The 139430-nt window shown below is 45.2% G+C and overlaps 3 protein-coding genes and 1 pseudogene across 4 annotated transcripts; 3 read left to right on the top strand and 1 right to left on the bottom strand.

The window, feature by feature from the left end:
- Nucleotides 1-18754: 18754 nt before the first annotated feature.
- LOC129550459 (cytochrome P450 1A1) lies at nt 18755-24913 on the top strand. Its single transcript, XM_055418151.2, has 7 exons — nt 18755-18999; nt 21412-22271; nt 22820-22946; nt 23035-23124; nt 23217-23340; nt 23486-23572; nt 23721-24913. The coding sequence occupies exons 2-7, from the start codon at nt 21435-21437 to the stop codon at nt 24004-24006; spliced, it is 1551 nt and encodes a 516-aa protein (XP_055274126.2). The 5' UTR covers nt 18755-18999; nt 21412-21434; the 3' UTR covers nt 24007-24913.
- A 37746-nt stretch (nt 24914-62659) lies between these two features.
- EDC3 (enhancer of mRNA decapping 3) lies at nt 62660-119981 on the top strand. Its single transcript, XM_055418152.2, has 7 exons — nt 62660-62795; nt 85007-85217; nt 86779-87098; nt 96643-96978; nt 109153-109306; nt 114612-114829; nt 117249-119981. The coding sequence occupies exons 2-7, from the start codon at nt 85054-85056 to the stop codon at nt 117581-117583; spliced, it is 1527 nt and encodes a 508-aa protein (XP_055274127.1). The 5' UTR covers nt 62660-62795; nt 85007-85053; the 3' UTR covers nt 117584-119981.
- LOC129550770 (small nucleolar RNA SNORA70) lies at nt 101679-101821 on the top strand (annotated as a pseudogene).
- A 122-nt stretch (nt 119982-120103) lies between the features above and the next one.
- On the bottom strand, nt 120104-134262 carry CLK3 (CDC like kinase 3). Of its 2 annotated transcripts, none has more exons than XM_055418154.2 (13): nt 134070-134262; nt 130269-130420; nt 129386-129602; nt 127450-127546; nt 127107-127173; nt 124709-124825; nt 123930-124096; nt 122607-122701; nt 122381-122510; nt 122049-122131; nt 121430-121509; nt 121168-121258; nt 120104-120517 (listed from the first exon to the last, which is right to left on the bottom strand). In XM_055418154.2, the coding sequence occupies exons 2-13, from the start codon at nt 130418-130420 to the stop codon at nt 120341-120343; spliced, it is 1473 nt and encodes a 490-aa protein (XP_055274129.2). In that variant the 5' UTR covers nt 134070-134262; the 3' UTR covers nt 120104-120340. The 2 variants fall into 2 exon arrangements, with proteins under 2 accessions (XP_055274129.2, XP_055274128.2); XM_055418153.2 differs by having other exon boundaries at nt 134027-134261.
- Nucleotides 134263-139430: the final 5168 nt, after the last annotated feature.

The following is a 139430-nucleotide window of genomic DNA, read 5'->3' as shown; positions in this document are numbered from 1 at the left end:
CTGGGCATTGTGCCAAAGGGTGCCTGCCTGGGGACCCTTCCTGCTGATACCTCCTCATTCCCTGGGAACAGGGAGCTGCTCACCTCTTTGCAACACTGATGAGACCAAGGTCCCAGGGCTCATGCAAATGGCTTTTGATGCCCTCTTCCCTGCTGCTGCTGCTGCTGAGTCACTTCAGTCGTGTCTGACTCTGTGTGACCCCATAGATGGAAGCCCACCAGGCTCCCCCGTCCCTGGGATTCTCCAGGCAAGAACACTGGAGTGGGTTGCCATTTCCTTCTCCAATGTGTGAAAGTGAAAAGTGAAAGTGAAGTCGCTCAGTCGTGTCCGACCCTTAGCGATCCCACGGACTGCAGCCTACCAGGCTCCTCCATCCATGGGATTTTCTAGGCAAGAGTACTGGAGTGGCTTGCCATTGCCTTCTCCGGCCCTCTTCCCTAGGGCATTCTTTATTAAGACCCAAAGAGAGGACAAATTCTCATTCTTTCAGTCTTTTTTGGGGGACTGTGCAGCTCATTATGTGGGAATCTCAGTTCCCAGACTAGGGACTGAACTGTGTCCCCTGGAGCGGAAATGCAGAGTCTAACCCCTGGACCACCAGGGAAGTCTCTCACATCTCTCACTGCTTTTAACTATTTATTTATTTGGCTGCTTTGGGTCTTAGTTGCAGTGCGTGGACTTCATTGCTCTGTCACGTGTGGGAGCTTAGCTCCCCGACCTGCGTCCCCAGCATTGCAAGGAGGATTCTTAACCACTGGACCACCAGGGAAATCCTTCTCTCATAGTCTTGAAGGTTGAGGTTGGGCTGCAGCCAGGCCCAGGCTATCCTCATGCCAGGTGGGGAGCCCTACCCACCTCGCCACTCGTCACACTAAGGGTCCCTAGACAAGGCCCAGTCTAAGCTTCTCATTTAAAATTGGGGAAACTGAAGTCTGGAACTGGGCAGCAAGAACTAGAACTCAGGCTTCCTACACCTAACCCAGGGTCCCTGCATCCCTCCATCTCCAGTGATTCCCCGGATATATATTAGGGGATCCCAAGGGCTAAGAAAGAGGCCCAAGAAAGGTACCTGTAGAGGCAGGTGCTGGAGGTCAGCAGGATTGTGGGGGGTGATCCAGAGCTTCTAGTCCCAGCTGAAGGGACTTTTATAAATAGCACCCCTATCAGATTGGCCCTGCTGTCCTGGTCACCTGATAGCAAAGTGGCCAAAAAAAGTTGAAAGGATTAGCTCTTGGCCTTGGGCCACAAAACCCAGCTCCACCTACCTCCCAGGGCCCAGGGGCAGCTCTTCCGGGGATAGGTGCTATGTCCTTGGGGAGGAAGATCCAGCTCCTTTCAGGATCTAAAGTCAGGAGGGAATGCTTCCTTCTCACACAGGCAGGGCAGGGTGCTAGGAGTGAAAGCCCTCTGGGCTAGTCCAGACCACTTACCCATTGTCCCCACGAGGAGGGACCCTGCCTGGGCACTCCATCCAGGCTTCTCAGCATGGTAGGCTCCTGTAATGCCCCTCCAACAACCTGTGAAACCAAATAAAGAATAGTCATGTTCTGGCCATCACTTAATGGCAAATAGATGGGGAAACAATGGAAACAGGCAGATTTTATTTTCTTGGGCTCTAAAATCACTGCAGATGGTGACTGCAGCCATGAAATTAAAAGACGCTTGCTCCTTGGAAGAAAAGCAATGACAAACCTAGACAGCATATTAAAAAGCAGAGACATCACTTTGCCAACAAAAGTCCATACAGTCAAAGCTATGGTTTTTCCAGTAGTCATGTACGGATGTGAGAGTTGGACCATAAAGAAGGCTTAGTGCCAAAGAATTGATGCTTTTGAACTGTGGCCTTGGAGAAGACTCTTGAGAGTCCCTCGGACAGCAAGGAGATCAAACCAATCAATCCTAAAGGAAATCAACTCTGAATATTCATTGGAAGGACTAACGCTGAAGCTGAAGCTGCAATACTTTGGCTACCTGATGTGAAGAGCCAACTCATTGGAAAAGACCTTGATGCTGGGAAAGATTGAGGGCAAAGGAGAAGGGGACAACAGGATGAGATGGTTGGATGGCATCACCAACTCAATGAACATGAGTTTGAGCAAGCTCCAGGAGACAGTGAAGGCCAGGGAAGCCTGGCAGGCTGCAGTCCGTGGGTTCACAATGCATCTGACATGACTTAGCGACTGAACAACAATGTTCTGGCCACCTCTGAATTCCAACCTGGGTCCTTAATCTGAAAGCAAGAGATGAGGAGGATCATGTATTCTAAAGAGAGGCTCCCTCAGCCTCCTCCCTCTTGGTGAGAGATAGTAAAAGTAGATGAAGAAAATTCATGCTGTGGGCTCTTCTTCACAGCAACTAGCTTGGAATCTCCAAAGTGGTGGATTTCATTAAGAAAAGAAAAAAAGAAGACGGGGCACTTTCTAGAGCAAAGAGACTAAAGAGACACAACTACCAAATGCAATATGTGAAACTTGGTTGGACCCTGGATTTTGAAAAATGTTTTTTTAAAGCTACAAAAGACATTAGGGAACAACTGAAGATATGAACAAGGATTGGAGGTTAGATGATATTATGGAATTAATGTTAATTTCCTTAGATACAAGCCTAGTATCATGATTAGGTGGGAGAATATTTTAGAAAATATTCTTAGGAGATTAATATTCTTAGGAAACGAATATCATAAGGTTTTCTGGGGTGGTGTTTGTTGTTTCATTTTGTTTTCGGCTTGCCACGTGCCTGCAACCAGACTGCCAGGGAAGTTCTCAATACCATGATGTTTAGGGGATGAAGAGTCAGCATGATTTCTGCAACTTACTTTTAAATGGTTTTCTTTAAAAATATACAACTTTCTGTTTATAGAGAGGAGAGAGTAGACAGGACAGATGTCAGCTCTCTGAGAAGGTATGTGATTGTCTATGGTAGGAAAGGGAGCCTTGAGGTGGAGGGCTGTTGCTTGGTAAGAAGTCCCCTGGTGGTTCGCTCCTCCCCCAGCTCACAAAGCCAAACAAAGGAGTTCCAGGAGACTCAAACCTTAAGAGCGGGATACCTGTGAGAAGGCAATCCCTCTGCTGTAAGTGCAGATGTGGAGGAGTGGGGTGAGGGAAACTGGCCTTTGTGTGTCTATCACACACTTTACAGCACTTCATGCTTATGGGCCCAGTGCTGTTATAAGAGCTTTATATTTGTTAAAAAAAACATTCCCAGTAATCCTATGGAATGTAAATTAATACTATTGTCAGATTACAATTGGGGTAAAAGAGGCACAAAAAAGTTATACAATTTTTTGTAGGTCACATAACTTCTCTGGTGGCTCAGATGGTAAAGAATCTGCTGGCAATGTGGGAGACCTGGGTTGGAGACCTGGGTTCGATCCCTGGGTTGGGAAGTTTCCCTGGAGGAGGGCATGGCAACCCATTCTGGTATTCTTGCCTGGAGAATCCCCATGGACAGAGCCTGGCGGGCTATAGTCCATGGGGTCACAAAGAGTCGGACACAACTGAGAGACTAAGCACAGCAACACACAGCAGTGCATTAGAGTTGGGACTCTAGCCTTCGGGAGATTGTGCCCCAGACCATGGCGTGCACCTGCTTGACATGGCTCCTGAATCTGGGGGAGACCTGTGGACACGGAGGCTGAGCAGAGCAGCCTGTGATGACAGGGTTAGCGGAGGGCAGCCTGCATAGCCCAAGCAGGGTACCTTACCAGGATGTGAGTTTCCTAAGGGCTGGCGGATATGCTGAAGGGAGCTGGACTTGAACTGCACGGATGAGACCTGGCTACAGAAGGGAGGGGACCCCAGCAGTGACAGGCTACAGAGAGTACCTCGTGGGGATCAGCTGAGGGTGAGCAAGAGGTCAGCCAGAGTCCAGAAGCTGTGTTCAGTTCAGTTCAGTTCAGTCACTCAGTCGTGTCCGACTCTCTGCAACCCCATGAATCACAGCACGCCAGGCCTCCCTGTCCATCACCAACTCCTGGAGTTCACTCAAACTCATGTCCACAGAGTCGGTGATGCCATCCAGCCATCTCATTCTCTGTCGTCCCCTTCTCCTCCCGCCCCCAATCCTTCCCAGCATCAGAGTCTTTTCCAGTGAGTCAACTCGTCGCATGAGGTGGCCAAAGTATTGCAGTTTCAGCTTTAGCATCAGTCCTTCCAATGAACACCCAGGATTGATCTCCTTTGGAATGGACTGGTTGGATCTCCTTGCAGTACAAGGGACTCTCAAGAGTCTTCTCCAACACCACAGTTCAAAAGCATCAATTCTTTGGCAATCAGCTTTCTTCACAGTCCAACTCTCACATCTATACATGACCACTGGAAAAACCATAGACTTGACTAGATGGACCTTTGTTGACAAAGTAATGTCTCTGCTTTTTAATATGCTATCAAGGTTGGTCATAACTTTCCTTCCAAGGAGTAAGCGTCTTTTAATTTCATGGCTGCAATCAGCATCTGCAGTGATTTTGGAGCCCCAAAAAATAAAGTCTGACACTGTTTCCACTGTTTTTCCATCTATTTCCCATGAAGTGATGGGACCAGATGCCATGATCTTTGTTTTCTGAATGTTGAGCTTCAAGCCAACCTTTTCACTCTCCTCTTTCACTTTTATCAAGAGGCTTTTGAGTTCCTCTTCACTTTAGGAACTGTTTGATGTGGAGGACGGGTTGGGGCTCAAAGGCACTAGATGAAAAGCTGGCAGTGTCTGCTACACACAAGGGCATTTGGAGCTAAGAGAAGATAAAAAGCGCCAGCCAAACAGAAAGAGATTTGTTCACCTTCCAGCACCCTCCCTCTTTCCTCTCCCTAGTTGGGGTGAGGAGGGTGTGAGTTGGGATGATGGGGGTGGTCGGGACATGGTGGGGACGGGGGTGGGGGAGCGGGGAAAAACATTTTTAAAGTATATGATTCGGCTGACTGTGTACTCTTTGGTTTCTGGCTTCTGTCACTTATTCTTTTCTAGATGACTCATCCACAATGTTGGGTGTAATTCTCATTGCTGGATGGTATTCTAATATGAATACACATAATGCGTTCTAATATAAATATACAGTGAATGTATCCATCTATTCAACTGTCGATTGACATTTGACTTGTTTTCTGTATTGGGCTATGATGGGCCCTGCTGTTGTGAACATTCCTGCACATATTTTTGCATGTATTTTTGCTGTTTATGGACTTGTGAGTGGAAATGCCAGATGACAGGCTAGGCTAACTCAGGCTAGCGCTGGAGTTCAGTGCTAGTTGATACTAGCACTGAACAATTTTCTGAAATAGTTGAACCAATTTTATTTCCACTGGCTGTGACTGAGGGTTCAATTTAGTCCTCATGCTCACCACTACTGGATTGCTTTTAATCTTTTTGACTCTAGCCTTTCTGGAGTGAGTGTTGACTACTTCCCTTTTTAAAGCACCTCAGAGTTCCCTCTAGATTTCAGGATTAAAACCAGACTCCTTTGCTTGGCGCCCAAAGGCTTCAGCGGCAGCTCTTGCCCACCCTCTCTGGCCGTTTGCCACCGCGTCCCGGTGCTCCCGTTTCCATTGTCTTTCTCCACGTGTTGATCCCTTTGACACCTGCACCCCATTCTGTGTTCTCTGGCTCCTCCTTTTTTTTTAGATTGAAGTATAGTTGCAGAAGACTCTTGAGAGTCCATTGGACTGCAAGGAGATCCAACCAGTACATCCTAAAGGAGATCAGTCCTGGCTGTTCGTTGGAAGGACTGATGCTAAAGCTGAAACTCCAATACTTTGGCCACCTCATGCGACGAGTTGACTCACTGGAAAACACTCTGATGCTGGGAGGGATTGGGGGAGGGAGGAGAAGGGGACGACAGAGAGTGAGATGGCTGGATGGCATCACCGACTTGATGGACGTGAGTTTGAGTGAACTCCGGGAGTTGGTGATGGACAGGGAGGCCTGGTGTGCTGTGATTCATGGTGTCGCAAAGAGTCGGACATGACTGAGCGACTGAACTGAACTGATAGTTGCTTTACAATGTTGTGTTAATTTCTGCTGTACAGCAAAGTGATTCAATTATATATATTTACCTTCTTTTTTCCAAACTTTGAACTTTTTATTTGGTATTGGAATATAGCCTATTAACAATATTGTGGTAGTCTCAGGTGAACAGTCAAGGGACTCTGCCATACATATACACGTATGCATTCTCCTCCAAGCCCTCCCTCCCATCCTGTCCAGGCTGGCACGTATATATATATTCTTTTTCAATATTTTTCTCCGTTCTGATTTACCATAGGATGTTTAGTATAGTTTCCTTTGCTCTACAGTAGGACCTTATTGTTTATACATCCTATACCTGCCCCTCACTTTACACCCTGTTCAGCCGCCCTTTGCTGGCTGGGTTCAACCCCCTCCTCTGAGGTCCCACAGGCCTCATGCTACCCTCCTCAATGGCACCTGTCATGCACCTGTCCCCCTTCAACTGTGAGCTCCTTGAAGGTCAAGGAAGCTTCTGCTTTTCTTCAGATCTCTAGTTTCTAGCTCAGGGAGTGACACACAGCATGTATCCTGAAAAAGATTTTTTGAATTAGGGTTAGTGTTCACAAGTAAGAATGCTAACCTGTGTAAGAGCTTTGTGAAAACAGCTTTGGGCATTTCCCTGCATTGGTTTTCTGGAACTTGTAGGTAATAATCCTTACAGTTGAAATTTACTGAGTACCCACTATGCCCCAAGCTCTGTGCTCTATGCTTAACATCAGCCATCTCTATTTGAGCTTCATAGCAACACTATAAGGTGGATACTGTTATTAGCTTCATTTTACAGTTGATGAAATGAAAACCTGAAGATGTTAAGTGATTTTTCCCAGAGCCAGAGTATGGGAGGAAAGCAGTTCAGTGACCAATGGGTGGGGAAGAGGGCTAATCAGGAGGTTATGATGAGAGAAGGCTGATTTAGAGTTGACGATCCCTAGAGGAGTCCAGGGAGACACAGGGTGAGGCTCAGGTCAGGGTTAGGGAACGGGCACCTGTGGATCACTCAACAAGTTTATTTAGTGCACATTCACCAGCCTGGCCAGTGGTCAGCATGCAGTAACTGGAAGCCTTTTCCCCTGCTTGTGGGGCGAGTCCTTCTCTGTGACCCTCATCATTCCATTCTCATCTCTGACGTGGCTCTGGCACAAAGAGCCATAATTTGGGGCCAGATCATCACTTAATCTAAACCCTAAATCAGACTATGGGCCCCTCAGAGACAGAGGCTGAGGCCCGTTCATTTCTGTGTCCAGACCTGGCAGAGAGGAAAGACCTTGGTGGACACAGGTGCTGTGGGAAACACAGGCAAATAAGTAAAGCTGAAGGGGGAGGGTGTCTCATAATCTATTACATAAAGACCGGGAGCTTCAGTCTTGGACATCTAATCACCTCCTGCATGTGTCCACCCAGAGGCCCCGGGATCCTCTACATGTCCAAATGGATGCTGTCAACCTCCCTGCCCAGACACCTTCTCTCTGGGTTATCACCCTAGCCAGAAACCTGGGAATCCGCAAAGACTCCTTCTCTTATTCATCTCCTACCAAGCTCTCAAGATTCTAGTGCCTAAACATCCCTTCTCTCCATCACTGTGTCTTTGCCTGGAGGTGACTCTCAGTGCCACTTCCTGCCTGCACTTTTGGTTCCCTCTGTCTTTAACTGGTCTCACTGTCTCTAGGCCAGTGTTGTCCAGTAGAACTTTTGGTGATAATGGCAATGTTCTATGTTTGTGCTATTCAGTAGGGTAGCCACCAGCCACATGTGGCTGCTGCACACTTGAAATGGCTAGTACAACTGAAATACAAAGTTTTTAATTCTATTCAATTTGAAGTGTAAGTGGCGAGTGACTACTGTATCAGAGGGCATAGTTTTAGGCTCCTCCCATCCCATCCCTACTATCCAGGCTGCACGCTGCCCCACAAATGAACTTTCTGAAATTGCACATCTGTGCAATCCATGTGTGTGCTCAGTTATGTCCAGCTCTTTGCGGCCCCATGGACTGTAGTTCGCCAGGCTCCTCTGCCCATAGAGTACTGGAGTGGGGTGGAGTGGGATGCCATTTCCTACTTGAGGTGATCTTCCTGACTCAGGGATCAAGTTTGCACCTCTTGTATGTCCTGCACAGGTGGATTCTTTATCACTAGCACCTTCTTCCTATGTAAAATCCCTTAGTACTGATTTCTTGAGACAATCAGAAACCAAACTCAAACTCCTTAGCTCAGCTTGTGAGTCATTTCCTCCTCACTGCTTTCACCTCGTTTCCCACTACTCTCTTCCTCTCACGTATTTTTCCCACCAGTCAGAAGGAACTCTCAGAATTCTCCTAATTTTCTGCCCTACCCTCCTCCCAACCACTTCTTCCCCATCCAACAAACACTCATGGAAATTAATTGCTTCCAGGTTAGAAATGCTTACTTATATTGCGGTACTATGATGGATGCATGATAAAGCATTCTCATCTCTCCATTAAAGCAAATCCTCCAAAACTTAGCTCCAGGTCCACCTCCTGCAGGGTGTCCTGAACCCTCTTCTGGGTAAGATCCTCCTCCACTGGGCATAGCTCTCTCATGGCACAAACGCCACAGTGCCACGTTACTTTGGTTTCATTTGCTCTCTCTAGACTACGAACAACTTGAGACAAACTGTGTTCTTATTCATCAGTTTTTAGTACAGTACCTGTTACACAGTAGATGTCCAACTGTAGTCTTTGAGCATAAATTATGTTGCCAGCTACTATTCTAGGAGGATCCTTATAGCAGTGAATAAGACAGACCTTGTCTTTGTAGAGGAGAATGACAAGAGAACAAACAGATGAACAAGATTACTGCAGACCCAGCTTGTGCTGAGAATCTTCTTTTACCTCCACATTCACTACCCCCGGCCCTTCTCCGCCCTGCTCTATGCACTGAGAGGCTGATCTCTGCAGACTATGTCCATGGGCTCCCCATCTTCTGCCTTCTTGTTGGGTTCTGTCAGTGAGAGGTATTGACATGAAATGGGAGGGTGGGAAGAGAGTGAAGTTGGGGTATTTTTTCTCTAGACCCTCCCTGCAAAGTCACCATACTAGGCCACGGTTCCTGTCAGGTAGCTCTCCTTTACTTACAGTCTCTCCCTCTGGATTCCAGAAACAGATCCTTCTTCTTGCCCCTTCAGGTCCAAGAATGTAAGGGCTCCTCTCTGCTACAAGTCATATGGCACCACAATATCCTATGTTAGTTTCTCTATACCTTGTTCGCACCTTTAAATAATCCCATTATTAAACTCTTCTCAGTGATCTAGTTTGAATGGATTCTGTTCTTGCAAGGGACTTGAATAATAAAATGATTCTTTGCAAATTTCTTTTTCACCATCCCTGGAATATCAGCCTTTCCCCTAAACTGTCTCCCTTAGGGTCACAAGATGGCTGCTAAAGTTCCAGCCATAATATCCAGACAGGACCAGGGTCAGAGGGACAAGAGTGCATCTCTTGTCATGTATCCCTTTTAAGAGTGAGGAAATCTTTCCTCAGTTTAGTCCCACCAGATCTCTACTACATAATATTGGCCAGAATCATGTCACAGATTCATCCACGGCAACTGGGCCACAATGACTGGTTCAGACCAGCCAAGACCCATTCCCTGGGGCCCACCTCCCCAGAAGCACATAACCCTGCAAAGAAAGATGGAGGATACTTAGATCAAATTGGGGTGGGGAGGGTGCTGGGAAGGAGGAAAAATGAAAGTGGAGGGGTTGGCTTTTGGGTGTCGACAAGTTGAGAAGCAGTTGGGAAAGGATTCTAAAGTTAAGTAACTTGCCTGCATGGGCTGGTAGGACAGCCAGGCTGTGCACTGATAGGTCTGAATAGGGCTGCCTTCTTGGCAAAGACTGTGCGAGCTCATCCAGGAGCACTTGGCTGATGAAGCAGGGTCCTTGGAGACCTTGCTTTGATGAGAGGACTAGAACATTCATTATCAACAAACCTCTGTGTTTATATGTAAAAGGGCATCTCAAACTTGGAAACAGAACAGTCTCCTGAGCTGCTGAACTTGCCGTTCAGTATAGTAGCACAAACATTTCCCTGCAAGGTTGTTTTCACAATTCGTTGGCTCAGCAAACATTTCCCCAACAATAAAGGCAACTGCCAACCACAGCGGAATTAGTCAAACTATGAGATCTAATGTGGGTCTAAATTAATCATATTTTATATTATTGAAGGAAGCAGAGAAAAAGGGAAGAGAAGGTCTGCCTTTATCTCCATTATTTTGTATCTGGAGAACCTCTGGAATATCCATTAGCCCCTTCTCTGGGCAGTGTCCCAGGGTCTGCGCTGTTGCAGCCCTTCCCCATCCATCAAAATATGGAGCCCTCTTGTCCCAACCCTGCAGAGGTCTCTCTGCTGAGAGTAGCTACATTGCCTGCTCTCTTCTGATTTTTGTGGTGGAGCCGGATTATGGAGAGAGGAGCCGAGACCTGTTGAGAGGAACCAGGCGGCTCTGAAACTGAAAGCAGTTGAGGACTCCTGGTGATCATGGCCATGTGGTCAACAGTGAGACGCAGTCCAGATGCTGGCCCTGGGCTAAAGTGAAGGTGGTATGAGGCAGATGCCTTAGCTGGGCCAGGCTGAGATGAGTTTCTTAAGGCAGGACCATGCCTGATTACGTGTGTCCTGGCAACAGGATAACTAGCACTCACCTGGCAGGTACTGAAGAAAGGACCCGGGTTTGGAGAGGGGATCTATTCAGCTGGCCATCTTGGACTTGGGGCCCTACCTAACAAGACCCAGAATCTCACCAGGCCACTACCATTTCAAACCTGACATATTTTGCTATATGGAGGTTTGACATTTTCCCCTTCTCCTTCGAAGAAAAACTATGACACACCTAGATAGCATATTAAAAAGCAGAGATATCATTTTGCTAACAAAGGTCCATGTAGTTAAAGCTATGGTTTTTCCAATAGTCATGTTTGGATGTGAGAGTTGGACCATAAAGAAGGCTGAATGCCAAAGAATTGATGCTTTTGAACTGTGGTGCTTGGAGAAGACTCTTGAGAGTATCTTGGACAGCAAGGAGATCAAGCCAGTCAATCCTAAAGGAAGTCAACTCTGAATATTCATTGGAAGGATTGATGTTGGAGCTGAAGCTCTAATACTTTGGCCACCTAATGTGAAGTGCCAACTCATTGGAAAAGATTCTGATGCTGGGAAAGATTAAGGGCAGGAGGAGACAGGGGTGGTCGAGGATGAGATGGTTGGATGGCATCACCAACTCAATGGACATGAGTTTGAGCAAGCTCCAGGAGATAGTGAAGGGCAGGGAAGCCTGGCGTGCTGCAGTCCAGGGGGTCACAAAGAGTCAAACATGACTTAGCAACTGAACAAGCACAACAATTCATTTATTTAACAAATATTTATTTGGCATCCACAATGTGCCAGTTTGCTGTTGATGAAGCATTGGGCACAACAGACAAAAGTGCCTGTTCTGCAGGCACTTACATTCTAGTTGAGGAATGCAGGCCATACAGAGCATTGAGAAGTAAAATACACAGCATGTCTGAAATTCTCAGCATGTGGGGAGCAGCTGCTGTATTTTTAAAAATTTACTATTTATTTGTCCTCATTGGGTCTTAGCTGTGGTACTCAGGATCTTTCAGCATCTGGGATCTTTAGTTGTGGCATGTGAACTCTCATTTGTGCCGCATGTGAGATCTAGTTCCCTGACCAGGGATCAAACCTGGTCCCCCTGAATTGAAAGAATGGAATCTCAGCCCCTGGACCACCAGGGAAGTCCCTGCATAGAATGTTCAAAGTTTGTTCTGTGCCACAAACCTGTCAAGCAAGTGCTACGAATAAATATCAAGTTAAGAAGAGGGATGGAGACTATGATTCAGGGTAACAGTTTTACATAGGATGGCCAAGGAAGGCATACTGAGAATGATATTCGGGGAAGTAAGATATGAGGATCCGGGGAGAAAGTGCCTCCAGGTGGCAGGAACGGCAGAAGCAAAGGCCGGATGTCGAACAGATCCGTCGTTATTGTCCACTTGCCTCTCCAGACCACTCTCCACCCTTCCACTCTCAGTCCCCGAGGACTGACGTCCATGGGCTATAAGAACGGACCCTCTGCTTTTTGGCTTCTAGCTAGGTTCAGTCTGTGGAAGGTACCAGCAGGACATCAGACGGTGTGAATGGAATGAGGTCAAAGTATTTAGGCTGTCTCTCTGGAGGGTCTTGGCATGTTATCTACAACTCTCCCAAAGGCTCCAACTCCTGTCTATAGCCTTACCACAGCCACCTTCTCTGGGTTCTGCTTTCTGCTCCTTCCCCCGATCACTTCTGGCCTTGCTGTTGCTTGCCCTGGGCTGCGGCATTGTCCTACTGATTTCCCTAAACCTCAAACCTTTATGAGTGGTCCCTTTATTAAATTATCCTCACTGACTCAGTTTGAGGGGGCCCTCTGTTTCCTGAAAGGACTGACCTTGACAGATGCGGGAGGCACTTGCCTGGAGTGTCTTAGGAACCTCAGGCTGCTCTGATGCCTGGAGAGGAGTGAGTCAGGGAAGGGGAAGGGATAGGAGAGGGGGTCAGAGAGGTCACGGGAGCCACAGCTGGAAAGGTCTTGCGGGCCATTATAAGGACTGTTTCCTCTGAAATTCTTCAAAAACTTTAACTTGGGGAAAGGATGGTATATCTTTCTCAGCTAGTAGCTGGGAGAGAACATAGAGCACCTTCCTTCGCAGGGTGTCTCCCAGCCAGGGAGGGTGTCAGCCAGCCAGCAGGGCATGAACTCTGCTCCTAGTGCAGTGAGATGGCACAGACTCATCTGATGGTCCCTGCCTCAAGTGTGGGTTCTTTCCAGACACTCCCCAGCCAACAACTCCTCAACTCCATCATGGGGCTTTCTGGAGATAAAACTAGCTTCTCACAAAGCTGCTGGTGGTGGCATTGTTGGCACAGGGGCAGACCTGTTGGCACAGAAGCTGTTAGATAAGAGTAACTTCTTAGGATTCTGTCCAACCTGCCCAGAACTTCTTGGATCTGCCTCAAGTGTTGAGGTTTAATCACTCAGAGAGCACTGTTGGGTAAGCCTCTCTGGCCTGCAGGTTTGGACTCTAATCCGTTCAGTTGCAAGCCCCCGAACCCAATTCCTAATAGAAGAGAAAGATGAAGATTGGGAGGAGAAGGAGGAGAAAGAAGAGGAAGTGGAAAAGAAGGTGGAAAAGAAGAAGGCAAAGGGGAGAAAGGAGAAGATGGGAGAGGTGGTGATGCTATCAATTCACGTAACAGAGAAGTTCTATGGTGAGCTTCCCTGGCTTCAGGAATAACTGGATCTCATTGCTCAGTGTCATCAATTCTTTCCCTCCCTCCCCTCATCCCTCAGTTCTGTTTTCCTATAATGGGCTTCTTAAAAATGGCCACTGGTAGGTCCAGAGTTATATTCTAACCAGCTTAGCCACTTCTGGCAGAAAGAGAACCTTGCTCTTCCAACAATTTCATTAAAACTCCCATAAAGGATTCTCAGTGGCTTTGGCCTGAGTCATGTGTTAGCCTGGGGGCCTGGGATGGAGTTAGTTCTACCAAGCCTAACAGCTAAGAGTAGGGGTGGGGTGGTCCCCAAAGGACAAATGAAGTGATATTTCCAGATGAAGAGAGAATGGATACTGGGCACACAAAACCCCTCACAGGTCTTCTACTATCAACTGGGGTAACCATATAACGTATGTCCAAGCCAGGACTCATTTTAAAAAAAATTATTTATTTGGCTGTGGCGGGTCTTAGTTGTGACATACTGGATCTTTGATCTTCATTGCAGCACGCAAGGTCTTGTTGGATCTAGTTCCCTGACCAAAGATCAAATCAGGGCCCACTCCATTGGGAGCCTGGAGTCTTAGCCACTGGACCACCAGGGAAGTCCAAAGCCAAGACTCTCTCGAGAATGAAAGAGAGAACTTTTAATAGATAAGACAACCAGCTTAGACCGAGACTATCCTGTGAAAATATCGTTAGCCTGACTAGAGCAGCCAAGAGCCAGAGAGCCAGGGGCTGCCCCATTTGAGTCTTGGATACTGCAGACTGAATCTCTCTGTCTTTCTGGGCACAGGTAGGAGAGAGGAAGGCACTCAGGGCTCGGATCAGGTTGGGTGGTGGGTGGCTTGGTGGGGTGAAGACACATTGGAAGAGAAATCCTATTTTTCCATATTCACTTAAACTCCACTCTTCTCGAACTGTCTCACACCAACCTTCCACTCCCATGCTTTGCTCAAGTTACGGCCCTGCCTCGTGCCAGGGGTGCCCTTCTTATACTCCTCATACTCCAGGACTCCTCTCAATTCCTTTGCTCACTCCTGGGGCCCTCAGCCTTCTCACAGCTCCTGTAGCATTTCCAGTTAGCCTAGGCTCTGTTCGGGTCTGAGTCCTGCTTCCACCGCTGGGTAGTGAGTTTTTGTTCTGGGTCTGGTTGTCTCCTCATCCCCTGACCACATAGCCCTCAGCAGTGCTGACTGAAGACTCTAGGCTAGGCTGGGCCAAAACCCTCAACTGTGTCTAGCCCAGAGCCCCCTCCTTTCTGCACTGCCCACCCTTTCCTCTGTGTTCCTGGTATCGATTGCTAGGGAGTTCTAGCCAAAGAGCTTCTCACGCAAAGGCATACAAACTTTGACCCAGAACTGGCTGTTCAACTCCAGGTCAAGGTCCTCTAACCTCCCGCCTGTCTCCCTCTTTGTCTGCGCTGGTGCCCTGAGGGCCCCCTTCCGTCTTTTGAGCTGTTCCCCAAGACAGGCTTGGTGATGAGAAGTGCAGGGCCTCCCATAACCCCAGTGCATCAGACTCTTGTCCAGGAAGATGGGGACAAGGGGGCACTCTGACCGAGGCGCTGAGCCTGTCTACCTTTGGCCCCCTGGGGCTTTGCTGGTAGTTTGGGACAATAAATCACTGTGGGAAGAGCTCTGGCCTGGAAGCAAGGGCTTGGGCTCTGCTTTGATTTGTCATTTGTCCTTCAGCTTTCTTTGTTCTGGTTTCAGTCTCTCCAGCTGAGAAGTGGGACAGGAATTGGCTTAATTAGCAAAAATTTCTTTGGAATCAAGAGTTCCTTGGAGGACTTCCCTGGTGGACCCTGGTAGTCCAGTGGTTAAGAATCTGCCTACCAATGCAAGGGACACAGGTTTGAGTCCTGGTCTGGGAAGATCCCACATGCTGAGGTGCAACTAAGCCCGTGTGCCACAACTACTGAAGCCCACATGCTCCCGAGCCTGTGCTCCTCAACAAGAAAAGCCACTGTGGTGAGAAGCCAGAGCACCACAACTAGAGAGTATTCCAGGCTTGCAACATCAGAAGAAAGCCTGTGCATAGCAGGGAAGACCCAGCATGGCCACACACACACACACAAAAAAAGAATCCCTTGGAAAATGTGAGGAAAGCAACGTATCTTTTACCAAGAGAAGAGTTTTTCTGCAGATGGTGAAGAGCAGGCTACCATGAGTCTTCTTTTATTTTTTAAATTTTATTTATTTATTTATTTGGGGTATTCTGGGTCTTTGTTGCTGCACGGGCTTTTCTCTAGTTGGGGAGAGAGAGAGGACTAATCTCTAGTTGCAGTGCACGGGCTTCTCACTGTGGCGGCTCCTCTTGTTGTGGCGCATGGGCTCTAGGGCTCCCGGGCTTCAGTAGTTGAGGCACACGGGCTCAGTAGTTGTGGTTTCCCTGCTCGAGTACACGGGCTCCACCACATGTGGGAGCTCCCTGAATCAGGGACCACACCTGTGTCTCCTGCACTGGGAGGTGGATTATTTACCCCTGAGCCACCAGGGAAGCTCTGTGATGATTCTCTAGAGCTACGGCATTGCTGGGGACTCTGAGAGCCAAAGGAGAAACTGGGCTACAGAGAAGTGTGATGGATTTGGAAGTGCCTTCCTTCCTTGCCACGGCTTCCACATAAATTCTTTTCACTCTCTGTGAGTCAGCTCCTCTTGGTGTAAAGGATAAACCTTTCTTGGGTACTGCAAAAATTCTCAGACTGAGCCTGAGATGCAAAGGTGAAATGAATAGAAGGATGCTGGACAGAATGGAAGACCAGCAATACCTCCCTGTCTCCTGCCTGTTCTGTTACCTAAATTCCACCATTATATCATTAGCACTTTGGGCTCAACACCCTGGTCATGCACCTTAATACAGCTGGACTTAACTCCTTTACCTGTTATTAATATCTTGCAAGGTCTTGGCTTATCAGATCAATTTCCCAAGGCTGATTTTCTGTGTTAGAGCATGGAGGATGGAGTGACAGTTTGGGTCCGTGTCCTGGTAAGAATCAAATGTTCTGAGAATTACCATGAAGCAATGCTGGAAATAGACCAGGAGAAATCTAACTTGCTGTGGAAAGGATCCAGGACGTGTTCTCAGGGGAAGTGATGTCTTAGCTGAGGCTTTAAGTAGGAAAGATTCAAAGTAGAAGTGGGCATTCCTGTTAGGCTTTGTGAAAGATTCTGGTTTCTATTCAGATGGAAGCTACTGAAGGGGCAAGGTGGTGATGGAAGGAGATTTTGCATCTTTGAAAAGACACTTGGGATGCCACAGGGTGGAGAAGGAATTGGAAGCATTGAAAGTCAGATGGTACCCAGGTTGGAGGTTATTAGTACTCTGGGGGAGCAACGATGGGGGCCTGGATGAGGATGGACAGAAATCAAAGTGGAGAAATGGGTCCTTCACCCCTCAGTCTGTTCTCAGCATGTTAGCCAGTGATCTTCCTTGACTCAGACCTCACGGTGTCTCTGTCTCACACAAAGGAAGTCCCTTCTCAGCAGGGTGCTCCCAGCATCAAGAGCAGGGCTGTTCCCCCCCCTCAGCATCCTCACTCCCACCAAATTCCAGGAGAACTTGACAGTCACAGGACACTGCACATTTCCAGTGCCCCTGGTAATACTCCTTCTTTCAAGGACCACTGTGCAGGGCCTTGAACTTGCTGTTCCTTCTGCCAGTTGCACTATTCCAGATATCTGTGTGCCTTTATTCTTGGCTGGGTGTCTGCCCTTTCTTGCCTGGGCTGGGTATCCTTTCCTCAATGTCCTTTGAATTGCAATCTGCCCCTACATGATTCCTACCCCTTCTCTGTCTTATTTTTCTCTATAGCACTTTTCATCCTCTGAGACTCTCTAGGCATTTTCTGGCCTCACCTCCCATCCCCCGTGCCCCACAACGTAAGCTACAGGGAAGCAGGAGGTTGTCAGTTTTGTCCACTTCTTTATCAGTCACTGGCATCCAGAACACTGTCTTAGTAGTCTTTGGTAAATATTTATTTGTGCAGTGCCCGAGGTGGCATCCGACTGCAGTGGGAGGTGAGGGGGTAGGATGAGGCTCTGTTTTCTGGCATGGGCCAGCGGATGGCAGTGCCATTCGTAGGGCTAGGGAGCGCGGTTGAGCTTGGAGGGCGGGTGATGTAGTTAGTCGGAGACGCATTGAGCTAAACAAGCTTTTTTTTTTTTTGCCTGGACATCCTACATTGGGAAGGCTCGGCAGGGGCGGGGACAGACCAGCTGACCCAGGCGGTGCTGGGGCTGCGTGTCCCGCCACAGGCGTGGGCCAAAACTATGGACACACTCAGGCGCCCGCTTGTTTGCAAAAGCTCAGCTCTGCACGCAAACCTAGGCCCTTTGCACCGCCCCACCATCCATCCAATCACGCATCCACGAGAGTTCGGCGGCTTGTCTTGCTCCACCTCTGCCCCCACGCTCCGCTCGAGACTGGCCCTTTAAGAGCCCCGCCCCCGACTCCCCCCGCCCCCCGCTCCCCGGTCTCCCCCCGCCCCTCCGCGCTCGCGTGACTGTGCCAGGACCCGAGCCGGGCCAGGGAGCTGGGCTGCTGGGTGGCTGCGCCGGCCTCCGGGTCCTTCTCACGCAACTCTTGGGCACCGCGCCCCCGGCCAGGTGGGGCTGGGATGGGCCGCGTGACCTCTGCCCCCTGGAGGGATATACCAGACACCGGCACGCTAGCCTGGGGAGGCATCTGCGCCCGCCACCCCTCCCCGCCCCCTTTAGTCGTCCCTGAGCTCCCTTTCCTCTCCCCACCCCCACCCCAAGACCTCCTTCTAACACTTTCCTCGGCCGCTGGGAGATCCGCTCGCCGCACGATTACTCTGCCCCGCCAAAGCGCTAGTAGCCCCAGGAACCTCGAGGGCCCGAGGGTCCTGGCTCGAAGTACCCTTGGTTTGCAGAGTGGTCCTAGGGGCGGCTCAACGTGTCCAGCTAGTGTGCTCTCAGCAAGGCTGCACATTCTCGAGCCCTTCCCGCATTCCGGCCCTTCCATCAGGGAGCGCGGACTTCTAGTCGTCCGGGCTCTGGGGGTTCTGGGGGTGGGGGAGGCTCTGGGGAAAGGGGCCAGCCAATCGGCGCCTCTGGCCTTCCGGCCCTAGTGACCTCGGGGCTGGGGTCGCCTTGCTTCTCACGCGAGCCTGGACTCAATAACAGGGGTTAGGAGGTCATCACCGCGCAGCTCCGCCCCTGCCAGCCAGCCTGGTTCCTATCTGCTGGTAGAGGAAGCACTCCCAGTGTTCAGTGGATGCAAAAATGATGGTGACTGGTCCCCGTGCCCCGGGATGGAGCACCCCTATACCCTCTTTAGGGCTATTATGGGATTTCTTCCCCAAACTCCTCCCCAACTGGGCTCTGCGCTTGTCCAGGAGTACCTTGGAACTGAGGGTCCCAAGTACCCCTAGCCTTCATCCCTTTAAGAGCCAGCACTTGATGGAGGCATCTCCAGAGTTGGTTCTTACCTCCTATCCCCCAGCGTCCTCTCTCGCCCCCCCCCCCCCCCCCCGGTCCCAAAGCTTCCAAAAGCGACCAGTTCCCCTCCCCCCTGCCCCTCCTTCTTTCCCATCCCCGCGCTCCGGGAGGCGTGGCCACACGCCCAAGCCGCCTATAAAGGTGGCATTGCTTTCACCCTCACTCTGAAGGTGACAATTCCTTGGAGCCTTCCCTGATCTTCTTTGGGGTCCCTGGCTCCAGAGACCACTCTTCCCAACCCAGCTCTGCACCCCCTCACAGCCGCAGGTGAGTGCTGGGGGTTTCTGGGTTGTCGCTTCCCTCCGCCAAAAGGAAAATTTTGATGCCTCCATGTCTTCCTGGTCTAGCACCTCAAAAAAAAAAAAAAAAAAATAGAAAAGGAGGCTATGAGTGTTCTTAGTAAGGAGGCAGTTCAGCTTCCCTTACTAAGTGGGGAAACTGAAGCCAGGGGAAGGGCTGGACTTGCCCGAGATTCCATGGCTAGTACCAGAACTGCTCCCCTCTCAGGATTCCAGGACCTAGGCTCCAGCTCATCCCCTACTGACTCCTGGAATGCCTGGGGACTTCCCCATGGAGGTCACCTGGAAGGTAGGAATAGGACACAGGTGTGAGAGACTGGGAGGCAGTACAGCACTCCTTCAGGCTGTGTGAGGAGGAGGCTTCTCTGTGGTCAGGGTGGATAAGGGGGCAAGTTGGGTTCTTACCAGCTGTACCCTGCCTTATCCAAAAGCTACTCCTGGCGGGGCCACCCTCCTGAAGCATAGCTTGTCAGTGCTGAGAGGTGTTGGCTGGACAAGGGAGGCTGATCTGAGAGGGAGTCTTGGGCATTGTCCAGGGACCTTCCCTGTTCCACTGTCTTCTCTGGCCTCTGCTGGTGGCTGATCAGTGTGAGAGACTGCCCTCTGCAGAAAACTTGACCCTGAAAACTCAGCAATCACACCTCTCTTGGCCTCCTACCATCTTACTAAGGCTAGGGGTCTTTGGAGTACTCAGTGTGCAGAAGGGGACCCCATAGCACGCCAAGGCCTAGCAGTGTCCCCAGTTCACTCAAGGAGTCTAGACTCAAGTGTGCTTTGGGGTTCAGCTCCTTCAGGAAGCCTCCCTAGACAGCTATAGTAGTTCAGGTAGGAACCATACTACCTCCCCTCTTGGGTGGCTCTTCTGTAGGGAAACTTCACTAGTCAGACTGTGCTTAACCTCATAGGAAAGATCTGAGTTTTCTCTTATCTGAGATCAGCTGGGCACCCTGAATCAGAGATCATGTCCCATCCCTTCTCTCAGGTGCTGTGACTGAAGCCCAGAAGGGTAAAATGAACTGTCCAATCCAAGGCCATGTCATAAAGCCTGGAACCCTGTGTCCTGACCTCCAGTCCAGGGCATCAGTAAGATGCCCCTGTCATAGCCCCACGCCTCGAAGAGAGGAGTCCATGAATTTGCACACCCTTTCTAGACGAACCTAGAGAGATAAAGTATTGTGTCAGTGTCAGTGTCAGTTAAATTTAGCTCCATTCCTAGTTTCCTATGTTCCAGTCCAGAGTTTTCTTACAGCCTTTGTCTGGTAGGATCCTTCCATTTATTCACAGCTCTAGAGTGACTGGCAAATGGGGGAGGTCCAGACTATTCATTCATTGAAAATTGAGCCCAGTGAAAACCTTGACCTGGAATTTTGTGACCGGGAGCCTCAATCTAGTTGGCCTCCAGCTGCTTTTAAACTGTGAGTCAGCTGAGTTTAGAGAGCTGGGGCTAAGGGCACTGTGGTTTAGACAGTAAGGAAAGAGGGCAGTCCCCTGTCCCCTCCCCACTGTGTCCTGGTGTCTGGCTAGATTCCCTAGATCCTGGGTTTGAACAGTAGAGAACTGACGGTACTGAGATTCCTTTTCATCAGTTGATCTGACCACTCTTCAAAGAGAGGTACCTATCACAGGAACATAGGAACAGGGAAGATTGAGCCATGAATCTTCCCAGGGAACGTTACCTAAGAAGTCTGAGTCCTGGCTCTGTCTGAGAGCTGGGTGCCTTTAGCCAAGTCAGTGCCTCCTCTGGAGGTCAGTTTCCCCAAATGTGAAATGAACCTGAAGAAGAGGGTACCCTTAGTTCTTTGGTAGTGTTTTCCCAAGTTGGGTGGGTAACACTCAAGGGGAATTGAGTGATATACATTGATTATGTGCTGATTTTAATATATGTTCGGGGAAACAACAAACCTGTATTTTCACACAGCTGTTATTGTTGAAATGGTGCTAAGTGGGTGGATTTAAAGTTGATTTTAGAAAAATATGAAATAAACAATAGTATAGGTGTTCTATGGAAATCACAAACTGACATTGAGATTGGTATGGCATTTAAGAGGTTCTGGAATTAGACAAATTTGGATTGGGATTTGGATTCTATCATTGCTGGCTGTGTGACTTTGGGCAAGTTATGTACTTTTTCTGAGCCTCAGTGCTGCCTGCCACAAAGGCTGTGGCCAGGACTGAATGAAGAATGGCTGAACTTCTTGGTATGGAGTTGGCAGCTCAGCAAACAGCTTCTCCTATCTCCTCTCCCATTTCATGCCCAGTGAACAGTTCTGGATAAGGTTTTCCCTTTTGTTGACTGGTGTGCTGACATTTTAGGACACTGGCTCCCTCCATCCACCCGTCAGATCTTTTGACCTTTTCCTCCCATCTCACCTCTCACCAGCCACCTTGGAATCTACGTGGATCATGTTTTCTATGTTTGGACTCCCCATCCCCATCTCAGCCACAGAACTTCTCCTGGTCTCTGCCGTCTTCTGCCTGGTATCCTGGGTGGTCAGGACCTGGCGACCTCGGGTCCCTCAAGGCCTGAAGAGTCCACCAGAGCCCTGGGGCTGGCCCCTGCTCGGGCACATGCTGACCCTGGGGAAGAACCCACACGTGGTCCTGTCGCAGCTGAGCCAGCGCTATGGGGACGTGCTGCAGATCCGTATTGGCTGCACACCCGTGCTTGTGCTCAGCGGCCTGGACACCATCCGGCAGGCCCTGGTGCGGCAGGGCGATGATTTCAAGGGCCGGCCCGACCTCTACAGCTTCACCTTGATCTCTAACGGCCAGAGCATGACCTTCAACCCAGACTCTGGACCAACATGGGCTGCCCGGCGACGTCTGGCCCAAAATGCTTTGAAGAGTTTCTCCACCGCCTCGGACCCAGCATCCTCATCCTCCTGCTACCTGGAAGAGCACGTGAGCAAGGAGGCTGAGGCCCTCCTGGGCAAGTTCCAGGAGCTGATGGCAGGGCCTGGGCACTTCGACCCCTACAGGTATATAGTGGTGTCAGTGGCCAATGTCATCTGTGCCATATGCTTTGGCCGGCGCTATGACCACGATGACCAAGAGTTTCTTAGCCTCATCAACCTAAGTAATGAGTTCGGGGAGATAACTGCCTCCGGGAACCCAGCTGACTTCATCCCTGTCCTCCGTTACCTGCCCAACACTGCCCTGGACCTCTTCAAGGACCTGAATCGGAGGTTCTATGTCTTTGTACAGAAGATAGTCAAGGAACACTATACAACATTTGAGAAGGTATAGACTAGGGAGAGGCAGGTGGGTGGCAGGGAGCAGGTATAATCAGGGGTCAAGAGTCAGAGATAGCTGGAGCAGAGTAGAGTTTGGGAGGATCTCACAGGCCTTCAGCCTGGGATTTTGAAGCCGGTAGTGGAGGGGATACCATCCTTGGCAGGAAAATAGAATTTTTTATTGTCCAGTCCTTCTAACTTTCCATCAGACAGCAGTATCTACCGTAGAGCCAGTCCATGCAGGACCCTAACCTAGTTGTGGTAGGAACCAAGAAGAGTTAAAGAGTTGGTCTTCTGGCCTCATGGGAGAGAAAGGTGTAAAGGGCATGTGCAGATGATAATGTTACTAGACTCTGTCGAATGTCCCTCAAGTTGGGGTTGCAAATATTCTGGGTCAGGTGAGAGCCTTGGAGAGACAAGAGAAGCTGGGGGTGGGTGGGTGTGGGTGTGTGTGGTCACCCCTTGGACAAAGATGCTAGGGAAGGGAAGGGACCAGGTCTGGATGGAGAAGCAGTTCTGGGTTTGGGATCTTCCTTACCTGTGGGCCTTCCCTAGGGTCATATCCGGGACATCACCGACAGCCTGATTGAGCACTGTCAGGACAAGAGGCTGGACGAGAATGCCAATATCCAGCTGTCGGATGAAAAGATCATTAATGTCGTCATAGACCTCTTTGGAGCCGGTATGAATTACTCCATTATATCATTCCTATGGTCAGCTGCCCTGACCCACCAAGCACCTAACTTCTCCCCCTGTTCTCCCCTGGCCAGGGTTTGACACAGTCACAACTGCCATCTCTTGGAGCCTCCTGTATCTGGTGACAAGCCCCAGGGTGCAAAAAAAGATTCAGGAGGAGCTGGGTAGGTGGTGGCTTCCCTCAGAGGGCTCAAGGCAGGAGGCCCAGCCAAGGTCTGAGTGGCCCCTGACCTGTCTGGTCCTCTGTGCTCTGCAGACACAGTGGTTGGCAGGGCGCGGTGGCCCCGGCTCTCTGACAGACCCCAGCTGCCCTATTTGGAGGCCTTCATGCTGGAGACCTTCCGACATTCCTCCTTTGTCCCCTTCACCATCCCCCACAGGTGAGGCCCCATGGATCTGCTGCTGTCTGATGCTGGGCCTTACTTCAGTTCATGTACCTGATCAGGGTGGTAGGAGGGACAGGGTATGGGAGACAGGGAGATCGCCTTGTGGCCCTGAGCCTGACTGAGCTTCCTTCCTCCTCAGTACCACAAGAGACACCAATCTGAATGGCTTTTACATCCCCAAGGGGCGCTGTGTCTTTGTGAACCAATGGCAGATCAACCATGACCAGTAAGTTGAGAGTGGCAGGGAAAGCTCCCCTGCACTTTTCTGTCTCTGGGCCACTTGCCTGAACCCTTTTCTTTTCAGCTGGGGCTCAACCTGCTTGATGGTTCTGAGTCCCCAGGCTGCCTCTTCAGCTGCTTCTCTCTGATTACAGGAAGCTATGGGAGGATCCATCTGAGTTCCGGCCAGAACGGTTTCTCACTAGTGATGGCGCCATCAACAAAGTACTGAGTGAGAAGCTGATGCTGTTCGGCTTGGGCAAGCGGAAGTGCATCGGTGAGACGATCGCCCGCTTGGAGGTCTTTCTCTTCTTGGCCATCCTGCTGCATCAGGTGGAATTCCGTGTGACCCCGGGTGTGAAGGTGGACGTGACCCCCCTGTATGGGCTGACCATGAAGTACGCCCGCTGTGAGCACTTTCAGGCGCACATGCGCTCTTAGGGGACAGACAGCCCTGCCCCTCTCTGGGTAGCCAGGCCAGGGGCCTAGCCCAGGGGAGCCTAAAACCCACAGACATTGTCAGGCTGATTTTTTGCTGTCTGAGCTGTGGGCAAGCCTGAGGGATCATACCTGCCCCCCACCCTGGACTTGTCCTTCTGCACACTGACCACAGATAGTGGACACATCATGGGCCACACAGGACCTGATGGAGCCCATCTGAAGTTGTGCTGGAAAGGCTAGAGGGTCCTCAGGCCTTTGGAAACCTCTAAAGAACTTTTGGGAAGCCCCTGGGCCCAGCCCACTACCTGGTTGGCTTTCCATGGAGGCTGCCTGGCTTGAGAAACATTCAGAACAGGTCACACCAGGGCCTGACCAATCTCTTTGACAATTGGGAGCCATCAAGACGAGGGGGAGAGGCAGTCCAGAATACTGACATGGAGGTAGTCTCCCGGCTTAAACAAGGCTGAGCAATCTGACCACTAGGGTCTGGGACACTGTGCCTGGGAGACGACCGTCCTCTCTGCAGGCAGGGGTGGGGCTGCTGCCTGGCCTTGCGAGGCCCCTGTTCCTGTCCAGGGAGGGCTGAGGACATGTGTCTAACAGGAGCGGAGAGCAGAGGGAGGGCCCAAATCCAGGCACCAGGACTGGATCAGGAGGGAGGGGGTGGTAATCGAGTCACCTTCTACTGCATCACCTTTCAATATACCCTGTGTTAAAAAATCTTTTAAACATGTTTGGTTTGTATGCAAGGACCTTTTCATTTTAGCCTGTATTGTACTTGCAGGTTTGTATTTACTATATACAAGAGCTTAAGAGCAGCTTATTGAGAGCCATGAAGAAAATTCTAACCCAGGTATCCAGAAATGTGTAGGAAATATCTATCTACCTTAGCTAAATAAAGATATTATTCAGAAGTCCTTATTGGTGGAGATTTTTTAAATCTTGAATGAAGGCATCTACGTGCCCAGTCTGAGCCTAGTCTTGTGTTGGGTTTTGCTGTGGGGGGACACAGAGGGGGAGGAGGAAGTGGTGCTCTCAGGAGCTCTCAGAAGCCACTGCTCTCAGGCAGCTTGCAGTCTGATTTGGGCACAAGACTCTGTCACTTCACTGCCTTCCTCCTTCTCTAGCTGATCACACATTGATGAAGAACATTCTCTGAAGCAGGCATTGGGGGAGATAAAGTGAATGAAAAATGGTCCCTTCAAGAGCCTCCTAAGCTGGTCGGGGGAACTAACTCATTAACACTCATCCTATTCATTGTCCGTGCATGCATGCTAAGTCGCTTCAGTTGTGTCCGACTCTTTGTGACCCTGTGGACTGTAGCCTGCCAGGCTCCTCTGTCCATGGGATTCTCTAAGTAAGAATACTGGAGTGGGTTGCCATGCCCTCCTCCAGAGAATCTTTCCAATCCAGGGACTGAACCCACATCTCTTATGTTTCCTGCATCGGCAGGTGGGTTCTTTACCACTAGAGCCAACTGAGAAGACCCCAGTTCATGGTGACCAGGTCTCTAACAGCCAGATACACAGCAGGAGGGTAAAGCAGAGAGCCAGATCGGGCTGGGTGGGCAGGGGAGTGGGTGCTGGGAAAGGTAACCAGGTCTTGGGGATATATGCACAGGGCCCTCCTTGAAAGACGTGAGGCAGACTCACTTGGGTCTCACAGCAGTAGATCTCAAGTCCAAGAAGTAGACTATGGTCACTGTATTGGGGGTGGGGATGGTTCTCAGCTCAGAAGTCATGGTCTGCTTGTTCTTCACTAGCCATACTGGGCTCAGGTCCTGCACTATATTAGATCCCACGACTGGTCACAGATGGAGAACAAGGTGTTTGATCATCGGGTCCCATAGGCTGACTTTGGCCCAGATTTCAACACTAAAATCACCCTTCTCCATTTGGGATGGCAGAGTAGTGGTAGCAAGTAGGGACAGAGGCTGGACCTACATGCTATACTGTGATTAGTCACTCAGTCATGTCCAATTCTTTGCGACCCCATGGACTGCAGCACGCCAGGCTTCCCTGTCCATGGGGATTCTCCAGGCAAGAATACTGGAGTGGGTTGCCATGCCATCCTCCAGGGGATCTTCCCAACCCAGGAATCAAACCCAGGTCTCCCACATTGCAGGTGGGTTCTTTACTATCTGAGCCACCAGGGAAGCCCATGGATACTGGAGTGGGTAGCCTATCTTTTCTCCAGGGGATCTTCCCAACCCAGAAATCAAACCAGGGTCTCCTGCATTGCAGGTGGGTTCTTTACCAGTTGAGCTACCAGGAAAGCCCCTGGACCTACATAATCAGGAGCTATTCTGGCTAAGGGACTCTGAGAGGAGATGCATCTTGTGCTGTGACCCCAGCCCAGCCCAGCCTTCTTCCTGAAGCACTGTGCAGTGACGAGGGGTTGCCATTCATGCGCTGTGCTTTCTGTCAGGAAAGCACTCCCACTCATCAAAAGTTTCAGGCTGCTTCAGGGAAGGAGCTGAAGTCAGCTGGAGCAACCCTGTTTATATAGGAGGATGAGGAATTTGGCATCCAATCATTCTTATATTGATTTATTTTTTACTTAAAAAAAAAACAACTTGTAGGACTTCCCTGGTCCCCCAGTGGTTAAGAATCCACCTGCCAATGCAGGGGATGCAGGTTTGATCCCCGGTTGGGGAAGATTCCACATGCACTGGGCAACTAATCCCCTGAGCTACAACTGCTGAAACTTGCATGCCCTAGAGCCTGTGCTCCGCAACAAGAGAAGACACCACAGCAAGAGGCCCATGCACCACAACCAGAGAGTAGCTCCCTCTGTCACAACTAGAGAAAGTCCGTGTGCAGCAATGAAGACCCAGCACAGCCAAAAATCAAAGAAAAAATCAATAAAATAAAAAACTTAGATGATATAACATAAATGAGCCTTCAAATGATGATGCTAAGTGAAGAAGCCAGAGATAGCAGGCTACGTATTGCATGTTTTCATTTATATGAAGTGTCTAAAACATGCAAATGCAGACAGACAGAAAGTTTTGAGTAGATTAGTGGTTGCCAGGGGATAGGGGGTGGGCACAGTGAAAGGTACAGGATTTTTTTTAGGTTTGGTGGAAATATTCTGAAATTAGATAGTGATGATGGTTGTATAAATTTGTGAATATACTAAAATCCACCAAAGTTTGCAGTTTAAAACAGCTGAAACAGTGAAAAAAAGAAAATCTATACCACTCTTTATTCTAAAGAAGGGGTGGAATGGAGACAGCATATGCACAACAATTTATGGAACTGTTTTCACTAATCATATTGGTAGTGGTAATATTAGTATTTTTTATTTTGAGACTATAGAGTGTTGTGGGTTAAGGAGGTACACATGTAATATACAAAAATACACTGTGTATATGTAATATGTATTATATATTATTATATTATACATCATAGCTCAGTTGCTAAAGAATCTGCCTGCAATGCAGGAGACCCCTGGGTCTCGATTCCTGGGTCAGGAAGATCCCCTGAAGAAGGGATAGGCTACCCACTCCAGCATTCTTGGGCTTCCCTTGTGGCTCAGCTGGTAAAGAAACCGCCTGCAATGTGGGAGACCTGGGTTCGATCCCTGGGTTGGGAAGATCTCCTGGAGAAGGGAGAGGCTACAGAACCCTGTAGTTACAGAACACTGCTAGAGAATTCCACGGACTGTATAGTCCGTGGGATCACAAAGAGTCAGACATGACTGAGTGACTTTCACTTCACTTCACTTCATATTTTTTTTTCTAGGTTTTTTATTTTTTTTCCCCCAGGTTAGAATATTCTTTTTTTTTTTTTTTTACAATATTATATTGGTTGGTTTTGCCATACATTGACATGAATTCGCCCCAGGTGTACATGAGTTCCCCCTCCTGAACCCCCCTTAACCTCCCTCCTCCCTTTATCCTCCCTCTGGGTCATCCCCGCACACCAGCCCCGAGTATCCTGTAACATGCATTGACCCTGAACTGCTGATTTGTTTCACATATGACAACATACATGTTTCAATGTCATTCTCTCAAATCATCCCACCCTCACCCTCTCCCACAAAGTCCCAAAGACTGTTCGATACAACTGTGTCTCTTTTGCTGTCTCGTATACAGGGTTATATTTCCATCTTTCTAAATTCCATATATATGTGTTAGTATACTGTATTGGTGCGTTTCTTTCTGTCTTCACTCTGTATAATAGGCTCCAGTTTCATCCACCTCATTAGAAATGATTCAAATGCATTCTTTTTAATGGCTGAGTAATACTCCATTGTATATATGTACCAAAGCTTTCTTATCCATTTGTCTGCAGATGGACATCTAGGTTGCTTCCATGTCCTGGCTATTATAAACAGTGCTGCGATGAACATTGGAGTACATGTGTCTCTTTCAATTCTGATTTCCTCGGTGTGTATGCCCAGAAGTGCGATTGCTACTTCACTTCATATTATGTATATCTTATGTATATATATTTCTAAATGTTAGAAACCATGACCAACTCAACAGTGAGCATCCTGAATGCTTAAATTACTATCCAAGGCTTCTTGGAGAAATGCTGGTTACAGAACCAGGGCAGAAAATGTAAAAGAGGACCTGAAACATTTGTTCATATCAGATAGCAAAGAAGCCACAAATACCATCAAGTCGATCAAGCCATGCAGGAGCCCAACAGAAGAGCCTCCAACAGGTCAAAGATTGCACAATTTGACTGTCAATAATAAAACTGCCATGGATGAAAACCTATCAAATATCGTTGAATCCATGAGTCTACAAGGATATATATACATGCACATATACACATATCTATTTAGACGAGTTGTTTATCTTCAGAAAAACCAATTCATTACCTCAAAAAATGAAAAACAAAAGCAGAATCAAGCATTCATCCTATCTTTCCTATAAGAACTATACTTGCAGATAACCAAATAGTACATAAGAAGTAGCATCTCTTTTTAAAAATTTATTTATTTTTAATTGGAGGATAATTGCCTTACAACATTTTGTTGGTTTCTGCCATATATCAACATAAATCAGCCATAGGTATACATATGTCTCCTCCCTGTTAAATCTCCCTTCCACCTTTCACCCCAAGAAGAAACATCTCTTAATGAAAGTATTCCAATTAATAATTGAAAAAGAATTAATAGAATTGGATTATCACAACATTGTTAATTAGCTATACTCCAATACAAAATAAAATGCTAAAAAAAAAAGAAACAATGGAATTGGAATGTCACTATTTTGTATCCACCACTGCTTCCAACAAATGCCAGCATCATTAAAGGAGAGAAAACCAGATGTGTGCCTCCTGGTAAAAGGAGCCAGTACTGCCCATGGTCTTTCTCAAGGGGTTGAACCAGAGTCCGGTCAACTCTCTGCATCCAGCTGCCAATTCAATTAATAAAGGAGATGAAGAAACACGCTGAATGGAAATATCAGGGAATAACCAATAAAATTCAGACTTTGGGAAAATCTACCCGTCAAAAGCCCTGGGGTCTTCAGCTGAAAAAGAGTAAGGAAAAGAAGCAGATTTTTGCTGCATTAGGTCTTAGGTGCAGCATGTGGGATCTAGTTCCCTAATGAGGGATCGAATCTAGGCCTCCTGCATTGTGAGCACAGAGTCTTAACCACTGGACCACCAGGGAAGTCCCAATATATTGGATTTTTAGAAATGAACAATGCTAAACTATGGTGTCTAGGAAATACACACTTGGCTGTAAGTCTCGTAAGAATGAGGAAATAATTACTATAACAGTTTGGAAAATGGTTACTTTTGTAGGGAGGGAATGAGTTATAATTGAAATAGGATATACAGAAGGCTTTTTTTTTTGTTGCTTAGTCGCTAAGTCATGTCTGACTCTTTGAGACCTCCTTGGAAGGCAGCATACCAGGCTTCCTTGTCCTTCACTAAAGTTCTATTTCTTAACCTGGGTGTGGTTCAAGAGTGCTTGTTTTATAAAAATAAAAGAAATAATATAAATAATTTGTATTGCTCATTGCTTTTTAGAAATAGAATTTTTAACATTTTTTAAATTTATTTTTTAATGAAGGATAATTGCTTTACAGTATTGTGTTGGTTTCTACCAAACAGAAATATAATTTATATACGTTGTCAGTGCCCTTCAGTCAAAGGCCACCAAGAACACACCTAGTTAAGCAAGCTGGGTTTCTTATTCAGCACAGTGAGAGAGAAAACACATCATGGGGAACTGGAGGATCTCAATAAAAGGATGTTAGGAAAGAGCTTAAATGATTTGGGCTTTGTGGAGTGATTTAGGGGAGGGTTAGCTCTAGACTGGAGCTCAGTGGAGAAATAACTATAGAAGGAATAAAGGGATGGAGCAAAAGCAAAACCAATACCCAGTTGTGGATGTGACCAGTGATAGAAGCAAGGTTCGGTGCTGTAAAGAGCAGTATTGCATAGGAACCTGGAATGTTAGGTCCATGAATCAAGGCAAATTGGAAGTGGTCAAACAGGAGATGGCAAGAGTGAACGTTGACATTCTAGGAATCAGTGAATTAAAATGGACTGAAATGGGTGAATTTAACTCAGACGACCATTATATCTACTACTGTGGGCAGGAATCCCTTAGAAGAAATGGAGTAGCTATCATGGTCAACAAAAGAGTCCGAAATGCAGTACTTGGATGCAATCTTAAAAATGACAGGATGATTTCTGTTCGTTTCCAAGGCAAACCATTCAATATTACAGTAATCCAGGCCTATGCCCCAACCAGTACTGCTGAAGAAGCCGAAGTTAATCGGTTCTATGAAGACCTACAAGACCTTTTAGAACTAACACCCAAAAAAGATGTCCTTTTCATTATAGGGGACTGGAATGCAAAAGTAGAAAGTCAAGAAACACCTGGAGTAACTGGCAAATTTGGCCTTGGAGCACGGAATGAAGCAGGGCAAAGGCTAATAGAGTTTTGTCAAGAGAATGCACTGGTCATAGCAAACACCCTCTTCCAACAGCACAAGAGAAGACTCTACACATGGACATCACCAGATGGTCAACACCGAAATCAGATTGATTATATTCTTTGCAACCAAAGATGGAGAAGCTGTATACAGTTAGCGAAAACAAGACCAGGAGCTGACTGTGGCTCAGATCATGAACTCCTTATTGCGAAGTTCAGACTTAAATTGAAGAAAGTAGGGAAAACCACTCGACCATTCAGATATGACCTCAATCAAATCCCTTATGATTATACAGTGGAAGTGAGAAATAGATTTAAGGGACTAGACCTGATTGATAGAGTGCCTGATGAACTCTGGACGGAGGTTCGTGACATTGTACAGGAGACAGGGACCAAGACCATCCCCATGGAAAATAAATGCAAAAGAGCGAAATAGCTGCCTGAGGAGGCCTTACAAATAGCTGTGAAAAGAAGAGAGGAGAAAAGCAAAGGAGAAAAGGAAAGATATAAGCATCTGAATGCAGAGTTCCAAAGAATAGCAAGGAGAGATAAGAAAGACTTCCTCAGTGATCAATGCAAGGAAATAGAGGAAAACAACAGAATAGGAAAAACAAGAGAGCTCTTCAAGAAAATTAGAGATTCCAAGGGAACATTTCATGCAAAGATGGGCTCGATAAAGGACAGAAATGGTATGGACCTAACATAAGCAGAAGATATTAAGAAGAGGTGGCAGGAATACACAGAAGAACTGTACAAAAAAGATCTTCACGACCAAGATAGTCACGATAACGTGATCACTGACCTAGAGCCAGACATCTTGGAATGTGAAGTCAAGTGGGCCTTAGAAAGCATCACTACGAACAAAGCTAGTGGAGGTGATGGAATTCCAGTTGAGCTATTTCAAGTCTTGAAAGATGATGCTGTGAAAGTGCTGCACTCAATATGCCAGCAGATTTGGAAAACTCAGCAGTGGCCACAGGACTGGAAGAGGTCAGTCTTCATTCCAATCCCAAAGAAAGGCAAGGCCAAAGAATGCTCAAACTACCGCACAATTGCACTCATCTCACACGCTAGTAAAGTCATGCTCAAAATTCTCCAAGCCAGGCTTCAGCAGTATGTAAACCATGAACTCCCAGATGTTCAAGCAGGTTTTAGAAAAGGCAGAGGCACCAGAGATCAAATTGCCAACATCTGCTGGATCATGGAGAAAGCAAGAGAGTTTCAGAAAAACATCTATTTCTGCTTTATTGACTATGCCAAAGCCTTTGACTGTGTCGATCACAATAAACTGAGGAACATTCTGAAAGAGATGGGAATCCCAGACCACCTGACCTGCCTCTTGAGAAACCTGTATGCAGGTCAGGAAGCAATTGTTAGAACTGGACATGGAACAACAGACTGGTTCCAAATAGGAAAAGGTGTACGTCAAGGTTGTATATTGTCACCTTGCTTATTTAACTTATATGCAGAGTACATCATGAGGAACGCTGGGCTGGAAGAAGCACAAGCTGGAATCAAGATTGCTGGGAGAAATATCAATAACCTCAGATATGCAGATGACACTACCCTTATGGCAGAAAGTGAAGAGGAACTCAAAAGCCTCTTGATGAAAGTGAAAGAGGAGAGTGAAAAGGTTGGCTTGAAGCTCAACATTCAGAAAACAAAGATCATGGCATCTGGTCCCATCACTTAATGGGACATAGATGGAAAAACAGTGGAAACAGTGTCAGACTTTATTTTTTGGGGCTCCAAAATCACTGCAGATGCTGATTGCAGCCATGAAATTAAAAGACGCTTGCTCCTTGGAAGGAAAGTTATGACCAACCTTGATAGTATATTAAAAAGCAGAGACATTACTTTGCCAACCAAGGTCCATCTAGTCAAGGCAATGGTTTTTCCCATGGTCATGTATGGATGTGAGAGTTGGACTGTGAAGAAAGCTGATCGCCGAAGAATCGATGCTTTTGAACTGTGGTGTTGGAGAAGACTCTTGAGAGTCCCTTATACTGCAAGGAGATCCAACCAGTCCATTCTAGAGGAGATCAATCCTGGATGTTCATTGGAGGGACTGATGCTAAAGCTGAAACTGCAATACTTTGGCCACCTCATGTGACGAGTTGACTCACTGGAAAAGACTCTGATGCTGGGAAAGGTTGGGGGCGGGAGGAGAAGGGGACGACGGAGAATGAGATGGCTGGATGGCATCACCGACTCTGTGGACATGAGTTTGAGTGAACTCCAGGAGTTGGTGATGGACAGGGAGGCCTGGCGTGCTGTGATTCATGGGGTCGCGGAGAGTCGGACACGACTGAGCGACTGAACTGAACTGAACTGAACTAGCTCTAGACTGGATGTTGTCAGAAAGTGGGGACAATAGGATATTTGGTGGGTAGCATTGTGACCTTGCTTTTATTTGTACTTAGACAAAATTATAAGGTAGCTTTGTTTTTTTTTTTCCATTAAAAATGTTGGTAAAATATACATAGCATAAAATTTACCATCTTGACCTTTTTTTTTTCAGAGAGTAGAAGGCATTTTATTGTGAATTTGATCCTGGCTAAGTTCAGTGATCTGGAAGGCAGCAGAAGTGAGCATCACTGAGTTACTGATCCATAATGTATTTATAGAGGAACTAAAGAGCTTCTTGATGAAAGTGAAAGAGGAGAGTGAAAAACTGGCTTAAAATTCAACACTCAAAAAATGAAGATCATGGCATCCAGTCCCATCACTTCATGGCAAATAGATGGGGAAACAATGGAAACAGTGACAAACTTTATTTTGTTGGGCTCCAAAATGCAGATGGTGACTGCAGCAATGCAATTAAAAGATGCTTGCTCCTTGGAAGAAAAGCTGTGACAAACCTAGACAGCATATTGAAAAGCAGAGATATTATTTTACTGACAAAGTTCTGTCTAGTCAAAGCTATCTATGGTTTTCCCAGTGGTCATGTATGGATGTAAGAGATGGACCATAAAGAAAGCTGAGCACCAAAGAATTGATGCTTTTGAACTGTGACATTAAAGAAGACTCTTTTGAGTCCCTTGGACAGCAAGAAGATCAAACCAGTCAATCCTAAAGGAAATAAGTCCTGAATATTCATTGGGAGGACTGATGCTCCAACACCACAGTTCAAAAGCATCAATTCTTTGGTGCTCAGTTTTTTTATGGTCCAACTCTAATATCCAGACATGACTACTGGAAAAACCATAGTTTTGACAAGACGGACCTTTCTTGGGAAAGTAATGTCTCTGCTTTTTAACATGCTGTCTAGGGTTAAATACAGGTCACTCATTTACCATGTCACTCTACTTAACTCCCCAAGTTGTGTGTTCAGTTCAGTTCAGTTCAGTCACTCAGTCGTGTCCGACTCTTTGCAACCCCATGAATCACAGCACGCCAGGCCTCCCTGTCCATCACCAACTCCCGGAGTTCACTCAAACTCAACTCCATTGAGTCGGTGATGCCATCCAACCATCTCATTCTCTGTCATCCCCTTCTCCTCCTGCCCCCAATCCTTCCCAACATCAGAGTCTTTTCCAGTGAGTCAACTCCTCGCATGAGGTGGCCAAAGTATTGGAGCTTCAGCTTTAACATCAGTCCTTCCAATGAACACCCAGGACTGATCTCCTTTAGAATGGACTGGTTGGATCTCCTTGCAGTCCAAGGGACTCTCAAGAGTCTTCTCCAATACCACAGTTCAAAAGCATCAACTCTTTGGTGATCAGCTTTCTTCACAGTCCAACTCTCACATCCATACATGACCACTGGAAAAACTATAGCCTTGACTAAAATTGTGTGTAATTATTTTATATTGTTAGGTTAATCATGTTCCCATTATGGCTTGCAATTGTAATGACCTTTTATTTTTTGTCTGATTATTGATTGTGAAAACTGATGAACATCTTTCACTATTGTGATTATGCAACTATCATTTGCTTAATACTATTGTATCATGATTGGTCAACAGAAAATAATAGAATTCTGTATCAGTAAAACTACCATTTAATAGAAAAACTTGTAATCACTTTTTAAAATCCAGATGCATAGCAGATTATCTTGGAATTCTTTGAAAACTAAAAATGCTCAGGTATTGCTTTTCTTCTCCAAAGCTCCAGAGGTATTTCTAAAGAGCAGCCATGTTTAAAAACAACTGGACTGTCTGATGATCTTTTACTTTTATCTAGTTTGTTTCACCTTTTTTGTTTCATATTCAGAGCTCCCATTTCATTTAGTTTGTTTTCCTATTTTTCTATTTCTTTGTTGCTGTTGTTCTTTCTTAAGTCTTTATCAAGCATAGTAAAAAGCTTTTGGACACACACACATATATATATATATATTATGTATAATATATATTATAGAAAGTTTGTGAATTTTTGCCTAGCTAAAAAAAGTGTGACATTTTGATTCCACTTACTTGACTTAGTATGAATAGAATGCTATATTTCTAACTTATATTCATTCAAAACTTTGATATAGTTCCATAGATTTTGGCATCTAGTATTACTGCTAAAAGTCTAGAAATTTTATTATCTTAGTGATTAAAAAAAAGATTTTTGAATGAAGCTTGAAACTTCTAATCCAGTTCTGAGAATATAAAGAAATACTATGTTGTTAAAAAAAAAAAAGGAAATTGACAAGTGATACACTATTATTAACCAAAGTACAGATTTTGTTCAAATTTCATAGAATTTTAAACTAGTGTCCATTATTTGTTTTCATACCTTATTCAAGAATTCACTTTGTATTTAATTGTATTGATCAGCTTTGGCTGCACACAACAAATTCTGGTAAATTCGCTTTTCATTTTTATTCCATTGCAAGCATTTTCTAGTTTTCCTTGTTATAGCTTCTTAGATATATCCATCATTTAAAAGTGGACATGTAATTTCTAAATACATGGGGTTTTGTTTAAAGTTTTTAATATTAATTTCTCATTTGATACTAATTTATCATTTAAGTGCTTTCTTCTCTGCAATCACTCTCTGTGTTTTTTTCCGTCTAACTTTATTGAGGTTTTCAATGGCTAAGTTGAAGATCTCTCTTGGTAAATGTCACTTTGCTTTTGAAAATACATGGATTATTTTAAAATATCTTTTGATATTAATTTCTAATATAATTCCATAGGGATAAGAGAACAGACTCTGTATGATTTCAATATCTTTAGACCATGAAATGTTTGTACCTTGTTTTATGTCCCTGTGTTCCAGTGACTTCTAGTTTACAGTCTATGGGAACTTGAATAGAATTTGTAGCCTACAATTCTGTGAAAATTGTATAAATGTTAATTATGTTCAATTGGTTCACAGTGTTTTTCAGGTGTACTATATCCTTCTACTTCTCTGTATATTTATTCTATTAATTTTTGAGAGTTTGATATTGAAACTCTAATTAAAAATCTTAATTTATCTACTTAAAAATTGTAATGTATAGTGGAATTATATGTAACCTTGTTCTGTATTTTCTAAGTCTGTCCTGTAAATGTGTTATCATACTTTCATAATTTAAAAAAATAAAAATAAAAAAAAATCCAAAAACTTGAGGCATCTCACATTGTTGTACAGCAGAAACCAACACAACATTGTAAAGCAACTATCCTCCAATTAAAAATAATTTAAAAAAATAATTAAAAAATGGAGCTATCTATGTAAATTCTAAAAATTTCTTTTTTCTGATAATTTTTCTTATTAATATTTTTCATTTTTTCACATTATATTAATTGTTTTAAGTAACAAATTTAGTTTTTAAGATCTATAACTGATTTGATCTCTTGAAAGTTACTATTAATCATAAAATAAATAAGGCTTCCCTGGTAGCTCAACAGTAAAGAATACATCTGCCAATTCAGGAGATGAGGGTTCAATCCCTGGTTTGGGAAAATCCCCTGGAGAAGGAAATGGCAACCCACTCCTTGTTCTTGCCTGGAGAATCCCATGGCCAGAGGGCCCTGGAGGGATACAGTTCATGGGGTCACAAAGAGTCAGACAACTTACCAACTAAACATCAACAACAAACAATTATATAATTACCTAAGAAAATTAGAATTTAAAGGACAGCTAGAACAAATGTACTAAGTTAATAGCCTTTTCTTATTCTTTGGCTACATACAAACACTATTATCCTTTATAAAGCTTAACCTTTCCCCCCAGCTTTATTGAGATATAACTGACAGGTAGTATAAGGATATTGGCTTCCCAGGTAGCGCTAGTGGTAAAGAACTTGCCTGCCAGTACAGGAGACATGAGATTTGGGTTCTATTCCTGGGTCAGGAAGATCCCCTGGAGGAGGAAATGGCAACCCACTCCAGTACTCTTGCCTGGAGAATTCCATGGACAGAGAAGCCTGGTAGGCTACAGTCCATAGGGTCACAAAAAGTAGGACATGACTTAAGCAACTAAGCATGCAGGCACATAGGGACTTGCTAATGCAATTAAAAAAATTGTTTTCTGGTTATTTTGTATATCCCTTGTCCTTTTCCCCTCTTCTGTTGCCTTCTTTTGTGAATTGATGATTTTCCTTATTGGTATGCTTTGATTCCCTTCTCTTTATCTTTTCTGAATCTACTGTAGGTTTCATTTAGTGGTTACCATGAGGCTGATGTAGAGCATCTTATAGATTTGACAGTCTATTTTTCACTAATTAGCATCTTTTTGTTTCAACTTGAGTGGTAAGCAGAGGACAAAGATTTTATTTATTCTAGGTCATTATTTTCCCTTAGTTATAAGTCCCCTTTTCCTATCATATTTAAATTTTTTGCTTAGTAAAATTATTATATGGAGACATGTAAAGATTTAGTCATACACTACAATGTTGGATGATTTAAATATTATTTAAAGTTTAAATTTAAAAATATAATTAATGTTATTAACTAATTTTATTGCTGTGTTATCAGATAGCATGTATCACATTCACTGCTATTTTATATTAAGCCCTAAGTGAGATAAAGACTTTTCATAACAAACAAAAGCTAAGAGAGTTCATAATCACTAGATTTGCCTCAAAAGAAATGCTAAAAGGGGTTGTTCAAGCTGAAACAAAAAAGATGCTAATTAGTTGTTGCGGTCCTTTAATGGACCGGAACCTGGTGGTCCCGAGTCGACTATAAGAAAGCAAAAGAGAGAAAGAGGCTAGTATTCCCTGGGTTATGCAGAGAACCAATAAAGCCCTAGGACAGGGCTGGTACCGCTCACGGAGGCACAGCGTGTCCTCTCGAAGAGATCTTGAAAGCCCGGGCAGGAAAGTGAGCTCGGCAGGTTTCTACACTCTAGAGAATTAGACAGAGGGAGAGAGAGAAAGAAAAAGAAAGAACGACACGGGGACCCAAGTCTCTGCTGGAACAGGGGTATTTTATTAGCAGAAATGCAGGCTTATATATCTTTAGTAAAATGATTCCGTTCAGTTCAGTCGCTCAGTCGTGTCCGACTCTTTGCGACCCCATGAATCACAGCACACCAGGCCTCCCTGTCCATCACCAACTCCCGGAGTTCACTCAAACTCATGTCCATCAAGTTGGTGATGCCATCCAGCCATCTCATTCTCTGTCGTCCCCTTCTCCTCCCGCCCCCAATCCTTCCCAGCATCAGAGTCTTTTCCGGTGAGTCAACTCGTCGTAGGAGGTGGCCAGAGTACTGGAGTTTCAACTTTAGCATCAGTCCTTCCAATGAACACCCAGGATTGAATTACTCAGCCACTACAAAGGATGAAATCCCATCAATTGCAACAAAATAGATAGTCTAATACATACAAGGTCGCTGACGCTGGAAAGAGTCATGGAAGGGAGTTACTGAAAGGAATCCAAGCAGGTGCCCTTTCCCATGATCTCAGTCCTGAGAACTGCGTGCAGCTCTACTCGTTCAGGGAATAGGAACTGATAAGGAACAGAGAATCCTTGAGAAATGGCACACAAAGGAAGAAAAGTGCAACATATTGGATTCCTTAAAGTTGAACGTCCCCTGACAATTCTGCCTTTTTTATTTTTTCATAATTGGGGGTGACTGTAGATATTTTAGTGAAAAAGGTCCGACCAAATGAGTTTGTTTAGTTTGAACAATTTTAATTGAAAGCCATTCCTATAATATACATATAACCATTAAGACAATCATCAGCACTACAATTTCAGATCCATTATGTATAATGCTTTGTAACCATCCTCTAGGGTCTAGCCCAGATAATTGATCAGCTAGTTGTTCAGCTAAAGTTTCCAAATTAGTGGAAGAGGGCGGACTCTTAGAGAAGGCTTCAAAGATTTCTTTTTGTAATAACTTTACATTTAAGGAAGCATTATCATGTAAGTCTTGCAAATGAAATTTGACTTGTTTTCAATTGTAGGCACTATAGTTGAACCTAACAGGGGTAATACAAAATTGAGCAGAATTTCAATCACGTTGTAGCAAAGCCTGTTTTTGTAAATTTATTAATTGATCTCCAACCCATTTGATGGCTGTTTTTAGTTCCTGTATTTAATCTTGAATTTCCTTGTTTATCTGAGCCTGAGTAGCCTTCATAGTATGAGCATCTTTAGTCCAATTTTGGATAAAATTATGTGTTTGAATTGAAGCTTGTAAAGCAACACTGGAGACAGCAGCAGTGGTGCAAATAGCTATTAATCCCAAAATGCCAAGAATCAGCCATCCAATGAATCATTTAGATTGTCGGGGTAATTTAGTAAGTAACCAGAAAGTGAGCCCGGCCATGGGGCCTTCTTCCCAGGGCCATTGGAGATTTACTGGTAACCATAAATTATGTCAAGATCGAAGAATCAAAAGGGATTCATTTCTTAAGGAAATAGAAGAGTTTGCAATTTATACAAGTCACAGAACGTAAAATCTTATTGAATTGTAAGTTTCCTATAGCTATAACAAAAGGAAGGGGAGCACAAGCTTGTATGAAATAGGATTGATTATAGCGAAAGAAATAATTACTATGACTACAGCTAGTCCCTGTGAAATGTCCGGTCCAAGTCCCAAGTTCTTCGGTGCTTGCAGTAAGTTTCCAGATGTCCCGTTGTTCAGGCCCAATCTGTTTATCGAGGACGATTCAAGGACAAGGGGGTGCCATTCCACTATCAAGCCAGCCAAGAAGTCCTTTGTAATGGTAATGTTCCATCATAGTATTAGTAACTTTCTATGCTACTTGAGTAGCATAGTCACACACAGTACTATTAATATCATCTGAGCAGTTAGATAACCACATACCATGGGGTCCCCAATTGACAATGGTGTGCTTAGCCACAAACATTAATTTTCCTGATTTGGCTTGACACCTGTCCCAATGAACAGGAATATACTTCAAGTTCTTATAAGTAAACACTTTGCATAATGTTTTTTTTGCCCTTTTCCTAGAGTTTCAGTAGTATTGACATGGTTCTCATAAAAAGAAAGGGCAGTAAATAATCCAGGCAGTGTCCAAAAGTCCTTTTTTTGGAGGCAGGACGAAAGCCCAACTTTGTCGGCTAACGTTAATGCATAATTCCGCTGGGCCCATGCACAAAGGAAGGACTTCATAACCTAGAGAAATATTAATTAGTCTTCCCTCATCCTCAGGTGTTAGGGCTCTTTCATGCTCCAGGGAGAAGGCATATATACGGAATCATTAGTTGATATGATTGGTTCCTTTTCTGTCCATTCTACAACCTGTAATAAAGGGGGGTTGGGTATGTAAGCCCAGTAAGTATGATTAGTAGTTCAGCTCGAGCTGGGGGACAATGAAAGCAAGCAAAGCAAGCATAGCAACAAAAATATTTTCAGGACTCTGAGGCATTCCCTGTTGAGAAATCAAATTTTCAGCTTGATTAGTAAGGGTTTTTATCTGTCCCCAAGTAGGGAAATCATGAGGAAGATGACATTGAGTGCGGCATTTTTTGGAAATCTCTAAAGCCCCCATGGCTTGTACTGGAATTTCCTCTTTCCGAGGATTTGGCCTTTTCCTCTCTATCTTGAATGCTGGTGGTTTCCAGGGGGTGGATCTTCCAAAGAAGGAGCCAACTGACTTCTTTGGATCCATCTGGAGAAATATAAGCATACCCCTTTCCCTGTAAGATTAGTTTCCCAGATTTCCATTGATTAGTTAACCTGTCTTGGTACCAAATGGGCAGAGGAAGAGAAGTCCGTCAGTTCCTCAAAATGTTTTTCTGCTCTTGTCAATATATCTCCCTGTGGTAAATTTAAAAAATTTAAAACAAATAAAGCTGTATTAACAATAATTATAGGTTCAAAGAGTAGCTTGCATTGGAATCTAGTAAAGTCTGTTTTAGATAAGGAAGATAGTAGTGTTCCTGTGTATTTCCTCTTAATTTTTTTTTTTTATTTGTGGTTTTATGTGTGATGTGTTTGTCTGACTATGTCTTGTGTCTGTGGATTAAAAGGAATACCTGTAATATGTTTAATAGAAAATGTTTGTAAAAATAAAACAACAGAAAACATTTGTAAAAATTGTTTGAAATAACTTGAAGTATAGGCAGGGCCATTGTCTGTTTTTATAGAACTGCTGCTGCTGCTGCTAAGTCACTTCAGTCGTGTCCGACTCTGTGTGACCCCATAGACGGAAGCCCACCAGGCTCCCCCGTCCCTGGGATTCTCCAGGCAAGAACACTGGAGTGGGTTGCCATTTCCTTCTCCAATGTGTGAAAGTGGAAAGTGAAAAGTGAAAGTGAAGTCGCTCAGTCGTGTCCGACCCTTAGCGACCCCACGGACTGCAGCCTACCAGGCTCCTCCATCCATGGGATTTTCTAGGCAATAGTACTGGAGTGGCTTGCCATTGCCTTTTATAGAACTAGGAGTTTCCATTATAGCAAAACAAGCTAATAGGTGAGTTATAACGTGTTGTGTAGCTTCACTGCAAAGAGGTGTGGCCCAGGTAAAAGAAGAATTTGTGTCAATACAGACATGTAGAAAAGAACAAGGAGAAAGATTAGGGCAATGAGTTACAGCCATCTGTCATAGTTCATTAGGTTGTAATCTCCGAGGAGTAATATTTTGTGCGATGGGTCAAAGGTGTAGGGGTCTACAATTAGAGCAATTATTAATAATTTTTTAGCCTGGCTGTATGGGATTTTTCATAGATGGTGTAGAGGGCCAGCATTGTTGTGCACCAGAGCATACTGTTTTTTCAGAGTAGCAAAGGAAACAAGTTTATCAGCCTGTTCATTACCATGAGTCATAGGACTGGGAAGACAGGAATGTGTTCGAATATGTGTGATATAAATGGGAGAAGTGTGGTTTTTAATAATGGATTGTAGTTAGAAAAATTAGTTGTTGAATAATAGGTTGATTGGAGTTTATGGTGGAGGTTTTTATATTTTTTAATACAAAAACTGAATATAAGGAATCAGAGACTATATTAATGGGGTAGGGATGTAGGCAAATAACTTGAATAAGGGCATACAATTTGTTTTGTTGAACAGAATGGAATTTAGTGTAAAAGATTTTATATTTTTTGAGAGACCAGAGTGAGGCTTTGGCATTTTTAGTCTCATCTATATAGAAAACTTTAGCTTGAGGTATAGGCTGTGGGCTGATGATGTGGGATATATTAAATTTAGTATTTTTGAAGAAATTTTATAGCTTGTTAGAGGGATAATGAAATGAAATTTTCCTGTAATATTTTAGAAAAGCTATTTGGAAATTGGTAGAAGTTTGTAATGTATTTTTGAATTGATATTTATTAATACATATCACAATTTTATGAGGATTGGAGCCAATTAGAGTTTTAGTCTTATTTTTTTCATTGATAGTGATGAGAGCAATTAAATCAAGGTAGGTGTAAGTGACTTTATTTTTCTAAAATGGGTATAGAGCCATTTTATTGGGTATTTTTGCTGGGCAAGGAGTCTCGTGGGGGAATGAAGAGAGGGAAGTACAAATAATTTTGAAGGTAAATCTAGTCTAATGCGGGTAAGAAAATGTTTTTGTAGCTTATTTTGCACTAAATAGAGTTTTCCTCGTGCCTCTTGAGAAAGTGATCGAGGGCTATTTAGATTAGGATCTCCTTTTAAAGTATTAAATAGATTAGTTAGCTGATAATTAGCAATGTCCAAAGAGGGCCTAATCCAATTTATATCGCCTAAAAGTTTTTGAAAATCAGTTAAGGTGGATAATTTATCAGTACAAACCTGTGTTAGTTGGGGAGTAATCTGTTGTTTATTAACAACAAATTCTAAGTAATGGGAAGGCGTCGAGGTTTGAATTTTTTCAGGGGCAATGATTAACCCAAAGTTGTTTAAGCATTGTTGAGCTATATCAAACATGTGTTGAGTTTTTAAAACAGATGGAGCTGAAAATAATATATCATCTATATAATGAATAACAAGAACGTCAGGAAATTATAAGTTTTTTAGCAGCATGTAATCTCTCTTTTGTAAGGGGCCATTGTTCTGTCTAAATAGGCTCATCATTTTTTAAAGTTACTTTAATAATTGTTTTGTTTGTTAAATGAGCAGTGGCCATTAAGAAGAATGTGGAATGTATATATGAGTTTGTCATTGCATAAGTAAATCTCTTTTTATTAGATTAAGGGGTGTATCTATCACATAAAGTCTTCATGTTTCAGGTTAGCCTTCTGGCCCCTCACATGGATAAATTTGAGTACTCTGATAAACCTCTTGTACTTTGGTTTGAGAAATTTCTGCAATTTGGCAAGAGATTTTTTGTATAGTCCAGGATTTGGGCCATAAATGTTTGGATATAATAGAAATATCAGATCCAGTGTCAAGAAGGCCAGAAAATCTTTTACCATTAATTTTGATATTTATATTTGGTCGAGAATATTTAGATACCAATGATGTCCATAAGGATTGTTTTTGATCTGTACTGTTGAATCCACCTGTCCACTGTTGAATCTACCACTGCACAGCATTTGAGGAGTTAATAGAAATGTAAGGTAAAAGAAGTAATTGAGCAATTTTGTCCCTTTTTCAGTTGTCATAGAATCTGAGATGACATCATAATTTGAATTTCTCCTTTATAATCTGAATCAATTACTCCAGGGTGAACAGTAATTCCTTTAGAAATCAAACTAGATTGGCCAAGTAAAAGACTGAAGGTTTGTAGGGGCAGGGGACCAAAAATTCTGGTAGGCATTTTAGAAGGGACTGTTTGAGGGTAAACGAGAAAATCATTTAGGGCTGGTATATCGAAGGCAGCACTGCCGGATGTTGAGGGTTTGAGGGAAAAGATGGAATTTGTCCCTGTTTTTTTTGACGGGGACCTGGGGCGTCCCCTGTTTGAAGTTTCTTGGAATAGGTTTTTCTTTAATATCAAATTTAGATTTACAATCTTTGGCCCAATGCATTTTCCTACAGCACTGAGAGCAGATTTTTGGAGGTTTTTTATTAGCCTTCTTAGGGCAGTCTTTTTTTAAATGGTTCTTATCTCTGCATGAAGAACATCTTTTATTTCCCCTTTTAAAGTAAACAGCCATTGTTTCAGCTAGTATTTGCATTTCTTGAGTTTTTGATCCTAGATTGTGACAAGCTTTCAAATAATCAATAATAGCTCCAGTCTCACAAATTGGAGCTATAGCTTTTTAACATTTTTTATTTGTATTTTCATATGCAAGCAGTTTTTCTAGTTGTGTATTGGCTTTTTTTTCAGTCACACTATGGGAAATAGCAGTTTTTAGTCTAGCTAGAAAATCAGCATATGTTTCATTAGGTCCTTGTAATATCTTAGTGTATCTACCTGTAGGTTCTCCTTGAGGAGTAATTTGATCTCAGGCTTCAAGGGTAACTTCTTTTAATTGTTCATGCAATAAAGGAGGGCATTATATTTGAGCTTCTATTGTCTCAAAGAACAGAGAAAGCTTCTGTCATAGATATCAGAAAGGGGGTAGAAAGAGTATTTGTCTCATTAATTTAAGTGGGACCTTATATATTTTTTAATTAGTTGTTGAGAATAGGTAAAAAGAATACCTCAGTGTTGTAAGAGTTCTATTAGGCCCTTTCTCAAGACATACACCTGGAGATAACTTTGGCACAAGATTAGCCAGGGAGAACAGATTCTAGATAATGTCTCTGGGAAAGATACATTGTTGCTGTGCAATCAGGAGTACAAGTCTTGAGATATAAAATTTTAGGCAAGATTTGTTACAATTATAATCATTAACATAGAACCTAAGAAAAGCATTTTTATGAGTAAGACATTGTGTTGTATAATCATTAGTTCTGGACCTAAAGAAAGGTCAGTTTTTCCGTAAGATACATTGTTGCACAGGGCTTAAGGAAAGCATGAGTGAGAATGTTTGCTCCTTTTTTATAGGGCCCTGGACTGTCTGCTTAAGCTCTGACTCTTTCATTTTCTCCTGTTTTTAGGAGAATATGGTTGTCAGGGAAAGGGGTGGAGAAATCATTTTGTAACCTCTTCCTGCTGGGAAGGGGCATAGGCCTTAAATTGTTGAGGCAATATATTCTCCTTATCTTTATATAGAGGGTCTCTGATCTAGGGGCCCTGAGTAATAGAGGAGGCAGTGGAAACCGCAGGGGCATGAATAATCATTTGTAACTTAAATGTCTGAGCCATTTAGATATAGAAATCATTATATAGTTACAGATATAAAAAGCAAACAGCAAGAATAAGATGACTACAATTATTACAGTCAAGATAGTTTTCCACCATTTGGAGATAAGCCATTATTTGTTGGCGTGAAATCGAAAGTCTTTGAACTTTAAATAAATGATGAAGTAAAGTAGAAAAATGATGGGGCTTTCCAGCCATTTGACCCATGTCTTAGTACTTACCGACCTCAATAGGTCCCGACCTCAGTAAGTCCCGAGTCACTCCATCCAAAATGTCATGTGTGTCAGGTCCCTGTTCAGGCGCCACGTGTTGCAGTCCTTTAATGGACCGGAACCTGGTGGTCCCGAGTCGACGACAAGAAAGCAAAAGAGAGAAAGAGGCTTGTATTCCCTGGGTTATGCAGAGAACCAATAAAGCCCTAGGACAGGGCTGGTACCACTCATGGAAGCACAGGACGTCCTCTTGAAGAGGCCTTGAAAGCCCGGGCAGGAAAGTGAGCTCGGTAGGTTTCTATGCTCCAGAGAATTAGCCAGAGGGAGAGAGAGAAAGAGAAAGAAAGAACGACACGGGGACCCAAGTCTCTAGTGGAATATGGGTATCTTATTAGCAGAAATTCAGGCTTATATATCTTTAGTAAAATGATTACTCAGCCATTACAAAGGATGAAATCCCATCAGTTGAAACAAAATAGATAGTCTAATTTGGAGAAGGAAATGGTAACCCACTCCAGTATTCGTGCCTGGAGAATCCCATGGATGGAGAAGCCTGGTAGGCTACAGTCCACGGGGTCACAAAGAGTCGGACACGACTGAGCGACTGAACAGAACAGAACAGAACAGAATACATACAATGTCACTGACACTGAAAAGAGTCATTGAAGGGAGTTACTGAAAGGAATCCAAGCAGGTGCCCTTTCCCATGATCTCAGTCCTGAGAACTGTGTGCAGCTCTACTCATTCCCAAAATAGGAACTGATAAGGAACAGAGAATCCTTGAGAAATGGCACACAAAGAAAGAAAAGTACAACATATTGGATTCCTTAAAGTTGAACGTCCCCTGACAATTAGTAACATGAAAACAAATGAAAGTAATAGCACAACACTGGTAAAGGGGGACAATCATAAAAATACTTAATGGCATAAATGGCTGATGAAAGCTTTATAGATTTATGTGTATTATTCTCAACAGAGATTCTACTTTCCTCATCCTAGTATAGTTGAGTAGTAAAATAAATTAACTGGAGCCATTTGGTCTTATCACGCTCAAGTAGTTTCTGTTTTGTTTCCTTGCACTTGCCTAAATGTCCCAGCTCCAAGTTATAGATCAAAAATCAGTCTTCTTGAAGGAACATCAAAAAGTTTCATCACAAACACTTGTCAGAATACTTGGTGACCAAACACTTGGTCACCAAGTGACCAAGTCAGGATCTCCAGGACCTTTGTAGTCCAGAGGCAGGGACTTCATGGAAGTGGACACCTCAACTGCAAGACCTTTCAATCAAGATCATGCCTATGAAAAGGGCTACTGATTCACCTTTTAATTCTTTTGGTGGTGGTTTAGTTGCTAGTCGTGTTCGACTCTTGTGACCACATGGACTATAGCCTGACAGGCTCCTCTGTCCATTGGATTCTCCATTTCCTTCTCCAGGGGAGCTTCCTGACCCAGCAATCAAACTTAGGTCTCCTGCATTGCAGGCAGATTTTTTTTTACCAAGTTACCAGGGAAGCTTTTTAATTCTTTTAACTATTTTTAATTTTTCTAACTTTTTAATTTTAATGGTCAGAAAACTTGACTTTTTATATAGAGATAGCTCATTTTTTTAGATTCAGCAGCTAGTTAAGGAAATGTAACTTACTGCTGGATTCCTCATTTGTCTATCCAAATATACTGGTGAGATTTCTTCTATTACTGTATTCTACTAATGGCAGCTACCAGCTGCCATTATGATTAGGCTCATTCATGGAAATTAATTTCTTGATCAGATTGATGTATAATTAATAGCTTTAATGTAAAAAAGTACATAATACGGGTTGATTATATTGAGGAAATAAGACTAGTTGGTTGTAATAGTTCCAACAAATTACATTGTTTTATTATTTAAGAATTACATTGCTTTATATAATGTATCACATAGATACATTGCTGTGTTAAGTTGACATCCCCCTTTCCTTGTTAAAAATTCATTGACAAGAGATGTATGGACTTATTTCTGGACCCTCAAGTGTAGTCCATTGACCTATATGTCTGTCTTTATGGCAGCACACACTGCTTTGATTATTGTGGTTTTATAGCAAGTACTGAAATTGGAAACTAATTCCTCCAACTTTATTTTTCTCTTTCCCTGCTAGAATTTTGCTTTTGTTCAGTCGCTCAGTTGTGTCCGACTCTTTGCGACCCCACGAACTGCAGCATGCCAGGCTTCCCTGTCCTTCACCATCTCCCAGAGTTTTCTCAAGCTCAAGTTTGAGTCAGTGATGCCACCCAACCATCTCTTCCAACAGCAAAATATCTCAGGGTCTTATTATTTAAGAGAACAATATTCCTTAGCACTGTACTTGATGTTGATATAATTTCAATGAACATGATTTCTAATATCATACCCTTGATACTGATAACTGAAGAAGCACCGTGTTTTTCCATTTTAAACCCCCATTATTTATTTTTTTTGCCATATGTGGTTTGTGGGATCTTAGTTCCTCAATCAGGGATCAAACCCTGGCCCCTGGCAGTGGAAGTGCAGAATCCTAATCACTGGACCATCAGGGAATTCCCTTAAAATCTGCCTTTTGAACCTTTTTAATCTAACAGAAGAAAAGACCACAATATTCTGCTTTAGGTCCCCAGATCTTCACAGCTCTGTATATTCCTTCTGTGTGTCCAGGTGTCATCAGGTGTATTTATATTGAGATGATCCCATAACTGATCTTTTTGCTATCTCTGCAACGTCATTTGATGAATCAGTTTTCAAAATAGTGGTTGTACAGTAGCTTTTAAGACTCTAAGGTAAAAATGTCAATTGGTACTATAAGGAGGGTTTGGAAAATACCTCTGAACTACAATTTAAGGTTTTTCCAAGACCAGGTCATGAGAATTGAGTTCAAACCTCAGCTCCTTCACTTACTGTATGATCCTCAGTACGTGACTTAAGTCCCCTCATGTTACATTTTCTTAACTACAAAATGAGATACTTCTTATCTATTCTAAGAATGTGTATACTGGATATATTATGGTAAAGCTGGTGAGGCCATAGGACTATTCAATAATAAGACTTGAAATAAACAAGTTTTTTCTCCCCCCATGGGTCTCAGAGAGGATGTCCCTGCTTGCCATCAGGGCCACAGGGGAAGTGCTAGGTTTTGGCCAGGTGAAGATGAAACAGAGAAGCCTAGGCCAGAGTCTTTATTTTGGTTTCCAGGGAAAACACAAGGCAGGATAAAATAAACATCTTAAGACTGGCTCCTTTGAATAATTCCAGCAGGCTTCAAGGCATAGGGTGGTCTCTAATTGTTTAGTACCTGGTCCTGGAGTGTTTTAGGGCTGGAGATATATTTCTTTGGTGTGTGAGAGTTAGATAAGAAGATAGTTGTAGGATATGGACCCTGGATTTGTTAGTCTGTATGTGAAAAATATGCTTTTGTCAAGCCCTTTTCTATCTCTAAGAATTGATTATCCTTAGGAGGTACAGTCTTGCCCAGGGTCTATAAGGCTCATAAATGACAGAGCATCAATAATACAGAATATAAGAAAATATAGTTAATGTAATTAACCAATGGATGCCAAAAAGAAAGATACAGAATCTAAGAAAATGCAGAACAATTGATTCTGTGGTTTTTGTCATCATTTTAAGACAACATTGTAGTAATGATAATAGAGACCTTAGAGAGCAGGGCATGAGTTGCCTAAGCAGCATAGAAAGCCTTTTATTATGGGGATAAGAAAGGAGGAACATGGGTAGAACTATAAGGAATCCTTGTGGGCTGGCCATAACTAAGTTTCCCATTTATATGGCATTAGTCAAACACAGATCTGAACTTTTTGGAGTTTGTAGCAATATCTTGGTGGAGTTGTGGAGTATATTAGAAATATGCTCAGTTCAAGGTGGTAGGTCTGAAAGTCATGTTGTTGGAGGATATGATCTAATAAGTTAGCAAAGTAGACATAAAGGTTAGTGGTATTATATGTAAGGAGGGGTAGGAATAGTTGTAGTGTCGGAGACACAAGACAGAAAGTTGTGGTGGAAAGCTGGAGGAGAGTAGCAGGAGGAGGCACTGGGGAATGAATGTTTCTCTTCCCAGGGGGGCCCTGGTGTTGAGTGACCTAAGACAGCTGCCTCCATAATGTCCACTAAGCTTTAGAATGACACAGACAGTATTAACCTTTATCAGATTTCTCTTTAAGCTTGAAAGTATGGGGGGGTCTATGTTTTGGCAAGGAATATACCAGGATTATGGGCTAAGCAGACAGAAGACTTGAAGAATATAATAGAAATCCTTAGTATCAAAGAAAAGCAAGAAATGTCCTGTGTCCAGTATGTGTTTTAGGAGAGGCAGTCCATAAGCTCTGCTGGGGTGGAGGTTTTAGCATCTGGGGTGAAGTTGTCTTGGGCACAGGGGGTAAAGACATATCTAACTTCAAGGTAGGTCTTGGACTGGGGCGATGTCACCTCCAGCAGTGAGCTTACAAGCCAGGCCAGTGTTGTCTGGGATGTAGAACTTGGGGTATCCTTTCCAAGTGCATAGACACTTGAAAAGTATGTCTTAGCATTTTAACAAATATGGTTGAAACAATGATTGGCTTGGGCTTCTGGGTTATAAATCACTGAAAGTACCCAAACCAATAAGACCCTGTCCACACAGTAGTGTGAAACTGAACTTGAGTGGTTTGCTGCTCCTGTCTAAAAGCCATGTCCATGTCCCAGGCCTGGGACCTGGTCAACTACCCCAAGCACAGAGTAGCCCTTCAGTTCAGTTAAGTTCAGTCGCTCAGTCGTGTCCGACTCTCCGCGACCCCATGAATCACAGCACGCCAGGCCTCCCTGTCCATCACCATCTCCCGGAGTTCACTCAAACTCATGTCCACAGAGTCAGTGATGCCATCCAGCCATCTCATTCTCTGTCATCCCCTTCTCCTCCCGCCCGCAACCTTTCCTAGCATCAGAGTCTTTTCCAGTGAGTCAACTCGTCGCATGAGGTGGCCAAAGTATTTCAAAGGGCAAAATGGTAGGATACTGAATGAGGAATTCCCCAGGTCAGTAGGTGCCCATTATGCTACTGGAGATCAGTGGAGAAATAACTCTAGAAGGAATGAAGGGATGGAGCAAAAGCAAAACCAATACCCAGTTGTGGATGTGACCAGTGATAGAGCAAGGTCGGGTGCTGTAAAGAGCAATATTGCATAGGAACCTGGAATGTAAGGTCCATGAATCAAGGCAAATTGGAAGTGGTCAAACAGGAGATGGCAAGAGTGAACATAGACATTCTAGGAATCAGTGAATTAAAATGGACTGGAATGGGTGAATTTAACTCAGATGACCATTATATCTACTACTGTGGGCAGGAATCCCTTAGAAGAAATGGAGTAGCCATCATGGTCAACAAAAGAGTCCAAAATGCAGATTGGATGCAATCTTAAAAACAACAGAATTATTTCTGTTCATTTCCAAGGCAAACCATTCAATTATGCCCCAACCAGTAGCGCTGAAGAAGCCGAAGTTGAACGGTTCTATGAAGACCTATAAGACCTTTTAGAACTAACACCCAAAAAAGATGTCCTTTTCATTCTAGGGGACTGGAATGCAAAAGTAGAAAGTCAAGAAACACCTGGAGTAACAGGCAAATTTGGCCTTGGAGCACGGAGTGAAGCAGGGCAAAGGCTAATAGAGTTTTGTCAAGAGAACGCACTGGTCATAGCAAACACTCTCTTCCAACAACACAAGAGAAGACTCTACACATGGACATCACCAGATGGTCAACACCAAAATCAGATTGATTATATTCTTTGCAGCCAAAGATGGAGAAGCTGTATACAGTTAGCAAAAACAAGACCAGGAGCTGACTGTGGCTCAGATCATGAACTCCTTATTGCCAAATTCAGACTGAAATCGAAGAAAGTAGGGAAAATCACTCGACCATTCAGATATGACCTAAATCAAATGCCTTATGATTATACAGTGGAAGTGAGAAATAGATTTAAGGGACTAGATCTGATAGAGTGCCTGATGAACTCTGGACGGAGGTTCGTGACATTGTACAGGAGACAGGGACCAAGACCATCCCCATGGAAAAGAAATGCAAAAAAGCAAAATGGCTGTCTGAGGAGGCCTTACAAATAGCTGTCAAAAGAAGAGAAGCGAAAAGCAAAGGAGAAAAGGAAAGATATAAGCATCTGAATGCAGAGTTCCAGAGAATAGCAAGGAGAGATAAGAAAGCCTTCCTCAGTGATCAATGCAAAGAAATAGAGGAAAACAACAGAATAGGAAAAACAAGAGATCTCTTCAAGAAAATTAGAGATATCAAGGGAACATTTCATGCAAAGATGGGCTCGATAAAGGACAGAAATGGTATGGACCTAACAGAAGCAGAAGATAATAAGAAGAGGTGGCAGGAATACACAGAAGAACTGTACAAAAAAGATCTTCACGACCAAGATAGTCACGATAACGTGATCACTGACCTAGAGCCAGACATCTTGGAATGTGAAGTCAAGTGGGCATTAGGAAGCATCACTACGAACAAAGCTAGTGGAGGTGTTGGAATTCCAGTTGAGCTATTTCAAATCTTGAAAGATGATGCCGTGAAAGTGCTGCACTCAATATGCCAGCAAATTTGGAAAACTCAGCAGTGGCCACAGGACTGGAAAAGGTCAGTCTTCATTCCAATTCCAAAGAAAGGCAATGCCAAAGAATGCTCAAACTACCGCACAATTGCACTCATCTCACACGCTAGTAAAGTCATGCTCAAAATTCTCCAAGCCAGGCTTCAGCAATGTGTGAACCGAGTAGCCCTTAGACACTTACTATTTTGTTTCGCTTGTTACTTCTTAGGAGGGGTCAGTTAATGGTGGCCCAATTTTTCTTTCCTTCCTATATCTACATCCCTTGTAAAGTGACTTTCTACATTTCCTCCTGTAAAGAGGTATAGTCTATTTCCCCAGCGCTTAAATCTAGGCTGGCCTCATGACCAGCTTTGGTCAATAGAATGCATTGGAAGTGGTGGTATGCTAGTTCTGAGCCCAGCCTCAATAAACTTCACACATGTCTATCCTCTCTTGGAATCCTGCCACCACCATGAGAACAAATCCAGGTTAGTCGGCCAGAGGATAACAGACCATATGAAACAGGAAGTTAACCAAGTAAAGGCCACCTTAAAGCAGCCAGACCCTAGTCAACTGTCCTTGAGTGAGTCCAGCCAAGACCAACCAGACCTAGTCTAATTAGCAGAATAACCCAACTAATTCAAAGAGTAATGAGCTAAATAAGTGATTGTTATTTTAAGTCATTAAATTTTGGGAGAGTTCATTACACAGCAATAAATAACTGATCAGTTCAGTTCAGTTCAGTTCAGTCGCTCAGTCGTGTCCGACTCTCTGCGACCCCATGAATCACAGCACCCCAGGCCTCCCTGTCCATCACCAACTCCCGGAGTTCACTCAAACTCATGTCCACAGAGTCGGTGATGCCATCCAGCCATCTCATTCTCTGTCGTCCCCTTCTCCTCCCGCCCCCAACCTTTCCCAGCATCAGAGTCTTTTCCAGTGAGTCAACTCGTCGCATGAGGTGGCCAAAGTATTGCAGTTTCAGCTTTAGCATCAGTCCCTCCAATGAACATCCAGGATTGATCTCCTTTAGAATGGACTGGTTGGATCTCCTTGCAGTATAAGGGTCTCTCAAGAGTCTTCTCCAACACCACAGTTCAAAAGCATCGATTCTTCGGCGATCAGCTTTCTTCACAGTCCAACTCTCACATCCATACATGACCATGGGAAAAACCATTGCCTTGACTAGATGGACCTTGGTTGGCAAAGTAATGTCTCTGCTTTTTAATATACTATCAAGGTTGGTCATAACTTTCCTTCCAAGGAGCAAGCGTCTTTTAATTTCATGGCTGCAATCAGCATCTGCAGTGATTTTGGAGCCCCAAAAAATAAAGTCTGACACTGTTTCCACTGTTTTTCCATCTATGTCCCATTAAGTGATGGGACCAGATGCCATGATCTTTGTTTTCTGAATGTTGAGCTTCAAGCCAACCTTTTCACTCTCCTCTTTCACTTTCATCAAGAGGCTTTTGAGTTCCTCTTCACTTTCTGCCATAAGGGTAGTGTCATCTGCATATCTGAGGTTATTGATATTTCTCCCAGCAATCTTGATTCCAGCTTGTGCTTCTTCCAGCCCAGCGTTCCTCATGATGTACTCTGCATATAAGTTAAATAAGCAGGGTGACAATATACAACCTTGACATACTCCTTTTCCTATTTGGAACCAGTCTGTTGTTCCATGTACAGTTCTAACTGTTGCTTCCTGACCTGCATACAGGTTTCTCAAGAGGCAGGTCAGGTGGTCTGGGATTCCCATCTCTTTCAGAATGTTCCTCAGTTTATTGTGATCGACACAGTCAAAGGCTTTGGCATAGTCAATGAAGCAGAAATAGATGTTTTTCTGAAACTCTCTTGCTTTCTCCATGATCCAGCGGATGTTGGCAATTTGATCTCTGGTGCCTCTGCCTTTTCTAAAACCTGCTTGAACACTATACAAAAAAGATCTTCACGACCAAGATAGTCACGATAACGTGATCACTGACCTAGAGCCAGACATCTTGGAATGTGAAGTCAAGTGGGCCTTAGAAAGCATCACTACAAACAAAGCTAGTGGAGGTGATGGAATTCCAGTTGAGCTATTTCAAGTCTTGAAAGATGATGCTGTGAAAGTACTGCAATCAATATGCCAGCAGATTTGGAAAACTCAGCAGTGGCCACAGGACTGGAAGAGGTCAGTCTTCATTCCAATCCCAAAGAAAGGCAATGCCAAAGAATGCTCAAACTACCGCACAATTGCACTCATCTCACACACTAGTAAAGTCATGCTCAAAATTCTCCAAGCCAGGCTTCAGCAGTATGTAAATAACTGATACACTATGTTAATTTTGTTTCCCTTGTTCAACAATAAGCTTCCTCAGGGCAGGCCTATTTCTTTGTTGTCTCCATCCCAGCTTTTAGCTCTGGGGCTGAGCACATGGTTGGCATACCACAAATACTTGTTCATTAGTCACACCCTCTCTGATAACTTTATGGGTGACTTGGAGCATCTTGTTTTCCTCTCTGGGATTACTTTTCTCTTGTTCACACCTTTATCTGATCTTTCCAAAGGATTGGGTGATAAGTAAAGATATATTTCCCTATTGGGACTTTTCCTGAGCATCTCTTGGTGGTTCCTTCACAGAATACTCTAAATCTACTTTAGAAAAAGAAAAGAAAGAGAGGGACTTCCCTGGTGGTCCAGTGGCTAAGACTCCATGCTCCCAATGCAGGGGGCCTGGGCTTGATCCCTGGTCAGGGAATTAGACCCCACATGCTGCAACTGAAGTTGCATGGGAACTGAAGTTCCCATACCACAACTAAAAAAGATCCTACATACTACAACAAAGATTGAAGATTCCCATGCTGCAACTGAGACTTGGCACAGCCAAGTAAATAAATGAATACATTTTTTAAAAAGAAAATGCAAACTTGTGAGCAGCCCAGAGCATTCTTGGGCTTATCACTTTTTGCAAATGTTTTTACCCTGTATGTGAAATTATTCATCTACTTCCCTCTTTTCCTAGCACTTCCCTTGCAAGGGGAGCATCAGATGTGTCAGGATATGGCTATGAGGTGAGTGGTAGTAAGGAAGAGAGCAAGAGAGCAAGAAGATAGACAGCTTGCATTGTTCACTTATTTGAGACATTGGGGACATGCACAAGTGTCCTGAACTTGTATACATTCTGCACAGTAGTCTGACTATTAAGATATGCTTGGGGAGGACACCTAGCTTCTAAGTGCCCAGGAGCACAACAAACCTGGAAGGAAGCCCAGACTGTGGACTGTTAGACCTGGTGAGCTGGGAGGCTTTCCCATCCAACCTCCTCTCCACCAACAATTCTGTTGGGTCCACCTATGTGTCTGCACAGTGAAATTGCCTCTCCCGAACATTTTAATAGTCGGCTTGCAGGACCAGGTGAGGAAAATCGCAAGTGTGTCTGCATGCAACCCTATAGTCTTGTCTGGGAACCTGAGAATTGTGAAGCTGATGTTCCTGAAACTACTTAAAGCCCCAGGACTGGGGGAAGAAGTGGCAACTCAGTGGCAGTGTCTGAAAAGGCCAACTGTTGCTGAGCTGGTTTCTCTCTGAGGATCCCAGGGAACAATGGGGAGGACACAGAGGCTGAGGGCTGGAGCTGGGAGGGGCCTCAGGTGAAGCTGGGGCCTGGCCAGTGACAGTTGCTGCCTGTTCTCTTCTCGAACATCTTTTCAGATGGGCAACACACCTTCCCTTATTATCCACCACAGTTCTAGATGGCCTCTGTTCTTTGCTCAATATCTATCCCTGCCTCATTAAAAAAATTAAGATAATTCTTTCTAGTTTAGACACTGGGAAAGAAGCTTAAACGAGAAAACCAAGGATATGGTAAGGATTACAGGGTGTGGTGGGAGAGGTGTAGGAGGAGAGAGGACATTGCATAGAGGGAGAGAGGTTTCTAGTGGTGGGGGTGGACCACAGACTCCTTGGGATGATCCTCCAAGTCCAGCCTCATCTGCAGTGATTCCTAAGTTTATTTCATCAGAATGAGATAGAAGGGGAAGGCAATGCTTAGATGATTTCAGCCAAAATGCAAAACTATCCCTTGACAAATCTGGATTTGTTTCTTTGCGGAGTTCTTGTTTAATGAAATGAGGAATTTACAACAAGTTTGAGGGCAAGACAAAGTCCTATGAGATAAATCCATTTCCCCATTAACTTCCATGATAGACTTGATGCTGTCTATCAAGTACTTTGCCCATTTTTAAATTGAGTTGTTCATTTTCTTGTTGTTAAGGTGTGAGAGTTATTTATTCTGGACACTATATCCCTATCAGATATATAATTTACAAATATTTCCCCCTATTCTATGGGACATCTTTTAACTTTCTTGATATGTTGTTCAAAGCCCCAATTTTCCTTCATTCTGAAGAAGTAAAGCTTATCTATTTTTACTTTTGTTGTTGGACCATAAAGAAAGCTGAGAGCTGAAGAATTGATGCTTTTCAACTGTGGTGTTGGAGAAGACTCTTGAGAGTCCCTTGGACTACAAGGAAATCAAACCAGTCAATCCTAAAGGAAATCAACCTTGAATATTCATTGGAAGGACTGATGCTAAAGTTGAAGCTCCAATACTTTGGCCACCTGATGCAAAGAACTGACTCATTGGAAAAGACATTGATGCTGGGAAAGATTGAAGGCAGGAGGAAAAGGGGACTACAGAGAATGAAATGGTTGGATGGCATCACTGACTTGATGGACATGAGTTTGAGCAAGCTCCGGGAGTTGGTGATGGACAGGGAGGCCTGGTGTGCTGCAATCAAATAGTTGGATGTGACTGAGTGAGTGAACTGACTGACTGCTGTTGTTGGGCTTTTGGTGTCATATTTAAGAAACTCTTGCCTAATCTAAGGTTATTATTTTTAATCTTGATCTTTGTTTAGCATTTTATGGTCTGGAACTTGTTTTCACATGTTAATTACCTCACTTATAAAATGATGTGTAAGAGTTTAAGACAGTTAAACCTTTGAGATCACATAAAAGATAAATAATCATATAAATAAATAGCAATGCTTGCTTGGCCCTAAAATTTATGCTATATAAATAAGGTGACTATGGAATTTTTTGTCTAACCAGAACATATTTAAGGATAAATGTAGGTGATAATAATTATTATGAGTAACAGGGGTGAACTGGGATGGTTTTAGGCAGACTGGTACATATAAAGACAGGACATATGTTCTGTCTACATATAAGTCATGGAGAACCGAGTCCCAATGTTGAATCCACCATTAATTTGCTAAGCCCTTACCCATACAATGGGGGATGAAGTAGATAATTTCAAAGGTTTCCTTTCATCTCTACCATTCTAGAACTCCATGACAGGTACTGTCAAGTCAAGAACTATGGAGGAGTATTGTGCTGTTACTGACCTAAGACTTTGTTTAATTCTTTGGTGGTTGATATCCTTGATAGAGACTGTTAGGGTGGCCAAAACACATTAAGGCAGAAGCAAGTCTTGTTAAAACAATTGCTCCTTCATATAGTCAGGAAAGGCAAGTGGGTGCTGTTCACTGGTTTTACCTACAAAACATTGTCTACAAAACACTTACTTCCTGTGTGTATCCTGTAAATGTTGGTGTCCTTCAAAGTTCTGTCTTTGGCCTTTGACCCTTCTTATGCAATGTGTTATCCTTGGATACTCCATTATTGGAAATTCAATTACTGCCTGATTATTGATGAAATCTAAACCTCATATCTCTCTCCTGAGCTCCAAATCTATATATCCAGTTTCCCACCAGATGGCCACACGTTCCAGACTATAAAATGACCTATTCCTGGCATGTGCATGGCCAGGGCCAGAGGACACACGGATGTCCCTATCCCCTGCTCTTTCCTCCCTGCTCCCTTCTATGGTGAGGGGTTTCTCAGGTTCACATGTGTGTTCATCTCAGCCTGAATTTCCACTCTTCAGCCTCACTCCTCCCAAGCAGCCCCATTTCTGGCTACTCCTTGGGCTTGGGGGTGTTGTATGATGGTGAGGTTCACTATCAGGAGGACATGCCTGGGGAAGAGGCTTGTCTACAGCCTGAAAGTGGGCTTGGAGCCATTTGGGAGACAGTTAGGGAATCCTAGGAAGGCAAAATGGAACAGGTCTGGAAGGAGGGGTGTGAGCTCTGAGCATTCTGTCACGTGAACACCACAGAAAAGTCTTGGCTCAAGGAAAATCAGAGTGGAAACTACCTACAGTGTGAGTCAAGGGCAAGGCTGCCAGTGTCCCAAATCTAAGGATTTTAACTGCTCCCACAGTACCTTAAACTCAACGTAAGTGGACCAGAATGTATCATCTTACTGCTTATCTATAAGATCTTCATCCTCTTCTATTCAGTATCTGAGCAAACAGCACCATCAAATAATCTTCAGTCTTAGCCCTAAACCTAGGCATTGACTCTACTTCTCCTAAACATCTTTATAAACTGTCTTCTCCTTATCAGCCTGACTTGCTAATGCCTTAGTGTGAATTATTGCCATTTCTCATCTGATCTCACTCCCATCAGTTTTGTTTCTCTTAAGTCCCTTCTCCATAACATAAGTCTGACCAGGACATTTCCTTGCTTAAAATTCTGCATTTGTTTCCCATTGCCCTTGGCATAAACCCAAGCTCCTGATGGCATGGAAGGCTCTCTGGGATCTGGCTCCTGCCTAACTTTCTGGATCTGTCTATCATCACTTCCTCCCTTTACATTTATGCTCCTTCCAAGCTGATCTCCCTGTGTTTCCCTGGGTGGGCTGTGCTAACGCACATTTCCTTGGCCTTCTATGTAACTCTCCTTTTACTGAAATGATCTTTCTCCAGAAATTAATTAATTTCTTATTAATTAATTAATTTATAATTAATCCCTGTTCATCCTTTGTACATCAGCTTAGATGTCACATCTAGTAAACCCTGTGCTCCCCTGTCTGTGTCTGCTCCTCCCATATCCGTGTTTTAAGTGCTTTCTTGGTGCTCTGTGCTTTTGTATCATGCTTATCTGTAATTTTTTGTTTTTCCTTCTAGAACGTAAGCACCTCGAAAGCAGTGCTTTATTCCTATCCCAGTACCTAGCACAGCACAGGGAACTTAGTAGGCAGCTCCTATACAAATGTTTACTGAACCAATCAAAGGACTATGGGATGAAAATTTTATTTATATTTTAAAATTTATTTTAATTTTATTTTTGGTTGTGCTGAGTCCTCATTGCTGTGTGTGGGCTTTCTCTGGTTGTGGCAAGTGGGGGCAATGCATGGGCTTCTCATTGTGGGGGCTTCTCTTGTTGAGGAGCATGAGGCTCTATAGTGTGGGCTCAGTGGTTGTGGTGCATGGGCTTAGTTGTCCCACAGCATGTGGAATCTTCCCAGACCTGGAACTGTTCGAGCCCTTATGTCCTGAATTGGCAGGCAGATTCTTGACCACTGGACCACCAGGAAAGTCTCTGTACTTTAAAAAAATACTGTTGCTCTATGCTATTAATAAGCAATTTTATATGCTATCAAGTGTTCTTGCCTGGAGAATCCCAGGGAAGGGGGAGCCTGGTGGCCTTCCGTCTATGGGGTCACACAGAGTCGGACACGACTGAAGTGACTTAGCAGCAGCAGCAGCAGCAGCAGCAGAGGAGTTCTGAAATCAATTTCTAGTATGGTTTTTGCTGATGACAATCCTTAAATGGGTGTAACCATAAAAAGTGCCTCTGTTGTAATTAGCCTGGATTCCTCCTCTTCCAAACTCTATGTAACTTCTTCTGGATGCCAAAATGTTGTCCTGGGATGGTAATGCCTACTGCCAGTCTCAGGCTGCCATGCACATTTGTGTACTGTGTGTTTTTTTTTTTTTTAATATAGATTTTTCATTTCTCTTGAATAGGAGTGAGAGCACCAGGTGTACGGTTAAATATGTTTCCAATTAAGTTTTCAAAAATTATCATTAGTGACACATGGATCTTAATATATTTGATGAATTTCTATTGCTATTATTGATGCCCAAACTGTCCTACTTTTGACCAATGGGAGCCTCTTCAAGTTAGCATCTGAGTTATTTTAACAAAAATGTAGCAGTCTTTGATAACTTCTTTGCTATCTTGTACAACAGTATGTTTCAGGCACATAGTGTGTATTTCTTGTCCCAATTAGTATTCAGTTTTAACACACTGAGTCAGTCTGTATATATGGTGGTTGTAGCAAAGATAAGGAGTTTGGAACATTATAGCATGACTTCCTGGCTTCCCTAACTCTATAAGATGCTGATCTTTAATTTGAATTTTTTGTGCAATTAACATCCCCAATTCTGCTGAGAGAACATACGATTTGTGTAAAACTGTGTGAAACAATGATTCTCTGTTCCAATTCTGAATGTATTTGCCATTCTCTGTAGATCAAAGGAGAAACTCAATAATGCTTAAAAGCTTTAAGAAACTTAAAAGTCTAGGTGATTGATCTTTCCATGAGGTCAAAGTTCCAAAACAATACAGCAGAATCTCTAAGCAGAGCAATTCATTTAGTAGAATTAAGGCAGTTGTTGATCTCTTTTCCAAAGTTTAGTGGCTGACCAACTCAGACTTCAGATCTGACTAGAGACTCCCAGTTTGAGCTCCAGGGAAAGTCTATATAGAGGATCTCTGGACAATTGTTTCATTCATTCAATACACACTTATTTTAGCACCTGGCTTTCCTGGTAGCTCAGATGGTAAAGCGTCTGCCTATAATGCGGGAGACCCGGGTTCGATCCCTGGGTCGGAAAGGTCCTCTGGAGAAGGAAATGGGAACCCACTCCAGTACTCTTGCCTGGAAAATCCCATGGACCGAGGAGCCTGGTGGGCTACAGTCCATGGGGTCGCAAAGAGTCGGACACGACTAAGCGACTTTCAACAACAACAATTTGGCAGGCACTGTGCAAGGTGATGGGGATGCAAGAGTAGGCATAATATCCAACTGACCTCTGGGGTTATAGCAGTGTTTGCTACAGAGAACAAGATGAAAGGTTATTCTCCTGTGCATTTAAAAACTAATTTGGAGTGGACTATACTGAAGCTACGTAGAACACGTGCAGAGGACCATAACCAAAGGGAGGCACAAGAGAATTAGCAACCTTTTTGTGTGTTGTGTGGAATATCAATCATGGTCAGCAAATCTCATTAATTTCACAATAACTGTTAGCTATTATTTTCAGAGAGGCACAGCTCCTTTGTAAGATGATAATAATAATTAAAAACAAAAGGTAGACCAAAGATTCAACTGAGTCTGATACACCAGGGGTTCCCAAACCTTGGTTTGCTAAGAATTGACTGGAAGAAACCTTTAAAGTAACAGATGCCATGGATTCTCCAGGCCTACTAAAATAGAATCTTTAGTGTTGGAAGAAGGAAAGGGACAGTTCTTGAAAACAAAAAAATTTAAAGTTCTTCGACTTATTTGGCAGAGCCAAATTTGCAACCCCTGCCCTCCTCTATCGGAGAAGGCAATGGCAAGCCACTCCAGTACTCTTGCCTAAAAAATCCCATGGATGGAGGAGCCTGGTGGGCTGCAGTCCGTGGGGTCGCTAAGGGTCGGACACGACTGAGTGACTTCACTTTCACTTTTCACTTTCACACATTGGAGAAGGAAATGGCAGCCCACTCCAGTGTTCTTGCCTGGAGAATCCCAGGGACGGGGGAGCCTGGTGGGCTTCCATCTATGGGGTCGCACAGAGTCGGACACGACTGAAGTGACTTAGCAGCAGCAGCAGCAGCCCTCCTCTATGCTGCCTGCTCAACCAGTGGTTCTTAAACCAGCTGTCAGGCTTCAAGATGACCTTGCAAACTATAAACTTCCTCATTACATTCAGTCTTGATCCTAAACGGCTACTTTTTTCAAAATCAAGGCGACCGAGACTCTAAAATGCCATGGGAAGGAGAGTGGCACTTTCCCATGTACTGAGTACTAGGGGTGGGAGTGGGGAAAGGTATTCAAGCAGAGATTGGCTGACACTAAGCCCAAAACGAGCTGAAGAAGATAAACTTTGAAGATCAACCACGAAGACCACGAAGGGATTTTTTTCCCTTTAATCCATCATGGGGGCTTACTAATTGCATCCCACAGCTGCAACTGATCGAGGATAGGGACCACGAGAACAGAGGCAGCCTCCTAGCCAGTCTTCCGCTCTGGTTCGGCGATTAGCATAAGAGGAACTGGAAGGAAAGTCGGAGCTTTCCATCAATACTACGACAGGGAAGAGAGCTCCCCAGCAACCGAGCCTGGGACGCAGGCAGGACTCCAACTCGAACCCAGACTCCACCCGATATAGGTAGCCGGGGCACCGGGAACCAGGCCTAGCACGCGCGGTTCTGGAAGGCCACACAGCGGGTCCCAGTAGTTATTGTTTCCAAATTCTCAAATTTCCCGGGCGCCCCGCCCCCGGGTTCCGAAGCGTCGCGCCGGAAGTGACCTCACGACGGTGGCGTGGAGCCGCAGGGCGCTTCCGGCGGCGGCCGCGGCTGTGGGGGTGGGCGTGAAGAAGACCCTTAGTCTCGGGGTTTTGCGGTGCTTCGGGGCAGGCTTGGTGTGGTGAACCAAGGCGTAGGCTCGGTGGCGTAGAGGTAGGCGCGACGCGGAGGCGGGTGGCTGGTGGGCGCTCGTGGGAGGGGTCTTCCGGGGTTGCCGGGAGAGTTTGCTTTCAGGCTTCGTGGTTCCAGGCCTGGCAGACTTCTAGAGCGGTGGGTTCGAGATGGGGGCCGCTTCGGGTGCGCGGGGGCCCATTACTAGCACTTGCCTCCGGGGTATGGTCTGAGGTGGAGGTCGAGCGAGCGGGACTGTCAACAGTCGAGGAATGTGGGAGGTGTGAGGCATTAGCGGCCTAGGCTCTTAGTTTAGCTTTGTTAATGGCTCCTGCAGCCCACCCCCTCATTGCTGCCTGCCTCAGTTTCCTTTTGCACAGTGGAGAACGGTGGCAGGGAAGAACGCGAGTACCACATCCATGACAGATGGCTGGGGGACGGAGATGAACTGGAGTCTGAGAGGAGAGGGTGGCTGAGAAATTAGTGATACCTGCCAGGGGGCAGCTTCTGCTCTTCCTGGAGACTTCCCCTTGATTCTTTACTGTTGTTAGTGTAAGTCTTAATTTCTTTTTATCAGTACTCTTTGTGTGATATTGGCTGAATTGATCAGTAAGTGACTTGTTGAATGGTTCGAGTGTTTTGGTGTGGGGGAAGCATAGTCCTCACCTGCTTGGCCAGTTGGTTGTCAACAAACCTCCCAATTGCAGAGGTAGAAGGAGTCCAAACAGCCCTCTCCTGCCATTACAGATGAGGATCTGGAGACCCAGATTGGTTTTTGTTCTCTTTGTTAGCCATAGACTAAACTGATTTCAGTTTGCGCTCTGTCAAATAAAGGTCTTAATCCCATCAAAACTTAAGTGACTGCCTCTGAGCGGGTCACTGTTTCAACTGGAAACCTCAGATGGATTCTAGTCTTTTATTTATGAATGGAAGATTAAATGTACTGAGCACAGAATTCCTATTTTTTGGTTTCTCTGTATGAAATTGAAATGGTTACAAAAAACATAACTCTTTGATTGCTTAGAATCTTTTGTTGAAGCCTTCTTGAGGACTGTGGGACTAATACAGTGTTTCTAACTTTTTTGACCTGTGACCCACCGTTCATGTATTTTGTATGCTGACTCTTTGTGACCCCTGCATGCGTAGAGTGTGTACTCAGGAAACAGAAGTTTGCCTTCTGTGTGTGTGGTACCCTCTGACATTTTCTATTTCATTGAAAGAAAAAAGTTGATTGTAACTCATGAAATTGATTCTGACCTGTAATGGGTCCTACTGGTAAAGACCTGTAGTTTGAAAAACGTTGGACTAGAAAATGTTTAGTTAAGATTCTTGAGAGTCCGAGATTCGTAAGTAATGGAAGGTGGAAAATACGGCATTTTTCTGTTATCAACTACAGGAGCAGGGTTATTAGAATTCTTCAATCAGAACAACAGGACAGGACGTCCATTTTAGTATCCCAAAGAAGTACAGTATCTGTAATGATGATGTGTCCGAATTTTGGCAAGGCATTTGAGTCTTTTCTGATGACCTGATGGGTGAGATGGAGTGGGAGATTTGCCATGTTGTGGTTAAATTAGGTGGTGTCATGACTTCGGGCATCTGTGTCTGTAGGAATTTGATTTATGGATACCATTACAGCTGGGAATTTGGTGATTGGTGTTGAGGGTCTGTCACTTTTTTATATGCAGTGTGTATTTGAAGCCTTATCTGAAGATTGTTCTTATCAAATTTGTTGCCTAATGAAGTGAAGAGAGAAAGTATCATCTGGTTAATCTCAAGATTTGCCCAGTGTAGTTTAATAAAATGGAAGGGTCATCATAAATTTAAGTAATTTAGATATTTAATTGAAAATGGTTTAGTATGTAATTTCTGTTAGGTTGTAAATATTGACTTTTGAAAAATAAATACAAAGTTTTCTAAATCTAATAGCAATTTGATGCTTTAAAAGTATATAGATAACCTTTTTTATATATTAAAGCCCTCAAAGATATGGCTGTGTGTAAATGGTGTATTACATTACCTGATTTTCAGATGTTAAGCCAGTCTTGTGTTCCTCGAATGGATTCTGTTGAGTCTTGGTGTAGCCTACTTTCTATATATTGCTGAATTCAATTTGCTGATATTAAAAATTTTTATGAGGGATATTGGTCTGAGGTTTCCTTTTCTTGTGATGTCTTTGGACTGGACTCAGTATCAAGAGTAAAATTACTCTCATAATATGAGTTGGAAAATGTTACTCTGCTGTTTTCTGAAGAGTTTATGTAGAATTGGTAATTATTTCTTTCTTTACATTTGATAGAGTTTATCAGCACAGTCCTCTGGGCCTGGGCTTTTCTTTGTGGGAAGATTTTAAATTACTCATTCAATTTCTTTACTTGGTGTAGGTCTGTCTGGACTTTCTTTTACTTTTTGAGTCAGTTTTGGTAATTTTATCCTTCTGGGAATTTGTCCATTTCTTATTTCTCTTTTTTCTTTTTGAACTTGTATCCAACCCACAGAACTGTACCGTAAAACAGCAGTCAGCAGACTTTTTCTGTAAAGGGCTTGCTGGTAGGCTTTGTGGGCCATGTGGTCTCTGTTAGTACTACTTGGTTCTCTCACTGACGTGCAGAAATAGCCACAGACAGTAAGCAAAGAGCTGTACGAGGTTCTGTTCAATACTGCTTTGTTAGTAGTGGGCCAGATTTGGTACATGGGTGTAGTTTTCTGACTCCTGTTTTAAAGCAATAAATTTTATGGTTGAAAGTCTTTATTTGATATCTAGGCAGATCAGGTTTATGATAGAGTAGGGTAGAAATTGATTCCCTTGCTTGCATATCTTTGTGTATGCCTAAGGATGTGTGTGTTCCACTTTGAAGATTTATACTTCATTTCCAAGATGTTGTAGAGGTAATTTAGGCATTTTTGTAGTTTTGTTCAGGTGAGACGGAAGGTGACCCTCGTAGTATAATTTTCTAGGGCCATAACTTGAATCCCCTATTTGGCCAGTATTCCTTCTGTGAAAAGGAAGTGTTTGTAGGACTTCCCTGGTGGCCCAGTGGTTAAGACTCTGCTCTTCCACTGCAGGGGGCATGGGTTCGATCCCTGGTCAGGGAACAGAATTCCTGCAAGCTGCGCCCCCCCCAAAAAAAGGGAGACATTTGAAATAAAATTTGGTATATGGTAAACATTATATAGATTATCTCATTTAATCTTCACAATGGTTCTATGAGATCGTTTAATTGATATACAGTCGACTCTTGAACAGTTGGGGGCCAGGGCCTCCAACTGTCTGCAAAGTTGAAAATCTGAGAATAACCTATAGTCGGCCCTCTATATATACATGGTTCTTCTGTATCTGCGGTTCTGCATCACATTCTGGCAACTGCCTATCATGCAGTACTGTTCTATTTAGTGAAGGAAATAGGTGTTTTAAGTGGACCTGTGCCATTCAAGCCCATGTTGTTGGAGGGTCAACTCTAATTCCCATTTTGTAATTGAGACAGTTGAGACTCAGATTAGGATAATTTGCTCATAATTCTGGCCTTTAATGTCTGACTTCAGAAGTCCATGCCGTTTTCACTATGCTTTTGTGGAAGACAGGGACTTAGTACTAGGATTGTACTAGTAGATGTTTTCTTTCAAGATCTCTGTCATTTCCAAGCTTTTGATTCTATAGACACATTTCTACATAGATATCTAGTTTTTCAGAAATCCATAACTAACTGCTGCTGCTGCTGCTAAGTCACTTCAGTCGTGTCCGACTCTGTGTGACCCCATAGACGGAAGCCCACCAGGCTCCCCTGTCCCTGGGATTCTCCAGGCAAGAACACTGGAATGGGTTGCCATTTCCTTCTCCAATGTGTGAAAGTGAAAAATGAAAGTGAAGTCGCTCAGTCGTGTCCGACCCCCAGCGACCCCATGGACTGCAGCCCACCAGGCTCCTACATCCATGAGATTTTCCAGGCAATAGTACTGGAGTGGCTTGCCATTGCCTTACTTATCCATAATTGTTGATTTAATTATCCTTAGCAGATCAAAGGATTGGATCTGAATGCTCAAGAGTTCTGTCAGATGTGGATGAGATGGAAGTTTGTAGCTCTGTAATCAGCTAATTGTTTTTGAATCGTTTCTGACAACTACTTTAATTGCTTGATGAGTGGAAGACCATTTTGGTCTACCTGACTTTGTTATCTAAAGGCTTCTTACAAGAGAAATGATTCAGTAGAGTCTCATAATGTGGCATTTGGTAGTCTGGAAATCCTGATAGCATTTGAGCAGAATCATCCTGAGTCTAGTGTGCTCAGTTGCTCATTCGTGTCCAACTCATTGCGACTCATGGACTGTAGCCTGCCAGGCTCCTCTCTCCATGGAATTTTCCAGGCAGGAGTACTGGAGTGGGTTGCTGTTTCCTCCTCCAGGGGATCTTCCTAACCCAGGGATTGAACCTCTGTCTACTGCTTCATAATATGCCCAGCATAAATGGGTACATTTGTCCACTACAAAGGCATATACAAAACTGTTTAATTCTCTATTCATAATGGCCCCCAAGCTGGAAATAGTCCATCTATCAGGAGTAGGATGGATAAATACATTGAGGCATAGTTATGTAATGGAATACTATATAGCTATGAGAAAGAATGAACTGCTGCTACATGCAACAAGGGTGAATCTCACAGATATAACATTGAGCAAAAGAAGCCAACACTTCAAGAGAGAACTTTTATGATTCCATTTATATGAAGTTCAAAAACAGGTAAATGAATCTTTTGTGATAGATATCAGAATAATGGCTACCTTTGTGGGAACTCAGTGGAACCTTCTGGGGTGTTCAGAATACTTTGTCTTGATTTGGGTGTGTTCTCTCTTAGTGTGTTCATCTGATTAGAAATCCATATGTTGGCACTCTACTTGTTTTAGATTTACTGTTTTCAGTTAATAAAGAAATTTTCTTTAAAATTATTAAAAATCCTGCTTATTAGTTATTATTGAATAAACTTGTATGTGTAATATCAGTGTCTTAAAGATATATGTTGAATGGAGAAATAAAAGTCTTTTCCCATCTGGTTGATTTCTGGCATTTCTAAAATTCCAATTACAGCTTTTCGTTTTGCATCAATCTAAAGTAAGCATCAGAGTAGGATTATGATGGAGTATAAATGATAGGAAAGGAACTTCATAATTTTGTGGCATTAAGTAGACAAAGGTCAATCAGGAAAGGGAAAATAAGCATAAAATCATGGGTGTTGTGGAAATTGTGTTGCATTGGAAATTCACTTGATTTCTTAAATTCTTTGAGATATAATTGATGCAACTCAGTGGTGGGTATGTGGGGTTCATTATGCTGTTCTGTCTACCTTTGCATATGTTTGAAATACTCTGTAGTTAAAAAAAAAATTATGGATGAGCCTGCTAATGCATTCTTTTATTGTCTGTTCTGTCAGCATAGTTTTGTGATACTTGCTCAGTTAAATAATAGAGAACTACTGGAGTTTGTCTTTAGATTTTTGTATTTCTAGAGAGACACTCCTCTTTTTTTTTTTAACTGAAGGAGTGCTTTTTGTGCTCTTTTAAATATATTTTTACTGTTTTTCTTTTTTTAGACTTATGTTTTATGTAGGTATATTTCTGAAATTAATATTTGAAAACTGTTTAAAATGCTGTTCTATTTCTTTTCTACTTTTTGTGGAACAGCTAAGCCAGTGTTTCATTTTACGCTTAATATTTTATGTTATTGTTTAGTCGCTAAGTTGTGTCTGACTATTTGCGACCCCATGGACTGTATCCTCTCAGGTTCCTCCGTCCATGGGATTTCCCAGGCAAGAATATTTGAGTGAGTTGCTGTTTCCTTCTCCAGGGGATCTTATTGACATAGGGGTCAACCTTGGGTCTGGTGCATTGGCAGGCGGATTCTTTACCGCTAAGCACCAGGGAAGCCCCTATGTCACCTGCTGTTAGCTGACTTCCTTTTGTGTGTAGAACAGTGTTAGGTTTCATATCTTACATAGAATTTCACTTAGGGATACATAGAATACGCTTAAGGGATATTGTGTTTTTGGAACCATTTCCAAGAAAAGCTAAGGCATTTAGATATAAATATTTAGATAACTCTAGATTTTGAGTGATTAACTTCTGTCAGGTTTATTATGTCTCCTTTGATTGAATTAATATTTACTGAGTTCCTCTTCCATGATAGGCAGTCTTATTGTCTGAACAAAACAGACAAGGTCCCTTGCCCTTGTGGAGCTTACATTCTGTTGGGGTGACACATACAACTTATATATAAGATAATTCATATGGTGGTCATTTTGGAATTATAACAGAAAGTGTTGGAGAGTGATAAGGAATTTAGCCACATTAAATTGGATAGCCAGGGAAGGCCTCTTCGGTATGGTGGCATTTTCGAAGGTAACTGAAAGACAAGATAGAACTAGCCGTTCATATAACTGGGGAAGGAGTGTTCTGAAAATATCTGGGTGCAGAATTTTGGAGGGAACAAGCTTGATGTATTCGAGGAACAGTAATAAGGCCAGTTTGGAGAACAGGGAACAAGAGTGGTGAGAGATGAAGTTGTCTGTAGAGGTTAGTAGAAATGAGATCGTGTAGGGCTTGCAGTCTATAAAAGGAAGTTAACCAGAATCATGACAACTGATTTACATTTTAAAATTTGCTCTGGCTGCAGTGTAGAGAAAGAATTGGAGGGGCAGAAGTTGAAGCAGAGATATAACAGGGATGATAGTGACTTGATGAAATTATGAGATGATAGAGTAGGTAAGGAGAAGGCAGTGGCACCCTACTCCAGTACTCTTGCCTGGAAAATCCCATGGATGGAGAAGCCTGGTAGGCTGCAGTCTGTAGGGTCCCTAAGAGTCAGACACGACTGAGCGACTTCACTTTCACGCATTGGAGAAGGAAATGGCAACCCACTCCAGTGTTCTTGCCTGGAGAATCCCAGGGACGGGGGAGCCTGGTGGGCTGCCGTCTCTGGGGTTGCACAGAGTCGGACACGACTGAAGCCACTTAGCAGCAGCAGCAGCAGAGTAGGAAAGTGGCAGTGGAGATGGAGAGAAATGGACTTGTCTTTGAAGTAGTGACAATAGGGCTTATTGATGAATTGAATGTATAGGACGAAGGACAAGAAAGGAATCAGGAAGACTCCTGACTTTTTTTCCCCTTTGTCTAAGCAGTATAGTGTATGTTGATGCCATTTATTGAGATGGGAAAAGCTTGAGGCTCAGTTGCTAAGTTGTGTCCAACTTTTTGTGACCCCCAAGGACTGTTAGCCGGCCTGGTGCCTCTGTCCATGGGATTTTTCCAGGCAAGAATACTGGAGTGGGTAATTGTTTCCTCCTCCAAGGGCCCTTCCCAACCCAGGGATCTAACCCACATGTTCTGCCTTGGCAGGTGGGTTCTTCTGAGCCACCTGAAAAGCCATGAGAAAAGCTTGGGAAGGAACAAATTGGGGGATATTGAGTATTGGGCTAAAGAAGTTAAGAATTCTGTTTTGGGCATTTCAGTTCAGTTCAGTCGCTCAGTCGTGTCCGACTCTTTGTGACCCCATGAATCACAGCACGCCAGGCCTACCTGTCCATTACCAACTCCCGGAGTTCACTCAAACTCATGTCCATCGAGTCGGTGATGCCATCCACCCATCTCATTCTCTGTCGTCCCCTTCTCCTCCCGCCCCCCAACCCCTCCCAGCATCAGAGTCTTTTCCAGTGAGTCATCTCGTCACATGAGGTGGCCAGAGTATTGGAGTTTCAGCTTTAGCATCAATCCTTCCAGTGAACACCCAGGATTGATCTCCTTTAGAACGGACTGGTTGGATCTCCTTGCAGTCCAAGGGACTCTCAAGTGTCTTCTCCAGCACCACAGTTCAAAAGCATCAATTCTTTGGCGATCAGCTTTCTTCACAGTCCAACTCTCACATCCGTACTTGACCACTGGAAAAACCATAGCCTTGACTAGACGGACCTTTGTTGGCAAAGTAATGTCTCTACTTTTTAATAAACTATCTAGGTTGATCATAGCTTTCCTTCTAAGGAGTAAGCATCTTTTAATTTCATGGCTGCAGTCAGCATCTGCAGCGATTTTGGAGCCCAAAAAAATAAAAGTCTCACACTGTTTCCACTGTTTTCCCATCTATTTCCCATGAAGTGATGGGACCAGATGCCATGATCTTTGTTTTCTGAATGTTGAGCTTCAAGCCAACCTTTTCACTCTCCTCTTTCACTTTCATCAAGAGGCTTTTGAGTTCCTCTTCACTTTCTGCCATAAGGGTTGTGTCATCTGCATATCTGAGGTTATTGATATTTCTCCCAGCAATCTTGATTCCAGCTTGTGCTTCTTCCAACCCAGCGTTCCTCGTGATGTACTCTGCATATAAGTTAAATAAGCAGGGTGACAATATACAACCTTGACATACTCCTTTTCCTATTTGGAACCAGTCTGTTGTTCCATGGCCAGTTCTAACTGTTGCTTCCTGACCTGCATACAGGTTTCTCAAGAGGCAGGTCAGGTGGTCTGGTATTCCCATCTCTTTCAGAATTTTCCACAGTTTGTTGTGATCCACACAGTCAAAGGCTTTGGCATAGTCAATGAAGCAGAAATAGATGTTTTTCTGGAACTCTCTTGCTTTCTCCAAGATCCAGCGGATGTTGGCAATTTGATCTCTGGTGCCTCTGCCTTTTCTAAAACCTGCTTGAACATCTGGGAGTTCACGGTTCACATATTGCTGAAGCCTGGCTTGGAGAATTTTGAGCATGACTTCACTACCGTGTGAGATGAGTGCAATTGTGCGGTAGTTTGAGCATTCTTTGGCATTGCCTTTCTTTGGGATTGGAATGAAGACTGACCTTTTCCAGTCCTGTGGCCACTGCTGAGTTTTCCAAATTTGCTGGCATATTGAGTCCGAAATGCAGTACTTGGATGCAATCTTAAAAACGACAGAATGATTTCTGTTCGTTTCCAAGGCAAACCATTCAATATTACAGTAATCCAGGCCTATGCCCCCAACCAGTAACGCTGAAGAAGCAAAAGTTGACCGGTTCTGTTAAGACCTACAAGACCTTTTAGAACTAACACCCAAAAAAGATGTCCTTTTCATTCTAGGGGACTGGAATGCAAAAGTAGGAAGTCAAGAAACACCTGGAGTAACAGGCAAATTTGGCCTTGGAGCACAGAATGAAGCAGGGCAAAGGCTAACAGAGTTTTGCCAAGAGAACGCACTGGTCATAGCAAACACTCTCTTCCAACAACACAAGAGAAGACTCTACACATGGACATCACCAGATGGTCAACACCGAAATCAGACTGATTATATTCTTTGCAGCCAAAGATGGAGAAGCTCTATACAGTTAGCAAAAACAAGACCAGGAGCTGACTGTAGCTCAGATCATGAACTCCTTATTGCCAAATTCAGACTTAAATTGAAGAAAGTAGGGAAAACCACTCGACCATTCAGATATGACCTAAATCAAATCCCTTATGATTATACAGTGGAAGTGAGAAATAGATTTAAGGGACTAGATCTGATAGATAGAGTGCCTGATGAACTCTGGATGGAGGTTCGTGACATTGTAGAGACAGGGACCAAGACCATCCCCATGGAAAAGAAATGCAAAAAAGCAAAATGGCTGTCTGAGGAGGCCTTACAAATAGCTGTCAAAAGAAGAGAAGTGAAGAGCAAAGGAGAAAAGGAAAAATATAAGCATCTGAATGCAGAGTTCCAAAGAACAGCAAGGAGAGATAAGAAAGCCTTCCTCATCGATCAGTGCAAAGAAATAGAGGAAAACAACAAAACAGGAAAGACAAGAGATCTCTTCAAGAAAATTAGAGACACCAAGGGAACATTTCATGCAAAGATGGGCTCGATAAAGGACAGAAATGGTGTGGACCTAACAGAAGCAGAAGATATTAAGAAGAGGTGGCAAGAATACACAGAAGAACTGTACAAAAAAGATCTTCACGACCAAGATAATCAGGATAACGTGATCACTGACCTAGAGCCAGACATCTTGGAATGTGAAGTCAAGTGGGCCTTAGAAAGCATCACTACGAACAAAGCTAGTGGAGGTGATGGAATTCCAGTTGAGCTATTTCAAATTTGGGCATTTATGAGATGCCTAGTAGAAATCTTTGCGGGCATTGTCCAGTGTGTCAGTTTTCATTTTTATGTTTTATGGAAAACCTTTCTTGGAAATTAATCTCTTCTTATTGAAGGAATGACTAAATATTCTGTGTCATACTATACTGGTTATGTTGGCTGCATGTAGTTTTCCTCCTTTTTTAAAAAAAATTAAGATATAGCTTGCATACAATAATAATCCACATATGTTAAATGCCCAATTCAGTAAATTTTGCTAGATGTGTATATCCTTGTAACTACTGCATCAGTAAAAACAAAGAACATTTTCATTACTCCACAAGTCCCTCTGCCTCTTTCTAGTCAATTTTCCACCCTATAGATGGAAGACTTCTGATTTTTCTCACTATAGTTAATCTTGTAGAAATTCTTATAAATAGACTCATATAAATGTATTTGTGTGACTTTCAGTTTTTGCGTATCATCTGCCTTGAATTAGTAGCATAAGTAGTTTGTTCTTTTTTGTTGTTAAGTGATGTTCTGTGGTATAATTAATACCATGATTTGTTTCCTGTCTTCTTGTTTCCCATTTTTGACTGTTATAAAGGTACTTTGTACACTTGTGTACAAGTCTTTTTGTTAATATGTTTTTATTTCTCCTGGGTAAATCCTAGAAAGGAAATTTTGGGTCACAGATATATATTTAATATTATGAGAAACTGCCAACCTCTTTTCCAGAATGCTTGTATCATTTTACACTATCAACAGTTCAGAGTTGTTCCCATGCTTCACATTGTCACAGACATTTGGTGCTTTCATTTTTGATATGTAGCAGTGGATGTAGTGTCTATGGTGGTCTTTTCCCAATCTAATAATTTTTTAAATTGTGGTAAAGTATACATTTCATCATTTTGTATGATAAAGTATACATTTTATCATTTTGTATGATAAAGTATACATTTCATCATTTTGTATGATAAAGTATACATTTTATCATACAAAATGATAAAATGTGTCATTTTAACAGTTTTTAAGTGTACAGGTAACAGTGGCATTGAGTGCATGCACATTGTCTTGCAACCATTACCATCATGAACTTTTTTATCATATCAAACTGAAACTTTGTACCTGTTAAATAGTAACACTTCATTTCCTGCTCTCCCGGCCCCTGGAAACCACCATTCTACTTTCTGCCCCTGAGGTTGACTATTCTAGATACCTCTGTGAGTGGAATCATACAAGATATGTCCTTCTGTGTCTTCTTTCAGTTTCACTTGATGTCTTCAGGGTTCATCTGTGTTGTAACATATATCAAAACCTTTCTTTTTTAAGACTGAATGATACTCCATTTTTATGGAGTGCTTATGCATTCATATATCTTGGACATTTGGGTGTCTCATTGTGTTTCATTCACATTTCCCTGATAATTAATGATGTTGAACAGCTTTTCATATGTTTATTGACTTCATATAACTTCTTTTGCCTGCTTTAAAAAACTGATGTTTTCTTTTTATTTCTTATTTATAAGTATTCCTTATATATTCTGGATCCTATCGTGAATATTTTCTCCTTAACTGTGGCTTTCCTTTTCTTTTTTTTCTTTTCTTGTTTTGGTGTGGTTATAATAGAGGGCAGAAACATCTTTTTGCCATCATAAATCTGGGAGTTTTCTTGAAATGCTTGATCCTTGGAGGTAGCCTTCATTGGGATGGTGTTGAAATGGGGATAGATTATATGGAATACCTCCCTAAATATATATATATATACTGTTTTACAGTACCTTTGTTTTAAATGTATGATTATATTAACCCATCCAGAGCATGATTTGGTTTGAAAAAAAATTGAAAATGATTTGTTTTGGAAAAAATATAGTTTTCTACTATGGTGTATTGTAATCAAAGCTAGGTGGTTTTACCTTTTGACTGACTGAGGCTTTATCCTGAGAAAATTATTCAAGATAAGCACTGAATGAAATTGATCATTGCTGCATTAACTATCGGAGAAGGCAATGGCAAGCCACTCCAGTACTCTTGCCTAGAAAATCCCATGGATGGAGGAGTCTGGTAGGCTGCAGTCCATGGGGTCGCTAAGGGTCAGACATGACTGAGCGACTTCACTTTCACTTTTCACTTTCACACATTGAAGAAGGAAATGGCAACCCACTCCAGTGTTCTTGCCTGGAGAATCCCAGGGATGGGGGAGCCTGGTGGGCTTCCATCTGTGGGGTCACACAGAGTTGGACACGACTGAAGTGACTTAGCAGCAGCAGCAGCAGCATTAACTATAATTGTGAAACATTGAGTTATCTAAATGTCCATTGAGAAAAAAACTGATATGTGAATGCAGTGGAATAGCATATACACATGGAAAATATGCTCTTTTACTAAGAAGCTGCCCTTATGCTCTGATTACAAGTGTGTAAATATCCATTATAATCTCTCTTGTAAATTCCCCATCTGTAAAATGGGTTAGTAAAGTAGCTGTCTCATAGGGTTGTCATGAAGATTGAAGGCCCCTAAATAAGGTCCCTAAAGTTTTAACTCAGTCCTGAGACATAGTAAATGAGCAATAAATACTAGCTGCTGCTGTTGTTACACAATGTGATGGTATGTGTGTAAAGGCTGTGGGGTTACATGTGTTCCATTCACCTTTTATTTTCTTAAGGGTGATCCCCCCCTCCTTTCTGTTACCTATTACTATATTAAATCATTACCAAATTCAGACCATCACCTATATCAGTCTTGGTCTTGAATCTCAACTTTTTCCCTTCTCTGTTGCTTCTACCTATTCCAGCTTACCACTGTCTCTTAAATAGACTGCTCTAGTTGCCTCCCAGCATCTTTTTTTTTTACACTTCTTCCAATTTGTATTCTTTAGTGATGATTTTTAATAAGCAGAACTTTAAAATTTTGATGAAATCTAATTCATCAGATTTTTTTCTTTTATGATTAGTACTTATTTCTGTTTTGTCTAAGAAATCTTTCTCTATTCTAAGGTCACTTAGATGTTCTGTTCCCCGCCCCCTCCCCCCAGTGGCTTTAGCTTTAACTTTATATATTAGATAGTTTATTTTGAATTAATTTTTTGTACCTGGTATGGTATAGGAATAGAAAGGTATTTTTTCCTTGTATATATCCAGTTGGTCTAGCACCATTTATTGAAAAATACTTTTTGATTTTTTTCATTGATTTATCTTGATACCTTTTGATCAGAAGTCAGTTAACCATGTGTGTGTAGGTCTGTTTCTAAACTCTGTTCGGTTCATGTGGTTATCTCCTCACACCAATACCACATTGATTTCTATAGCTTTATACTAAAACTTGAAATAAGATAGTGTAAAACAACTGCCTTTGTTTTTCTTTTATATGATTGTTTTGGCTATTCTAAGTATTTTGCATTTCCATATAGATTTTAGGACCAGTTTTCCAGTTTCTCCAAAAAGGCCAACTGGGATCTTTATTTATATTTGTACTGCAGATCAACTTGAGAATTGACAACATTAAGCTCTTCAGTGTGTGAATGTGTATATCTCTCCTTTTATTTAGATCTTCTTTTAATGTTTTTCAGCAATCTTTTGTAGTTTTTATCATGGAGGTCCAGCACATTTTTCATTAGATATGTTCCTAAGTTTTTGTGTTTTTTAGTACTATTTTAAATAGTGTTTTTAAGTTTCATTTTCGGTTGTTTGTTGCTATTATATAAAAGACAGTTGTTTAGTTTATATTGAGCATGTGTCCTGTGGTCTTGCTAAAGTCATGCTCAGTTGTTTCAGTTGTGTCCGACTCTTTGTGAGCCCATGGACTGTAGCCCGCCAGGCTCATCTGTCCATGGGATTCTCCAGGCAAGAATACTGGAGTGGGTTGCCATATCCTCCTCCAGGGGATCTTCCCGACCCAGGGATCGAACCCATGTCTCTTATGTTTTCTGCATTGGCAGGCAGTTCTTTACCACTAGTGCCACCTGGGAAGCCCTGCTAAAATTTCATACTAGTAGGATTTTTTTTGTGGGGGTACATTCCCTAGTGTTTTCTACATGCACAGTCAACAATAAAGTTTACAAATAAAAATAGCTTTAAATCTTCATTTCCAACATTTATGCTTTTTATTTCTTTTTCTTATTGCAGTAGCTGAGACCTATAATATAATGTTGAATAAGAAGTAGAACTGGTGAGAATAGATATTCTTGCCCTGTCCCAGTCTTTGGGGAAAGAATTCATTGTTTCGCCATTATTATGTTATCTATAATTGTTTTATAGCTGCCACTGCTTTTTTATATCATGGGTGATGTTGAATTTTGTCAGATTATCTTTCTGCATTTGTTGACGTGATCGTACATGATTTCCCATTTGCTTTGTTAATGTGGTAGAAGACATTGATTATTTTTTATTGACCTTTTTGTTTGAGATAGCGGTAGATCCATATGTACTTATAAAAAATAATATAGAGAGATTCCATATACCCTGCCTGGTTTTCCCTATTGGTAACATCTTGCAAAACAATAGTACAGTGTCACTACCAGGATATTGACATCATGTGGTCAAGATGCAGAATGTTTTCCTTACCACAGGGATCTCTCATATTGCTCATTTATAGCCATCCTGGTTTCCTTGTGTCTCTGCCCCTTCTTTCACTCCTGGGAACCATTCTTCTCCATTTCTATAGCTGTCATTTCAACAGTGTTACACAAATGGAATCATGAAGAATGTAATCTTTTGGGGTTGGCTTTTTTCACTTTTTCTGCATACCATGGTTTGTGTTTAATGTTTGACACATGGAAAGTCATCTGGACTGTTCCAGTTTGAGGCTATTAGAAATAAACCTGATATAAACATTCAAGTACAGGTTTTTTTTTGAGTTAAGTCTTCCATTCTCTGAGATAAATGACCAGTTGTGCAGTGACCATGCTGGGTCATGTAAGAGTTGCGTGTTTAGGTTTTTTTTTTATAGCCTCCGTTTTGTCTATTTATTTTTGGCTGCACTGGGTCTATGTTGCTGCGTGCAGGCTTTTTGTGGTTGCACTGTGCTGGCTTACGAGTTGTGGAGATGAGCTTAGTTGCCCCACAGCATGTGGAATCTTCCTGGACCAGGCATCAAACCCATGTCCCCTGCATTGGCAGGCAGATTCTTAACCACTGGACCACCAGAGATGTCTGCATGTTTAGGCTTTTTTTCTTTAATAGAAAAATGGCTGCACCATTTAGTAGTTCCATCAACAGTGTATGAATGTGAGTATGTATGAATGTATGAGTTATTCAGTTTTTCCACATCCTTACTTGGTGGTGTCAGTGTTTTTTATTTTAACTGTTCTAGTGGGCATGTAGTGTGTCATTGTGGTTTTAGCTTACATTTCCCTAGTGGTTAATGATGTTGAACATCTTTTCATGTACTTATTTGCCATCTGTATAGTTCTTTGTTGAAATGTCTTTTGTGTCTTTTGCCCACTATGGATTTGATTTTTTTTTCCATCACTGAGTTTTGAGAGTTCTTTATGTATTCTAGATACTGGTCATTAGTTTTTGTCATATATGTGATTTGTAAATATTTTTTCCCAGTCTAACTTTTTAAAAAAAATCCTCATAATAAGGATCCTTTTGCAGAATGAAAGTTCTTAATTTTCAAGACGTCTGATCAGTTTCTCCTTAATAGGTCATGCTTTTGGTGTCCAGTCGAAGAATTCATTGCCTCACCCTAGATCTTGAAGGCTTCTTTTATGTTTTTTGTAAAAGTTTTATTGTTTGACATTTTAGACTATGACCCATTTTGAGTAAATGTGTATATAAGTTATGAAACTTAGATCAGGGTTGATTTTCTACTGATGAATATCCATTACCATTTGTCTTAACAACTAAAGCAAGGTATACAGTATTTGTATTCTTTCACTGGAGATACAAAGCATGATAAGATTATTAAACTCGGTATCTGTATTATTTTATTTTAAAAAATACTTGTTTTGCTGCTTGATTCATTACAGAAGATTGTATTAATTCTCTTCTATTGACTTAAAAACATTTATTCTTGAATATTTTATGTACTTGTTTTATATTCTACGTTATAATGTAGACATAATCAAATTTTTGACATAATCAAATTACCTAAATGGAAGATTATAGCAATATATTGGTGAGTCGTAAACTCAATAATAATAGATATTGTTTAGGCATGAGTTAACTCTTTTAATGTTTTTGCCTTAATCTTTTATCTGACATTTTTACTTCAACCCTTTCATTTCTTTTATTTATATAATTTGTTCAACTTAAATTTTTGTTTACAGTTGATTTATAGTGTTGTATTGATTTTTGCTGTACAGCCAAGTGATTCAGTCATATATGCATTCTTTTTCATTTTCTCTTCTATTATGGTTTATCACAGGATATTGAATATAGTTACTTGTGCTGTACAGTAGGACCGTGTTGTTTATCTGTGCTATATATAATAGTTTGCATCTGCTAATCCTCAAGTCCCAGTTCTTCCCTGCCTCACCTCCTCTCCTCCTTGGCAACCACAAGTCTGTTCTCTGTATCTGTGAGTTTATTTCTGTTTCATAGATAACGTTCATTTGTAGCATATTTTAGATTTCATATTCAAGTGATATCACATGGTATTTGTCTCTCTCTCTGACTTATTTTGCTTAGTATGATCATCTTTATGTCCATCCATGTAGCCGGGAGTGTCATTATTCCATTCATTTTGTGGCTGAGTAATATTCAACTGTATATGAGTAATGTGTGTGTGTGTGTATACACATATATTTAAACATCTTTTTTATTCTTTTGAAATTTTAATGTAAAAAAGTAGAAACACAGATGGGGCACAAATGTGCATTTTGTACCCAAAGATAATATGGATAATTTGGTTATTACTCATAACATTTTAACAAAATAATCAGAAATTTAGTCATTCACATTAGTAATAGTATTAAGAGTTCTTAAAGGAGTTTCTCATACATCATCTCACACTGGGAGATGATGTGTGCAGTGGGCAGATAGGAACAAAAAGCAATCAATAAAGAAAATGTGATAAGTAATCTGATAGAGATAATACTGTTTCTAGGAGATAATATTGGAAGTGCTTTTTTAAAAATTTGTTTTTAATTGGAAGATAATTGCTTTACAATGTTGTGTGGGTTTCTGCCATACAACAGCATAAATCATCTGTTATACATATATCCTCTCCCTCTTGAACCTCCCGCCCACCCCCACCACACCTGTTGTGACAGAGTACCAGGTTAAGCCTTGAAAAGGAACAGAGATCATTCTGTCGTTTTTGAGATTGCATCCAAGTACTCCATTTTGGACTCTTGTTTCTATGATGGCTATTCCATTTTTTCTAAGGGATTCTTGCCCACAGTAGTAGATATAATGGTCATCTGAGTTAAAGTCACCCGTTCAAGTCCATTTTAGTTCTCTGATTCCCGAAATGTTGATGTTTGCTCTTGCCATCTCCTGTTTGACCACTTCCAGTTTGCCTTGATTCATGGACCTAACATTCGTGACATCGTACAAGAGGCAGTGATCAAGACCATCCCCAAGAAAAAGAAATGCAAAAAGGCAAAATGGTTGTCTGGGGAGGCCTTATAAATAGCTGAGAAAAGAAGAGAAGCTAAAGGCAAAGGAGAAAAGGAAAGATAAACCCATTTGAATGCAGGGTTCCAAAGAATAGCAGGAGAGATAAGAAAGCCTTCCTCAGTGGTCAAAGCAAAGAAATAGAGGCAAACAATAGAATGGGAAAGACGAGAGATCTCTTCAAGAAAATTAGAGATACCAAGGGAACATTTCATGCAAAGATGGGCACAATAAGGACAAAAATTGTGTGGACCTAATAGAAGCAGAAGATATTAAGAAGAGGTGGCAAGAATACACAGAAGAACTGTACAAAAAAAGATCTTCATGACCTAGATAACCACAATGTGTGATTACTCACCTAAAGCCAGACATCCTGGAATGTGAAGTCAAGTGGGCCTTAGGAAGCATCACTAAAACAAAGCTAGTGGAGGTGATGGAATTCCAGTTGAGCTATTTCAAATCTTGAAAGATGATGCTGTGAAAGTGCTGCACTCAATATGCCAGCAAATTTGGAAAACTCAGCAGTGGCCACAGGACTGGAAAAGGTCAGTCTTCATTCCAATCCCAAAGAAAGGCAATGCCAAAGAATGCTCAAATTACTGCAATTGCACTCATCTCACACGCTGGCAAAGTAATGCTCAAAATTCTCCAAGCCAGGCTTTAACAGTGCGTGAACTGTGAAATTCCAGATATTCAAGCTGGATTTAGAAAAGGCAGAGGAACCAGAGATCAAATCACCAATGTCTGTTGGATCATCGAAAAACCAAGAGAGTTAAAAAGCATCTGCTTTATTGAGTATGCCAAAGCCTTTGACTGTGTGGTTCACAACAAATTATGGAAAATTCTGAAAGAGATGGGAATACCAGACCACCTGAGCTGCCTCCTTAGAAATCTGAGGAAATCTACAGGTCAGGAAGCAAGTTAGACCTGGGCATGGAACAACAGACTGGTTCCAAATTGGGAGAGTAGTATGTCAAGGCTGCAATTGCCTGCTTATTTAACTTATATGCAGAGTACATCATGTGAAATGCCATTCTGGATGAAGCAAAAGCTGGAATCAAGATTGCTGGGAGAAATATCAATAACCTCAGATATGCAGATGGCACCACCCTTATGGCAGAAAGTGAAGAACTAAAGAGCCTCTTGATGAAAGTGAAAGAGGAGAGTGAAAAAGTTGGCTTAAAGCTCAACATTCAGAAAACTTAAGATCATGACATCTGGTCCCATCACTTCATGGCAAATAGATGGGGAAGCAAGGAAACAGTGACAGACTTTATTTTCTTGGACTCCGAAATCACTGTAGATGGTGACTGCAGCCATGAAATTAAAAGACGCTTGCTCCTTGGAAGAAAAGTTATGACCAACCTAGACAGCATATTAAAAAGCAGAGACGTTACTTTGCCAACAAAGGTCTGTCTAGTCAAAGCTGTGGTTTCTCTGGTAGTCATGTATGGATGTGAGAGTTGGACTCTAAAGAAAGCTGAGCACCGAAGAATTGGTGCTTTTGAACTGTGGTGTTGGAGAAGACTCTTGAGAGTCCCTTGGACAGCAAGGAGATGCAACCAGTCCATCCTAGAAGAAATCAGTTCTGAATATTCATTGGAAGGACTGATGCTGAAGCTGAAGCTCCAGTACTGTGGCCACCTGATGCAAAGAGCTGACTCATTGGAAAAGACCCTGATCCTGGCAAAGACTGAAGGCGGGAGAAGGGGACAACAGGATGAGGTGGTTGGATGGCATCACTGACTCATGGAAATGAGTTTGAGTAAACTCTGGGAGTTGGTGATGGACACAGAGGCCTGGTGTGCTGCAGTCCATGGGGTTGCAAAGAGTAGGACATGACTGAGTGACTGAATTGAACTGAACCAGGTTAAGCTCCCTGTGTTACACAGCAAGTTTCTACTAGTTTATGTGTGGTAATTATGTTTGCCTGCTACACTCTCAATTCCCACCATCTCCTTCCCCTCCTATGTCCACAAGTCTGTTCTCTGTGTTTGTGTCTCTTTTCCTGCCCTGCATGTAGCTTCATTGGTACTATTTTTCTGGATTCCATATCCGTTCAGTTCAGTTGCTTAGTAGTGTCCGACTCTTTGCGACCCCATGAACCGCAGCACACCAGACCTCCCTGACCATCACCAACTCCTGGAGTCCACCCAAACCCATGTCCACTGAGTCGGTGATGCCATCCAACCATCTCATCCTCTGTCATCCCCTTCTCCTCCTGCCCTCAATCTTTCCTAGCATCAGGATCTTTTCAAACAAGTCAGCCTTCGCATTAGGTGGCCAAAGTATTGGAGTTTCAGCTTCAGCATCAGTCCTTCTGATGAATATTCAGGACTGATTTCCTTTAGGATGGACTGGTTGGATCTCCTTGCAGTCCAAGGGACTCTCAAGAGTCTTCTCCAACACCACAGTTCAAAAGGATCAATTCTGCCACGCTCAACTTTCTTTAGAGTCCAACTCTCACATCCATACATGACTACTGGGAAAACCATAGCTTTGACTAGACGGACCTTTGTTAACAAAGTAGTGTCTCTGCTTGTTCTAGTTATGTGAAAAATGTCATGAGTAACTTGATAGGTGTCACGTTAAATCTGTAGATTGTTTTGGATAATCATGGCCATTTTAACAATATGAATTCTCAGTCTAAGAGCATGGGATGTCTTTCCATTTCTTTGAATCATCTTCAGTTACCTTTATTAGTGTTCTCTAGTTCTCAAGCATCTTTCACTTCCTTCAGTTCAGTTCAGTCACTCCGCTGTGTCCGACTCTTTGCGACCCCATGAATCACAGCACCCCAGGCCTCCCTGTCCATCACCAACTCCCGGAGTTCACTCAAACTCATGTCCATTGAGTCGGTGATGCCATCCAGCCATCTCATTCTCTGTCGTCCCCTTCTCCTCCCGCCCCCAATCCTTCCCAGCATCAGAGTCTTTTCCAGTGAGTCATCTCGTCACATGAGGTGGCCAAAGTATTGGAGTTTCAGCTTTAGCATCAGTCCTTCCAATGAACACCCAGGATTGACCTTCTTTAGAATAGACTGGTTGGATCTCCTTGCAGTCCAAGGGAGTCTCAAGAGTCTTCTCCAGCACCACAGTTCAAAAGCATCAATTCTTTGGCGATCAGCTTTCTTCACAGTCCAACTCTCACATCCGTACATGACCACGGGAAAAACCATAGCCTTGACTAGATGGACCTTTGTTGGCAAAGTAATGTCTCTGCTTTTTAATATACTATCTAGGTTGGTCATAACTTTCCTTCCAAAGAGTAAGCGTCTTTTAATTTCATGGCTGCAATTGGTGAGGTATATATCTAAGTTTTAATTTTTAATTTTTTTTGATGTGATTTTTAAAAAGGATTGTCTGTTTATATCCCTTTCTGATATTTCACTGTTAGTGTAAAGACATGCAGGCAGTTTCTGTATGTTAATTGTATCCCGTCACCTTGCTGAATGTGTTTTATCTGTTCTAGTAGTTTTGTCCATTACCATTTGTTGTTAAAAGCTGCATTACCTCCTTTGAATTACTTTTCCACTTTGTCAAAAATCAGGTAGGCATATTTGTGTGGATCTGTTTCTAGCTTTTTTGTTCTAGTGATTGTGTCTGTCTTTCACTTGAATCAGTTTTGGTAACTTGTTTTTCAAGGAATTTCTTTGTTTCATCTGAGTTGTCAAATGTACTGGCATAAGATTATCTTTTTCATGCCTGTGACGTCCTGTTGTACATTCCTAATGTTGACAATATGTGTTCTCTCTATTTTTCTTGGTTAGTCTAGTTAGGGATTTATTAGCCTCATTGATATTTTCAAGAGAACAAATTTTTGGTTTTGTGTATTTTTCTTGTTTCTTATTTCATTGATTTCTACTCTTTGGTTTCTTTCTAATACCTTTGGTTAATTTGCTCCTTTTTGCCTAGCTTCTTAAGATGGAAACTTCAATCATTGGTTTTAAACCTTTCTTCCTTTCTGATATAAGCATTTATATTAGAAGATATAAATATATAAATTTCTTTTCAAACACTTTTTTAAGCACATCCCACAAATGTTGATATGTTCTATTGTCATTTTCGTTGACTTTGGACTATTTTCTAACTGTCCTTTTTATTTCTTCTTTGACTCATTGGTTATGTAGAGATGTTTTGCTTAATTTACAGTTATTTGGAGACATTTGAAAAATCTTATTATCGAATTCAAATTTAATTCTGGTTATGGACAAAAAGTATACTGTCAGATTTCAGTCCTTTGAAATGAATTGATACTAGTTTAAGGCCCAGCATATGTTGGTGAACTGGAAAAGAATGTCACTGTCCCATAGTTGTTAGGTTTAGTGTTCTGTAATGCCTTCAGTCAACTTTTCAAAAAAATTTTTGTCCAGGATTTTTTATTATCATTTAAGTGATGTCTAGGTAAATATCTATACATACGGTTGAAAGTACTTAAAAGATCTATATACATAATGATATTGCTTATTCATCAGTATGCTTACTCCTAGTAGGAAAAAAAAAGCTTTATTTTTAATGCTTTATTATCTCAGTTAAGGTTGTGATAGAATATGTGTTATTAAGCAGCACCTATTACATAACCTGATATGATGTTTGCTAAATTTTACTGAAGATTTGTCTGTTTCTCAAGGTACACTGCATGATTCCTTCTCTCCACGGTAATCTCACATCTGAAACATGGCTACAGATTGGCTGGGCAGTATTGTGTCCATCAACTGTGGAGATAGCTTGGGTGTCTATCAGGGAAGAGTGTCAGCAGTGGATCAGGTCAGCCAGACCATTTCTCTCACCCGGCCTTTCCACAATGGAGTGAAGTGCCTTGTGCCAGAAGTCACTTTCAGGTGAGTGTCTGAACTGATTCTTCAAATCCAGTCTGGTGATCTGTGGAGCTTGACCTCGGTCTCATTGCCAATCTTCTAGTTTCTTCACTGTTCTTATAGCCACCAGAAAAATCCAGTGTGATTATGATCTGATCCCTAATTTTCTCTGCAGCCTTACCTCCTGATGGCCCTCTACAAGCATTTGTCTCTTTAGTAACACTGTAACATTTACATTAACAACAGTAACATTTGCAGTTCCTCATATGGCCTCAGTCTCTGAACCTTGGCTTAAGGTGCCCCTCTCCCTCCCATACTCTGCTTGGCCAACTCTTATTTTCCCTCCTCAACCAGACTTAGCTTAAGTGCTTCATCCAACTCTACCAGACTAACATGTATTTTGCTTTCTAGTCCCCAGTACACACCTCTGTCATAGTATTCAACACTTTTGATTACCTACTTGAATTTTCTGCTGACCAGACTTCAAGTTCTGTGTGAGCATATATTACTTTTCATCTTTATATACCCCACTCCTACTACAGGGGTTACCACATAGTAAGTATTCTGTCTATACCTATTGAATGAGCAGGTAGGTAAATGAATGAAAAAAGCCATTAAGTATTCTAGAAATCTAAGATATTAATGATGGTTTTATGATTAAGAGTAGGTCTCTTCATTCTTTATTGAAGTGTAGTTGATTTGCAGTGTTGTATTAATTTCTGCTGTACAGCAAAGTGACTCAGTTACACATACACATTATTTTTTATGTTCTTGTCTATTATGGTTTATCCCAAAATATTGACTGTCGTTTGCTGTGCTATACAGTAGCACCTTGTTGTCCGTCCATCCATATGTAATAGTTTGTATCTACTAACCCCAAATGCCCAGTCCGTCCGTTTCCCACTCCCTTAACAGTAGGTCTCTTTTTTGTTTTCCTTTTCTAAGTTTTAAATTTATTTTCTGTTTCTTTTTTTACCAATTTATTTATTTTTAATTGAAGGATAATTGCTTTACAGTATTGTATTGGTTTCTACCAAATGTCAACATAAATCAGCCATAGGTTTACCTATATCCCCTCCCACTTGAACCTCCCACCTACTTCCCTCCCCATCCCACCCCTCTAGGTTGTTATACAGAGCCCCGGGTTGAGTTTCCTCAGTCATATAACAAATTCCCATTGGCTGTCTGTTTTACATATGGTAATGTATGTTTCCATGTTACTCTCTCCATACATCCCACCCTCTCCTTCCCTGCCCCCAGCTGTGTCCATAGGCCTGTTCTCAATGTCTGTGTCTCCGTTGCTGCTCTGCAAATAGGTTCATCAGTACCATCTTTCTAGATTCCATATACATGCATTAGTATACGATATAACAGTAGGTCTCTTTTAAAGAGGTCATTGCTGTGTCCATTGAATGTTGGTGGCTAAGTCTTGTCTTTAAGTACACCACCATCGTTTTTAGGTTTTGCCTCTGATGACTCATTGTAATGAAGTCCTCCAAAGGTGTGGCTTGTTGCTGTTGATCTCAGTTTCATCACTGTTATCACTATTATAGTTTTGGGACTTGGACTCTTTTATGTATTTCAGGGCAGGTGACATTACAGAATTAAAAATTCTGGAGATACCAGGCCCTGGAGAAACCCAGCATTTTGGAGACCTTCATCAGACAGAATTAGGCTCCTCTGGTGTTGGTTGCCAAGTTGGTATCAATCAAAATGGCACAGGCAAGTTGGTCAAGAAGCCAGCCTCTTCGAGCAGTGTTCCTCAGAACATCCCCAGGAGGACAGATGTGAAGAGCCAAGATGTTACCGTCTCTCCCCAGCAGCAGCAGTGCTCAAAGAGCTATGTGGACAGGCACATGGAATCCTTGAGTCAGTCCAAAAGTTTCCGTCGTCGGCACAACTCTTGTAAGTTGGATAAAGTTAATGTTTTTTCTTAACTTGATGTTTCATGTCCACTTATCCACTGCTTTTCTTTAAATAAGTCCTTTATTACCCTAATAAAAAAAGATGCTGGCAGGGTTTCGCAGAAATATAGCATGGTTATTCCGGTGCTATTTCCTCAAGATGTTAAAGGGAAAGGAAATAAGCTGTTTGAGACTCACACCTGCTCCCTGCCCTCTCCCACCACTTCCTTTCCTTCAAAAAATGTCAGTGATCTGGCTCAAGTTCACATAGACAAAAGTGATGTTGTTTTTGATCTGATAAATGGTGGCAGTAGTGATGCCTAAGTTGAACCTGCATTCAGGCTGTTCTGGGGGATTCTTGAATAAGTTTTGTTCTTGTGGTTTAACTCCCATCCTCAGTTAGAGGAGAGGAAGGGATGGACCTAGACATCTCTGTGATCTTACAGTTTCTGACAGACTGACAGTTTTAAATTTACAGTGTTCACTGTCCCTACCAGCCCACTGAGGAGAGCATACATTGATGTGTGCTGATGCCCAGTTATGTGTGGTACTGACAAACTGTTGAGTGCTGTTTGCTTATTACAGAACCGTAGTTAATTCGCTAGAGTCAGGTGTGCTCTTTAACATATTTACTGGGATAATGTTATAGTAGTGCGTTATAACAGATTCACTAGAAATTTATGTGGCCCTTCAGAAGCCAGCATTTAAAGTTTTGAAGATGCCTGATTTCCATGAGTATAAACTATTGAAATTTTTTGGGGAAAAAAAAAAGGTATTTCAAGGTACTTTTCCTTCAGTGCTTCCTAAATAACTGAATTGACCTGAGACTGAAATTGAATTGTCAGTTCTTCTCTATTCTTTGAAAAACTGTAGAATGCTTGGATAGAAAATGACTTTTTCCATATAGATTTTAACCTTCTCTATGTTGCTTTATTCTTTCTTCAAAACAAAACAAAAAAAAAACACCTTTTTTCTTTACCAAAAAATTGACTTGTTTGTTAAAAGTTTGAATGTTCAAGCAGTTTATAATCTCTCGTGCAGGAAGATAATCTTCATTAGCAATTTGCAAATTATTTTTTCCTACATATTTTCCCCATTAGTAATATCTTACATTACTATGGTACGTTTGTTACATTTAATGAACCAGTTTTGATCCATTAACCAAAGTCTATATTTTATTCAGATTCCCTTAGTTTTTACCTAATGTCCTTGTTACAGGCTTTCATCCAGCATGCCACGTTACATTTAGTAGTCATGTCTTCTCTTGGCTCTTAAAGTTTCTCAGACTTTCACTGTTTTTGATGATCTAGACAGTTTTGAGGAATACTGGTTAGATATTTTGTAGCATATTCCTCAATTGGTATTTGATGTTTTTTTCCTCATGATTAGACTGGGGTTATGTGTTTTGGGGAGGAAAACACACAGAGATAAAGTGTCATTTTCATTGCATCATATCAATAGTATGTACTGTCAGCATGGTATAACTTTTTTTCTTGGCTGCCCTCAGTCTTGTTGCTGCATGTTGGCTTTCTCTAGTTGCAGAGCATGGGGGTTACTCTCTTGTTTCTTTGTGCAGACTTCTCATTGTGGTGGCTTCTCTTGTGAAGCACAGGCTCCTGGGCGTGCAGGCTTCAGTAGTTGCAGCACATGGGCTTGTAGTTGCTGCTCACGGGCTTAGTTTCCCCGTGGCTTATGGGCTCTTCCTGGACCAGGGGTAGAACTGGTGTGCCCTGCATTGCCAGGTGGATTCTTAACCACTGGACCAGGGAAGTCCCACATTGTATATCTTATGACATTGACGTTGATTGCCTGATTGAGGTGGTGTGTGTCAGATTTCTCTTCTGAAGTCAGTATGTGCAGCTCACACCTAAGGAGTGGAGTTATGCAGAGTATCTACATAAGTTACTTGGAATTCTTCTCTACTAGAGATAGATCTGGAGAAGGCAATGGCAAGCCACTTCAGTACTCTTGCCTAGAAAATCCCATGGATGGAGGAGCCTGGTAGGCTGCAGTCCATGGGATCGCTATGAGTTGGACATGACTGAGCGACTTCACTTTCCCTTTTCACTTTCACACATTGGAGAAGGAAATGGCAACCCACTCCAGTGTTCTTGCCTGGAGAATCCCAGGGACAGGGGAGCCTGGTAGGCTGCCGTCTATGGGGTTGCACAGAGTCGGACACGACTGAAGTGACTTAGCAGCAGCAGCAGCAGAGATAGATCTCTTCTTTCTCATTTATTTGTTCAGTTATTTACTTTTATCAGTATGGACTTAAAGGGCTTCTCTAGAGGCTAAGCTTTACCACTAAGCTAAGTGGTAAAGAATCCACCTGCAATGCAGGAGACGTAGGTTCAATCCCTGGGTGGAGTAAGTCCCCTGGAGAAGGAAACTGTAAGCCACTCTAGTGTCCTTGCCTGGGAAATCCTACGGTCAGAAGGAGCCTGGTCGGCTGCAGTTCTCTGGGTGGCTAAGAGTCGGACATGACTTAGCAACTGAACTACACCAACATGGACTTACTAGTGTTTATTTTATACTTTGGTTTATAATTCAATACCATTTTATTTTGGTAATCAAATTGTTTCAACTTTGGCCACTGTGAGCTCTTTCAGTTGATTCCTGTGTCCCTTGGACATGCTCCCATCATTGTGGATGGGTTCCCCCTCCCCCAGTACTTACTTACTATCTAGCACTACAAGATGCTCCAGGTTTATCTTCTATATTTCCTGCCCCAGCCCTAGACTCAGCTATGTCTCCATGGAGTCCTGTCTCCTTTTATTGGAGAGTATTACAAACCACTGTCTAGGTACTAGATGTGCTCCTTGCTACTGGTGTCACCCTTTCAAAAGCTGACAGAGCAGGAAAATACATATGTATATCCTTAACCAGTGTAGATACCTGTATCTTTAAATACTTCTATATGTAACCATCACTACTATATTAAGCTAAATGAGTTCATGATGTGACCAAGTCTAATCCCTTACCACATGGATCATTCTAACCTCCTCCTCATCTGTAACCTCTCCCTCCAGCTGTGAGAAACCCATACTATCTGCCATCTGACTTAAATTATTCAATTCCAGTATACGTATCAGAATTACAGTACTAACCCTAAGGTATACTCCCATTCCCTTCATTGATTTGTTTCATGTGTTTATAACATATTGTTTCCTGCTTCCCATCTGGGGATCCTCCAACCTCCTCACTGTTTTGCATACATTAAGGCTCACTCTGTACTCTGTAATGAAGTTCTGTGGGTTTTAACAAATACATATCTTATATCTAATATCTTTACAATACTAAGCAGAATTCCCTATGTTTCACCTATTTAGTCCTTTCCTTTTTCCCTCCCTGACTGCCTGCCGCAACCCCCCTCCAAACAGCTACTGATCTTTTTACCATCTACCTCTGTAGTTTTGCCTTTTCTAATCACATAATTAAAATCACACAGTATATAGCCTTTTCAGAGTAGCTTCTTTCACTTAACATTATTTATTTAAGATTCATCCACATCTTTTTGTGGCATGATAGCTCATTTCCTTTTATTGATGAATAATATTCCACTGTATGGGTATAACACAGTTGGTTTATCCATTTACCTTTTGAAGGACATCTTGGTTGCTTCTAGCTTTTGGTGATTATGAACAGAGCTGCAGTAAATATTTGTGTGCAGGTTTTATGTGGACAGGACTTTTTAGATGAGTTGGGTAAATACCCATGAGTATGATTGCTGGATGTAATGGTGAAATGATCAGTTTGTTTCTTTTTCTTTTTCCCCCTAATACTAACAGTTATAGCAACTCTTTTGAAAGAGTACAGTTAACTTCAAAACAAGTAATTTATTTGATCTTTAACAAGTCACTCTGATCTAGTAAAAAGTGGGGTCACTCTCAGAAGTATACTCTGGTTGGTTGATGCTTCTTTTGCTTTTGCTGTTTGATCCATTCTCATTTCCTAGATTATTACTGCATGTAAATAAGGTTAAGAGATCATGGACAGTAAAATGTTGGGTTCTCTTTCCAAAAATTTATTTTGAATCCAGATTTGTGTGGAAGATGGCCATAGCCTGGGAGTTTGGTGATTGGATGTGACTCAGAATTGGTTTGTGATGGAAAGCAGAGTAAATTTATTTGATTAGCGAACCCTGTAAAATAAAAAGAAAGGTCTGCTGGGAATTGACTGATTTAGCATTTATGTAGCATTGTTCTTGTCTGGAGAATCCCAGGGACGGCGGAGCCTGGTCGGCTGCCGTCTGTAGGGTTGCACAGTGTCAGACACGACTGAAGTGACTTAGCAGCAGCAGCAGCAGCATTTTAAGGATCCCAGGGAAGTATATTGGTTTCTTCCCACCACAGTTATAATGTAGGTTATTAATGTTTTTTTCCATTGATGGATGAGAAATGGAGGTTAAGTATTTTTTTCATTCAGTTCAGTTCAGTCGCTCAGTAGTGTCCGACTCTTTGCGACCCCATGAATCACAGCACGCCAAGCCTCCCTGTCCATCACCAAATCCCGGAGTTCACTCAAACTCATGTCCATCGAGTTGGTGATGCCATCCAGCCATCTCATTCTCTGTCGTCCCCTTCTCCTCCCGCCCCCAATCCTTCCCAACATCAGAGTCTTTTCCAGTGAGTCAACTCGTCTCATGAGGTGGCCAAAGTATTGGAGTTTCAGCTTCAGCATCATTCCTTCCAATGAACACCCAGGACTGATCTCCTTTAGAATGGACTGGTTGGATCTCCTTGCAATCCAAGGGACTCTCAAGAGTCTTCTCCAGCACCACAGTTCAAAAGCATCAATTCTTCGGCAGTCAGCCTTCTTCACAGTCCAACTCTCACATCCATACATGACCACGGGAAAAACCATAGCCTTGACTAGATGGACCTTTGTTGGCAAAGTAATGTCTCTGCTTTTTAATATATTATCTAGGTTGGTCATAACTTTCCTTCCAAGGAGTAAGTGTCTTTTAATTTCATGGCTGTAAGCAGCATCCACAGTGATTTAGAGAGCTATAAATCAGATTTTCTCTGGTGTATGTAGATTGATGTTGAGACTAGTAGATTGATAAAGCTATAAGAATATAATTTCTCATAAATTCTGGCTTTTGTCTTTCAGAGTTAGTAATGAGTTGTTGAAGGATTTGTTGGTTCTAGTTACCTAATCCAACACTGATGAGAGATTTAGCACAGGCAGATTTTAGTCTCTTCTTTTAGGTTGGGAGTTGGGAGGGTGGTTATAAAGAATAGTTTCTATAACCTTGGTCACTGAACTAACACTCAAGAGTATTTGTCAAGTAGGTGAATGGAACATCAGTTCCAGGGAGCAGAGGGAAACCTCTTGAGTCCTCTTATATGGTCTGTTTAATGTAACAGTGATCCCACCAAGGTCCTAAGATTATTTTTTGCTAAGTTTTCATGGTCCTTCTGAGGTCCTAATGTGACTTCATTACCTCCTTGGATGTGCTTCATATATCCAACAAACTTGAAAACCCTGGTGCTGCTGCTGGAATCCAAGAGGTTGAGTGATTACTAGGGTCTAGAATTTGGGAGTTGAAAAGAAGGTACTAGATACTCTCAGGAACCTCCTCATAAAGCCCATTGAGACTGGTACTAAAACATTTGTAATTTGACCTTCAAGTGCCCTTTAGCGTGCTAAGTGCAGGACAGAGTTCCCCTTTACAACATGTGTGTGACAGACTCCAATAAATAAGTAGCACTGAGTGTTACACAACAATGGGTTTGTTATAAGTTATCCTGGCCAAAGAGCCTCTGTGCCGAAGGCTGGCAACAGAATGGCACAGGAAGGCGGCCAGCCTCGAGTCTCAACACACACTTGGCCCTGATAATTGAAAGGTAAAGAAATCTGGGAAGCACTGTTTATCTTTTCCAAGGGAAGTGCTTTTCTCTCCCAGGGGCCAGAGGCCAGTTTAATACAGAGCCAGGCCCTTTGGGGTGAGTAAGCCAAGTTTTGAGACAGCTTATTCACCTAGGACTTCCCGATGTATTTTTTTAAATATGAGGAAACGGAAGAATAAGAGACAACTAAGCATGTTAGCCTGCCTTTAATTTACCTTACATTATCTTTTTCTTGCTGATATGTGATGTCATCAGTATTTCCTCTTAGAAGGAAATTTTTTTTTTCGCTCTCTGCTTTCTTAAAAGTTTTTGGAACATAGCTGATCCTTAGTGTATCTTTGTCAAATGAGTGAATGGAAGTTCTGTATTCAGCGGGAACATAAGAAAATACCTGATACTTTCTAAAGTAAGAACTGTGGGTTTGTGAGTTATGTTTGTAGTTTGTGATCAAGCCACGAATGATCTCCCATTTTGCTTCTTTTCCTCTGTCTTCTTTCCCATTGATTAATTGCTTGTCTTCATCTGTCATTGTGATAAGTTCAGGAGAGTTTAATGTCAGTTCACGCTGCACTTGACTGAACTCCTTTCCTCTGAAGTCCTTACCTCATGCTGCCTCTTGTATTGTTGACAACTTCATCTTCCTGTCGTTTTCAGTCACGCAACACGCTTGGCATAGTTTTTGATGGTTCCCTTTCTTTCTCATAAGTTAGTCTCAAGTTGCCCTTTCTTTTATAATCTCTTTAGAGTTTTTTTGTTTGGGGTTTTTGTTTTTTGATGTGGCTGTTTTGAATTTTTAATTCATCAGAGGGTTGTTTTTTGTGTGTGTGTATGCTTATGGTGTAGGCATGGTGCTGGCTGGCAGATCTGAATGACAAGTGACAGACTCAACACCTTGAGTAAAACAGAGATTCAAAAGAATTCTGGTTAAGTTCAGTTAATTTCAAGAAAAAAATTTTTTTTTCTTTTTAATTTTAATGGCAGTGTTAGCTGGAGAAAATACCTCTGAGAGGCATGATGTAGAGCAGAGTGAGCAAACTTCTGTAAGGGGTGAGATATTAAATATTTTAGGGTTTATAGGCCATAAAGTCTCTGTCTCAAACATTTAACTTTGTGTTTGTAGCATTAGACAGTATGTAAACAAAGGAATGTGACCATATACCCATAAAACTTTATTTACAGAAGCAGGTGATGTTTGGGCTGGATGTGGCCCTAAGGCTATGATAAAGAGTATACACTTAGGGTGAGGTGGTAATCCATATCAATTCATGTTTGGAATAACTTTGTTTATTTTTTAATTTTGGAGGCTATCTTAGGTCTGGTTAATTTTTAAAAACACTCTGGTTAAAGAAGGCCTATAAGAGGAATAGAGGAAGTGTTATCTCTGCCATTCTTTTGTTCACTTATGATTGCATTATTGGTATTATCTTTATTGCATAGTTTTTGTTTAAAAGGTATCTTTCAAAGCCACTTACTCATTTTTGTATACTTCAGTAGTTAAAAATGTATATCGTTGTACAACATGAATGTACTTAATACTGTTGAACTGTACACTCAGAATTGTTTAAATGGTAAATTGTATGTTATGTATATTTTACAATAGTTTAAACATTTTGATGTAAATCCACTTGTTGTTATGCAACATCACTCATTCCTCAGGTAGCTCAAATACTGCCAGTAATTGGGTAGCATGAAACTTCTTAAGGGTGCTGATTTCCATCTGTGCCTTAAGTTCATAAGGCTTAAATTCTTCCTCTTTTTAGTTAAGAAAAAGTAAATAAAATACTCAGTATCTTTTCCCCACATCATCCTTTGTGGTTCGTCCGTGGGTCATCCTTTGCGCTCCTGGGTGTGCACACAGCCACTGGAGAGAGACCACTGGGCCCAAGACCTATTTCCTAATATTGATTTAATTATATTGACTGAATATTGAGGCAGTACAATGATAATCTTGCAAACTGGACTTTTTCTCTGTTTCCTCCCTTTCCTGCATATATTTATTGCTAACGGGTTATCCTGACTGTGTATTTTCATGCTTGTTCTCCCATTCCTAATTCAGCTCTGTTTTCTCATCCATGTTTATATAGCACTTTATATAAACTTCTCATTATATTGTATTTTAATTATTATATCTTTCCTTCCTTTTGGGTAACTTGTCTTGATGATGTACTGTATTCCAGGTACTTAGCTGTGACACACAAAATGCTCTCATTAAATGTTTTTGTCAAATTTTTGAAACTAGAACTTTACCCACACTTCAACAAGCTTCTCAGTGGTTCATAATCTCAGCTTTTTATAGTGACTCAGCCAACTGTTTCTTCCTTTTATAATTTTGGTCAGCCTTAGATTTTTCTCTGAGGCCTAAATCTCATCTTTACTGCCAGCATAGCCCTTTTCCATATCAGTATTTGGCATGAGGAAGATTTAGACATGAGTTACATATGCATAGTATACATCTTTCAGAATAATTATTGTAATTAATCTTGCTGATGTTGATTTATTCGTTAAATATTTATTGACGGACTGCTGTGTACTAGAAACCCTGTTAGGGGTACCACAGTAAGCATTTTACATACAAGGAAATTGAGAAGTTGGATGATAGATATAAGATTATATAATGTTAATAACAGAACTGAAACTAGGTCCTAGGTCTCCTGACTCATGGTCCACCGGATAGAAAGGAGTTGCTGTGAGAAATTAGAGCAGTATAGTTGGGATGATCTGTATGAGAGGGTTTGCTCATGATCATCCCAACTTCCACTTGAGTGTTTTAAAAATTGAGGAGCTCAGTCTTGCAAAAGGAAGTACATTATGTTTATTCAGACTATGTTGAAGGTTCTGTTTGGCATACCAGTCACCTGGTTCATCCTTTTGGGGTGGTCAGATGGGGATCAAACTATAAGTTCAGTTCAGGATTCTCTGGGAAGGTATGGTTTGGAGAATTCTGTGGGGTCTTTGCTCCTGGAGGAGTAGTTGACTGACATATGGTGGCCAGATAGAGTCTCAGACAGAGTGACTTGAGTGCTGTGGTGCTGATGCACACCTTGGTGTGGCCTTTACAGGGTTATGTCAGTATGGTCCTTGTCATCATTTGATGGTTCAGAAATTGCTAACCCAGAGTGATAAACTTTTAAGAAAAGAGATCACATTAACCAGAAGATCTAAAAACAGGCCTGTAAGTCAAAATATATCAACTTATAGTGGCAGGTGTATATCTGTCTCAAGATCTGGAATCTGTCTAAACCCAGGGATTCCCTTCCTACTGAGGTCTAGCCTGAGACTGAGTTAAAAAATCAGAATATGGCTGGCTTGGTAAGCATGGAATTCAGAGCCACTTGGACAGAATCTTTCTTTGAACTTCAAGTTACGAGGACTTGGCCTTCTTTTACTCTGGTTATTTCTCTCTTAATCAGTGGCTTGATATTCAGAATCAGACCACCGGACTTTTGTGGAGAGACTGCTGTGTTCTTGTGCTCCACTTTTTTGATATAGTCAGTTGTCAAGAAAGCCTCGATCATTACCAATTCCCTTATGAAGGGCAGAGCTTCAGATTTTCAGGAGTACTGCTTATTTCATATTCACTGTTACTTGGGTACTTTATGAAATCTACTAGTCCATGAAATTTGTGGTAATTTGTGCTCCCCGTTGAGCACTTTCTGTGAGCATACTGACTTTAGTCCCTGTTTTTTTCTGCAGGGTCATCTAGTAGCAGGCACCCAAATCAGGCAACTCCAAAGAAAAGTGGCTCAAAGAATGGCCAGATGAAGAATAAAGATGATGAGTGTTTTGGGGATGATATTGAGGAGATCCCAGACACAGATTTTGATTTTGAAGGGAACCTGGCCCTTTTTGACAAGGCAGCTGTGTTTGAGGAAATTGATACCTATGAGAGGAGAAGTGGTACCCGTTCCCGGGGCATCCCAAATGAGAGGCCTGCTCGGTACCGCCACGATGAGAACATCCTAGAGTCAGAGCCCATTGTCTACCGTCGGATCACAGTGCCCCACAATGTGAGCAAGGAGTTCTGCACAGGTAAGTTAACCCCACATCCCACTGGCTATCTACCTCCCCCAACCAATTTTTTTTTTGGTACTTGAAGCAGAATGATCCAGATTCTGAGTTTGAGTCTTGTGGTAGGAAGTAGCTTAAGTGGCATGGTCGTTGGCCCATTATATTGTCTTTTAGAGATTGTGGTCAGTTTATCATCCTGCTTACCACTCGATTGGGATGGGGGCTGATTTTTCTACATGTTCATTTATATCCTGCGCCTGGCAGGATCTGGTCTGCTGTTTATTAAGTAGGTTATGGTTAACAACTGAAGGCATAGAGGCTAACTCTCTAGCTTGACATAGTTAGATCTGTTTTCACTTTGGCTTTCCTATTACTGCCTGTAGATTTTACCAGAAGTTCAGCTCTGTTGCACTGGTTGTATGCTGGGGTAAGAAATGGTCAGAGCTGAGTGGTTGAAACCATTGCCTAAAATTAGGGTTTCCATAAATTACATTTGTTTATTGTGCTGTCCTTGTCTCCTGCTAGCCCTGGCCATTGAGGAGCTAGTCATAAAGTTCAGTGGCAGTAGTACTGTGGTAGTCATGTGTAGGTCACTGTGTATGATAGCCTAATCAGTTAGCTCAGTACTTTTAAAGTCTTTCTCTTTTTTTTAGCATAAGAATCTTTTCTTCAAACGTGGCCTTTGAGACAGCTGTGGGACAGGTGATCTGTGTCATCCGTGTCCCTGTCCCTTCCCCCCAAACTTATTAACTGGGCTTCTTGGAATGCAAATAGAAACTATCATTATTGAGTGATTTGGGAACTAAAGGGGGAATCATATTCATTTTAATAAGTATAATAATCATTTTGGCTTAAAGTCTTGAAAATAGGGTAGCAGTAGCTTGAAAGCTAGTAGCAGTTACAGGGAGATTTATGGAAACAGCATAACTTCATTTTGGGGAAAATCACATACGGCATGGCATTTTTGTAGACATCAGTGGGGCTCTGTTGTATTTGGTTTGGCTGTGTGTAGAACGTTCCATGTGAAAAGAAGATAAGTAGATTGTCAGTAAAAGACAGAAATTAGTAGTCTTTCTTAACCTTTCAGACTCTGGTAGGCATGCCTGTTTGCTAACGTAGATTACTTAAGTGATCCTGGCAGTTTGACTTGCTGGACTCCTTTAATTTTTTTTTTTTTACCACCTGTGTTAAGGCGAATAACTTCACTCAGCAGGCTGGTAGTACACGCAGATCCTGCCACCCGTCCACTTTTGACTGCTCTCCTTTTTACTGTCCTCAGTGGCAAAATAAGCTGCTTCTACTGGGAACTGTGTGGAGGCTGAGGTGGCTGGCTCATGCTGTATGTGACTTCCGGAGGTTCCTGAGCTTGGGGAGATTATGGCCTGCCTCAGAGTGAAGTGGCTGAAAGGGGGACAGTGGCCGTAAGAATCAGGAAAGATTCTCGGGTCCAAAAGAACCTAAGAAACATTTGCCAAAGTAGAGAACAGGAGAGGTGGGAGCTTTTTCTTACTATGTACTCCATTTCCCCAGTCTTCACACTTTGTTTAATTTAATGAAAGAAATGAAAGTTCCCTCCTCTCATATTTTTTAATCACAGTTGTGATTAATGGACATACTACAAAGCACATGTGCTAGACGTTGGCCAGGAACTCAGGTATGGCGGCTTGTGGTGTATCACAGCCAGTTGGATTTCAGTGGAGCATTGACAGTAAGGGGAGAAGAGGTCCTGTAGCGTCCTCTGTCTGGTTTTTCTCTTTGTTCTCAGCAGCGATAAGGAGTGGAATTGAAGTCCTTTTGTCAGGCAGGGTCTGTGCTGGAAACAGAGTGAGCACACAGTTATCTTGCTGAGCAACTTCTCCCACAGTGATTTTGTCTCTGCTCCGGTTTCAAGGCACAAGCCTTGAAGCAGGTTTTTACTCAGTGTTATTCACATAGAGCCTGGCTGGGGGCGTTTTTCCAGTTGGATCTCCTATCCAAATGTTAGTATAAGAATAAGGCAAACTATCTGGAAAATGTAGGGAAACAAGCTAGGACCAGAAAAGTTAGGTTACTTGATCACCTAGTATAATTTTCTCATTTTTGCAGATTGAGGACATTGAGTTCCAGAGAGGTAAAGGCACTTACGAACCTTATCTATCACTTTTCTTTTCCTTTTCTGAATGTAGATAAGTTAAAGAGAAAGAAGGATATGAGAAGGGTAGTTTAATGGCACTTAGATTATAATATAGTCTTTTTTCTTTACTTCTCTTGTAAGTAGACCAACTTAGATCAGCAACTGTGGAGAGTGGCTTGGCTTGCTCCCCAGTCTAGCCTTGTGGCATTCATGTCCTAGAACTCCAAACCTATTTTCTGCTAATACTCGGAGTTGCAAAAGAATAGCATGTTTACTACCCATTTGGTAATGGTTTGGGTGTCAGGGATCTGGCAGCTTGCTCCTGGTATCCTACACATTGGCTGCATGCTAAGTGGTGTCAACAGTTTCTAAGCTGTTATTCTCTCATTGCTCATATTCCTCTTGGCAATGCTCTTTGCCAACTGTGTGTGTGGTGGGGGCAGTGTTATAAAAGGTCTATTGATGGGGAAAACACATTCAGGAAGCAGCTAAATTTAGCTCTTTGTTTAACCCAAATCTTTTCTCTCTGGAAAGCCCCTTTGGGTCCTTTAACTGTGCTGCCGTCTCCAGCAGATTGTCGGACATTCCTCCAGCTTGGACCTACCCTGCTAAATAATGCTGTCCAGCGGTTGCAGACATGTTGGTTAAGTTTGGCTATAAAATGCAAGATGTGTGTGAGCACTCTGTGTTCAGAGGTGAGAGGTCCCCAAAGAACACGAGTTAGGAGGGTGATAAGTCTTCAGAGAAGAATCTTTGCTCAACATTAATAATATTGTAAAAGTAATATTTAAGATAGTTTGGGCCAGTCAAAATGCTGTGCTTATTGTGTGTAAGTCACTCTAAGACAGTCCTTGCACCCATGTTATTAAGATGTACTGGGAAGTGGAAAGATCCCATATATGCCTGAAGTCCAGTGAGAATGTGGACATTAAATTCATGGGGTGTTGAGAGGCAGGAGAGGTCCTGAAGGTGGGGTGATCAGGGAAGGCTTCACAGAAGGAGCAGGGCAGAAGCCATGAAACATGGGCAAGATTTCATCAGAGAGGAAGAGGAAGGTATTTATGGGCAGGCTGGGCAGATGCTGGTGCATTGTGAGTAAAGGGCTGTGTGGGAGACTGGCTGTTGGCTTGTTTGACCTGGGTAGAGATTTGTGTGGGGTGTGGAGGGAGGAGTAAGAGTTGAAAACGGCTTTAGACCAGAGCACCGAGAGCCTTGTGTGCTAATTAATGCTGTCCCTGTTTTATGGCCATGAAGAGCAACTGAAGGATCCTGAAAAAGACATGATCCAAAATCTGTTTTAGAAAGATTTATTAGTCTTTAGGAAGACAGGACTTAAATAGAATTCAAATTAGAATTTAAGGAGAGAGACCAGAGCAGGAGGAAGAGTGAGGCTGATGACACAACTCATGTGTCAGGGGTTTGGACTTCTGAGTAGAAAAGAAGACAAACGTGAGAAAAGTAACAAAAGGGAATTTGATAGGACTTCATGATTGAAAACAGATTGAAGAGGGTCGAATGAGCAAGAAGACTCAAAGGCATAGTATGTGCGGGGCATGAATGACAATGAGAATCTAGTTGTAGTTAGATTGCATGAATTTAGAATAGGCCAAGTCTGCAATTTTTTGTGATTTTCTTTCTGCACTGCTTTTTGGCTGAGCCCTAAGAAAGCAGATAGTAGTGTTGCCACACTGAGGGATTTACTGATCATTAAAGGCTTCCATGAAGAGGCTTCTGTACGGTCAGAGAATTGAGTTAGGTAGCCATGTGGGGACTCCTGAACCTATTTCCTTATCTGCAAAGGGATAATTCAGTTCAGTCGCTCAGTCGTGTCCGACTCTTTGCGACCCCATGAATCACAGCATGCCTCCCTGTCCATCACCAACTCCCGGAGTTTACTCAAACTCATGTCCATTGAGTCGGTGATGCCATCCAGCCATCTCATTCTCTGTCGTCCCCGTCTCCTTCCACCCCCAATCCCTCCCAGCATCAGAGTCTTTTCCAATGAGTCAACTCATCGCATGAGGTGGCCAAAGTATTGGAGTTTCGGCTTTAGCATCAGTCCCTCCAATGAACACCCAGGATTGATCTCCTTTAGAATGGACTGGTTGGATCTCCTTGCAGTCCAAGGTACTCTCAAGAGTCTTCTCCAGCACCACAGTTCAAAAGCATCCATTCTTTGGCAGTCAGCCTTCTTCACAGTCCAACTCTCACATCCACATATGACCACTGGAAAAACCATAGCCTTGACTAGGTGGACCTTTGTTGGCAAAGTAATGTCTCTGCTTTTTAATATGCTATCTAGGTTGGTCATAACTTTCCTTCCAAGGAGTAAGCGTCTTTTAATTTCCTGGCTGCAATCAGCATCCGCAGTGATTTTGGAGCCCCCAAAAATAAAGTCTGACACTTTCTACTGTTTTCCCATCTATTTCCCATGAAGTGATGGGACCAGATGCCATGATCTTTGTTTTCTGAATGTTGAGCTTCAAGCCAACCTTTTCACTCTCCTCTTTCACTTTCATCAAGAGGCTTTTTAATTCCTCTTCACTCTCTGCCATAAGGGTGGTGTCAACAAAGGGATAATACTTGTCATTTAAATGAGGTCATGTGATTGCAGCCAATTAAACTGACTGTGCTCTTTTCTGCACTTCCCCATGGGGCCCTGGTGTGCAATGGCTGCAAATAGCACCCTCCTGGGTGGTGTATGCAGTGTGTTGCCTGCACAGGTTGCCCTAAGGGACTTTGGAGATAGCCCTTTCCAGTGGACATTCATGACTGCCATGCTGTCATCAGTCTAGGCTCCAGATTTGTATGTTAGGTGCCTTTGGAAAGCCCCAGGGCACGGTGACCAGTGTCCACACTGGCCAAGTCATAATGTCCATTCAAAGCAGGCTTCAGAACAAGGAGCATGTGATTGAGGCCCTCTGCAGGACCAAGTTCAAGTTCCTTGGCTGCCAGAAGATCCATATCTCCAAGAACTGGGGACTTGCTAAGTTTAATGTGGATGAATTTGAAAACATGGTGGCAGAAAAGTGGCTCTTCTTGAATGGTTGTGGGGTCAAATACATCCCTAATTGTGGCCCTCTGGACAGTTGGTGGGCCCTGCACTCATGAGAGCCTTGGCACTGCCCCTCCTTACTCATGTTCACCAATAAATCCTGCTTTCCTGTCAAGGAAAAAAAAAATGAGATCATGTAGAAAGCAGCTAGTGCAGTGCCCAGCTTATAATTATTGTTCAGTCAGTAGTGTGAATTGCAGACATTCGCAGAAAAGTTACTTCAAAGCATCAACATTTATAAAATTTTTACCAGGCGCCGTTCTGGATCCTCTGGGTAAGTCATTGTCTGTCACCTCAGGGGCCTTAGAATATAGGGTAACCAGATGTGTAAACAAGTAAATTATGGAAGTGTATGCAAGATTAAGAGGTGGCAGAAAGGGGAGGGAAGGAGAAACGTTATGATCGATGTCATAGTATTGGATGTTCGGGGGTATCAGCTGTACCCTGGGCACCATTCTAAGCTCTTCACATGCTTATCACAGTTTCTGTAGCATCTCTGGGGTTACACTTTTATACCCTTTTTATGTATATGTATTTAAAATTTATTTGTTTTTTGGTTGCGCTGGGTCTTCATTGCTGTGTGCAGGCCTTCTCTAGCTGTGGCAAGCAGGGGCTACTCTTCGTTGTGATGTGCAAGCTTCTCGTTGGGTGGTTTCTCGTTGTGGAGCATGGGCTCTAGGCATGCAGACATCAATAGTTGTGGGCTTAGTTGCCCTGCAGCATGTGGGATCTTTGCAGACCAGGGATCGAACCCGTGTCCCCAACATTGGCAGGCAGAGTCCTATCCCCTGTGCTGCCAGGGAAGTCCCAGAGTTTTAAGAGTTTAAGTTCAAACTAAGGGCTTGGGGGATCTGGAGCCATCACATTATGGCCTGACACCTGAGTTTTGATCAAGGTACCGGTTCGTCATTTTAAAAAACTGAATTGGTCTCTGCAAATGTGACCTTTTTGCTATTATATGCTCTTTGCCATTTCACAGCCACAAGTGTCTAGCCAGAGCAAGGAACGAGTTTGATTTCAGTATATCCACCATCCTGCTTGAATTCAATATATCAAAGCTAAGTTAGTCATTCACTCCCACACATATCTTTGACTCCTTAGTATTCCCATTTCTTTCAGTGGAATCACTATTCTTTTAAGTGTCCAGCGTGAAACTTTGTGGCCATCTTTGCCTCTTCCTTCTCATAAAAATTCATGACTAGAAAGAACCCTGGAGGCCATTTTTTTCTACTTTAATAGCACACCGATTCCTTCTGCAGCAGTTTTGACAAGGAGTTTACCTTTATCCTCAGCATTCATTGACTCCAGATTCTCTTCTTGCACATGTGTGGCCCTTGAAATTGTCATGATCTTTTAGTTTATGGTGCTACCCTGCAGGCTCCCTTTGTCTCTTGAAATCAATTCTGTATAACATCATCCTGTATGAAACAACCTGGCATATCATGCCTTCTGACATCTGGCCCCGCCCACCATTCTAAGCTAGTCCTCCTGTAGGCCTTGGGCTCCAGGCAGGGACGTTTTCGTCTGCTCTTGTCACACCCATTCCAGCCCCTGGAACTTTGTTCATAGCCCCTTCCCTACCCCGAGTGCACTCTTTTCTGTCATTGTGACTAGGATTCGGCCTGTCTTTCAAGCGTGGTTTAGATTGAGGATTTGACACTACCTGCAACTCCTGACTTGAAATCCACATTTTACACTTGTGGTTAGGATAACACAATTTTGTTCTCTGATATTTGCACATATAAATTTTTTTCTTCCAGCTAGATTGTAAGACTAAGAATGTGGTTTGTTCTCATATTCCTTTTATTTATTCTGTTTCCTGCCATTCCCCACCCTACCACTGGCATGATGTATTATTACATTTGTAAACATATGTTGATCATATTTGGATCTTTCTTTTTTCTCCCCAACTTTAAAAATAATATTTATTTGTGGTTCTGGCCATGTGGGATCTAGTTCCCTGACCAGGGATCGAACCTGGGCCCTCCTTATTGAGAGTATGGAGTCCCAGCCACACTGGACCACTAGGGAAGTCCCTCCCCAACTTTTTATATTGAAAAAAATTCAAAATTTCAGAAAAGTTACTAGAATAATATAATGAACAAATGTGTGTCCTTCATTTAGATTCACCAGCTAACATTTTGCTACATTTACTTTGTAGAAATACATAAACAGACATCCCTGAACAACTTGAGATTTAGTTGAACTCATTATATTTTGTTTTTTACATTTTACCCGTACTTACGTATGTATTCAGTAGGATGTTGCTCTCTTCAGTCACACTACAAGATTGCTCTCAGAAAATTTAAAATTAATACAGACGTATTATCTAATATACATTTCATATGCAAAGCTTTCATGTTATCCCAGGTACGTCCTTTATAGTTGTATTTTTAATCAACCATTGCATGTTACATTTATTTGTCAGATCTCTTTCATGTCCTTTAATCAGAACAGTTCCCACAACTTTTGTTGTCTTTTGTGATACATTTGTGAAGAGTCTAGACCAGTTGATTTGTAGAATACCCCTTAGTTTTGATATATTGATTGTTTCCTTTTGATGTGTTTCGTGTTAAACGTTTTCCCCGGAGTTTGGTGGCGCTCTGTCTCTTGTGGGGTATCACATTGTAAGAGGACACAGCATCAGTTTATCCTGTCCCTGAGGCAAGTTTGATCACTTGGTAAGGTGTTGTCCGACAGATTTCTTCTTTGTAAAGATACTTTCCCCTTTGTAATTAATGAGTGATCTTTGTCAGGAAGTTCTTTACCTCTGAATCCAAAACTTGTTCCACTGGAGCTTTAACCTGAAGGAATGAGGTCCAGTGAGGCTAGGAGGTTGGTCTCGTTGTTAATGGGGAAAGGAACAAGTGGAGAGTCAGAAACATCTTACCCACACTTGCCTTTGGTTATAGCTGGACTCTTATCCAGCTGCAGAATGGAATGCCCCGAGGCTGTTGTACAGGTTTCTTTCCCATTCATTCATGAGTTCACGCATACTTCTATAGCCCCTCTACTGGGCAGTGTGCTAGCACTGAGGGCACAGTGGGAAAGGGGATATGGCAGTGAACAAGGCAGATGGTTACTGCCCTCGTGGAGCTTACAGTCTAGCGAAGTAGATAGTCCAAAAGGAAGGCAAAAGTTATTTACAAATTGTATTAAGCACAGTGAAGGAAGTAAGCAACATGCGGAGACTGAGGGATATTTAAACTGAGACCTGAAGAAGGAGGAATCAGCCGTGTGTGGTGTGGAGGAGCATTGAAAGAGGAGAATGCCAGAAGAGGGAAAGCACATGAAGGGACGAGCTTCCTAAGCCCACAAGGAACCTGGAATACTCAGGACCCAAAAGGCAGCCAGATGCCTGGAGCCTCTGGGGTTGAGTTCCAAGGTAAAGGAGCTGTAGTATGCAGGGCCAGATCATGGGAGGCCTTGTGGACCCTTATAAAGAATATTAAGAGTATTTAGCTTTCTTGTAACAAATTCTTCTTTCAAAGATACACCTGACACCAAATTGTGTTTTATGGCAGCCTTAATATACGTCTACAGGGGCTGTCTGTACACCTGCAGGTGTCTGTACATTGTGGGTCTGAAGGTGTGAATTTACCAGTGGTTTTATACTCCAAAAAAGAACTCATGATATTGCTACCCAGTTATGTGACCACCACAGGGTGGAATAAGAATTCATAGTCCTGGAGAAATCCCTGTGCCTGTAACTGAGCTCTGCTCCTCATTGATAAGACATGGGATACACACACACAGCCTTTCCAGGTATAAGGCCCTGCCAGTGTGAGGATTGAGTTTGAATTAGAGAGGACACTTTGCTGTGGGAGCCTTGTTACACAACAGAAAGGCTGGGAGGTTTGAAGCAGTGGGAGGGAGGTACATGCACAGGCTGTGGAGGAAGACTTGACATGGCGCTGGAAGGCTTCTGAGGGTGGGGAAGTGCAGTGGAGGGTGTGAGGACATGTCCGTGTGTCTCTAAGGAAAGGAAAGGCCCCAGATGGTGTGTGCTGGAAGGAGCAGTGTGAAAGTGACAGAGACATGAAGAAGGGGCAGCATACATGATGCTGGGCTTCACGGCCCTGCCTCCATCTGTGGGGCGAGCTGTGCGGGGAGGAAGCGTCTTCTCTCCTGGCCTGTACTGGGTGTGCTTAAGCCGTTTTCCTTGATACCCTAAGGTTAATCAGATCCTAAGAAGGGCTCTGCTTATCAGGAACTGGCTATAATTATATCTCTCTTATTTCACTGACAACTGTAAAGAACATATTAATATTAAGAGAAGCCCTACCCACTAATGTTATTGCCTTGGTTCCCAAACAGTTAACATCCACCTTCCAACCCAAACATAATCGGGCTTGGCCCATGTTCAGGCTTCGGCAGTGTTATTGTTTGCACTTCACACGCTATGTTCTTGGTGTCCTTCCTTCGGAGTTTATTTTATTCCCTCTGCCTGTTTCTGATAAGCCAGTTTGCCTGTTGGACTTTGTGCGTAAATGTTGAAAAGAAACATTTTGTGGTCCTGGCATGTTCCTTTTAGAGATACAGAGTAGAGTACAGTGAAGTCCTGGACGCCATTACTGATAGACTGAACAGAAAGGATTCCTGGCCAGATCTTTCCCTGGGCTACAAAATGTGCCAGTTCATCAGGGCCCCTTCCCCCTGGCACAAATCAGTGAGACGTAATAGACATGGTTTTCGGCTGCAGCAGCCAGCCATCCAGAGTAGGGTAAGCTCTCCTCCTGCTGTACCATCAGTCTTGTACCTCTAAGAACTGTGAGGAGAAAGCAGAAAATGCTCAGCCTGCCCCTGGAGAGCCCTCAAAACCAGAGAGGAGGCACCTGCACGTGTAGCACAAGACCTAGTTCCAGAAAGAAAGTTTGATTAGTGGAGTGGCGGGCACAAGATGCACTGCCCTGACCTGTTTCCAGTTCACCAGAAAGGGAACAAGTAGGTAAAGAACTGCACAGACTGGAGGGAAAGCTCTCCTTGCGTGACTCTGCAGGTGAAGAGGGTGTTTGAAGTAGGCAGGTGCGTGACTTGTCTGGCAGGTTTAGGGTTGTTAGTGTCTTAGGATTCCTGAGAATTCATTCACCTTTTTCACACTGCTATCAGTGGTTCCCAGTTAGTTCTGATAATATGTGCATGTCTGAAGCCGACCATAAAAAATGGCTGTTTAATCAGCTGTTGACATGCAATCAAGCTACAGCCCCCAGCATTGGCATCTGGGGTATCAATGGCTCACATTTCAGAAGGGGCAAGGGGCGAGGCTCAGCTCACTGCCTGTCGTGTCTGCCCCCAGCAGGATTAGGACTCAGACAGGTGGAGGAGCTCAGTTAACCAAGAGAATAGTGTTCATTTTGACATGGAGATGGTTTTTATTATTACATTATTATTTTGCCTCTCCTTGAGAGAATACAGATGTGGGTACTGTAATTTCAGTCTTTATGCTTGGGTTTCTGTTGTTAAAAGGTATAGCCACAGCCTGATTCTCTGTGGCTTTAGGGATCTATGCAGGCAGGACTGGATAACTGATAGAACTTCAGGAAATTTCTCCTGAAATCATCAGTGAGGAAGAGAAATTTTTCTATACAGGGCTCTGGAACCAACAGGATGGTAATGAACTTTCTGATGAAAACTTCTGCCTTAGAGTTCAGCCACACAAGAAATGGTAAATTTGCATCGTTTATACGTTTGAGTACCTGATGAGATCTTGCCTCTATCGGTAAATAAATACAGCTGAGATGACAGAACTGAGGCAGGGGTCGAGGAAGGAAGAGGCTTATCCCCTACTTTGAGGGTGTTACAGTCCAGTACAGATGAGGACAAAGGACCTCAAAAGGCACCTGAGGGACTTCCCTGAGGGTCCAGTGGTTAAGACTCCGTGCATCCAATCCAGGGGCCCCAGAGCACATCCCTGGTCAAGGAACTAGATCCCACATGCCAGCAGCCAAATACATTTTTTAAGTGGTGTGGGGGGCATGTGCTCCATCCAGACAAAACTAGATACATGCAAAATCCCTTGCTAACTTGCTTATTGAAACCTGTGTTTCTTGGTCTGCCAGTGAGCCTTGCGCAAGTGTGCTCCCTTGGGGCCCGTCCAGTGGCTTTCACCTTTGTAAGGGGGCATTGGATGTCAGGCAAAAGAGCACCGCTTTTGACTTTGCGGCTCCCTCCATGTTCTGGCTCTCTGGGCTCTGAACAGCACCTTTCCACTGGCGTGTACTGCAGGCTTCTCTGAGTGCGCCGAGCGGCTGCAGGCTTCGCCCCTGCAAGACCACGTGTTTCTGATGGTGTGCTCTCAGTGACTATGATCCCCTCAACCTTTCTGGAGCTGCAGCTCGCTTATGGCGAGTAAAGGATTTCTTCTAAGTGCCTTAAAGTGAACCATAGGTTACTGTCCACGCACTCTCTTTGGTAAGAGTTTTAGGTTACAGTCACCCGAAGGGGGAGAAAACAACAAATTATTCGAGAAAGCAGGTTTCTCGTTGACTTTCTGTGGCCAGACAGAAGGGCTCAGTAGCGGAGAGTGGGAGGAAGAGGATGCGGGGAGCAGGTGGGATGAGCAGGTCGTCCTGCCTGAAAATTAAATAGTGGGGACCAGAGGGTCAGGAGGGTTAGCTAGCGTCTGTTCCACTCCAGGCAAAAATAAGGGCTCTGCTTATGAAAACCTCACAGCCAGGAGTGGCATTTCCCCTACTTTGAGAAAAGCATGTTTTAATGTGGTTGGCAGCCTTTTCTTGATAGTGCCAGGTACATGTTGGTGGATTTGGCCTTCATGGTCTAAAGGTAAACTTGTAAGAGAGGTCGAGTTCACCCCGGCTCTGTGGTAGCCTGAACAGGTTGTTATGTAGTTCCATATCCACTGCTTGAGCTCTGGAGAGCTGCATAGCATGCCTGTGTCTTGGACTTTGCAGATGGGCTAAAGAGGGTCAGTCTTAAAGTCTTGGCTTTCGCAGATCAGCTTCACCATTTGAAGAACTGGTTTCCTGTAATCACTTTGCCTTTTTCCTCACCTCCTTTCAAACTGCAGACTCTGGCCTGGTTGTCCCAAGTATTTCCTACGAGCTGCATAAAAAGCTGTTGGCTGTGGCTGAGAAGCATGGCTTGACTCTGGAGCGGAGACTGGAGATGACAGGCGTGTGTTCCAGTCAGATGGCATTGACCCTGCTCGGAGGACCCAACAGGTAAATGCCCCCAGGTGGGTGGGGGCTGAGTGTGGGATGACGCTGCTCTGCCTCGGCACCACCATGGTGCCTGACACACACAGGGGTTCCGTTGCTGCTCTTCTAACGTGAGTCTATGTGAAGTCACTTTCCTGGATGCTACACAGCTTTTGTTTGCCATTCTCACCCCTGTTCTGGGAGTCCTCATTATTCTTCCAATGCTGTGCATGCTCAGTAGTGTCTGACTCTTTGTGACCCCATGGACTATAGTCCCCGCTCCGGCTCCTCTGTCCATGGGGATTCTCCAGGCAAAAATACTGGAGTGGGTTGCCGCGCCCTCCTCCAGGGTATCTTCCCAACCCAGGGATTGAACCCGTGTCTCTTCTGTCTCCTGCATTGTTGGCAGGCAGATTTTTTTTTACCACTAGCACCACCTGGGAAGCCTCTTCTCCAACAAACCACTCTTTGATTCTTCCTTCCTGGTAGCAGTTGACTCAGACTCCTGCCAACTAGCAGAGGCTTGCCTTCTAAGAACCTCCAGAGACCCAGTTTTGGTACAGCTGAGTGATAGGGAACTGCTGAGGGTACTTCAATAATGCTATAACATGATTAGTTTTGTGTTTTAAAAACTTTGGCTGAGTAGATTAGCAGAGACAAGATTGGAGGCCATGAGACCAGTTAGAAAATTGTAACAGAAAACTGAGCCAAGGGCCAGGTGATGGTAGTCCCAAGTAGGGAAGAGGGGATCAGAGAAGTGGGTATATGAGAGAACTTTTTAAGGTAAAATCAAGAGGGCAGGGTATTGAGTGGATATGAAAGGTGATTGAAAATAAAGTGTCAGTGATCACTGAACTTAAAGCGTTCTAGCCTGGACACTGGGATGGACAGTGATAGCAGTCACTATGATAAGGAACGTGGGAAGAGGAGCAGGCATGGAGGAGGTGGTAGGTTTTGTTTTGGATATGTTGAGTTTAGGACTGAGACATGCAGATGAACTATTAGCAATCTGGATCTGAAGTTTAGGAAAAGGTCTGACCAGAAGATAGAGATTGAAAGTCATCAGCTGGTACGTGGTATAAGAATAGGCAGGCTCCGTTAAGGAGAAGGTGTGAAGAGAGGAAAGGGCCTGGGGTGGAATTCTGGGAAACATCAGCATTAAAGCCTAGTTAAGAGATGAGCCTTCCAAAATAGCTAAGAAAGTTTAAAGCTAGAGAGGTAGAGAACCAAGAGGGCAAGGTTTAAGAACCAAAGAAATGGTGTTTGAGGAATAAAGGGATGGTGAGCAGTGGTGCTGAGCGAGCAAGCACATTTATTAAGGTTGACGGGTGTCTGCTGGATTTATCAGCGAAGAGGAGGACTTTGCTAGTCTGGTGGGAGAGTTGTGGCTAAGGTGATCCACGCTGACAGTGAGGTTTCCCCTCCTTGCTTCTCCACTCCTCTCACCCTGTAGAGTTGTGTTCATCCACCTTGCCTCTTGACTCAGGCCTGCTTTCCCACCCGGATCTCTGGCCTGGCCTGTGCTGGGGAAGAGCCCATGGAGACCGCAAAGGAGGACATGGTGCAAGTTGCCCTCTGCAGTATATCATGCCCTTGGGTCTGCTGACCATTGAACCTCCTCCCAGAGCAGCCGTTGGGGCAACCCTTGGAATAAGCTCTTCCCTGGAAGTATTTGAGGCCATTAAGTGGCTTCCCAGAAATAGCAGTTTCGGGGCAGGACCTGAATGTCCTTCTCAAGTCCATTCCTCTTTGGTTAGCTTCTTGTGGTTGACTGCCCTTGTGCCTGTCTGAGCTCTCAGTGTCTGAGCTCTCGGAAGGGCCAACAGTACTGTTCTTTGCAACAGTTGCTGGCTTTCCTTTGAAGAAGATACCTCCGTAATCACTTTCATGTATGTTAATTGTTGTTCAGTCATATCTGACTCTTTGCGACGCCATGGACTGCAGCACACCAGGCTTCCCTGTCCTTCACCAACTTCCGGAGCTTGCTCAAACTCATGTTCGTTGAGTTGGTGATGCCATTCAACCATCTCCTCCTCTGTTGTCCCCTTCTCCTCCTGCCTTCAATCTTTCCCAGCATCAGGGTCTTTTCTAATGAATTGGCTGTTCGCATCAGGTGGCCAAACTATTGGAACTTCAGCTTTAGCATCAGTCCTTCCAATGACTATTCAGGGTTGATTTCCTTTTGGATTGACTGGTTTGATCTCCTTGCAGTCCAAGGGACTCTCAAGAGTCTTCTGCAATACCACAGTTCAAAAACATGAGTTCTTTGGCGCCTTCTTTATGGTCCAACTCTCACATCCATACATGACTACTGGAAAAACCATAGCTTTGACTAGACAGACCTTCGTTGGCAAAGTAATGTCTCTGCTTTTTAATATACTGTCTAGGTTTGTCATAGCTTTTGTTCCAAGGAACAAACATCTTTTAATTTTATGGCTGCAGTCACCATCTGCAGTGATTTTGGAGCCCAAGAGAATAAAGTCTCTCGCTGTTGCCATTATTTCCCCATCTATTTCCCATGAAGTGATGGGACCAGATGCCATGATCTTAGTATTTTGAATGTTGAGTTTTAAGTCAGCTTTTTCACTCTCCTCTGTCACGTTCCTCAAGAGGCTCTTTAGTTCCTCTTTGCTTTTTTTGCCATAAGGGTGGTGTCATCTGCATATCTGAGGTTATTGATATTTCAGGCAGTCTTGATTCCAGCTTATACTTCACCAACCCAGCATTTCACATGATATACCCTGAATATAAGTTAAATAAGCAGGGTGACAGTATATAGCCTTGATGTACTCCTTTCCCAATTTGGAACCAGTCCGTTGTTCCATGTCCGGTTCTAACTGTTGCTTTTTGGCCTGCATACAGATTTCTCAGGAGGCAGGTCAGGTGGTCTGGTATTCCCATCTCTTTCAGAATTTTCCATAGTTTGTTGTGATCCACACAGTCAAAGGCTTGGGCATTGTCAGTAAAGGAGAAATAAATGTTTTTCTGGAACTCTCTTGCTTTTTCTATGATCCAGTGGATGTTGGTGATTTGATCTCTGGTTCCTCTGCCTTTTCTAAATCCAGCTTGAACATCTGGAAGTTCTCAGTTCACATACTATTGAAGCCTGACTTGGAGAATTTTGAGCTTTACTTTGCTAGCGTGTGAGATGAGTGCAATTGTGTGGTAGTTTGAGCATTCTTTGGCATTGACTTTCTTTGGGATTGGAATGAAAACTTACCTTTTCCAGTCCTGTGGCCACTGCTGAATTTTCCCAATTTGCTGGCATATTGAGCACAACACTTGAACAGCGTCATCTTTTAAGTGATGTTAAGTGTCATGCATTTTTTCACTGTGACTTCACAACAGCATTTAATTTGCTCCTCATTGCTTCACCTCGAAGGTAAGTAGTAAACTGGGTTTTAAAATGAGGAAGCCAGGGCCCAAGAGAGCAGAAAGACTTGGCCCACGTGACACTGGTGGTTGGTGGTTCATGGTTAAGCTCGGTCTCCAGTGCCTGGACTCTGACCCCTGCTGTTGGGTCTGTGGGTGTCGTGGTCTGCTTTGAGTCCTCGGATGGGGGATGCCTCTGTGAGAGGAAGAGTTCATTTAGGGAATAAACCCCGGGAGTCAGATGAACTCTGCAGTTATCTGTGAGCAGGGAGAAGTACTCACCATATTTCCTTACGATGCAAACATGGTGGGGAGAAATTAATGACTTGGTGTATGTGAAAGTACATCACCAAATTCCCCTGAATTTATTTGGAGAGTGAGGGTTTCCTCTTTGGACAAGGAAAGACAGATGCTGTCTTCCTCTCTTTGGGGAAAACCCATAAGTGACTGTCCCTGCTACACCCCAAGCAGGGACCTAAGCCCCTTTCTGACTGTTTATCTCCCCTGCCTTCCTGCCCGGGGGCAGACAGCACTGCCTGGGAGTTGGGCATAGCTCTAGGGCTAATTTTAACCCCCTTATTTACGGCTTCTCTGAGACCAGAAGGGTCTCAGCCTATCTTTTGGGGTGAGGGGGGTGTCTCCACTTTGAATGGCATAAAGGTGAAAGTGACTTCATCAGAAGTGAGTGTCCAAGGCAGCTGCTCCCAGCCAGGAAGCCCTTAGCCTTCTGCCTTCTCTGTGACCAGGACTATAATGATACTAGCATCAATTGAGTACTTTCTGTGTCGGTTCCTGTTCAGAGTGCTTTACATCCATTCATCCACCCAGCAGTCTATGAAATATAGTAGCTCCAGCATTGCCCTTATTAGCTTACTGGCAGCTCAGAGAAGAGAACTTGGACTGGCAACTAATTGAGTATGATTTACAACTACCCTCTTTGGTACTTGCTGTGAGTCTCTTAGGAGTTGAGCCAGAGTAATCCTAGAAGGAGTGGGTCCAGAGATTCATAAGTGAAGGGCTTTCTGGGCAGGTGAAGTTGTTTGAGCAGAAGCAAGAAAAAACCTTCAGGTGTAAGAGAGAGTGATGAGACCAGTCTTGCTGCAGCAGAGCAGGCACATTGGGGAAGAGTCAGGAAGGCTGCCGAAGAAGGCAATGGCAAGCCACTCCAGTACTCTTGCCTAGAAAATCCCATGGATGGAGGAGCCTGGTAGGCTACAGTCCGTGGGGTCACTAGGGGTCGGACACAACTGAGCGACTTAACTTTTACTTTCACTCATTGGAGAAGGAAATGGCAACCCACTCCAGTGTTCTTGCCTGGAGAATCCCAGGAATGGGGGAGCCTGGTGGGCTTCCGTCTATGGGGTCACACAGAGTCGGACACGACTGAAGTGACTTAGCAGCAGCAGCAGCAGCAGCAGCAGCAGCAGCAGCAGGAAGGCTGCAGAGGTGGAAAAACCTCTTTGCCGAGAAGAGTTTGATGTATTAGGTCCTACAGTGAGAACAGAAAGTATTCTTGGTCAGCAAGCAGTGTTCTGGCAGGGGTGTTACACGGAACAAGGTCAAGTGAACCACCTAGTGCGTGCTGTCGCCTCAGTCGTGTCTGACTCTTTGCGACTCTGTGGACTGTAGCCCACCAGGCTCTTCTGTCCATGGGATTCTCCAGGCAAGAAAACTGGAGTGGGTTGCCATGCCCACTTCCCAACCTGGGGATCGAACCCAGGTCTCATGTCTCCCGAATTGACAGGTGGATTCTTTACCACTTGCGCCACCTAAGAGGACCCAAAGATGAAGTGTGGGACAGTGGGAAGGCCACCCTGTGAACTTGGCCTGTAGTGGATTTTGTCCATCCCCTCTAGAACCTGGGCCCTGAGAGCAGCAGGTGCCAGGAGGTATCCAGTATAGGGGGCAAAGGTTTGGCAAGTCTCGGCTGATGATGCTTCTTTACCTTCTGTTCCAGGCTGAATCCCAAAAACGTTCACCAGAGGCCTACAGTGGCCCTGCTCTGTGGGCCTCACGTGAAGGGGGCTCAGGGTATCAGCTGTGGAAGGCACCTAGCCAACCACGATGTCCAGGTCATCCTCTTTCTGCCCAACTTCGTGAAGATGCTGGAATCCATTACCAATGAGCTGTCTCTCTTCAGCAAGACCCAGGGCCAACAAGTGTCTAGCCTCAAAGGTGAGCCCTTGCACAGGGTTGGGGAGCCCTCAGTGCTTTCATGGTCTGGTGGTGCCGCCCCGTGGTGACAGGTGGAAAAGCACCACGAGTGTAAAGAGCACTTTGCTCGTGAGTAGTCTTAGAGTCTTAAGGAAATAAACACCTTTGGTGTCGACTTGCCTACTTCCCATCCCTTCACCTTCTTTCTCCCCCACCACTCAGATGGAGAGGGAGGGATCCATTTATTCGTTTCACAAATAAATACAGAATGGGTGCTCTTCCTGACACTGGGGATATGGCGATAGATTTTTTTTTCTTAATCCATGCTTTTGTGGAGCTTACATTCTGGTTAGGACAGATGACAAGTGACATTTCTGTCAGGTCAGATGGTAGTAAGTGTTATGGAGACAAATAAAACAGGGACAGGAGCTCGAGAATGTTGGAAGGTTAGGTGGAGGGAAGCAGTAGACTCAGACATTTCAGAGTCCAGTTACAAAGGGCCTGTGGATCTTTATGTAAGTTTTGAACTTTTAGTCTGAGTGAGATGGAGAGTCACTTTAGGAATAAGTAGCAGAAAGATATAATCCAGCTTGGGTTCCACACGATCATTACGTCTGTTGTTTAAGCGCACACTGTAGACTTACACAGAATTATTAAGGCTGTTGTAATGATTGGAATGAGAAGTGATGGTGGCTGAAACAGCATGAAAGTGATGAAAGGTGGTTAGTTTCTAAAGCAGTATTGAAGATAAGAGTTTATAGGTTGGATGTAAAAGATAAGAGAAAGAGAAGGTTAAAGAATGACTCCAAGGTTCTTGACCTGAGTAACTGGAAAGATGGAGGTGCCATCACTGAGATGGGAAGAGCAGGGGGAGGTTTGGGGAGGAAGAGCAGAAGCTCAGTTGGAGATGCTCATTAGATAGGCAGGTGGAAATGTTGATTGATGGAGAAGGGTCTGGAGTTAAGTGAAGGGATCCAGTCTGGAGTTACAAGTGTGGGGAGGTGGTATTTAAAGCCGTAATGAGCCTGGATAAGGTATCTTCTAGGAAGAGTGAATAGATAGGTTGTTAGAGTGAGTTCTTTGGATAGAAGTTTAAGGGACCAGCTAAGAGACAGGGAGAGAGTGGTCGTTGAAATAGAAGGAAAGCCTGGAGAGTCTGGTACCTGAAAGACAAGCAAAGGAAAGAGGGTGTGAGCAGCTGTGTCAGCAAGCCTTTCTAGGTTGAGTTCAGATGAAGATTGAGACTTGACTACTGGATCCAGCAGTGTGGAAGCCCCTAGTGATCTTGACAGGAGCAGTCTCAAGTGGTATGGTGAAGCGTGGTCTGATTGGAGCGGGTTTAAATGAGATCAGGGGAGCAGTGGAGCAAGCAGATGCGGCCCAGAGGAAGGGCCTTGCCAGGGATCAGATGGCGAGAAGGGGCCAGAACCTCAGCCTCTTAACACTCAGGTCAGGCTCCTGTGGGCCTGAGGAAGGGAAGATGCCATTCCCACTCTCGAAAGCCTCGGGGCTCACAGGGACACGCCCATCCCCACCCACAGTGGCCTGTTCTGAGACTCTAATTGAGGTATGTCAGTACTTAAGGCTGAGACCTGGGAAGGGGTTCTCATATGTGGGTTCCCCCTCTTAAGATCTGTAATATGATGCCCCTTTTCAGGCAGTTTTTCTTCCTCAGCTGCCCACAAGGCTTCCTATCCCAGTTGCTCCAGGATGTTTACCCTTGAGTTTGGTCTGATTTCTGCTAGTCTCAGTTTAACCTCTTAGGCTGGTCAGGACTTACGTGCTTATTGAGCCATGTGTTCTCACACTGTGCCAGAGGCTTGGTGAGAGCAGAGAAGCCTTTTTAAACACCTGGGAGAAGTGAGAGATTCCTTCCCAGTTCTTAAGTTTGGGCTGCAAGAAGGACTCATTTCTATAATGGTGGGGGGACCAGCAAGGCCAAGCTGTGGGAGCAGGCCAGCGTGGTGGAGAGTGAACACGCTGTTGCCTATTCACACTTCTTGGGTCAGACAGCAAATGGCAGTCAGCCCAATTCTCCTGGGCTCTAGTCACATCCTCCCCCTGAAGGCTGACTTGGTAATAGACCCCACCTTCCCAGAGCTTATAATTTACCAGGAAGTTAGATGTGCAGAGTAGGCAGGGGCCTGACGTCCTGAGAAGCTCTGCTTACCAAGCACAACAGTGATTCAGCCTGGGAGCTCCATGAGAACAGTGGTCCATCGGGCTGACATACCCTTGGTCTCCAGCACCCAGGCCAACCAGGTCTTGGAACTCCTGGAGCCTGAGTCCCGGCCCAACCTTGAAAAGCCTGGCCTCTGCAGAGACATTGGAGTGGTGTCTGAACAAGACACTCTTGGTTGGGGTCACCGAGGTTCTTGTCCCAGCCTGGACTGCTCTCTGCTTTTATAGGGGTTACAGATGGCACTCTTTCCACCTGCAGATCTGCCCACTAGCCCTGTGGACCTGGTGATCAACTGTCTGGATTGCCCCGAGAATGCCTTCCTGCGGGATCAGCCCTGGTACAAGGCAGCTGTGGCCTGGGCCAACCAGAACCGGGCGCCAGTACTCAGCATAGACCCTCCTGTGCATGAAGGTGAACAGGGCATCGATGCCAAGTGGTCACTGGCTCTGGGCCTGCCTCTGCCTCTGGGGGAGCATGCGGGCCGCGTCTATTTGTGCGACATTGGCATTCCCCAGCAGGTCTTCCAGGAGGTGGGCATCAACTACCACTCGCCCTTCGGCTGCAAGTTTGTCATCCCACTGCACTCTGCCTAGAAGGGCTCTGGGTGGGCTGGACCTCGCAGTCCCCCTGCTGCTCCTGACACTGAACTTGACAGTGAACGCCTTAAGGATGTGAAGCTTCATGGACCTTGTTGTTAAATTTTTTCTCTTTTCATTTTGTTTCTTTGAAAGAACAGATCATATTTAAAACTGACCTGTCACGTGCCCTGAGCCAGGGAAGGCTTTCCCACTGGGGGCATGGGGCTCGTGGCAGGCTAAGTGCACAGTGGCTTCAGGCATCTCTACCCTTGGCCCCCTGCATGGTCAGGTGGGGCTTTGTTTACAGACATAGGCAGCTCACAGACTGTATGTCAGGTTTACAGCCACTGGGCCTGGGCTGACGCCTCATGGGGTGGGGCAGTCCTGTTTGGGTCTGTGCTTGCTCTGGTTCAGAGCTTGTGGCTTTGTCTCCCCTGCTTCCTCCAGCCAAGCAGCCCTTCCTCTGATCATGTAGAACTGGCTGCGCTGCCGTTGTCCGCTAGAGGGCGGACTTGCATTCTTGGTTCAGTTTGAGGGCTTTGAGGCCTTCCCTGAGCCCCGCCGCAAGATGATGGGGGCTTTGACCCTTCCTCCTGAGCTGATCAAGTTTTATGCTAGGTTTTTTTTTTCACGGGTCCTTCCTCTGTTCCACTCCGTCACTCTGAGAGGCAGGGAAGGGGGGCAGGGTGGCATCTGAATGGTGTTACTGTATTGGGATTTTTTTTTTACTGTTTTTCTGTTGTCTTCAGCTTATGTTACTGTAGAACCACAGTGCCCATCTTGCCAGCAGTGCCCCCCAATCCCATACTCTCTAGCTGGGGACTGAGCCTTTGCCTAGTCTGGGGCCAGACCCCTCAGGGTGCAGCTTTAATGTTCAGTATTGGGGAGGCCCCTGGGGGAGCCTGGTGCTGAACCGTAAGAGACTCCCTGGTGCTTCTGTCCTAAGCCACCACTCCCTCCTCCTCTTTACCTGCACACATACCCCTACTCTCTTCTGCCCCCTCTGCCCTTCCCCTGAAATGGTCCCTTGCAGCTGTGGGCGCATGTCCCTCCCACCCCCACCCCCCCAGCTTTTAGTGTCTGGGCCTTGAACCCTTTGATCGTCCTCTCTAGATGTGTAGGCTTAGGGCCAGCACCCTGTCTCAAAGATGCCAAAATGAGGCTAGTTCTGGATGAGCTAGCTGGTGGGACTCAGCCTTAGGAACACAGTGCTGCTCAGATCCTAAGGCACTGAGCCCCCAGATGTTCACAGGCCCTGGAAGTTGGCAGAACAGGAGCCATGTCCTGAAGTTCCCTAGAGGGGCCCTTGCAGAGGCTTGTGCTTTAAAGCCTTTTTCAGGGCTTCAGGCTTCCTTCTGCTCTGTGCGCACCCAGTGTGGTTAAGGGGGTGAGTGGAAGGGCTTGCCAAGGATCATGGATGCAGGGTAGGCCCTGGTACCCTGGGTTTCCAGATACTTATCGCTTTCCTTATAGGAGCAGAGCTGGGGCACATTAGGCAGGGCAGAGAGGGCTGGTCCCTCCTTTCCTCCCAGCCTCCCTCAGATGTTAAATTGTCTCTAGCGGTGGAAGGTGGCCAGCGACTGTGAATCCTGTGCTGTGTATCCTTCCTGAACCTCTGCTCACTCTCAGGGCCGAGAAGCTCCTGAAGGAGGCCCCCTGTAGAGGTGGGGCCGTAGTTTGAGGAGCATTGCTGGGTTACAGGCATTTTAATAAGCAACCCTTCAATAGGCTCTGGCTGCCTGTTAATGCGATGAGGTCTCCTCATTGGGTCCAGTGAAAAACAAGTCTTCCTGGCCCAGAAGACTCTGCTTGCTCCAGTTAAGTCATGGTGACCCTGTGGGTGATGGCCTTGTGTTAAGGGGCCACTGGGAGTTGGTGCCCAAGCCTCTCTTTTCTCCCCAGGCGGCACTGGAGCCTCTTCCTGCCCTCAGCCTGGGCCTTCCCCAGTGGTGGTAAAGATAACATGATTTCTCCATTGTCACCTTTTTGCAGAGGCATCCTACCCACAGTGCCCAGTCCCCACGGGGCCCCAGTCAGGTGGCCAAAACTCATTCATGCAGCTCTTGGGGAACCAAAAACCAGCACTAAAATAAAGCTGATGACGGGAGTCTTGTGTGCTGTGGTACATTGCTCTGTGGGCTGCAATGCAGTGAGGTACTGCGTCCCCAGCCCTAGGAACCTGCCTTGAGTCTCACACTTGACCTCAACAAGCCAGTTATTGGGCATACACAGCCTGAAGTCTCAGCCAGAGAACCCAGTGGGCATTCCTGGTATGTTCTTTGGGGCTGAGAGGTACAGGGGCCAGCAGGGAAAACAGGCACAGGACAGGGCCCAGGTGCCTTTCCGGACTGTTGAGCAGACCTACTGCTGCTCTTCTGGGCTCAGGGGGACACCCGAGCTTCTGGCTAGCTTTTCCGGGCCTGGCCCAGTTCACACGTAGCTCTCCACAAGCAGCACTGCTAAGAAAGACTTTATTAATAAGGCAGGGAGGGGAGAAGGCAAGGAGCCTGGAGATGGACACACTGGTACCAGGGGTTACAAACAGTAAGAAACACTTTATTATAACTTTACAACATATAAATAGCTTGGGTCAAATCTGTGCTTTCTGGCAGCTGGGCATCAGGTCTCCTCTCCCCTGCAGGCTCCTGCCTTCCTTCACATTGCACTGTTCACTGGGTGGCTCTGGCCCTGGGGCCGGTGGTAGAGGTTGGAGGAAAGGGGCCGGGCAGTCCAGTCCCGCTCTCCGTCTCCGGTGCAGTGGCTACACGCCTGTCATCTGCTTGGGTTGCGGCTGGTGTGGAAGGACCGCTCCTCAGGGGTCAGACCAGCAAAGAAGGGGTGCAGCAGGGCCTCCGCCAGTGTGATGCGCTGGGCAGGGTCAAATTCTAACATCCTCCTCATCAGGTCAAACAGCTGCACGTGCTCCAGAGTATCTTGGAGCATATAACTCTGCTCAGGGACACAAGGTGCCTCAGTGTGATGGCGGGCCGTGGGAAGCCACAGCCGGTCCCCTTGCCTCTGGGAAGCCTTGCTGCGTGGCTGAGGAGGCAGGAAGCTCCCCTGGAGGACTACTTCTGCCCTCCTGGACGAGGAGCAGCGCTTTGCTTTTTGTGCCTGTAATCATGTCTGCTCTGAACTTTGTCAGGCTACCGGGTGTCTTGCTGGCTTGATGCCTCTGCCCCCATGTGCAAAGTTCTGACAGGTGGGTAGACAGCACCTCTGTGAAATTCACTTGTCCAAGCACCAAATGCAGCTGACAGAGGCTTCCTGGCCATCCATGCCTAGGTCTTCCCCCACCCTCCCCTCAGTCCTGCCTACTGAGAAAAGAGGGAGCGGGAAGTAGCAGGCTCTCGGATATCTGGCTCTTCGGATGGCCCCTGATTACATCAGAGCAACCCTGTGGGGACAGGGAAGAGCTAAGGGCCCCTCTAGGGCAGTTTGCAAGAAGCCTCATTGCCGACACCCGGCAGCCTTGGGCACAGCCTCCCACAGAGCCGGAACAAGGAGGCTGTTTCTAGCTGCCTGGCCTCTGCTGTGTGTTTGCCCAGTGCCTGGGGTCTCCTTGGCATGAGCTGAGCTGGGGGAAGCCAGAAACTGACCTTCAGAGGTTTGCAGTTCTCCTTCACATACCGGCCATCAGAACTGTTCTCATCCCAAACCAGGCCCCCTTTGTAGAAATATTTCTGCTTCCTGAAAACAAAAGACAGGAAGGGTGGAGTCTTAAAGTGGGAAAGACAGCAGCAGTGTGGAGAACAGCAGCAAAGCAAGGCAGGGGACCCTGGCCTGGTCAGTGGGAAGGTCTGGGCAACCGCTTTGCCAGGTCACTCTGAGACAGCAAAGCCCCGAGGGAGCAATCCTTACCTTGTCCGGTGGATCATGTGTGATGGGATGGGCCCTAGGATCTTCTCCATCATCACCAGATGCTCTCGGTTCTCGTGGGTCTGTGGAAGGGTGAGGGACACAGCAAGTGGGAATCATGACAGCCTCTACCCCCTCGCGGTCCCTCAGAGAATAAAGGTAAGAAAGATGGTCAAGGTCTCTCCCTGCCCCAGGAGGTGCAAACCCACCAATGAGATAGCAGTCCCAGCCTTTCTGACGTGGCGGCAGCCTGGGACCAGGGAGGAAGACAGCCTATTCCCTCAGGGTGCGACTTCTCGACCCTTCAAGTGTACTGCATGACGACACCTCCTTCTGGCTAGTTCTCTCTCTCCCCAGAAAGTGCCCTGCCCCAGCCCATCTCCGTGCCCTCACTCACACTGTGCCCCTTGCCTGGAACACTCCTCCCACCCCAGTCCTCCATCCCTGATGACTGACTGCAAGAGTCCCTGAGTGTTCCAGCTACCCTGATTGACCTCTTCCTTCCCAAGCACCTACAACCCTCAGGAGTCTAATCTCACACCATGCTGATGGGTGGGTGTGGGCCCCTCCCACACTAGGCCTCTGCAGCTTAGCATAGGGGGTGATGAGGGAGAGGCCTTACCTGGAAGAGTGTGAAGCCCCGGTAGTACTCAAAGAGAATGCAGCCAATGCTCCAGACATCGCAGGGCTGTGCCCAGCCCAGCTCTGAAAGCCAAGATGGGGTGGCTATGAGACTCAGCTCTGTGCTCCCAGCCTAGAGGTCACAGGGCAGCTACCACGCTGTCTGCCAAGACTCCTGGCCCAAACCCGGTAGAAGTCCCTTTCTTAAGACCAAGTCAACAGCCACAGAGACTCAAGACACTGGCCCCAGGTGTGGACAGGCACCACACTCCGTGTTTTCATAGCCTGCCAACAGCTGCCTGCTTTATTGGGCTGGGAGCTGCAGTCACTCACCAAGGATCACCTCAGGTGGACGATAGTGACGGGTGGCCACGATGGTCGTGTGATGCTCATGGTCAAAGGTAGCACTGCCAAAGTCAGCCACTCGGATGCTGGTGTTCTTCACTGACTTCTCCTCACAGCTCTGAAGGGCAGGGAAGGTGAGCCAGGTCAGGAGTCTGTACTGGTGGGTAACCGACTCCTGGAACAGGGCCTCGATCTTTACCCCACCAAGAAATACCTTGTGCTCATTGTAGAGGGTTTCAAACTCAGAATTCACAAACAGGATGTTCTCTGGCTTCAAGTCTGTGTGGGTCAGTTGGTTCTCATGTAGAACTGGGGGAGCAGGAGAGGAGGGAAGCAGACACTGAAAACCTGGGCTTCCTCTCTGGCCCACCTGCCAGCGCTAGGCCAGCTCCCTCCTCCAGAGCCAGCCTGCTAGAACCCTCAGCCCCTAACCTCAGCAGTGGCACAGGGAGAAGACCACACTGCCTCTGCTATGGCTTCCCTCTCAAGGGTTCTCTGTACTTATGAACTCAGAGGGTTCTAATTCTTGAGGGGGCAGGGTCGATGCCTTCCATTTAGAAAACCTCCTTCCACCTGTCTGCAGGGGACCAGGTCTCTCACCAAAGCTGCAGTATCAGTCTTGGGGTGGTTCCCTCTCCCAAGCACCAGCTACATAATTTGCGAGGCCCGGAGCAAAATGAAAATGTAGGTCTCCTTATTCAAATGTTACTTGGAATCTCAAGATGGTAGTAGGAGAGCATTAAACCAAGCACAGGGCTCCCTATGAAACCAGTCCTGCCTTTCTCCCCTCACCCCCAGCCCCGAGCAGGGGGAAGTCTGCCTTTCCCCTCCAACCCTGTCCCATCAATGGTTGTACCCTGCCATTCATCACTTTTCCCATCTGGCACTCAAGACCCTCCCGACGGTGTAGCCCATCTCTCTTGACATGGGCCCTCTCTTCACCAGTGACCTGCAGCACATGCCAGGCTCTGGGCCAGCGCTGGGTGGCTCACCTGGCTTGGAACGCTTTCCCCAGTCCCATCATCTATGCAGACCCTGCCCGTCTAGCTCGAGGTCTAGCCACCTCCTCTCCAGTGAGCCTTTCCAACCTGTTTCAACCACTACAAATCCTGCAGCACTGAGCACAGGTACCACCTTAGAGATTGGCAGACAGATGGGGAATGATGGTGAGACAGATGGAGTCTGTGTTGATAGGATCTGTGGGTGGGATCTACCAGGTCAGTCTGCGACCTCCATCCTATGCAGGAAGGTAGGAATGGGGATGGTACGGAGCTAATCCTATAGCAGCTCTCTCCCTTCTTCTCTTCCGGAGAGCCTGGAGTCAGAGGCCAGCTCCAGAGGCCCCTGGAGGGCACTGCAGCCTCTCCTTCGTCACAGATTTCTACTTGAAGGCCTTTCAGCCAAAGGGGCCCTAGTGTCTCGGGCCCAGCTGAACAGTCAGCAGTGTGCTGGAGCAACTGATGGGAGGGCAGGGCCACCAGGTGCCTTTGCTGCAGACAGGAGGCTGCCCCTGCTCCACTTGAGGGTGGGAACTTACATCTAAGGGCGTGGCAGAGCTGGTAGGCCATGTGCCGGACATGTGGTAGAGGGTAAGGCTGGAAGTTATTCTCCTTTAGGAACTCAAAGGTGTTCTTGCCCAGGAGCTCAAAGGCGATGCACATGTGACCGTGGAAGTTGAACCAGTCAGACATCAAGACGCACAGGCTGGAGAAGGATGGATGGGGCTCAGGGTCTGTGCTGGGGGCTGGCTGCCCACCCGCTCCCTCAGGTGAACAGTCCCCACTCCCTCCCAGGCTGCTGGGTCACACACAGGATGCAGGTTCACAAAGAGAAAACTATGGGAACAGTCCCTGCTCTCAGAGAAAGGTGGAGTAACCAGGCCACTCTGCAGGACGAGCACCCTCTGCTGAGCTTCCTGAGTCTGCAGGGCTCAGCACAGTGCTTGGCGGAGGGGAATGCTCCGTGTCTGTGTGCTCCTTTGCATATCTCTGACTACGTGAGCATGCTAAACAGTTTTGGGTTTATATCTTGTCTAATGCCCACCACAACCCAGTAAAGCCTGTAATTCACATATGCAGGGTGAGGAGGCCACCTCAGAACACAGAGCTGGTTGCAGTGGAGCCTAGACTGAAACCCAGATGTTCCTTCCAGCAAGACTCACTCGCTGGACTCCCCCGGCTCTGGCTGTCGGGAGAAGGCATGGTGCCAACCCGGTGAAAGGGCACTGCTCAGCCCCAGTGGGTCTGGGCCACTGGACTGGACACACTGGACACTGACCCCCAGGAAGCTTCCTGCCCACTCCCTGCTGACACTCACAACTTGTTCTCTTTGTCCTTCTCCTTGATCTTCTTGAGAACGTTGATTTCTAGCCGGGCGGCCTCCCGGTACTTGCCTACATTGCGGATGATCTTCAGGGCAACCTGAGACTTCCCTCTGGACCGAGGAAGGAAGCAGCAGTCCTCATGAGAAGCTATGCAGCCCTTCCCCCACCCTCCACCCCAACCCAGCAACTCCTGGCAAATGCTACTTAGGACTCCAGGAACAGGGCTGTCCTGAAGACAGCAGATTCTTGATGCCCAGCCTGCCCTACCCAACTCCCGACCTCTACCTGTGCAATACGAAATTGCTGTTGACAACCATGCCAGTCTTAGGTTTTTATGACCTCAGTTGCTGCCAGCTCCGGGGAGGAGTGCGCAGAGCAGCAGAGCCCTATCCTACTGACCAGCACCAGCCCTAAAGCTTGCTCAGTTACCTGACCTGGAGGCCAGTGAGTCCTGACCCTGGCCAGGCCATCGCACTCAGAACCCTCTGAAGCACCTCCTGACTCTCCTGAGCACATCACCAACTCTACACACTGTTCTTCCTGGGGTTCCAGGAGGGAGTGAGAACCTGGCAGATGGGAAAGGTGCCAGCAGAGGCTCTTCCCCTCACCGAACACCAGGACCGATCCCTCAGCGTACCTCTTGGCCCCACCTGCCTCAATACCAGCCGTGGTATTTGTCAGAGACCCCCGAGGGCCAGGAACCCTTATTCAGCGTCCAGTGAGGATTTTAATAATTCCTGCTCCATACCTCCCACCCTACTCCCAGCACACCCCTGTATGCCATGAGCAGGTGCCCAGCAGAGAATAACTGGGGAGGTTAGGCTGCCAGGCCCAACACTCTCAGGAAGGGAGAGCCAGTGCTCAGATGCACGGTGGGAAACTAGAGTGATAAGCCCTGGCCCACAAGGGTGTGGCCTAAGGCCTCTGGGAAGCTGGCCTTGGTGCCAGAAAGGTTCACAGGTCGAAGGGCAGAGGCATCTTCTAGAACACCATGCATTTTTCTCATCCCATTTTTCCAGATTTTCAGGGTAGGAAAGGACCTCAGAGGAAAAGCCCTAACTCCAGACTCCTGAAACAGCATCCCTCAATAGCATTCCGACCCTTGAGACGAGCTCATCACTTCCATACAGCTACTGCCAGAGTTGGGTGACCCTTCCTTTTGTGGAGCTGAATTCTGCCTTCTCATGACAAGCCCATTGGCCAACTCCCTCTGGGACTCCCTAAAGGTTCCCTGAACCCTGGGCCTGCCCTTTAGTGACTTCAAAGGCTCACTTCCTATCTAGCTGCTCAGAGTGACAGCCCAGAGAGCCCCCAGGTGGCAGAGTTCTCAGATCTGCCACCTCTCACCACTGTATAGTTTTCACGTCCCTATGCCCGCTGGTCCCAGCCCTAACTTCTTGGGCCACAAGGGGTCTGAAGGGTGTTTAAATGGAAACTGGGTGCCCCGGGAGGCTTCGTTGGTAATAATCACTACCTTAAATAGGGGTCACATGGCGAGCTGAATTGCTAGGTTTAACTGTCCTTTCCAGGCACCCCACAACATGGGAGCGCCAAGTAGAGCAGCACCCGGCTCCTCCATTCAAGAGCTGGGGGATACAGGCAGACCCTGAGCATGTTTCTTCATCCCTAAAATCATACAAGAGTCACGTACAGGCAACACGTGGCTCAAATGAGACAGCAAGGACACAAGCACTTTCTGGCCAAAGTGCCACACCAAAGAGAGGCCATTTAAGGCTCGAAGGCAGTAGGTTCACAGGTGGTGGCCTCCCAGCCTAAGGGAAAGGAGGCAAGGGTTCTGGTCTCAAGGAATGGCAAGGGACAAAAAAGTTTTTTCACTGTTCAGCCTACAAGGGAGCAAGGGACCCCAAGCAGGATCCCAACACACACAGGTGTGCCCCTGCCCTACCTGAGCACATTCAAAGGGGCCCAACCCCTAGCCACGCTGCAGAAGGCAGCAGCCCGCTTGGTGAGAAAGCCCAGGGTCTTGTTCCTCACAATGGGGGCTTGCATGGCCTCTCAGGCAGACCTCCAGAGGGTGGAGGCTCATGCTTGAGTTGGGCTCAGCAGTACGCTCAAACCCCTACCAGGCCCCTAAAGGAGCTCACAAGAAGCAGATACAGACCATGGAGGGGCCAGGGTCTTGCCCTGTTCTGATCTCCCCCACAGCCCTGAGGAAGTGGGGAAACTGAAACAGCACCATTCAGTGACCACCAGTTCTTAGGCAGAGATGCCACATGCCCATGAATCCCAGGAATTTCTCCTTATTTTAGGGGATCAGCAAAAACCCAACATGCGCAGGAGCTTTGGTGCTACTCTTTGAAGAGAAAAAGGTTAAGTTCTGCCACCACCTTCAAGATCCTCGGGCCAGCTCTTCCCAGGAAGACAGCTCACCTGGCATGGTCCAAGCACTCCACCACCTTGCCAAAGGTGCCTTCACCCAGGTTCCCCACGATCTCATCTAGGAGAGAAAAGAAACAGGGCATAAGAACCTGGAGGACCGAGGGCTGGCAGCTCCTGCAAGTTCACAGCATTCAAATTCTCAAAAACATAAAAGGTTTCTTTCTCACTGCTACACTCTTAAAAACAGAAGTTGCTAGCGTCTGTGTCATTCAGGCAATTACTGGTGGCCCCTCTAAGGCACCACGCGCAATAGAGGCCCCTCGGACAGGAGAGGTCTCGTCTAACAAGGGGGATAGAAAGTAGAGAGGTAAAGTTTTACGAAAGGTGGCTGTACATCGCTCTTGGAGCCAATCGCCGATCCGGCACACCAGGTGGCCCTCCTTGTCATCTTCCACACTCCGGCTGCTGCGCTTACTGCTCTGTTGGCTTCTCTGCATGCACCGCCCCCCGAAACGCCATCCGACCAATCGCATGGTAGGCGGTTCCGATTGACAGATTGAGGTGTCAGTCAAAGGCAGAGGTGGAGACGGTGAGGAGCCGGTGGGTTGGTTGATTGGATTTTCCAGATCCCAGCATTTCATAAGGCACACAGCATATATAACGATAGGGATATTGCAAGGGACACGTCAAGACACAAACTGACTTCAAAAACAGAAAAGTAAAAACAGCTACAGGTATGTAAAGAAAACTCGGACATTATCTAAGAGAAAGGCGCCGCAAATGCTCAGAAAGACGCCCAGCCTCTGCTGCTGAGGGGCTGGGCCATGTGGAGAGTCGCAGGCCTGACTCCCTCCTCCACTGAGTCTCCCCCTCCCGGCCCTCCCGTGTCGGCTTCGGCCAGGGTGAAGATGCAGTGAGAAGGGTGCAAGAAGATGGCGGGCTGAGCCTCGGTCCGATCATCCAGAATGGTCAGAGGCCACTCTGGTTCAGCTGCAGAATGCCCAGTCTTTCTGCCCACGCAGTCCTGCACACGCCCGACAGCTGCCACCTGCCCCTAGACAGCATCTGTGGCCAGACTCAGCTTCACCAGCAGAACCAGCCTTCCGTCGGCAGCCCTTGCACCACCAGCCTCGAGCAGAGAAGGAGCACTGGATCCTCTGGGCTGGTCAACTCTCCAAGGCCTACCACCACGACGGCCCACACAGGCCCCAAGCCAGCTCCTGCCCTGGCCTTGGCACCGAGGCGACTCACAGGCCAGACCCAACCTGAGCCTCATGACAACCAAGGGCATCAAAAAGAGAAGAAGCAGAGCCACACACCTCTGGCGGTGTGCAGAGAGGGTACCAGGCCATGCCGGGTGCCCGGTTAACCCTCAACCCACGGCCACTCAGAGAAGTCACAGGAAAGCTCGGCAGAGAAGACACCTGGCCGCCCTCCACTGCAGCGCCACTACTCCTCTGGGGCCTCACGGCGGGAGCCAGGGCGGGAGGGCAGAGGGCTGGGAAGGGAAGACAAGCCAGCATATACCCTCCAAGACACACAACCGGCCTTTCTTCCCAGAGAACTGAGCGCAGAGCAGGTTCCTGGTCTTGGCAGAGATCTGTACAACACTCCACAATAAGAATGCTTCCAGGCCCTGCTCTGGGCATGTGACCTGCAACTGGACACGGCCTGGAGCTGGGGGCCTTTATGCCGTTTCTTCACATGCCCCACCCCACAGGCAGCTCATCCCCCTCTCCTTGACTGCCCCTCACATGAAGAAGCTAGCCTGCAGAGGGCGTGCCTGAAGGTCAGACAGCAGGTCCCAGTCCAAGCTCATGGGCAGACGGACCCCGCCCTCCACACATGGGCACTCCAGCCTCCAGGCCTCTGGTGAGGGGTTGGAGAGGAGACTGCAGAGGTGGATGCAGTCCACTGCAGCCAGCGCACTCAGCTGTGTGGCAGGGCAGTCTCTGGGTGGGAAGAACCGGGTCAAACAGCTCCAGACCACATACCAGCAACCCTATTGAGGATCCGGAAGAAGTGTCCCTGGCCACTCACACACGTGGCCTGTGCCTGGAGCAGTGTGGAGACAGGGAGGCCAGGGGCCAGCCAGCGCCGGAACCAGAACCCCTAAGTTGCCATTGCCAGTGGGCCAGAAGACAGAGGAGCTGGGCCCCTGCTCAGCCCTGCAACTGGACCAGACAACACATACATACACACACACACACACACACACCAAATATGCGTGCGTACGGCTGGCAGTACTCACCCAGACCAGCCACCTGAGAGAAGGCTAGAAAGAGATGAGGCCTTCGAGCCCCAGCCAGCACACTCTGGCCACCACTCACCGAGGAGGCGCTGCTACAAGACCTGGTGCGGCGTTTGTGGCAGTGGTGGGCATGCTTGCGGGTCCGGTATGGCTCCCTCTCCCGTGATCGCCGGCGATGATGGCAACGTGAAGACCCATAGTAGTCCTCTCCAAAGGACGGGCTCCGTTCTTCACACCGGTATGTGTCGCTGTCATGGTGCTCCCGGTACCTCCTCTGGTAGGGCAGGCGGTCATGGCTGCCAAGAGTCACTGGTCAGAATTTTCTCCCCACCCAAGCAGGCTCCTGCTGCCAGGCAAGACTTGTGTGGTGGGGTCCTTGAAAAGGGCTCACAATGTTATCTGTTGGAGCAGAGGCATCCGGACTATGGGAGGTGGGGAGGGGGAGCACGCGCATGTGAACCCCAGTCTCCAGACCCGGGGCTCCTGACGGCATCCTCCAGGGCCGCAGGAGGCAGAGCATGGGAAGGTGGGCATGGCAGAGGGCCTCTGAGGGCGCCCCTGTCCCAGAGCTCTCTGTGGCCTGCTGAGACTGTAATTTTGGCCTAGGGGCTAAGATAAGACCAGAGACCAACCTCTGGAAAGGGCTGAGATTATGTTCCTAACCCACACGGAGGAAGGCTCAGAGGTTAGCAGGGGAGATGCTGGCCTACAAAATGGGGGAACATGTTAGAAGGAAGACTCAAGGACACAGAAAAAAGGGGTGGCAAGGATGGCAGTGAACTGAGGCCAGGGAATGCAGGTGAGATCAGAGAAGGAGACGGAAGAGGACAGGGTAGTGATCCAGGTGCAGCCGGGCAGAGGCGGCAGTCACCTGAAGAGGCCCAGGGTGCCACAAGCCTCCAAACTATCTCCCTAGCCCAAAGGGGGAAGGAGTCCTTTCTTCCGACCTAATTCCCTCTCACCTTCTAGACCGAGATCTCCGGGGTGGAGGCTCCCTTCGAGACGGGTATCGCAATCTCCCTTCGTGCTCCCGACTGTAAGACCTCCTCCTCTTCCATCGGTAGCTCAGGTATGGGTCTGGCTCAGGGGAGCGGTATCGCTTACAGTGATGCATCTAGGCCACAAGAAATAGAAAGCCCTGCTGAACATGCAGCCAGCCACTGGTCTGCCTAGGCGCTCCTGAAGAAGAGGCCCATTGTTCTGTTTGGGGGCAGCCCCTCCCAGGGGTTTATGAAGTGATGAAGAACTCTGAAGTCACACTGGTCAAACAGCAGACAATGGCTAACACCCTTCTCTGCTGGTGAACAAACAAACAGCTGCCTCCCCAGCACAGCGTCATTGGCCTGGTGGCCTGAGCACTCAGGGAACCAGGTGAGCCAGGACCGGTGTTGAGGCAGAACGCAGGAAGGGGCTGGTGAGCACCACCACAGAAGACCCCCAAGAAGAAGGGGAGCCTCTTGTGCTCAGTTCCCTCCTGCTTGTCTGTAGGGTCCTATGAAGGGCCTGTTCTGTTGAGCCAGAGGTCAGAGTCAAAAGGCTGCTGGCAGGGAGCCAACACGCAGGAGCAAGGGGTGAAAGACCTCAAGTTTGAGAAGCCAAGTTGCCTGGTTGAGGCCCTGAACTGTACCCCACTCAAGGGAGCAAGGACCACAAATCAGTGTGAGGAGCCACAGGCAGAAATGAGAAGACTAGCCCTCGGACAAAGAAGGGCCCCAAAACATTCCCGAGCCCACCTGAGGGTCTGGTCAAGAAGACACGGGGGTCTATCCAGCCCTTGTTCATCTATAAATTCAGTCTCAGAATCAGTAAAGATGCCAGGTGTCTTCAGAGCAAACAAGTTAGTTGCCTGAGGCCTATTTAGCACCCTTAGACCACCTGCCACTGGCACCATGCCCAGGCAGTGCCTCACCCCCAACAGGACCATGATTGTTCCCTCCTCTAAATCCCCTGCTCCAGTACCCTCTTCTGTGCCCATCTCAGGAGGAGCCAGAAGGTTGTCTGTCTGGCAGGCTCTGTGTTCACAGAGGCAGGCCAAAAGGGCCCCACCTCACTATTCCTAGTTCAGTGGGAATTTACGTTCAACATAGGAAATTGCCAGGTTGGTTCAGCCATGAGCTATGTGAGGCCAGCTCATACCCCAAAACCTGACACTGCCTCCTTGGGAGGGCTCGGTCAGAGACAAAAGCCAGCCTCCCTCCTGATCCTTCACTTGGCCATAGCCAACCAACAGTGGTCAGTACTGGGCTTGCCTGATGAAGCACATTTGGGACAATCCATTGAGGCTGCCCCATCTCATTAGAAGGGTCTGTCTGGAGGAGAAAAGGATGGAACAGCTCTCCTTGAATGAGCAGGTCACCAAAGCATATCTGACAAAACATCTGGGAGCTTTCCTGTGATCCCAAGAAAGTCACTGCCCTCAATCTCCTGGCTAGCAGCTGTCTTCTGCCCTCTACCTGAAAGTCTAGGCCCCAGCAACCCTTGGAGATAAATATTTTGTAACAGCTCAAGAGCTCAGCCTGCAGTTCTGTTTTGGTGATCAGCAGATTAACGTTTCACTGTTTCCCTGCCATTATGGCTGGGTCAGGTCCCCAAGTAATGGAATGAAGGCAGTATCTCACATCTCACTAAGTGACACGGAAGATGCTCCAGTGACCAGAACAAAGGCACTGCCCATCATCACTGGGCAAAGCATCAGACATGGAAGACCTGGTCTAGTCCACAACAGGCCAAAGACTCCCTCCTGGGACCTACAAGATTCATGTACAGACATGGTCATGTTAATGGAAACAGCACAGCTTCAAAGTCAGAGAGAAGTCAATCTGAATCCTGGCACTGCCACTTGCAGCTTGTGCCTTTTAGGCAAGTTATTAAACAACTCCAACCTTCAGCTTCCTCTTGCAATACGGGGGTAGTAATTTCTTACAGGGCTCTATGAGGATTAAATTATGCCACCCTGTAAGTAACATGCCTAATACATGCCTTAAGGTCAAATGCCTAGCACAGGTCTGGGCCCACAAGACGTACTGAAGGCAGCTTTTCACTAACATTAAAAAGGTTCCAGGTAACACCTCTGGGTCTGTGTTAAATGCCTTAAGGGCATTGTGTGTGTGCATGCTAAGTTAATTCTGTCATGTCTGACTCTGTGACCCTATGGGCTGTAGCCCGCCAGGCTCCTCTGTCCAAGGGATTCTCCAGGCAAGAATACTGGAGTGGGTTGCCATGCCCTTCTCCAGGTGATCTTCTCGACCCAGGGATGGAAGCTGCATCTCTTACATCTCCTGCATTGGCAGGCGAGTTCTTTACCACTAGCGCCACCTAAGGACATTTTAAAAGTCCCTTCCAAGGAACCATAGGGAAGAGAGCTCTGGGTAGAAAACCTTGAACAAAATCCCAGTGCTGCTGCTTACTGGTCTCTTAACCTTTTACAAGTCACTCTGGGCCTTGGTTACCGTATCTGAAAAATGGAGATAACACGACCTCCCAGCCTACTTGGCAAAAGAGAGGACAAGTATAAGAGCTATATAAAACACCACACACAAGGCAATCATAAAGAATATAACTTCCTTTAACACATTCAGCTGAAATATTGGAAATACCAGATACTCATTATTTCCAGCTAAGGCTCTAGGGCCCATTTCTCATCAATTATCTCTAATTCTTAGACCTCTACAAACAGGTTGTTAAAAAAAAAAATAAGAGCCACAATTATGCTCTGGAAGGCTCTGCTCTGCACAATGAAGAAAAAGGTAATGCGAAGAAAACCAGGCAGAGGATGCCAGCTTTTTTCTGACCACAGGCTTACATCTCATTTGCTGCTCCTGGCCAGAGAACTGGGCTGACAAGAAGAGCAGCCAGCCAGGTCAGTGGCTGCCCTCCCGGATCCCTGCCACCCTAGCGCCCCACGGTTATTTTTGGCTGACGCTGCCCCACCACTGCAACCTCAAACCTGCCACCTTGCAAGCCGCCACCACTGGGTGAAACGCTCCTCCTTTTCAAGGGCATGGAGGAGGGAAACTGGAAGGCTGCCAACTCCGCTTCGACGGAGCCCTGGCTCAGGCGATTCCCACCCCAGGACACCCGCACCCGGAACTAATGCACAGAGACTCCCGGAGCGAGGAGCAGCCCGGGCATTTCTACTGTCAGCTTGGCCTGGCCCCTCCTCAGGGCTGGAGCGGATCCATCATCACAACAAAACAAGCAGGGGGCCTGCGGCCCTCGCTCGCGTCCCTTCCTGTCGCTCGGGTCCCAGAGATCTCAGAGCCCCGTCCCCCGTAACCGCCGCCAGTGGAGGCGAGGGGAGACCTGGGGTGGGCGGGTGGTGGGCGGGGGAGACAGGCCAGCTTGGGCCGGAATCAAACTCCAAGCCGCGCGGGGAACGTATCTGCGAACTAAGCCTCGAGCCAAGGGCAGGGGAGGGTCTGAAAGCCCCTCCGGGGTATCCCAGGTAGGGCCCAGACCCCGATCCGCGGATAGGCTACAGGGCCAAAACTGGATGGATCCCTGCAAGGGCCTCAGAGGCCTCGCACGCTCGGACGCCGACACGCGGGAGCGAGCGGTCGGGGTCTGTGGAGATCGCCCTCTGGGGAAGCAGCGGCGGGTCAGGGGTGAGAGGTCGTGGCCGCGGCCTGAGGTGGTCCGAGAAGAAAACGAAAGGGAGTAGCCCGAGACCGAACCAAGAGCCCTGGGACCCACACCTAGCGCGCCCTCCCCGCCGACTCACCGCCCGCCACTGCTCCCGTCGCGGGCCCGGGCCCCGCACTCACGGTCTCCCAGGCTCAGGCTGCTGCTAGGCCCCACTCCCCGCTCCGAGCGCCTCTTCCGCTTCCGGCTGCGGCCTCCGCCCGTGGCAGCCCCGCCCCTCGAGTGACGAAGCCGTCCCCAGCCCGGGGCCAGGCCTGGCTCGCTCCCCAGGCCGCTCTAACCCCCGACTCGAAGGCTCTGGAGGACCTGTCTTCTCCGTACGGCTCCGTGGGGCAGCGGCAGAACCTGGTTCCTGTAGGGTCGACGGGAAGTCCTTGACCGCGGCCCGCCCTCCCGCCGTGTCGCGTCGCACGTAGGCCCTAAAGACGCGACGGGGGCCCGGTCCGCGGCAGAGGGCGCCAGGAGCCAAAAGGTGGAGCCCCAGCCCCGCCCGTGCCCGTCTGTCCCTTCCTGCGCGCGGGGAGGAGGGCATTGTTTCGCTGTCGCCTCCGTGAAAGCCAGGAGGGGCTTGAGCTCAACGCCTGGCTCCGGGGCCCAGGAGGGCGCTAAAGACCACGGAGACTCGAGCAGACGGTCCCAACTATCGGTTATGTGGAAGAAGCAAATGAGACCTTACTCTTTGTGCAGTTTTTTTTTTTTTTTTAAAGCCGTGGCGGCACATCCAAGCCCCAGTGTAGGTGCACAGAAGTTTGAGCCGATACCGGACAGTCTTGTACGCGGGGTCTCTGATGGGACGGGGTCTGGAAGAAAGGGGGTGGTGGTGTGTGTGTCCTTTTCCTAGAGCATCCCTGGAGGATGGTAGTAAGTGGACCAGCATTGTTTCTCAGTTCGTAAGCCCCCACCAAAGAAAAGCCCTGCGCCCCGCCACGGCCAGACTGGGCTGCACTTTCGCCCCGAGACACTCGGTGAACCTCTCTCTCGCGGCTCACCAAAGCCCCGCCCACCTGCCGTTCTGCTCTGGGCCAGCGCGGGTTAACGAGGCCTTGTTTTCCAGATGACAAAAGTGAGGTCGGGTCTTTTGGGTTTGCGAGCGTGCACTCCCCGCCCCCGGGCTCTCGTTGGCGTCGCTAAGCGAAGCGGCCTCTAATTGTCCCCGCGCCACGCCAGGGACACAGCATCCCTGCAGACCCCGCCCCTCCCCGGGAGACCACATCGCAGAAGCCGGGTACCCGCCAGCCCTCTCCCCGGCCCAGTCCCGGTCCCGCCCCAATGAGAGCTGGGCACGCCCCTGACGCGAGGCGTAGCCTCCCCGCCAACCAAGCTAGGTAGGAGCGGAGCCGCCCCCGCGGAGTAAGGAGCTCTCCAGTGGCTAACCTCTGGCTCTTCTTTAAACTGGCGTCTGACGGCGTGGCTTGAGCGAGTGCTTCAGTTCAGTTCAGTTCAGTTCAGTCGCTCAGTCGTGTCCGACTCTTTGCGACCCCATGAATCACAGCACGCCAGGAATAGATGCTTTTGAACTGTGGTGCTGGAGAAGACTCTTGAGAGTCCCTTGGACTGCAAGGAGATCCAACCAGTCCATTCTAAAGGAGATCAGTCCTGGGTGTTCATTGGAAGGACTGATGCTAAAGCTGAATACTTTGGCCACCTCATGCGACGAGTTGACTCACTGGAAAAGACTCTGATGCTGGGAGGGATTGGGGGCGGGAGGAGAAGGGGACGACAGAGAATGAGAAGTTTCACCATCCCTACTGGAAGTAAACAACCGAAGTTAAGTAAAAACGGGGTGCTTGCTACACTACTGCAGCCTGAAAACCGGCTCCCGGTCCCCCTCCAACCAAATGCATCCAACTCCCCAATATAGAAATTCAGGAACCGCGTCTAGTGTGCAGTTGGTGCCCGAGAGCCCGGAAGCCTGCGCCCCTAGATCCTGCGCCTTTAGGAGTCCGAATTGCCATTCTTGCCTGGGCCTCGAAGCTTGGCCCATGGCTTGTGGCCACAACAGCCAGGTTTCATCTACGGGTTTCATCCACTCAGTCTCAGTGGGAGGACTCTGATATCTCCTCCCACCTCTTCCTGTTGCCCGTAGATCTCCTGGCTCCTGGAAGCCGGGATCAAGTTGGCAACTTGAGGGAGGAGCAGCTCAATGAGGTTCCTGTCCCTAGCCCTGCTGTGGGCACCAGGCTCTGAGGGGGTAAGTCGGGCCCTCTTCCCACTAGCCCTCCTACCATGGAGAACCCAGGAAAAAAGCAGAGCTTTCTTTTTCAAAAGTGGTGGCACAGTGGATAAGAATCCGTCTGCCAATGCAGGTTCAATCCCTGGTCCAGGAAGATTCGACATGTCTTGGAGCTAGAGCCAGAGCTCTAGAACCCCAGAACTGCAACTACAGAAACCTGTGCACCTAGAGCCTTTGCTCTGCAACAAGAGAAGCCAAGCAATGAGATGACCGTGCACCCCAAGGAAGAGTAGCCCCCACTCACCACAACCAGAGAAAGCCCAAATGCAGCAACGAAGACCCAGTGCAACCAAAGAATTAAAAAATAATAAAATTCTTTTCTCTTTTCAACTTCTGGTTATACTTTCAGAGACGGCATTATAAATTTTTTTAAACTTTTTATTTTGTATTGGGGAATAGCCAATCAACAGTGTTGTGATAGTTTCAGGTGAACAACAAGGGATTCAGCCATACATATACATGTATCTATTCTCTCCCAGCCAAACAGAATGTGGCTTTTCTGGTAGCAGTATTGAAGGCAGTTAACTTAAAGGAGGGCTTCCCAGGTGACTCAGTGGTAAAGAATCTGCCTGCCAATGCAGGAGACGCAGGAAACATGGGTTCAATACCTGGGTTGGGAAGATCCCCTGGAGAAGGAAATGGCAACTAACTCCAGTATTCCTGCCTGAAAAATCCCATGGACAAAGGAGCCTGGTGGACTAGTCCATGGGGTCACTCCCTCTCTAAAATCTTAAGTCCAGCTGTCCTGCCTGAAATTCTACCTTAGAGCCTCATTCTTTTGTTTCTTTGTTCCTAAAAGAACTTGCACCTAGAAGAAAGAGAGGCAGAGTAGCAGGCACTTGGAAAAAGTAAAGTATGGGCAACTCCTCCACCCCTAGTTCACCCACCCCACACCCCTCATTCCTCCAGTGCTGGATGGTTGAGACCTTGGCAATGGATGGCTGAGAAGCTCAGGGCCTGGGCCACCTGCAGAGGTTTACGCCACCCCCTCCGCCCCTGAGGTCCAAGCTCTTTCTCAGAGCCTCAACGCATGTGCCCGCCAAGTCTTTTCTGTGCCACACCAAGGAGATGTCTCTGCCCCGCACGCTGCCACTAGCACCTGAGCCCCACAGCAGCTCCAGCCCCTTTCATCTCCTTTTGCCCTCCCTGGGCTCTTGGCTCAGCTTACCTCTCCAGACCCCAGCTTGTCTGATGCCCCTTCTTGCTCTGTCTGCCACATCCATCTTTGCCCTTTCCAGGACAGTTAATTAGCCTTCAGGCCTTAGCCCAAGGGCCACCTCGGGAAAGCCTTCCTGGGAGTTCCCAGGAAGCGCCCTTCTCTCTGCTCCCACAGCCCTTGGTGGCTGCGCTTCCTCTGCGCTAGCCACAGAAGCTCAACTGCCTGGTCCGTGCCACCCCCCACTGTGAAAACTCCTCAGTCCTCACCCTCAAACCAAGCCAGGCAAGCTCAAGGTCTCAGTAAGGGTTGGGGGCTTCCCATTGAGAGTCCCTGCCTCTAAGTGGGAAAGACAGAGCATCCAGCCAGGGTGGAGTTATGGGTGCTGTGCCAGGGGGAGGTGGGGGCAGGAGCTGGTCCCCATGGTCCATTTTGGAGATGATTTGTGTGATGGTGAACCTGAAGGGGACAGCTGAGGAGGAAGCTATAGGAACCTGAGCCTGGAGTTGGGAGAGGAGAGTCAGGGTGTCTAGAAGGGAGAGGGTCTGGTGGGCGGAGGTACATCTCGAGTGGGGGCAGGCTGGGAATGTATGTGAGGAGTAGGCAGGTCAGTTGTGGGTAAGGCCCCCATCTTACAGCTGAAGTTATGAAAGCCAGAGAGGTGCTGAAGCAGGGTCTTGAACTGAGGGCTTCTGACCCCCTATATCAGAGCTAAAATACAGCATCTCCCCAAATGTTCCCTTGCCTCCTGCCACACTAGGAAGGAGAGCAGCCGAGTGGAGGAACGTGGGCCCAGGTCGCAGTGGACTGACCACCTGTGTGACCCGGGGCAAATGAATCCCAAACTCTGAACTTGCGCCCCCCCCACCCCAAACCCGGGAGGATCAAATGAACCCGCAGTTGTTCAGCATTGGCCAGGCATAGTCAGCACTCACAGATCATGGAATCTGTTGGAACTGAGAACTGTTCAGTGAGGTTGAGGCTGGTGTTTATTTGAAATCTGAATCACCAGGGAGCATACTGAGCGAAGTGCCTGTTCGGCCCCAGGGCATCAGTTTCCACATCTGAGGAAGGGCCTCCCCTCTGTCCTGCTGTCAGGACCACGGAAGCAGAACCCCATGAACTGATGCCTGGCTTTGCCTGTTGTCCCCATCACACCCATCACCCCTGGCCACGGGAGTGTGCTTGCCCCACTGAGCCCCACTGAAGGATGCAGCTGGATGTGGGGGAGGCGGGCTTGGCAGTCTCCGGGGCCCCTGCAGAGGCCTGGCTGCTCTTTTCCTGGCAGGTGCTCAGACAGGGCGCCCGAGCAAGACTGGAGGCACAGAAGGGTGTGGTTGGCAGAGAGCAGGTGGCAGTGGGCCAAGCTAGCTGGCTGCCTGCAGGCAGCACCGGAGGCCCTGTCTGAGCAAGCACAGGTGCTGCAGAGGTGGGAATGCGAGCTGGGACTCAGCAGGGCCCAGTGAGCTGCTGGCTCTGAAGCAGAAAGTAAAACTCTGGTCCTCTCCCCCTGATTCTCCTTGTTTGTCCAGAACCCCAAGGATGTCGCCTGAGCAAACGAACTCTCCTTACTAGACTGAAAACCCCAAAATGCTCAGGGCTGAGGCCCACATCTGATAGCACACTCTCAGGAAGACATCTTGTCAGGGTCTAGGGCATCCAAAGGAGACAGAGGAAAATGGAGTCCCCAACAGGGCTACCATGCTGAAAGTGTCATCTGTGAATGGACCCCTTGGAGGTGTCTGGTGCATTGCCTGCCGAGGCTGGGAGCAGCAGACAGACAGACGCAAAGGATGGACTGGGGAACCTCTGCCCCTCCCCTCCCAAGGAGAGTAAGAGGGAGGGAGGTAGTTGGTTTTAGCTCAGTGGACAGGAGAGTTTCCTCAGAAGCCGTCAGCCCTGGTGAAGCTTCAGTCCCCAGGGAGGGAGAGAGGGTTATGCAAACTGAGGCTTCTGGGGGAGATATCCAGCACCCCCACCCCATGTGAGCCACCTACAATTGTCTAGATACCTAAGCCTTTAGTGGCCTGGGGGGTCTCAGCCCACAACTGACCCTTCTAGAGCCGTGGCTCCCTACCAGGCCAGGGGGGACCC

This window comes from Moschus berezovskii, chromosome 21, assembly GCF_049115385.1.
Source record: "Moschus berezovskii isolate FMDL1 chromosome 21, NW_MosBer_1.0, whole genome shotgun sequence".
NCBI lineage: Eukaryota > Metazoa > Chordata > Mammalia > Artiodactyla > Moschidae > Moschus > Moschus berezovskii.
This window is presented reverse-complemented; position numbering and strand designations above follow the sequence as displayed.

Coding starts and splice junctions, on each gene's coding strand:
- LOC129550459 (XM_055418151.2), top strand. CDS start 21,435: ATGTTTTCTATGTTTGGACTCCCCATCCCCATCTCAGCCACAGAACTT. Junction 22,947..23,034: donor CATAGACCTCTTTGGAGCCG/GTATGAATTACT, acceptor TCCCCTGGCCAG/GGTTTGACACAGTCACAACT. Junction 23,125..23,216: donor AAAGATTCAGGAGGAGCTGG/GTAGGTGGTGGC, acceptor TGTGCTCTGCAG/ACACAGTGGTTGGCAGGGCG.
- EDC3 (XM_055418152.2), top strand. CDS start 85,054: ATGGCTACAGATTGGCTGGGCAGTATTGTGTCCATCAACTGTGGAGAT. Junction 87,099..96,642: donor CCGTCGTCGGCACAACTCTT/GTAAGTTGGATA, acceptor TTTTTTCTGCAG/GGTCATCTAGTAGCAGGCAC. Junction 114,830..117,248: donor ACAAGTGTCTAGCCTCAAAG/GTGAGCCCTTGC, acceptor TTCCACCTGCAG/ATCTGCCCACTAGCCCTGTG.
- CLK3 (XM_055418154.2), bottom strand. CDS start 130,420: ATGCATCACTGTAAGCGATACCGCTCCCCTGAGCCAGACCCATACCTG. Junction 129,603..130,268: donor CGGAGATCTCGGTCTAGAAG/GTGAGAGGGAAT, acceptor GACTCTTGGCAG/CCATGACCGCCTGCCCTACC. Junction 121,259..121,429: donor CACATGATCCACCGGACAAG/GTAAGGATTGCT, acceptor TTTTGTTTTCAG/GAAGCAGAAATATTTCTACA.